Source organism: Mustela putorius, unplaced genomic scaffold, assembly GCF_011764305.1.
Source record: "Mustela putorius furo isolate JIRA1106 unplaced genomic scaffold, ASM1176430v1.1 tig00000145_pilon_pilon_pilon, whole genome shotgun sequence".
NCBI lineage: Eukaryota > Metazoa > Chordata > Mammalia > Carnivora > Mustelidae > Mustela > Mustela putorius.
In genome coordinates this window covers 44,297,603-44,441,781 of record NW_025421294.1, presented here as the reverse complement: position 1 = coordinate 44,441,781, position 144,179 = coordinate 44,297,603, and the positions used below count along the sequence as shown (strand labels likewise).

The 144,179-nt window shown below is 34.8% G+C and overlaps 1 pseudogene; it reads right to left on the bottom strand.

The window, feature by feature from the left end:
* Positions 1-61,549: 61,549 nt before the first annotated feature.
* LOC101685228 lies at positions 61,550-137,486 on the bottom strand (annotated as a pseudogene).
* Between the last annotated feature and the right edge of the window lie 6,693 nt (positions 137,487-144,179).

Sequence of the window (144,179 nt, the reverse complement as noted above, 5' to 3'; positions counted from 1 at the left end):
TACTAAATATTTAACAATAATATATAAATTCTACATACTATACTATATATGCTATAAATTGTGTTATATATATATATATAATTGAACTATATAATTCAATTCAATGTAATTGAAAACAATTTCATGGGTATTTAACGTGTGCCAACATATTTCTAAATGCATTGAAGGCTTTACTCAATTTATTCCATATACAGTAGATAGCATGTAATTTCATTTTTAACAAGGAAGGAAGAGAATCATAAACTTGGTGTAACTTTGAGAAGTCAGAGCATATGCCCCTAATGTATATTAACTACATGAACATACATATGTATAAGTACAATTAGAGTATATCATGAGTGCACTCTTTTTCCTTTTAAGGAATTCATCCCTTCTCCACAGAATTGGACAGTAAGTCCTCTGATACAGGGAGAGGAGAGTGAGTCTTCCTCTCTGAGATACCACGTCACTATCCTTTCATCCTGCAGTTCTTTCCTGCTTTGTCTCCCAACCCTCCCACAGATCCTACTCAGACCCCTTTTATTTAAGTGTTGTTGTAATCAGAAATCTTTCATTTACACTTTGTCATCTGGTTCTATATATTATTCTTATATAGTCTATGGTCTTCATGTATCTAAGATTAATAAATCTGTATCATCAAATTCCAGTTCTTTTTAAAACTACGTTAGTGAGCTTTCATTCTTTTTTCTAGGTTTCTTGAGATATAACTGACTTATAACACTGTATAAGTTTAAGGTGTAAGGCGTGATACTTTGAAACACATAAACTGCAAAGTGATTGTCATGCTAGGATTAGTTAACATCTCTATCACCTCAAATAACTGTCCATTTTCTTCTTGTGGTTAGACCATTTGTTCTCTGAGCAACTTTGAAGTATATAATATAGTACTGTTAAGCATAAGCACATGCTATGCATTAGATTCCCAGAATTTATTCATTTTATAACTGTAAGTCTGTACAATTTGACTGACATCTTCTCTTTTGCAACACCTCTCAGCCTCTGGCAACCACCATTCTACATTCTGATTCTATGAGTTCAGATCCTTTAGATTTCACATGTAAGCAATATCATACAGATTTGTCTTTTTCTGATTCATTTCACTTTGTGTAATGCCCTCAAGGTCTATCCATGTTATTGCAAATGGCAGGATTTCCTTCTTTCTCATGGCTGAATAATGTTACTATTAATATCACATGTGATATTAATACTTACTAATATTATATATAGAGAGATCTATAGATACATAGATGGTCACATCTTCTTTATCCATTTACTCACAGGTGTTCACTTTTGTTGTTTCTGTATCTTGGCTATTGTGAATAATGCTATAATGAACATAGGAGTGCAGATTGTCTTTTTGACATCCTGATTTAAATTCTTTTGGATATAGACCTAGCAGTGGGATTGCTGGGTCATATGGTAGTTCTAATTTTAATTATCTGAAGAATCTCTATATATTTACATAGTATTTACATGTACCAATTACATTCCCACCCACTATGTATATGGATTCCCTTTTATTAACATTCTCACCAACATTTATCTTTTGTCTTTTTGACAATAGCCATCTTAACAGGTGTGAGTGGTATCTCATTATGGTTTTTCTTTCCACTTCCCTTATGGTCACTAATACGAGCATCTTTTGATGTACCTGTTTCTCGTCTGTTTGTCTTCTCAGTTTCTTGCCTATTTTTAATTCAGATTTCTTTTGATATTAAGTTGTATGTGTTCTCTTTACATTTTGAATATTAACTCCTTATGAGATATATGATTTGCAAATATTTTCTTCCATTCAGTGATACGTTGCTGTTTTTGTTTTGTTGATTTTTTTGTTTGTTTTGTACAGAAAATTTTTAGTTTGATATAGTCCCAATTACTTGTTTTACTACTTGATGTAGTCCAAATTACTGTTATGTATGCTTTTGGTGTCATATTCAAATAATTGTTGCCAAGACCAATGTCAGGGAGATTTCCCCATATGTTTTTTTCTTAAAGTTGTACCATTCAAGGTCTTTAAGGTCTTTAAGTTCTCATTCCAGTTTGAGATCATTTTTGTGACTGATGTAGAATTACAGTTCAATTTCATTCTTTTGCATGTGAATATCAGTATTTTTAGCACCATTTATCCAAGAGACTATCCTTTACTCATTGTACATTCTTGGTTCCCTTGTCAAATACTAATTGACCATATATACAAGGGTTAATTTCTGGGCTCTTGATTCTGTTATACTGGTCTATTTTTATGCCAGTATACCATACCATACCATACCATACCATACATATTGTTTTGATTAGTATGACATTATAACATGGTCTTAAATTGGGAAATATGATGACTCCAGCTTCTGTTTTTTTCTCAGGATTGCTTTGATAATTCAGGGTTTTTGCAGTTTTTATTTTTTAAAGACTGGCTTCTAGTTTAATTCTGATCATTTTTGCTTACTTTTATTCTTATCTTTGTTATTTCCCTCCTTTTGCTAATTTTGGGCATAATTTTTTGTTTTGTTTTGTTTTGTGTTTTTTCTCCTGATTTGTTGAGCTTTAAAGGTAGGTTGTTTGAGATTCTTTCCTTCCTTTCTTTCTTTCTTTCTTTCTCTCTCTCTCACTTTTCATTCTTTCTTTTTTTTTTAATATAATTTTTTATTTTTTATAAACATATATTTTTATCCCCAGGGGTACAGGTCTGTGAATCACCAGGTTTACACACTTCACAGCACTCACCAAAGCACCTACCCTCCCCAATGTCCATAATACCACCCCCTTCTCCCAACCCCCCTCCCCCCAGCAACCCTCAGTTTGTTTTGTGAGATTAAGAGTCACTTATGGTTTGTCTCCCTCCCAATCCCATCTTCTTTCATTGATTCTTCTCGTACCCACTTAAGCCCCCATGTTGCAACACCACTTCCTCATATCAGGGAGATCATATGATAGTATCATGAGCGAAATAAGTCAGGTGGAGAAAGACAACTATCATTCTTTCTTTTTTCCTTCCTTCCTTCTTATCTATAAACTTCCCTCTTAGAATTGCTTTTGCTGTATCTCATAAATCTTGGTGTTCTGTATTCCCAATTTTCATTTATCTAAAGATATTTTTTGGTTTCTTGTTTGAGCTATTCTTTGACCTACTGCTTGTTCAGGAGTACATTGTTTAATTTCTACATATCTGTGAATTTTCTAGCTTTCCTCCTGTTAATTGATTATCAGTTTCATATCACTGTGGTTTGGAAAGATACTTGCATGATTCAGTTTTCTTAAATTTGCTAAGACTTGTTTTGTGACCTATCATATGATATATCCTGGAGAATGTTCCCTGTGCTCTTAAAAGAATATGTATTCTCCTGCCACCAGATGGAATGTCTATATATGTTTGTTAGGTCCATTTGGTCAAAAGTATAGTTCGGGTCTAACTTCTCCTTATTGATTTTCTGTCTGGATGATTTATCCATTGTTGAAAGTGGAGTATTGAAAATCCCTACTGTTATTGTTCTGTTGTCTTTTTTTTTCCTGTACATCTTTTAGTATTTGCTTAATATATGTAGGTGTCTGATGTTGGGTACATAAGTATTTTTTATTGTTATATCTTTTTGATGAATTGATACCTTTATCATTATATAAGGACCTTGTATTTCTTATTAGTTTTTGGCTTAAAATCTATTCTGCATATGATTATAACTACCACAGCTTGCTTTTGTTTTCCATTTGCATGGAATATCTTTTTCCAACCCTTTAAGGGTTGATGTTAAAAGTTGAAGTCTCTTGGCAGCATATAGCTGGGTCTGATTTTTTTTTTTTTAATTCATCACTTTGTGTCTTTTAATTGGAAAAGTTAGGCTATTTATATTAAGGGTAATTACTGATGGGTAAGAACTTCCTGATGTGTCTTATTAATAGTTTTCTGGCCTTTTCATTGTTCATTTGTTCCTTTCTACGTCTATGTTGTCTTCATTTGTGAACTGATGACTTTCTTTCATGGTATGCTTCCTTCTCTTTTCCTTTAGTGTATCTGCTGTTGATTTTTGCATTGTGATTACTGTTAGGTTTGCATAAATCATCTTATAGATTTAACAGTCTTATGTCATGCTAATAACATCTTTTACTTCAATCACATACAAAAGTTATATCCTTTTACACCCTACCCCATGTTCTGTATTCCTATTACCCAAAACATAGGTCCCTTGGTATATGGTGCTGGCTCCCATAAATACTACAAATAATGCCGAATTGTTGTTGAGTTTGAGATATTACAAGGGACATCTTATTCGACCATGTTGCTCCAAACTCCATTTTGTCCCAGGGTTCTCTCTATAAATATCTTTTGAACATCCTATGAATATATCACATGCATCTTAAATTAAGTGTTCATATCGAACTTCTTTTTAAGATTTATTTATTTTATAGAGGTGGGAGAGGCAGGGGAAGAGAATCTTTCAAGCAGATTCCCCACTGAGTACAGAGCCCAATGTTGGGCTTAATCTCAAGATCCATGACATCTTGACCTGAGCAGAAATCAAGAGTTGGACATCTAGTGGACTGAGCTACGTATGTGCTCCTCGAACTTCTTTTCTTAAGCATATCTCTCACCATATTTCTGCTCCTAGTTAATGGCACTAATATCCTAATTAGTGAGTTGATTAGTGACTTTTCAAGTTGCCTGGAGCTATTCCTTGCATATCCTCTGTCACCAAATTCTGTTGATCTTGCTTTTAAAATATATTTTTAGGGGCACTTGGGTGGCTCAGTTGGTTAAGTGTCTGACTATTGGTTTTGACTCAGGTCATGATATCATGGGTTGTGGCTCCCTGCTCAGTGGGGAGTCTGCTTGAAGATTCTCTCCCTCTACCTCTCCCCCTACTTGTATGCTCTCTCTCCCAAATAAATAAATAAATAAATAAACCTTTAAAAAATATTTTTACATCATTCATCCTAAAAGAGGTCACTTTTCACACCCAAACATTGCAAAACCTTCCTAATAAATCAACTCTCCACCAAATTCATCTTTCTTATTGCCATTTAAATTATTTTCTGACAGCTAAAACAACAAAAATATCTTTTTGTTTTCCTACTTAAAATATTTTGATGGCTATATTATTTATAGAAACAATCATCATGGGGGGTGATGAAATTTCCAAAAGGCATAGAGAAAACTGACATAGACTAGATCCAGACTTCAAATACCATATATACTCTTTCCTAAACTAATCTAAATTGTGGCTTAGGCATCAAAGCTTGTCACCCTTTCCCACTTTAAAAAGAAAAGCATGCCTTGTACCTCTTATTGAGCATTGCATGAGCAAATAGAAACCTGCTGCTGAACAAAAGTACCATTCAAAATGTTGGCATTAGTTTTAGAAAGTGAATGAACCTAATGACTATATGACAAATCCCTTTTGAATCAGATGGCTGTCAATTTTTTGTTTTCAGTAAAATCACCTGGTAGACCACTAAAAATAATTTTTGAGGTAATTGTTATGTGATTTTTACATATAACTCAAAATGATTTGTAAGAATTGAATGGCAGACAGAACATAATTCTTTCTATACCCATCTACATATTAGTGACCAAATTTTCAAGGTTTGTATCTATAAAATAAAAATAAATATTTTATGCTTATTCTAACAATAGGACATCTTTATTCATGGATATATGAACTAATTGTAAAAAAGTCTTGTCATAGTTACTAAGAATATAGCTCAATAGTGTGTTGTTATTTTGAGTAATTTTTGATTGAAATCTGTAATATTTTATGTTGTATAGTAGTAAACTTTATGCTGAAAATTCATCCCAGAGAAAAAGAAATATCTAGAGTCTTTATGAACATAGGAATTTTTAAAATCAATTTTTCTTATTTTTATAGCAAATTATGATAGAATAGATGATAAAATATTCTGGGATATGAATGTAATACTGGAAAAGTAATTCCTTAGGGAAAATGGAATAGGAATATGAATTCAAGGGGCGCCTGGGTGGCTTGGTAGGTTAAGCCTCTGCCTTTGGCTTAGGTCATGATCTCAGGGTCCTGGGATCAAGTCCTGCATGGGACTATCTGCTCAGTAGGGATTCTGCTTCCCCTTCTCTCTCTCTGCCTGCCATTCTGCCTACTTGTGAACTCTCTGTCAAATTAATAAATAAAATCTTAAAAAAATATAGGAAATATGAATTCAAGAGGAAAAATGAATGATGTTTTCAACTACTAAAGAAGGACATGTTCTGGAGGTTTCTCAAAGAGTTGAAAATAGAGCTACCCTACAACCCAGGAATTGCATTACTGGGTATTTACCCTAAAGATACAAATGTAGTGATCTGAAAGGGCATGTGCACCCGAATGTTATAGTAGCAATGTCCACAATAGCCAAACTATGGAAAGAACATAGGTGTCCATCAACAGATGAATGGATAAAGAAGATGTGGTATATATATACACATATACACACATACACACACACACATAGGCACATACCATGCTATACTATGCAGCCAACAAAAGAAATGAAATCTTGCCATTTGCAATGATGTGGATGGAACTAGAGGGTATTATGAATAGAGGGTATTATGCTGAGTGAAGTAAGTCAGTCTGAGGAATACAATTATCATATGATCTCCTTGATATGAGGAATTTGAGAGGCAGAGTGGGGGGCTTGGGAAGTAGGGAAGGAAAAGATGAAAGAAGATGGGATTGGGAGGAAGACAAACCGTAAGAGACTCTTAATCTCACAAAACCAACTAAGGGTTGCTGGGGGGAGGGCGGTATGGAGAGGGTGGTTGGGTTATGGACACTGGGGAGGGTACGTGATATGGTGAGTGCTGTGAAGTGTGTAAACCTGGTGATTCACAGACCTGTACCACTAAGGCTAATAATACATTATATGTTAATTAAAAAAATTAAAAAATTTTAAAAATTAATATAAATAAATAAATAAAAAGGACATGTTCATGTATTTTCAAAATAGATGATGATTTTCGTATTAACTACAGGAATTAGATTTTATTCAATATATTTAAAGTTTATTTTAAATTCAGTGTTATTTATAAATCCCTAGACATTACATCTTCTGCTATTAAACTTACAAGAAAAGTTTAAGGTATCAACCTAATTTTAGGGGGTGTGTCAAGCAAAAAAATCATAAAGATACTGAAACGTAGAATCGAGTAAAGCCAAAATTCCTTATGCAGCTACACATACTTACCATTTTAGTATTCCTCATGTCCTAACATTTTACCTCTCATGTTCCAGTTGTGCTAACAAGTCATTGTGACTTTACTGGTCTCCTGGATTTTGTTTCTTCTGCTTAGAACCATCTCTCATCTCCCTTTTACTAGAGAGAAACTGTATGTAACTTTGATGCCAATCACCTGACAGTAGCTGTCACATTGTAGATTCACATTAATAAAATTCATTTTTGTTTTTTGAATTCATGAGACATGCCAGGCAGTGAGCTAAGCATTTTACAAGCCCTGCTTTCTTTAATCCTCACAAGAATGATGTTATAACCAAGACTCAGAAAGGTAAGTCTGAAAATTTACCTAAAATCCAGTAAGAAATGAGTCTTGTTGATTAAATTAATAACCAAATAAATTATGAACATCATATTCACATACCAGCCTTGCACACATTTCATATACTGTGTTTTGAGTAGTACGTTTAGAATCCATGTTAGATCCACCCCATTTCAGAAGTTTTTATTCAATGCTTATGATCTTGATCTTTAAGAATCCTATTTTTTAATACAATGTTTAACTTATTCTCATCATTCTTGCATCACTTTCCTGATTTTGTTTTATCCAAATACTCCTATATAGTTCTTTAACTAGTGTTTCTCTTTATATTGAATTGAATGTTTTTATCTCTATGGTATTTATTTATTTACTCACCACTACTAGTTGACTATCTGTATTGCTGATTATAAATAGGGTAAAAGCAAGTACAAAACAGTATTATCAAAATTCAGCTAAACATTATCATGAGCTATGCCTTAGATTCCTTTGCTGTCTGTTAAAGATTACCAGCAATTAGAGATGTGTTAATGAGAGGTTGGTGCAAAATTACTTTTAGCCTTGATTTAATCAGGATTGAAAGATTATTGAAAAGACTCACTTTTTATGTTATTCGACTTAACTTAATGACATGACTTTGTGACCCCTAAAATTATTTTGGGTACTCTGTGAGATAGGGCTTGTAAAATATTTAATCCAGTGCCTGGTACATCTCATTTATTCAGTAAATATCATATATTCTTATACATATCCCATTCTTTGTAACACAGTTGAGGGTTAACACTATCTTGCTCCTATGGAATGGGATCAAATGGGAGCCTTCTCCCTAGAGTTAGCTATAATTAACAATGAAGGAGTGAAAATTGATTGAAAATCCATAGGTTGACAAAGCACACCCTATTTATCAACTCATCATTTGAACTGTCTCTCATTTAACATATAACATAGAGTTCACTGAGACTGTTGATCCTTTCTGGGTAATTTCTACCTGCTGCCATGCATGTTAATATTTACAAAGTTTCTGACAAAGAAAGGCATTGGAAATTTCTGGAGAGTATTAAACTTAATTGAAAAAACAGAGTAGGAAAGGGGGCTATATTGAATTTGATTCACTAAAGAAGCAGAAGCTACTGGATCAATGTATACCTTCAACAGAGTCAGAGTTAAACTTGCCTCAAGATGTCACACTATTAAGCAAAGAGCAATGGTGTGTAACAATTTCTGGAAACTGAAAGAGGAGAAAAGAAATTGTACTTCTGGCAACTAGTTCACAATTATTCAAGAAATGGATTTTTTAAAAAATATTTTATTTATTTATTTGACACAGAGAGAGAGATAACAAGTTAGGCAGGGAGGCAGGCAGAGAGAGAGAGGGAAGCGGACTTCCTGCTGAGCAGAGAGCCCAAAGCAAAGCTCCATCCCAGGACCCTGGGATCATGACCTGAGCTGAAGGCAGAGGCTTAACCCACTGAGCCACCCAGGTGCCCCAAGAAATGGGTATTTTTGATACTGGAAAGAGAATAGTAAATACAAGTCTATTACTGGACTTAATATATGCTGCTGAGAAATTTTGTTTAATTCCAATCATATTTAATATTCACTGAGAGTATGAGTATTTTAAAAATCCATAGTGAATCTTTTGCAAATATAGACAAAAAATAAAATGTCACACATTTTATAGTAACAAAGTTATTATACCTTCCATATTTTATTAAATTCCTTGCTTTATAAAACAAAAGGCTAGAGCATTAGGATTCCCCCAATTACACTAATCTATCAGACTCCCATGCCTATATTAGCTATATTAATTAATTAATTAGTTAATTAGGGAGAAAATTAAGCACAGGTATTTGTAAATTCCTAACAAATATCTCTGTACATAATTGAAAAGGTAAGTATATAACCCGGGTCTCGTGATTTGCCAACATCGTAGTAGAGACACTGCCAGCCCAGCATACTCTGGAGTGTCCAGTTGAAGTTGACATTTACGAAAGAAACTGAGTAATGAAGTTTACTATAATTAACAATGAGGAGTGAAAATTGATTGAAAATCCATAGGTAGACAAAGCACACCCTATTTATCAACTCATCATTTGAACTGTGTCTCATTTAACATGTAAACACCATCTGTGTTAGTGCTTTCCTCTCCAAGGCCTAAAATTGTTGTAAGCTTGTTTCCAGAGAAATCAGCAGTTTCTGCTATTTAATGTAAATGGACAAGGTCAGCCAGTCTCAAGATAGCTAATGTAAATGGTGGTGCGAAGAGTCCATACTCACTGAGAGAGTAGGTGAAATCCTTTGATGACTACAATCTCTTCTGGAAGACTTGGGAAACTACTAACAATTTTAATAAGAAGACAAGTATTTGGTACATTTATTTTTTATATTTTAAAATGGCATACGTGCAACAAATTATAACTTGGTTCCTGAGCTGGTCATTTGCCTCTTGTCTTAGTTTTTGTTTGTTTTTCATATTTACTGTGGTAAAATAGATATAAAAATTTTATGTGTACAATTTTAAGTGTACAACTTGGTGGCGTTAAGTACACATTGTACCGTCCATCTCCAGAACTCGTTACATCTATCCAAACTGTGTTCCCAGTAATCTCCTTCCTATTACCTGCCCCCCAGCCCTTGGCAACCATCATTCTACTTTCTTTCTCTGTGAATCTGACTATAGTAGGTACTTCATAGATGTGCAGTTAGATAATATATGTCCTTTTGTGACTGGCTTATTTCACTTAGCATATCTTCAAGGTTAATTCATGTTGTACATGTGTCAGAATCTCCTTCCTTTTTAAGGCTCCAGTATTTCATTTTACAGATGTATCACATTTTGTTTATCCATTTATCTGTCAAGGGATATTTGGTTGCTCCCACCTTTTGAAAGATGAATAATGCTGCTGAATAATGAATTATGCTGCTATGAACATGCAAGCACAGATACTCTGTTTGGGTCCCTGCTTTCAATTTTTTGTGTGTGCATATACTGAGACATTGAATTGCTGGAACATATGGTAATTCTATGTATGATTTTTGGGGGAATTGCCATACCATCATGGCTTATTTTTATCCAAAGGAATCCATACTGATTTTTTTGTGTTTCTGTCCTCATATTACTGTCTTCATACCACCAGCACTACTCTCTCTCTCTCTCTCTCTCTCTCTCTCTCTTATTCAGATTGGTTTTAGCAGAGGAGAGTCATTATGAAGCCCATTAATCTTCATTTTTCACAGCAAGATTCATTTTATAGGACTGGAAGATGCAGAAATGGAACCACACAGCACTTCGTCAGCAGCTAGGATTTCTAAATGTGATGCCGACTGAAAATTAAACACAAGAGACCAGACAGCAGCTCTAATAACTCAGTAATTTCTAAATAAATAGACTGAGATTGATGGAAATGAAAACAGTTTTCTCTAACAAGGGAAAGTGTGCAGGGTAGTAATATTTGCCTCAAATATGCTTTGCATAAGGGATTAAAATTCCTGAAAGCCTCTCATTTTCCCATCAGAGAATTTGTTTCTTCTATCAGTCAAATGGTGGTTAATTATCATATTTCAAGGAGCAGCTCATTAATTCATGAACTAAAAATAACTAGATATTTATGTAGGAAGATAACATATAATAACAGATAACTTGAATGGCTCTGCCAATGTAAATTGTCTTCCAATTTCATGAAAGTTTCAGTAGGTGATTGCATGCTAAAAGTTTATACCAGCTGCTAATTTCCACTTCAAGAATTTAAGAAATTTTGAATTTTGGAATAAAATAAATTTAAAACTACATCCCCAAGGAAAATCCTTCCCTTTCCATTTGATCAATTTTGTTTGGCTGTTAGGTGTTGACAAAGAAAGTTATAATCAAGGGAATAAGAAACTGGCAAGGAAAGAAATAAAGTATTAAAGCGACAAACTAGGTCAAGGACCTTGAAAAAGGGAATGGGTGGGGGGGAAAGCACCAGGAGAACTGGGGCCCTTATCTTTTCTCTCCTCAATTCCAAAATATGTCCCTAATTTCCGAAAAAGTACATATATATTTAGCATACTATTTAAAAACCTTCTGCTGCAGCGTTAACTCTTTCACACTTAAAATACCGATGACTGGGAAATATAACTTGATTCTTTTCAATTGTTTTATTTAAAATATTTGGCAGAAAATACCTATAATGTATAGATTGGTGGTGAATTAAAGAATAGTGATTAAACAAAACCAGTACCCATTATTAAGCCAAGAAATATATAATTTCAATTTAGAGAAAATTTGATTGACATGTTAAATTTTTTGACCAATGTTAGGAGTATATTTTGACCAATGTTAGGAGTAAATTTTTCTAGCACTGACACAATTTTAACAACTATATTTAATTTACATATGAGGAAGTTGAGGTCATCCAGAAAGGGCAATTTTAAAGGAGGACATTAAACTCAACTTGCATAACAATTTATATAATCTTAATATGCTAATTACCCCATCAAAGAAAATTCGACCAACTTCCCTAAAGATGTGTAACATTCTAAAACAGGCATGGAAAGCTCTGACTTCTGCCATTGTTCCCACGTTATCCTTGATGCCTACCTCTGAAGAAAGTCTCAGGCACTGCACAGATACATTACCAGTTCTAAATCTGTTTGAAGAATCTAGTTTAATTAAAAATTTCCCTTTTAGGGGCACCTGGGTGGCTCAGTGGGTTAAAGCCTCTGCCTTCAGCTCAGGTCATGATCCCAGGGTCCTGGGATCAAGCCCCTGGGATCAAGCCCTGCATCAGGCTCTCTGCTCAGTGGGGAGCCTGCTTCCCCCCACCCCCGCACCCCACTCTGCCTACTTGTGATTTCTGTCTGTCAAATAAATAAATAAAATCTTTTATAAAAATTCCCTTTTATATCTCTGAAATTTTAAGCAAGATAAATATTTGTAATTCATAAGTATAAATATTGAGATTGGCCCTATGTCATAGTAAAACTAAGTTTGACTTACAACTTTCAGTTTTCGCTACCCCACCATGAGCACATGAAAATGGGACATATGTTCTCTCACTTATGAGAACACACATATGCCCAGAACATTCCTTCATATCCTCTTTTTCAGGTTTATATCCTCTTCCACTTTCAGGTCTTGGCTTAATCATCACTTCTTCCAAGAAGTCTTCCCTGATTTTGTACATGCGGAGTATGTTCCTCTTCTTTTATCCTTCCATCATTCCTGTGCTTTCCCCATCCCTCCTCTCAGCAAGTACCAGTACAATATCATACTATCTTGTGATTGTCAGTTAACCTATTGCACTTCTCCTCACCAGATCTGCTAGTTTAATAACGGCAGAGATTCTACCTGGTTTTAACTCACATTATAATAAATGATCTAACACAGGGCTTGCCCCATAGTTGACAACTATGTATTGTGCAATGTCATTAACCTTCTCTGAATAAAAACATTCATTCTGTATTTGTGCAGAGAATTGCCTATTGGCATTTAGAAAAATTAATTTATGATTATTAGCTTTTATAGTGTTGCCACTGAGTCTAGAAGCACAGATAGACACATTTTAAAATAGTGCTATATTATTTCATTCTTCTTCTTTCGAAGATTTTATTTGTTTACTTGAAAGAAAGAAAGAGAGAACAGCAGGGAAGGACGGGTACAGGGAGAAACAGAATACCCGCTGAGCATGAGGGCTAGGGTGCTCCACAGTCCAAGGGGGCTCCATGCTGGGCTCCCTATGGAGCTCCAGGACTCTGAGATTATGACACTTAACTGATTGAGCCACCTAGTCACCACCCAAGTGTACTTCTCATGGACTAATGGTTTTAATTTAGATCAGTGCTTGTCAAAATTAACTGTGCATAAAAATATCATGGGAAACCTGTTAAAATTGAGAATCTGATTCTGTGGGTCTGGAATTGGGCATGTACCCAAGCATATTTCTATATTTTTAACAAGTTCCTAATGTTATTGATACTTCTGTTCTCTGGACCACAACTTTGTGTAGTATTATTTTACAGAAAATATTTTTTGCCATCTCATCATCTGAAGTTATGTCATTAAGATAGAGATATAAAGAAATGGTCAGGGCACCTGGGTGGCTCAGTGGGTTAAGCCTCTGCCTTCAACTCAGATCATGATCTTGGGGTCCTGGGATTGAGTCCCGCATCGGGCTCTCTGCTCAGCGGGGAGCCTGCTTCCTCCTCTCTCTCTGCCTGCCTCTCTGCCTACTTGTGATCTCTCTCTGTCAAATAAATAAATAAAATCTTTAAAAAAAAAAAAGAAATGGTCAAAAAGCAAGATGAGGAAGAGAAAGAGGAGGTAAAGGGCAGAGGAGGGGGGGGAGAATGGGAAGGGGAAGGAGAGAGAAAAGCCATCCTACTAACCAAGGAAAGTGGCAGCTGCCTTCCTCATATAGTGTGTGTGTATTTATATAAGTATATACATGTGTATATGTGTGTGTGTGTATATACATATGCATATAAACTATGCATTTAGGAAAAAGAAAGGCACTAGAGCAAAACTACCAAATTATAATCTAAGGCTTAGATCAAAATATAGTTATGACATAGTTAGTGACAAGATGGTCAACCAAACACTTCTTTTAGAGCATTGAATATAATTCAAAGCTCCTGTGTTAAAGGATAGACTTTACAATAGCAGGGTAGAAAATCTACTATTAATAATGAAGAGGAAGAAGCTGGCAGACAAAGCAGATTTTCAGAAAAGAATTAAAAATCAATTCACTAAAGTTGGAAGAAAATAAGACTCTGATGCACTAGGAGGAAGAATGAGAAAAAATATATATTTTTCAGTAGAACAACAGAGGGGAAGAAAACCAGGAAAGTAGGCTCAGGGACCTAAATTTTTTTTTCAGTATTTATTAAGGAATTACTATAGTCCAGGCACTTTATTAGATTTATGGCATTAAATATTAAATAAGATATTGAAAATATTCAGGTTTTCTTTGGTTAGACATAGACATAAGTGAAAAATTACAATAAAATGTGTTACAAAGCCATATGAAACAGCATTTTATACTTAAAATGGGAACATCTGACTGCCTAGCTGTGGACACACATAGGAAAGGTAACAAGGAAAAAATATTTGGCTTAAGTCTTAAAAGATGAAAAAGTGCCCCACCAAGAGAAGAAAGAACATTCCAGGCATTGGAAGTTACTTAAAAAGATGTGTAAACAGAGCCATTCTGTGGGTAATTAGTATTACTAAAGAAGGTAGATAATAGGGGGAGGAGTCAAGATGGCGGAGAAGTAGCAAGCTGAGACTGCTTCAGCTAGCCGGAGATCAGCTAGATAGCTTATCTAAAGATTGCAAACACCTGAAAATCCATCGGCAGATCGAAGAGAAGAAGAACAGCAATTCTGGAAACAGAAAAACAACCACTTTCTGAAAGGTAGGACCGGCGGAGAAGTGAATCCAAAGCGACGGGAAGATAGACCCCGGGGGGAGGGGCCGGCTCCCGGCAAGCGGCGGAGCAACGGCGCACAAAATCAGGACTTTTAAAAGTCTGTTCCGCTGAGGGACATCGCTCCAGAGGCTAAACCGGGGCGAAGCCCACGCGGGGTCAGCGTGGCCTCAGGTCCCGCAGGGTCACAGAAGGATCGGGGGTGTCTGAGTGTCGCAGAGCTTGCGGGTATTGGAATGGGAAAGCCGGCTACAGAGACAGAGCTGACAGTAAGCTCGCAGCTCAGGGTTACCTTGAACCGGTCGCAGGCTCGGTGAGCTCGGAGCGCGGCCGGAGGTCAGGCAGACGGGAGTGACTGGGCGCTGTTCTCTGAGGGCGCACTGAGGAGTGGGGCCCTGGGCTCTCGGCTCCTCTGGGCCGGAGACCAGGAGGCCGCCATTTGTATTCCCGTCCTCTGGAACTCTACGGAAAGCGCTCAGGGAACAAAAGCTCCTGAAAGCAAACCCGAGCGGATTACTCACCCCAGCCCCGGGTAAGGGCGGTGTAATTCCGCCTGGGGCAAAGACACTTGAGAATCACTACAACAGGCCCCTCCCCCAGAAGATCAACAAGAAATCCAGCCGAGACCAAGTTCACCTACCAAGGAGTGCGGTTTCAATACCAAGGAGAGCAGCAGAATTCCAGAGGAGGAGAAAGCCAAGCACGGAACTCATGGCTTTTTTCCTGTGATTTTTTTTAGTCTTGCAGTTAATTTAATTTTTTCTTTTTCATTTTTTTTTTTTTCTCTCGCCTTCGGGTAAAATTTTTTTTTTAACTGTTACCTTTTTCTTTTTTAACGATTTTTTACTAGTTTATCTAATATATATATATATATATTTTTACATTTTTCTTAGGTGTTTTCTTTTTTTAAAAATTCTTTTCTTTTCTTTTCTTTTTTTTTTTTTTTTTTCTTTCTTCCTTTTTGAACCTCTTTTTATCCCCTTTCTCCCCACTCACGATTTTGGATCTCTTCTAATTTGGTTAAAGCATATTTTCCTGGGGTTGTTGCCACCCTTTTAGTATTTTACTTGCCCCTTCATTTACTCTTATCTGGACAAAATGACAAGACGTAAAAATTCAACACAAAAAAAAGAACAAGAGGCAGTACCGAAGGCTAGGGACCTAATCAATACAGACATCGGTAATATGTCAGATCTAGAGTTCAGAATGACAATTCTCAAGGTTCTAGCCGGGCTCGAAAAAGGCATGGAAGATATTAGAGAAACCCTCTCGAGAGATATAAAAGCCCTTTCTGGAGAAATAAAAGAACTAAAATCTAACCAAGTTGAAATCAAAAAAGCTATTAATGAGGTGGCAATCAAAAATGGAGGCTCTCACTGCTAGGATAAATGAGGCAGAAGAAAAAGAATTAGTGATATAGAAGACCAAATGACAGAGAATAAAGAAGCTGATCAAAAGAGGGACAAACAGCTACTGGACCACGAGGGAAGAATTCGAGAGATAAGTGACACCATAAGACGAAACAACATTAGAATAATTGGGATTCCAGAAGAAGAAGAAAGTGAGAGGGGAGCAGAAGGTATACTGGAGAGAATTATTGGGGAGAATTTCCCCAATATGGCAAAGGGAACGAGCATCAAAATTCAGGAGGTTCAGAGAATGCCCCTCAAAATTAATAAGAATAGGCCCACACCCCGTCACCTAATAGTAAAATTTACAAGTCTCAATGACAAAGAGAAAATCCTGAAAGCAGCCCGGGAAAAGAAGTCTGTAACATACAATGGTAAAAATATTAGATTGGCAGCTGACTTATCCACAGAGACCTGGCAGGCCAGAAAGAGCTGGCATGATATTTTCAGAGCACTAAACGAGAAAAACATGCAGCCAAGAATACTATATCCAGCTAGGCTATCATTGAAAATAGAAGGAGAGATTAAAAGCTTCCAGGACAAACAACAACTGAAAGAATTTGCAAATACCAAACCAGCTCTACAGGAAATCTTGAAAGGGGTCCTCTAAGCAAAGAGAGAGCCTACAAGTGGTAGATCAGAAAGGAACAGAGACCATATACAGTAACAGTCACCTTACAGGCAATACAATGGCACTAAATTCATATCTCTCAATAGTTACCCTGAATGTGAATGGGCTAAATGCCCCTGTCAAAAGACACAGGGTATCAGAATGGATAAAAAAACAAAACCCATCTATATGTTGCCTCCAAGAAACACATTTTAAGCCCGAAGACACCTCCAGATTTAAGGTGAGGGGGTGGAAAAGAATTTACCATGCTAATGGACATCAGAAGAAAGCAGGAGTGGCAATCCTTATATCAGATCAATTAGATTTTAAGCCAAAGACTATAATAAGAGATGAGGAAGGACACTATATCATACTCAAAGGGTCTGTCCAACAAGAAGATTTAACAATTTTAAATATCTATGCCCCCAATGTGGGAGCAGCCAACTATATAAACCAATTAATAACAAAATCAAAGAAACACATCAACAATAATACAATAATAGTAGGGGACTTTAACACTCCCCTCACTGAAATGGACAGATCATCCAAGCAAAAGATCAGCAAGGAAATAAAGGCCTTAAATGACACACTGGACCAGATGGACATCACAGATATATTCAGAATATTTCATCCCAAAGCAACAGAATACACATTCTTCTCTAGTGCACATGGAACATTCTCCAGAATAGATCACATCCTCGGTCCTAAATCAGGACTCAACCGGTATCAAAAGATTGGGATCATTCCCTGCATATTTTCAGACCACAATGCTCTAAAGCTAGAACTCAACCACAAAAGGAAGTTTGGAAAGAACGAAATACATGGAGACTAAACAGTATCCTTCTAAAGAATGAATGGGTCAACCGGGAAATTAAAGAAGAATTGAAAAAAATCATGGAAACAAATGATAATGAAAATACAACGGTTCAAAATCTGTGGGACACAACAAAGGCAGTCCTGAGAGGAAAATATATAGCGGTACAAGCCTTTCTCAAGAAACAAGAAAGGTCTCAGGTACACAACCTAACCCTACACCTAAAGGAGCTGGAGAAAGAACAAGAAAGAAACCCTAAGCCCAGCAGGAGAAGAGAAATCATAAAGATCAGAGCAGAAATCAATGAAATAGAAACCAAAAAAAACAATAGAACAAATCAACGAAACTAGGAGCTGGTTCTTTGAAAGAATTAATAAAATTGATAAACCCCTGGCCAGACTTATCAAAAAGAAAAGAGAAAGGACCCAAATAAATAAAATCATGAATGAAAGAGGAGAGATCACAACTAACACCAAAGAAATACAAACTATTATAAGAACATACTATGAGCAACTCTACGGCAATAAATTTGACAATCTGGAAGAAATGGATGCATTCCTAGAAACATATAAACTACCACAACTGAACCATGAAGAAATAGAAAGCCTGAACAGACCCATAACCAGTAAGGAGATTGAAACAGTCATTAAAAATCTCCAAACAAACAAAAGCCCAGGGCCAGACGGCTTCCCGGGGGAATTCTACCAAACATTTAAAGAAGAACTAATTCCTATTCTCCTGAAACTGTTCCAAAAAATAGAAATGGAAGGAAAACTTCCAAACTCATTTTATGAGGCCAGCATCACCTTGATCCCAAAACCAGACAAGGATCCCACCAAAAAAGAGAGCTATAGACCAATATCCTTGATGAACACAGATGCGAAAATACTCAACAAAATACTAGCCAATAGGATTCAACAGTACATTAAAAAGATTATTCACCACGACCAAGTGGGATTTATTCCAGGGCTGCAAGGTTGGTTCAACATCCGCAAATCAGTCAATGTGATACAACACATCAATAAAAGTAAGAACAAGAACCATATGATACTCTCAATAGATGCTGAAAAAGCATTTGACAAAGTACAACATCCCTTCCTGATCAAAACTCTTCAAAGTGTAGGGAAAGAGGGCACATACCTCAATATCATCAAAGCCATCTATGAAAAACCCACCGCAAATATCATTCTCAATGGAGAAAAACTGAAAGCTTTTCCGCTAAGGTCAGGAACACGGCAGGGATGTCCATTATCACCACTGCTATTCAACATCGTACTAGAGGTCCTAGCCTCAGCAATCAGACAACAAAAGGAAATTAAAGGCATCCAAATCGGCAAAGAAGAAGTCAAATTATCACTCTTTGCTGATGATATGATACTCTATGTGGAAAACCCAAAAGACTCCACTCCAAAACTGCTAGAACTTATACAGGAATTCAGTAAAGTGTCAGGATATAAAATCAATGCACAGAAATCAGTTGCATTTCTCTACACCAACAGCAAGACAGAAGAAAGAGATATTAAGGAGTCAATCCCATTTACAATTGCATCCAAAACCATAAGATACCTAGGAATAAACCTAACCAAAGAGACACAGAATCTATACTCAGAAAACTATAAAGTACTCATGAAAGAAATTGAGGAAGACACAAAGAAATGGAAAAATGTTCCATGCTTTCCTGGATTGGAAGAATAAATATTGTGAAAATGTCTATGCTACCTAAAGCAATCTACACATTTAATGCAATTCCTATCAAAGTACCATCCATCTTTTTCAAAGAAATGGAACAAATAATTCTAAAATTTATATGGAACCAGAAAAGACCTCGAATAGCCAAAGGGATATTGAAAAAGAAAGCCAACGTTGGTGGCATCACAATTCCGGACTTCAAGCTCTATTACAAAGCTGTCATCATCAAGACAGCATGGTACTGGCACAAAAACAGACACATAGATCAATGGAATAGAATAGAGAGCCCAGAAATAGACCCTCAAATCTATGGTCAACTAATCTTCGACAAAGCAGGAAAGAATGTCCAATGGAAAAAAGACAGCCTTTTCAATAAATGGTGCTGGGAAAATTGGACAGCCACATGCAGAAAAATGAAATTGGACCATTTCCTTACACCACACACAAAAATAGACTCAAAATGGATGAAGGACCTCAATGTACGAAAGGAATCCATCAAAATCCTTGAGGAGAACACGGGCAGCAACCTCTTCGACCTCTGCCGTAGCAACATCTTCCTAGGAACAACGCAAAAGGCAAGGGAAGCAAGGGAAAAAATGAACTACTGGGATTTCATCAAGATCAAAAGCTTTTGCACAGCAAAGGAAACAGTTAACAAAATCAAAAGACAACTGACAGAATGGGAGAAGATATTTGCAAATGACATATCAGATAAAGGACTAGTGTCCAGAATCTATAAAGAACTTAGCAAACTCAACACCCAAAGAACAAATAATCCAATCAAGAAATGGGCAGAAGACATGAACAGACATTTCTGCAAAGAAGACATCCAGATGGCAAACAGACACATGAAAAAGTGCTCCATATCACTCGGCATCAGGGAAATACAAATCAAAACCACAATGAGATATCACCTCACACCAGTCAGAATGGCTAAAATCAACAAGTCAGGAAATGACAGATGCTGGCGAGGATGCGGAGAAAGGGGAACCCTCCTCCACTGTTGGTGGGAATGCAAGCTGGTGCAGCCACTCTGGAAAACAGCATGGAGGTTCCTCAAAATGTTGAAAAATAGAACTGCCCTATGACCCAGCAATTGCACTATTGGGTATTTACCCTAAAGATACAAATGTAGTGATCCAAAGGGACACATGCACCCGAATGTTTATAGCAGCAATGTCCACAATAGCCAAACTATGGAAAGAACCTAGATGTCCATCAACAGATGAATGGATCAAGAAGATGTGGTATATATACACAATGGAATACTATGCAGCCATCAAAAGAAATGAAATCTTGCCATTTGCAACAACATGGATGGAACTAGAGCGTATCATGCTTAGCGAAATAAGTCAAGCAGAGAAAGACAACTATCATATGATCTCCCTGATATGAGGAAGTGGTGATGCAACATGGAGGCTTAAGTGGGTAGAAGAATAAATGAAACAAGATGGGATTGGGAGGGAGACAAACCATAAGTGACTCTTAATCTCACAAAACAAACTGAGGGTTGCCGGGGGGAGGGGGTTTGGGAGAAGGGGGTGGGATTATGGACATTGGGGAGGGTATGTGATTTGGTGAGTGCTGTGAAGTGTGTAAACCTGGTGATTCACAGACCTGTACCCCTGGGGATAAAAATATATGTTTATAAAAAATAAAAAATTAAAAAAATAAAATAAAATAAAAAAAAAATAAAAATCAAAAAAAAAAAAAAAAGAAGGTAGATAATACTCTGTGATTATAGGAGTGTGTGTGTTTGAGAGGGAGGAGAGAAATGGACATAGAGAGGAAACAGAGAGAGAGAGAAAGAGTAATATATATATATATATATATATATATACACTCATTTTAGGGGGAAGAAGGGAAGACACATTTTATTGGTTGGTTAAGAGGAGTCATTTTGCAGTTAAACTATATGTAGCTTTTGGGGCAACAACTTTAAGCTTATTGGAAAAGAGGAATACTAGTAGTGAAAATAGAGAAAAAAGTGATGAGAAGCATAATTTGATGCAGTATTTTCATATATGAACACTTTATAAACTATATACATTAAGCTTTCAGAGAGAAGAAACAAAGAAATTTGAGGAATAGTAATAATGTCCTGCTATAGAGACCTTGGCTTAAAATATTTCCCTTTCTGAGTTTCAGGTCACAAGTCAAATCACAAAGTGAAATTGTGTTACAATGTTTATGATTTCCTTTGAATTAAATGATATTAGTATGAAAGTAATGTTGGCCACCTGCTATCATATTAAGTTTAATAATCCAAGACTAATGAATGAAAGGAAATGCAGATTTAAAAAGTCAAGAAATGTTACAGCTTATATTATCTTCTGAATTAAAGTTCGCATTAAAGAAAATTATTTCAATTCATGCAAGGTTCTGAGTCAGTGTCTACAGCTATTATTAGTGAGGACGCTTTCTGAAAGCCAGTAGGTTTTTGTGTTTTTTTGTTTTGTTTTGTTTTGTTGTTACTATTATCTATTGATGAGACCCATTGTCTGATTCCCACATGTACCTCAAATATTATTTAAGAAGCAAGGCTTTCAGGGTCACCTGGATGGCTCCATTAATTAAGTGACTGACTTTGGCTCAGGTCATGATCCCAGGGTCCTGGGATTGAGCCTTATCAAACCCCTACTTCTCTCTCTCCTTTTACCCACCCCCCTGCTTGCTTTTTTTTTCCTCTCTCTCTAATAAATAAATAAAGTCTCTCTAAAAAAAAAAAAAAAAGAAGAAGATGCAAGGGTTTCAATTCAAGGAAGAACCATAGAAAGAAAGTGCTTGTGGTTTTAATAGAAATGAAAAGATCAGAATATTTAAAAATTTGAATACATAAAATATAAATATGAAAATATATCCAGGCCACTGGGTTATCATAAATAATATGATTATAATAAATCAAGAACCAGTTAATCCTTAGAATAGCACATTCAGTCTAGAGTCATTCTGAAGTCTGGAAGTCAATTTTTTGAAAGTTTGAGTTGAAGCTGGCTCTAGAAAGAACCAAGTTAAAGTTTTTGCCCTTTCACAAATTAGTAGATTACAGTCAAGTCAAAAATCTATTCATGGGGTGCCTTGGGTGGCTCAGTAGGTTAAGCCTTCACCTTCAGCTCAAGTCAGAATCTCAGGGTCCTGGTATCAAGCCCCACATTGGGCTCTTTGATCAGCGGCGAGTCTGCTACCCCCTCCCTCTCTGCCTACTATCGATCTCTGTCTCTGTCAAATAAATAAATAAAATCTTAAAAAAAAAAAAGGGAAAACACTTGAATTAAAAAAACAAAAAAACAAAAAACTTATTCAAGAGAGTATACCAGAGTATGGAGATTTCTACACACTGACTTTGCGTAGATGCCATTTTCCAAACATATTAAACTACCAGAGTATTCTTCAATATGTCATAATTTTTGTGTTTGTCATAAATGATACTTTATTACATTATAATTTATATACTTTACAGTTGACTTTTACTTTATTACTTTTTAATTTATTTTTACTTTATTATTTTTTATCTCAAAAATAAGTCAGGAATACCTATTACTGCCCATGCTACACATGGCTACTATACATTCACTTTAGAGTCCTTTCTAGGGGACACATTAATACAATAAAGGACAGATGAGTGATCATATGGTTTGCTAAATAATGTTTATAGTAATTAGATCCAGATCACATTTAAATAAAGGGTCAGTGGCACATAAATTGGAAACTCTGGTTTAACACTTTTTTAGTAGTAAGAGGTTAGAGGCATTATTACCAATGCATATAGAAAAGCCACATGCCATGAAACAAATAAATCTAATTATTAAAATGTTAAAATACAACACTGCATAAAAAGGTAGTGCATTTCAAAAATATGTTTAATGTTTCTATGAAGTATTTACCAGATGGCCACAATTGTTGCAAATCCAGACAGATCTATAATTATTTCACAATCTAGGATATATAGACAGCTTAAAACATGTGTGAACAATAGTTAATAAAGATATAATGATAATGTTTATATCCTAATAGAAAAGCTATTTTTTACATCTTTTTTAAAAAACTTCCTATATTTTATGTAGTTTGGCAGGGTCATGAATTTTCATATCAATGAAAATAGATTTAATACACACTATTTGGGGATGAGACCTTTAAGAATCATGGCCCCAGTCCCATCTGGCCATTGTAAATATACTAAATTTCACAAGTATATTTCTCCGGATATAGAAAACTTTGTGATTTTAAGATAAGTTTGTCAATACAAAAATGACTTTCATTGGTTATATTTTATTCTTTTTGATAAATAGAATAATCACAGATAAAGTCTAGAAGCTACAATAAGTCAAATATATATATCTGTCTATGAAGCCAGGATAGAAAAGAGATAATACAAAAATCATCTGTGGCATATTTCCTATAAAATTATTTCTACTTAAGTTGTCTGCCACAACATTTGCACAATTCATTGTAATAATAATAATTATATTGATAATACACATACTACCTTGAATGCTTGGCATATATTAAACGTTTCAATATTAGCTTGTCAAACATCCTTCTCAAAAGTTCAACTTACCATTAGCTATCAGTTTTTCTTTATTTTCCCATTCCACTATTGTCACAATGCTTAAAAATACATCAGTAATCATAAGAAATTTTAAGAAAGTATATATTTGCCTGAAGTATATTTAGTAAATAAATATATACTTGATGCCCTTCTTGAGGAATCACAGTTCAAATTACTATATTAAAATCTTCACAAAATAGTAAAAACTTCTATTTAGTGTGGTCTAAGCCCAAATGTATTTTCCTATGCAACTCTTCTTCCATATCACATTATTAACATATTTTCAAATTCTGGTGCTTTATGAAGCACAGTTGGGAAAAATTACCTTTGGCTTATAAAATGTTCACTTATGCCCACACGTAGAATTGCTATTCGTTTATCGCATGCATAGCAATCTCCTGGATAAGTGTTTTTCAGCTTCTTTTAGAATTGCCAAATTCAGGTTTCTATGGTCTATTCCACTTCTAGTGAATCCCCAACATGGAAATAGGACCAGGTAATACTGGTTTTACTAGGTGAATCTAATCTAAAAAATACTAAAGTAGATCATTGAGGCCTGTAAGGACAATTTTATGTGCTTTCTTTACATTAGAGAATGCAACTTGATATAAACGATTGTGATCATTGAAAGAGTTGCCAGTAATCCAAGGACTCAGTAAAAAAAAAAAAAAGGCCTAGGGAAACAAGAATGAATTAAAAAGAAATCTAGGTGAATAGAAGGAACATAACACCAAAGTCAATTAACCTTGTAGGAACTAGCATGAAAAGGGAGAAGAAAGCTCCACTGGAGAGTAATACCATGGTCAATGTATGGGAAAGGGATTTGGAGGGAATGGTTGCCAGGGAAATTAGAAAACCAGTACATGAGATTCTGGTTTCTCTGATTACCTGGACAGAGGGTAGAATTCAAAAGGCAGGTATTGGTATAGGATTTTTTTTTTTTTTTTGGTCCCATTGAGCTCAGTGAGTCTTGTTGAGTGAAACTATGCTATCAGTGCTGTAGTTTAGAGGTTAATGACTGCTAGTTTTTAATTCCAGTAGAAATAATAGTGTTGTTAAAATAGGAGAGTATAGAAACTGGTACAAACATCGTTCATGAGGTCACTTCTAGGCATTATTATAGAAGGACAAATAAGCACAATCATGTCTACCTATTCTCTTAGAGCTAAGAGTTCCTGGTATACTATTCAATGGTAGAAGCTGTTTAGAAGAAAAACATGACTAGCACACCATATTGGTTATTTAATGAATTAAATGGGTACATAATTATGGGAACCAAATGTGTCATCATTTAAGGTCTAATTTCTCTTAGAGGCTAAATTACCCTTGAGATAATCAGCTATACAAGAGTGATTTTCCTTAGAAGAAGGACTCCTGCAAACAATGTGTTAATAGCAGTCAAGATTTCCTTGGGAAATAGCTTCTCAAGTCCTATCACCTCTACCTCTTTGTCTCTTCCTGTTCTTCTTAATTCCCTCCCATAGTTACCCTTACTTCAGTTACTGAAAATCCCTTAGACTCAGCATCGTCCCAGTTCTCAAAAACCTTGGCCCTTTAAAAGGTAGAAATAGGGACTTAGTTGGAAATTGTGATTCTGTGTACATAGTGGATGTTCAATTAATTTTAATTGAATGAATTAATTTATAAAGCTGTGACTGAGTTGCCATCATTAGGACATTTATTTACTCGTCAAAAATGAGGGGAATTCTCTTACATTTATTTACTAAGAGGGGTCAAAGCTGCAAATGGTCAGATTAACATGGGAGTCCAGATGGTATCTTGTTTTGTTTTGGTACTATTTTTTTGATGAGACAATTTCAGATTTCTCTAATTTATCTCGGGCAATTTTCAAAAGAAAATAAAAACCTCAAATAAATGAAAACAAAACAATGTTAACATCTTTACATGTATTCTAGAACTGTCCTTTAAATTCTATTTTCCTGAGAAGATATATTCTATGAGGTTTAACCAGACTACAGCTCCTCAGTCTGTAACCAGATTATAGACCCTCATTGCCCCTCATAAAGAAGGAGAATCTTCATTATAATTAGAAAAGATTTGCAAGGGGCACCTGGGTTGCTCTGTGAGTTAAAGCCTCTGCCTTCAGCTCAGGTCATGATCTCAGGGTCCTGGGATCGAGCCCCGTATCAGGCTCTCTGCTTAGTGGGGAGCCTGCTTCCTCCTCTCTCTCTACCTGCCTCTCTTTCTACTTGTGAACTCTGTCTGTCAAATAAATGAATAAAAAGTCTTTAAAAAAAAAAAAAGATTTACAATATTTCAGGAATGCCATTGGTCATTTTCAAATTCACCTTGGGTATAATATAGATAATATATTTTTTCTTTCTTCTCATTTCCAGGATGAATAGGCCTGAGTTTACCCCAAGGCTGGGAAACCAAGCAAAAATGCTTAATTTTTTCAATTACCTTCAAAATTCAATGATATAACATTCTGGCTCAAACTGGGCATATTACAGAGTTGTTGGTTTTTTTCTTTTTCCTTATAAAACCTGAACATAGAACATGTAACTTGAAAAGAGATGGATTTCCACAACAACTTCTCATTAATTATCAGTAAAAAACATTATGTATGGTTGAGAGTTGTATTAGTATTGAGTACACCTAATCACTTCTACTTTTTTTTTTGAAAAATACTTCAGAGGTCAATGTATTCTCTAATATCTAAATTTGTAGATGAAAATTCTCTTTCACAGACAATGATGCTAATTTTAGAAATAAATTTGATGGACATGCCATGCACTAAACATATATAGAATTCTTCTAGGCAAGTGTTAAATTTTGTGACAAGAATCTAAAGCATTGATTACCAAAGCTATGAATGCAGAAAACAATGAATCCAAATTCTATTTCCTAGTGTTGTCAAAAAACCTACAAATACTTTTCTGGTATTGCCTGGGTTAACTACCATATAAAATTATGGCCCAGAACTCATAATTTTTAGTGGACCAATATTTTATAATATGTTTTAGTTTATATTATCAAGCAATTGTCAGACAGGTAGAAAAAAATCACAAAGTGCTATTTTTCCAAACTTAGTTGCTTTTTGTTCTTTGGAATACTTGAGTGGTGATTGATTATCTTTTCCTGTCAAAATGTTCATCTTCCTACAAAGGAAAATGAACATAATTATGATCATCATTAATGTTGATTTTTTAGTCAAAATGTGTCTGTATTATCTGGGATAAGAAAGCAGATATTTATTAATAAAGAGTTTAAAAAAGGGAAAATGAAAATATGACTAAATACAAGTAATTGGAATAAAGAAATGCAGAGGGAAATATTATAGCAATAAAGTAGATGTAAATCAATGAATAATGCTAAACATCCCAAATACTTACTTAAAAATTCTGATGTTTTTCATTCTGAAGCATCTCTTAATCCAATGTTTCTTGATGTTTAATGTGAACTCATATCCTCTAGGCATTTTGCTAAAATGTGGATATAGATGTAGGTCTGGATTGGAGCCTGAAATTTCAATCAGATATTGTTATCACTGTTGATCTCTGCACAACACTGAGTAGCAACATTCTGGAGAACAACCTAAAACTCAACTCAAAAATCTAGTATGAAACACAAAATTAATTACAAAGATTATAACTCATTAAATTTGAAGAGACAAGACAACATTTTAGGATCGTAATCAAACTATATAGAACATAGTAGACATTGAAATACTAATCTATAAATTTTATACATTATACTATTGAATGGTTACTCAATATTTACAGAAAATAAAAAAAATTGAGGACAAATGCTTGTGGACTCCTTGAAGGGTGAGGCTTTGGACATCTGATTTTTATTTAAATCATTCTGCATCTGGCTTCCAAAGATGAACTTCAAAGTATTTGTAGTCTCCTAAAAAATATTTGAAGGACTGCATTGTGACGATTTGTGCCATTTTTCAGGAGAGGAAGACCAGAGATTACAGATGTTAAATGGTTATAACAAAAAGGTTCTGAAGAGATTTTGAAGTCTGATTCCTCAGTTCTCAACTTCAGGAAGAAAATAAGTGGCACCAGATAAGACATCTGAATCATAAGACACCAAAATCATATCTGTATCTATATCTATCTATACACAAATAGTATACATACATATAAACACATAGATGTGTATACATTTATACATACATACACACACACATAAATACAGTTAATTTATTATAGGAAGTTAGGAATAATAGGAGTAATTATGTGGGATGAAGGTTTTATTTAACTTAAAATTAATTAAACAGTCATTCCAAAAAAATGTGGAGTATTTCAAAAGCCACCTATCATAAGCTATGGTCACAATATAGCTGACAACTATATCATTTCCGTATAAATTATCTTATTTGTAATTGGCAACATTTCATATATATCATATTGTCAAAATTTCAAATATGTATATAAATACAACTTAAATATGTATTAATTTTAAGATCCCTATAGGGGACAGTCTTGTTATTAATACAGTGAAGAGCAGATGCTGTAGCATATGGCATACTAACTCATATTTATGTTAATTTTATGTAAATAGGATTTTAATACAGCAACATTAATCTGTTGTTGCTTTGGTTTTCTGATATATCACTTTACTCTGTTTTTGGATGAGATTAATGTAGGTAAGTTGAGACTTTCTGAAAAAGTCCCTTTTTAGCAGTGTAAAGAGTAACAAATTCCTTAAATCTTTAACACACATGTTTAAATAGAATGTCAGATCCATAAAGAAACGAAGAATTTATCTAAATCTTGTTCTTGTGCTCAATTGAAGCAGATTTTTAAAAAATACAAATGAGAAACAACATGATATTAGCAGAGAAAATAAACATAAGTTTTATTTCAGATAAATAGCTATCATTTGGATAGGCAAAATAGATTGGAGGAAAATTCCCTAAATTATGTTCATAACTTGAGGATGCTATTACAAGTATGTACATTTTTCTTTTATTTTAGAAGTTAAATTATTAAGTGGATACTACTTTTATTAAGGAGGTTTTGGTTAATCCTTTTTAATGTGTGTTCATCTGTTTTTATGTTATAAGGACAAAAATGTACCAAGCTTATGTATATATTTATGTATGCATATGTACATGTATGTTATTTAATAGTAATGCAACTTTAAAAATTACTTTTTAAACTGACACATAATTGCCATATAACATTGTATGTTTTAGGTGTGCATTATATTAGTCTTAGTTTAATATGTATATCTTGTGATCACCAGAAGTCTAGTTAACATCCATCCATCACCATGCATAATTGCAAATTTTGGGGGGGGATAAGAATTTTAAGATCTACTCAATTAGCAACATTCAAATATACAATACAGTGTTGCTAACTATGGTCAGGATACTGTACACTACATCTCCAGGACTTATTCATCTTATAACTGAAAGTTTATATCTTTTGACCCCCTTCACCTCTTTTACCCATCCCCCAACACATTCCTCTAATAAACAACAATCTGCTGTATCTAGGAGTTCACTTTTTTACTTTTTCTAGACCTCAAATATAAGTGATATCTTATAGTATTTGTCTTTTTCTGTATGACATTTCAGTTAGCATATTTCCTTCAATATTTTTTATTACTTAAATTTTCAAAATAGAAATATAATACTTCATATCCTAATAGAAGAAATATATTGGAGGAAATTTACCTTCTTTAGTTTATTCAGAATTGTATTAACATACTGAAAGATGGTATAAAATGGACTGTTTGATACTATTTTGATATTTATTACAAATTAATGATGATTTATACTAAATTAACATACTGAGTTTTAACTATTTTGAGTTATATTATGAATTATATTATTATACAGTATTTAATGTCTTATAATCCAGTGCTAAATTTAAGGATGTTTAAGAATATTTAAAACAGAAAATGAATCACCTAAATCTCACACCCATAATAAAATTTTATTGGTTTTGTGATCTGCATTTGCAAGAATCTGGGAAAGAATTTGCTTGTCTTTGCTCATTTAAAAAGAAAACTTATTTTTTTAATATTGTATTTATTTATTTGACAGGTAGAGATCACAAGCAGGCAGAGAGATAGGTAGGGAAAGGGTGGGGGGAAGCAGACTCCCCGCTGAGCAGAGAGCCAGATGCTGGGCTAGATACAGGACTCTGGGATCATGACCCCAGCCACAAAGGCAGAGGTTTTTAACCCACTGAGCCATCCAGGTGCCCCCAAAATAATTATTTTTAAGGTATTTAACAGGTATTGTTTTTAAAAGGTCATATTTATAGTTATGTAGCTATAAAGCAGAAATACATGCTATTTTGTTTTTGTGGTTTAACTCAATCAAGATCAAGTTAGAGCTTAAAAAATATATAATTCTAGTCCAAAATGAAGAACTAATGTGATTTAATCTAGTATAAAGTCAATTTCCATAAGTAAAGGAAACCTGTAGTGATTTAAACATGTGAATAACATTTTTGTGGGCAATTGATGGATATTTGAATAAGGACCAAACACTATTATAAGATAGAATGACACTAAGCCCAATTTATGGGTAAATCTAAATTTCAACAAGTTGTTTTGAATCATCTTTTGGACTCATTTGTTATGCATGTGAAATCTTTTTTTGCATGTGGAAGAAGTTTATATAGAAATGTATTTAAAATGCATGCTTAAAATGAAAACTTTTGTTATTTGATAATATGAGACATTATAATGCAAAATACTTCTAGATTTATTCAGAAGAAAATATCACTAGTAGTCAGCCTAATGGTGAAATTTAGTTAAAGGGTCAGATTATGTTTATCATGACTTGAGCAGAATGCATTGTTTAATGAAATATTTGAAGTGGAGAACAATTTTATGAGGAAAATATGTGACTTTTCACATGGACTTATACTATCTTTATAAAGCAATGTTTTCCTGACTATTGAAATTACCATTTAAAGTGTAGTCCTAGATTTCTTATAAATATTGAGGTTAATGATGGCTGCTATCTCACAGAAAGAGTTTCGTCTTCTGAAATCTAACTACACTTGGGATGTATGCCAAGGTGTATAAAATCCTGCAGCTGGAGCCCTGTATTCTAAGAGCCATGCCGTTCTTTGTAGTTGTGATAAAAATTTCATTTATTTGTTTCAAAAGATAGTTGATGTCCTGAGTTTAAGTAGAAAGGCATAGGATATCTCTTCCTGCCTCATAACACATGTAATATTTTCTGAAGTCGCCAGTGACTTACTCACACAAAGAAAACAATTGCTTTTATTTAGGATATTTAAAATTTGGCACCATGAATGACGTTCTTGTCCATGGATTGTCACTGCAGCCTGTTGACAGTGGTTTTTTTTTTTTTTCATGTTTTAAACAAAAATTCAAAGTACCAAGGAGACTCTAGGAGTTCTGCTATGCAAATATAAAATCCTGAATACCTGAAATAGAAAATAATTTTTTGACAGAGATACATGCATGACATTTAATTTAGGAAATGAAAGAAAAGTGTAGAGAGGCAGGGGGTAAAGCATATATAATATCGTAAGTTACCAAATAAATGTGTTGATAAATGATGGAGCATAACAACACACAAAAAGAAGAATCCTATTGTTAAATGACTGGACGTTTTATTCAGGGGAGAACTGTCACTTTGAAAGGTCAATAAATTCTTTTTATTCTCAAAATCTGTGGTCGTTGGGATGTCCTGGGAATTTACAGTCCAGCCACAGTGAAAGGACAACTCATGTCATCATCAGGAGACTACGATCCGATCATATATCTTTACTTGACAAGAACTGGCAATTTAATCTGACAAGACTCTTGCCAATGAGGACAGCTTGAGGAGTTCCACTGCTGTGGTAAAGATTTGACATGTCATTGAGGGATGTTGTGCAGAGGTCTGACAATAAACCAGGACTTGCTAATGCAGTTTAGGATTGCTGTAAAAATTTATTAGAAACCAGAGACTGTAAAATCACTATACTTCTTCAGAACTGTTTTTCTTTCCCTTACTGAATATTTATGTGATGTTTAATGCACAGCACATGTTTTAAAACTTGTTTCCTGATGGTGTAAAAGAAGTCTATTATAATGCACATGAAATTGCACAAAATTCAATTAAATGCATGAGAGAGTAAGCAGAATGTCCACCTGTAAGCCCATTTTGACAAGATTTTTTTCATTGATGGTTTTAGTGTTTATAAATTTAAGGAGTTTCAGTAATGGCACTTATGTTTTAAGAAACAAAAGATATTTCCATTCATCTGGGAATAATTTAACACAACTTAAAAGCATGTATGACTTGGAGTAGTAGCATTCTATGTATTTTATTTAGAAGGGAAGGAGAGAAAATCTAACTGTAAAGTTACTGTTAATTGTCGATGCAACTGTGGCTGCTAGGTGATTCTACATAATCCGTATTAAATCACTACAGGAAAACAGAAAAAGGGAAGGCAGACACAATACAATTTTGTGTCTGTTTTTTGCAGTATTCCAGCTCTCTAAAAGGTATTTCCAAATAATTATGTGGGTCAACTAAGGCATAGATATAAATCAGAAAATACCATGCCTTTTCATAGGTCCAGATATGTTCAAGCTACAACTTAAGTGAGAATATTGATAATATATCAGCAAATAAACCTAAACTTGCCCATCCAACCCTCACATCATATTAAAGGCAATCTGCTAACCGCTATGGGAATGGAACTATAAGAGACACAGTCAAAAACATGCAGCACAAACAAATGCTTAGAAGTTTAAGAGTGCTATATCCTGAGAGATATAACCTCAAGGTGACTGGCTAGCATGAAAGCATAATTAAAGGAAGACATAAATTGATTTGAAATTTCTCTGCCCTACCTCCCAAGTGTACTTGAGGATCGTAAAGCTATCTCTCACCTGATAAATCCGTTGTATGGATTTACTCAAACAACTGTAACCATTTCATTCTCTGCTCTCTATTTATTCAGTCTTTTCCTAACCTCTTCAGCAAAGGATAAACCTCATTCTAGCTGTCCTCAACAGGAGTCCTTAACTCTGTGTCACTTCTCTCTGCCATGAGTACCTGGGGAAAGGCGTATGAGACTATTTGGGAGGAAAGAATCATATTGGGAGCACTCTGAAATGGTTGAAAGACTGACAGGATGATCAGGCATACCTACACAGAGAATATAGTTTGGCAGTTGATCCATCATTGCTTTATTCCCATTTAAGAATAGAGCAATTTTTGTCTTGAGGATTGTGACTGCTCACTGAGTTGCATTTCAGACTTTGCTGCATTTCCTCTGCATTCTGCAGACTTGGCACTCTCATTCCACTTCACACTAATTGTGATTGCTGACTCGTGCCTGGATGGGAGGCTGCCAAAAGTGCAGGTATCCCAGAGAGACATCATTACCCAGGTTGGCAAATACCTGAGAGCCCTATTTAATGATACAATCTTATTTTACAACGAGGGGCAGGCTTCCAGTCTCACAGCATCAGTTCCTAGTCGTAATATTGTTTGGCAAAAACCTTTCATATTCCTTTGCAAAATAAAAAGAAATAAGCCATGGAGATATAAATCAATGGTGGATGATCAGATACCTGGAAAGAGTTAGAAAGATGTGAATAGCTCTAGGGTAAACATACGTACATAATTGATAAAGAATAAAAGTTGATGCCTTGCCTAGAATAACTTAAGAAATTGTATACATAAAAATAGCTTTCTATAGAGATTCAGGACTTTTTTTTTTTTTTTTTTAACCAGACTTTGCTCCAATATTCATCCTGGAATTGAGGTCACTGCTAAGTCATTGAAAACTGGATCGAGTGGTTATGACAGGGGACAGAGGATCTTTGTAGCACCCAGCAGGATATACAGGACAGTTTTTATATTCAGTGTTATGTTGTAGTGCTATATGCTGAAAAAACTAAGCATGCTAACATGTTCTGTCTTTGCTTTATTTGCATGATTTTTTAGATGAAACTTAATATATGTATATGAAAGAAAGGAAGGAAGGAAGGAAGGAAGGAACAAAGAAAGAAAGAGTCTAACAGTGTAATGAGTAAGTTCTCCTGACCCAAATTCCAAATCAACATCACCAATGGCAACCATTGTTAAAAATATTTTTGTATATTTCAAAATCTGTCTACACATGCAAACATAAATATGTGGGTGTATGTACACAAACACTTAACTAAAATACATGCATCAAAGCAGAGTACACACACCATTTATTTTATTTTTGTAACAATTGTATATAGCAACGCACAGGCTTCTGGCTCTCTTTTGAATAATAAGAGTTTATTATACTCCATTGTATGGGTTTGTCCCAATTTCATAGTGCCTTTAAGGGCATTTATTATTCCCACTTCCAAAAAAATGAATCATCTTGTATATACTTCTGTACATTTAAAGGAGAAAATCAATTGGATTAATTCTTGAAATGAAAATTACTGGTCAATGATTTGATTATTAAATTTTTGATATATATTATTAAATCACTCTCAAAAAATTGTCTCAATTAATACTTGCCACAATATATATGGGAAAAGTGATTGACCTTTTTATACTCTTGCTAATGCTGTGTATTTTCAAACTTTTCCAACTTTACGTTTTTCAACTCGATAGGTGAAAAGTGGAATCTCACTGACATTTTTTCAAGTGCCAAGCTAATGGGTGAATATAAGAACTTCAGCAACATTTTAATGTGGGTGAATCGAGCACATCTTTCAGCTGTAAAAGTTAAGAGATCCCATTTCAAATTCACAAAATTGCTCACTATGTTAGTGATTATGCATGTGATTCTCTTTTAATCAGATTAAATTAACCAGCATATAGATTTTATTTTAATAGACACTAATTAAATATCACCAACTAAACTTATTGTGGATAATCATGGTTTTTGAAAATTAATGGTTAAAGAAGGGGAAAGAAGTTTTTGAAAGACTCCAGGCAGATAATTACACTCAATTTAAATCAATCTTTAGTGTGATAACTTAAATATCTAGCTGCAGGCATGTATTATGGCAATAGGATTTTTATAGTACAAATTCTGAAGTGTAGAAAAGTTTCAGTGAAAACATTTGAAAACAATAAAAGGTTTCTTTATTGTGAAATTACTGTAACTTTATCACAGAAGTAAAGTTGTTAATAAGGACAGTATCATAGCTATTCATGATTCTGTAAGTATTCAATTTAAAAAACAAAAATACTTGATGAATACCTATAGTATACCAATTTAGGTGCTAAGATATCCATTTAAACTATGTCAATCATGTAAATTTTTTTTTTAGTCCATGATGCAGTTTGACTATTTTTCCAGAACTTTAACTCATGAAATATACCTTTACTTTCTAGTTTAATCTCATCCATAATTTAATAATCACTTAGCAGAGACAAAGAAATGCAAAAGAAATAGATTAATTTCTATGCAGGGCAAAACCTTATATAATAGCATTCTATAGCCTTTTCTTTGTGACACATTTTAATCTTTCATTACTGAAAATGTTCTTCTTGTCTTTTTTTCCTAATTTTTGGGATCCTAGTTTAGGAATAAAGCCCATATTTCTTAAAACATTCAACTTTGTATTTTTAGAAGGTAAAACTTTTGCCAGGCAAGAATATTGATACTTTATGTGGAAAGCCATCAGATTCTCAACTTCCCCATCTGCTGTCTCATGCTCTCTTATGATCTTATTTCTTAAATAAAAATTTCTCTTAACTTGAAACCACTAGGTAGGCAGGATAATCTTAAACTGTCAGTTTATAAGTAAATAACACAGATAGAAAGAAGCCTTGTATCCTAAACCATGTTAGTGTCAGTGTGTAAGGATATTTACCAAAAAAAAGTTTTTAATTTATGAATAGTTAAAGGATTAAGGATTTGAATTCATAATATAACTTCATTACAAAATACAGTGACAACTCTAAAACATAAATATCTTATTTACACAAAATGTATTTTTCATTCACCTTTTGTGTCCCATAGAGAAGTGTGATCCAGGCTGTCCAGGCCTCCATCACATTTCTGTTTGAAACAGAGTTAACTGGACATTCAAAAGGGAAAAGAGAGATTGGAGGTTGGGTATTTTGTTGCCTCTTTCTGGAGGTGATATACATGGTTTCAAATGAAATTTCATTGGTTAGAATTCATCACATGGGTCTGCCCAAATGGTGGAGGGCTATGAAATAAAATATCATGTTTGCACAAAAGGAGGGGAAAAGAGTACAGAAGTGAAGACTAGGAGTTTCAACAAAATTACTTTTTATAAAAAGTCAATTTCCTAAATGCCTTATTATGAAGGTATGGTAATTAAGAGAGTGTTTTATTGACATAGGGTTGAACGAATAGACCAATGAAATAAAGAGCCCCAAAAAGATACCTATGGAATTAGAACTTTGATATCTCACAAAAATGACTCAGGTAGGAAAATGGTTATAATATAAGGAAAAAGATAAAATCCAATCCTTATTTCATTAAAAAAAAAACACCTCAGTATTTATCAAGGATTTTAAATATAAAAGAAAAATTCAGATTCAGTAGAAAATGTAGATAAATATTGTTTTGAACTTGGATAGGAAGAAAGTTCTTAAAAGAAAAATGTAACAGTGTTAAAGTCAAGAACTTTTGCTCATTAGGTACCCTAAAAAAGCTTTAAAAAAATTATACTACTACCCCAAATAACAACAAATGCTACCCTATGACCCTGCAATTGCACTACTGGGTATTTACCCCAAATATACAGGTATGGTGAAAAGAAGGGCCATCTGTATCCCAATTTTCATAGCAGCAATGGCCACAGTCACCAAACTGTGGGAAGAGCCAAAATGCCTTTCAATGGATGGATCAATAAAGAAGATATGATCCATATATACAATGGAGTATTATGCCTTCATCAGAAAGGATGAATACCCAACTTTTGTATCACCATGGACTGGACTGGAGGAGATTATGTTGAGTGAAATAAGTCAAGCAGAGAGAGCCAATTATCATACGGTTTCACTTACTTGTGGAGCATAAGGAATAACATGGAGGACATTGGGAGAAGGAGGGGAGAATTGAGTTGGGGGAAATTGGAGTGGGAGATGAAGCATGAGAGACTGTGGACTCTGAGAAACAAACAGGTTTTTGGAGGGAAGGAGGGCAGGGGTTGGGTGAGCCTGGGGGTGGGCGTTAAGGAGGTCACGTGTTGCATGGAGCACTGGGTGTGATGCATAAACAATGAATTTTGGAACACTGAAAAAATAAAGTTTAAGTATTAAAAAAAAAAACAAATGTGTTTTCAATGTCCCCCATTGTAGATGAATATAATGTAACATTTATACATTGGATTATTTCCAACAGAGAAATTAAATAAGCCATATCAGCAATTGGTGAACCTTAACAATATCATATTACATGAAAGACTCCCAAACAACTAGATGTAGAATGATGTACTTTATATAAGTTTGAAAATTGAAGTATAACAAAGATTGAGATACAAATATAATAAAATTGAAATACAAAGACAATATCCATAAATGTAACAAACTGTATTAAAAGGAAAAGAAGAAAGTGGCCAACATAATTTTGGGTCATAGAGTATGTTCACAGGTATGCACTACATTATTAAAGTAGCTAACTGATGAATAATGAGACGATATTGTGAATCAAGGATTCTAGTTAATCCAGTCTATGAGCCTAGGCACTTAAACAATTGATAGAAGCCAAATTTATATTATATGTAGTATAATAATATGTATAATTTTAATAATGTTTAAATATACTTTACTGCTTTAATAATATTTAGTAATAATAACAGTATAATTTTTGGAAAGAATTTTCATAAACACAAAATAGGGGCCTGATTTAAGAATTATGAAAATATATTATTTTATTTTATTTTATTTTTTTAGCGTTCCAAGATTAATTGTTTATACACCACACCTAGCCCTCCATGCAATGTGTGCGCTCCTTAATACCCACTACCAGGCTCAGCATAATCTCCTCCAGTCCCGTCCATGGTGATACAAAAGCTGGGTATTCATCCCTTCTGATGGAGGTGTAATATACCATTGTATATATGGACCATATCTTCTTTATCCATTCGTCTGTTGAAGGGCATCTTGGCTCTTTCCACAGTTTGGTGACTGTGGCCATTGATGCTATGAACATTGGGGTACAGATGGCCCTTCTTAAAAATGGAATTTTTAATTAACTATGAGCTCAGCATGAGCAAGTTGAATACCAAAGCTGTGTTTCAAAAAGTTACAGTGAATTCTGTGAAATTAAAATTTGTAGTATTCCTCTTGATAAAGTCCTTCTAGTTGAATCACTCTACTGTAAACTCAAACATTAGAACAGTAGTGAGGGCAACATTTGAGAGAGGCTTCCTAAATAAGTAACCATTGGTTGCTATACAATGTAGTTAAGGACATACAATTTGGTGTTTTAAAATATGAATACAGGGGTGCCTGGGTGGCTCAGTCAGTTTAAGTGTCTGACTCTTGGTTTTGGCTCAGACATAGTCTGAGGGTCCTGGGATTGAGCCCCAAGTTGAAGTCTTCTTGAGATTCTTTTCCTCTCCCTCTGCCTCTCCCCCTGGTTGTGCATCTCTCTCTCTCTCTCTAAAATAAATAAATAAAATCTTAAAAAATATCATACAAATCTTCATTTTAATTCTTTACTAGATATACTGGATAAATGGCTTCAATTCTCCTAAACTCTGCTTCTCCCTTTATAAAACTGGGATAGCAATATTGGAGATAATGCCGTTAGTTCACTGCCTAGCATGTGATAATCTCACAAGAAATGAACTATTGTTATCCTACCATTTTTGTGGAATTCAGATGATGAGGTTTATAGAAATTACTGTTACAAACAAGATAGTGGAACTTAGGTTAAGGTAGGATACTCTGGGGTAGAATAGGGACTGACATGATATTTTTTCAACACGTTAAAGTATTATGATTTAATAGAAAGTTTAGAGATATTTGGGGTGGCTTGAGAGAGCACAAGTAGGACCAGTTGAAGGAAATTACAGGAAAGCAAAATTAAGATTAGAATTAAAAAATTTTTTCTAATTAACTAGCTGTCCAATTTTCAATAAATCAGCCTGTAAGGGTGTATTGTATAACCCAAAAATACTACAACAAAAGAGGCATGACTTTTTAATATAGGTCCCAACCCTGGGTAATAAGTCATTTACACATCCCTTTCATTCTGTAAACTTTAATGACACAAAATAAAGTAAGGATGTAAAAATTAACATACTATCATTTCCTCTAACAAAGATGTAGGTTGTTAGTGCTGTAACAGTGTATTAGTTTCCTATAACTTATATAACAAAATACCATATACTTTATCGCTTAAAACAAAAAAAATATTCATTCTCCCCAAAATATTGAGACCAGATATCCGAATCAGTTTCACCACTCTGAAATCAAATGTTTTGATAGGGCTCCCTCCAGAAGCTCTGCAGGAGATCTGTTGCTTTCCTCCTCTGGTGGCTTCCAGCATTCTTTGCCTTGTGACCACATCACTACAGTCTCTGCCTCCTTGGTCACCTTCTCTTCTTTTCTGTTGTCAAATCTCCCTCTGTAACTCTCATATAAACACCATTATGATGGTATTTAAGGATAATCTCCCATCTCAAAATCCTAGATGAGTCTCATCTGTAAAGTCTTTTTTTTTCTCCCCATAAAAGATAATAGTCAATGATTTCATGGATTAGACAGTGCATATTTTGGGGGTAATAATTTTTTTTAATTTTTTATTTTTTATAAACATATATTTTTATCCCCAGGGGTATAGGTCTGTGAATCACCAGGTCCTTTATAGGATAAGTCCACTGACTCCTGATATAAATGGTTTTCTTTGACTCTTCAAACTGCTCTTTATATGTGAAGATAAACTTTTGGATTATGTTAAAACAAAACAAAAATTCTCTTAAGTGATTTGCTCTAAAAATTGAAGCCTTAGCTTCCATTGAATATTATTTCCATAATACACTAACAAAATCTACTTAGGTGTTCAGAAGCCAAAAATTTGTCCTCATTCTCTTTATTATCCATACCCTGAGGGCAGTGATGAAGAAAATCCTGCTGGTTTTCGAATGGTGGAGGAAGTTTAGGGATAGAAATTGAGAAGGTGTAGTCCACATCTTAGAAACAAGACTTGTATCGAGTTAAACAAATAAAGAAGTTAAGTAAAAGGTTTTTTTCCTGTGCTTTCACAACCATTTAGTTGTTTCAGCATACATTAAGGAAAATTTCTGTGTATGATCATATTAAACTGGTAAATTAATAAACAAGATTTAATGATATGTTCTATTTATTCAATGTGAAGATAAGTAGGCAATTCACAGTAAAGTGATTCATGTGAAGGTTGCTCAAAAATTAACCTTTATGAATACACTTGATGAAAACTTAGTTTGTACTTTATAGAATCACAACTACATGAAATGATAAAATGTGTTTAGGTTAGGACTGTACATGATAAAATGTATCCTGTTTTAATTTGGCTTAGGATATAGATTTTCAAGAATGAATTAGCTTCTACTTTTCAGCTTCTAGTTGACAGTAAAATACTATATGGAAGTTGTTCTTCTAACCCTAGTTGTCAGTCACAAGCCTATTTTAATAGGTTTCTTTATTAAATCTGTATCTTACTTTTTTTTATTCTGTAAATCCATTTGAGAGAGATTTAAAAAATATGTTTGTCTTGGCAAGGAGAAAGTAAAAGAGGTGAGAGAAAATCAAATTGAATTTATGCATTTATGTATTTTCTTCATATGAAAAGTATCAATGTGCTTAAAGAAAATTGTTTTATTTTTGAAAATAATTTTTTCAATTCCCTTTCCAAGATGTGATGTCTTCAGTATATTTTCTCAATAAATTGGATGCAGTTATCAATATTTCTACCATTCTTGGAAGATTAAAAAAAGCCAAACTTCTTCTTTAAAAAATAAGTGATTTTTGAATCATCAGCAATAGTGAAAGAATTCTTTTTTTTTTTAAAGATTTATATATTCATATGAGAGCGAGTTTGTGAGTAAACACAGGTGGGGGGGGGGCAGAAGGAAAGAAAGAGAAACCCAAGCAGACACCATGCTAAGCATGAAGCCTGACCTAGGGCTGCAGGACCCTGATCATGACCTGAGCCAAAACTGAGAGGCAGATGCCTAACCAACTGCACCATCACCCAGGTGCCCCAATAATGGAAGAACTCTATGCCATCAAGAAAGTCATGGTTAGATGATTTAATAACAGTAGTTCTTCCTATTTTACAAACACTGGTTATAGTTTATCATGTTAACTTTTAATAGAAGGATACTTTCAAGAGACTGAGTAGATTCTATTTCATGCTTCATTATACTGTATATAAATTATAAATTATGTTTTTAATTATCACATATGAAGATAATTTATATATTCTTTAGAAACTGCTACTCAGTTACTATATATAACAATACAGATATGTGTGTGTATTCATGTGCCTATGTATACAGTAGTGTTATGAAACATAAACTTTGGTAGAGATGTGGGTCTGTGTCTCAGCTTCTTGGCTCCCTTAGACAAATACATTTTCTGAGATTCAGTTTTGCCATTTGAAAAATGCCAATCACATAAGATTTTCATGATGATTCAAAGGTATGTCAAATATATATCATCTATCTAAGGCTTAAAATTTAGTGCCCATCCACTCCTTTTTCTCAACTCTATGATTTTATGTGTTTAATTTTTTTAAAAAGAGCTCTAATTACTATTTAATATAACCTTTAAATTTTGACCCCTATATTCTATGTTGTCTTGACCAAATAACCAATTACCCTTCAAATCATTTTTTCTTCTTATTTTCTTTTTAAGTTGACTCATTAGAGCCTAATAATCTCAAACTAATTCTTACTTATGTGGTATAAAGAACACAACAGAATATGAAGACCTTGGATATACTATAGTCATACTTTTTTATGTAAACTCAGTTCAAAACATTTATAATGATTATTCATTGAGCCTCTGCTTTTGATGGTCCATAAACAAACGAGTCACCAAATCTGAGGCATGGCATCCAATTTTAGACAGCTCTAATTATTTGATGGTTTTACTTAGGGAGAGCTAACATACAGCTGCTCTCTTTGACTTTATTCAACCCATCATTCCATATAAATGCTAGATCACTCATCCTCTAAGTCCTTTCCTTTCTGGGCTAAACATAAGCCTCATTGTCCCTTGAATGAAGACAGTTTGCATCTTTGTCCTCACTGGAGTTCCCATCACTATTACTGAGCCAGAAACTGTACTTAGTATTTATTATCTCACTTAATAATCACACTAATCCTAAAGAAGTGGATGCTATGACCACCTTCCCCACACACATTATTTTAGGTAGCAGATGCAGAAACAAACAAATAAACAAAATAGTAAGGTGGCCCAAAATACACAGCCAGTATGAGCTAAAACTTGGCAATATGATCTATTGACTAAACTGTGAAGCATTACAATAACACGGACGGGCTCAATATTATAAATATTATCTGTATAATACAATTAAATAAAAACTACATTCCAAATGTGACTTCACCAAAGCAAAGAACTTTGCTTGTTTTGCCCTGAACACCCTAATAGAGATCAAAAAATAACATAATTTTTTTTTCTTGGAAAACCAAGCAAGAATATTAATTAGGGATACAATCATCTAAATCCCATAAAGCATAATATACTGCCCTGGAAAGTCCACAGGAACATTAAAAATCTCCTTCAGGGGCACCTGGATGGCTCAGTGGGTTAAAGCCTCTGCCTTCGGCTCAGGTCATGATCCCAGGGTCCTGGGATTGAGCCCCACATCGGGCTCTGTGCTCCGCAGGGAGCTTGCTTCCTCCTCTCTCTCTCTCTGCCTGCCTCTCTGCCTACTTGGGATTTCTCTCTCTGTGTCAAATAAATTAAAAAAAAAATCTTTAAAAAAAACAAAAACAAAAACTCCTTCAAATCTTTGACAAGACCTGTATTTCTGAGAGAAGTAAGTGATAATAATGAACAGAACCCTCTTTTTATTTTGAGAGGAAACATACTTAAAGGAAAGAGGAAATGCTAATCTCTCTTCTTTCTGGAATGTGGGGATAGGTTTCCCATAAGACAATTCAAATAAGAAAAATGGTGGGAAAAAAATAAGGTTTTAAAATACTGATTTAATTACTGTTATTTTTAGCCAATTGGAAATGACTACCTTGATAGACATATTGAGAAGGACTTCGAACTGAATCTGTTGTTAGTAGGAAAGAGTGCCATAATCAATTAGTCATGCCTGTCATGGGTTCATGACTGGGGAAGAGCAGCATATGCGATATATTTGCTATTACTCAATATTGTTTAGTCTAGCCCCTTTCATGTTTCTGTGAAATCCCAGGACACTTACTACTCTCATAATACTTGTGGGGTCATTAAGATATAACACAAAGAATATGCCTCTATACCTATCATTCTTGATTACTCCCCAATAATAAGCTCTATTGGTTATCAGTCTTTTTTGATCTTCATACGTCTCCCACCTCAGCTTTCTCCTGCCCCTCATGTCCTCAGAAATGTCTCTCTGCCACACACATGCACAGAACACACTCGAAAGCATCCTTTCTTTTATGTGCATTGGGCATCATTTTTTTCATGAGAAATGAATTCTCTTTGCATAGAGAATATATTTGCCTTACTGTAACTGAATCCTGACTCCATTAGGACATGTTTCCCATCGAGTTCTCAAGAGAAACTTGCATTCCCCAGTGGCTCACAGAGCTGAGGAGAAAGCGATAACTTCATCCTCCTCCTCACTCACTAGAGCTACGCAAGACTTTCAGACTATATCCTCCATATACATGCACTCTTCCTGCTTTCAAAACCATAGCACTCAGCAATCTACTCTACACAATATCTTATCTATCAGTTTTATAGTCATTTTCCCTCATCCACTGAATATTCTGGTACCTGTTCCATAGTTCTTTTTTAAAAAATTACTCTACTAGTCTCAGTGTTTTAAAAAAGACCATGGAAAATCTACGCAGTATCCTAACATTTCATATCATGTAATATGATCTCTTTTCAATATTAGTTTTTCCCCCTCAGTGTCACATATTGAATTTTATTCTTACCTCTTCTACTTCCAAAATCTGCAGGCTCTGAAATCCCACTCTCAGATGAAAGTCTTCAATCATCAAATTTTTGTTGTTGTTGTTTTCTATGTTCACCCACCACAATGATTCAACTTCATTAAGATCAGAAATTCCTGGCTCTTTTTCTTCTCCATACCTTTACTTGCTTTCTTAAATAGTTCAGTCTGACATACATACCTTTAGAAATCATCCTCAATTCCTATGCTCATTTGTTTTTCCAACTCATCGTTCAGAGGAAAGAAAAAAAAAAGAGAGACCTTGGATGACTTAAGGTATTCATCTTTCTTCAACTGTGTGTGGGTTGCTTAACACTCTTAGAACAAAACAAAACAAATACTGTTTTGTGGCATCATTTTCATTTTCCCCATTTTTATTTTCTCCTTGTCAGGCTTACTGTTTCACTTCGGTGCTTTAGCTCATCCGTGTCTCCCCCCCACCCAGAGACCTCACACTGTTAATATCCCCTCTTTTTCTAGTCTCCTCAACCTCCTTCTTACTGTCTTTTCCCCATATATGGGAAAATGTTCAGGTTTCTCTCATATTTTAAAAACTATTCTCACCTAATTTTATCTTCACACTCTAAATAACACCTTCTCTCTCTCTCTCTCTCTTTCCCTCTCCCTCTTTATTTTCCTGAGGGTAAAGTTTCCTGGGGGAATTGTCAACTATACTCATGGTTTCTTCTTTATCAGATGTAATTGCTTGGCTTCCTCAAAAACTGCAAACATACTTAATGTTTTCTCTGGTATTTCAAAGTTTTTCTCAACAAGGGCACTCATGTTCCTAAATCCAATAGACAGGATGCTGTTCTTTTCTTACATGTTATCTGCCGCTTCCAGTCAGTGAATGGGAGACCAATTAGGCACAAACAAGTCAGCGGCAAGAGATTGGGAGCAGGGGACAACAGTCGAAAAGACTGCTGCCCCAAGCAACTCCACAGTCTCGCTTTTATTGGATAGAAACAATAGTCCACAGAAGAGTCGATGAAGGTCAAACGTTAGTCATATGCCTTGTAGATAAACGAGAAGGAGGGCAAAACATGTCTGTACAAGTAGTATAAAGTTTATAGTTGAACAAGCACATTCAAAGGCCTTATCTAAGTAGCCACAGGTGCTCTACTGGGCGGGGAAAGGGGAGATAACGGAAAAATGAAGCAGGCGGCGTTCCGCCCTGAGCGAGCCGGGCATCCCCAGCCGCTCAGCTTCAAGGCCGCATATCGTCCTCTCCCCCAGAGGCCTGTTGCAGTATCTGTTTATCTTAAGGCTGTATCTAAATGTGCTTGGTAACTAGTAAAATTTCCCAGGGGGTTATGTTTTAAGTAATACATTGTTCTGAGGGGCAGTTGCAGTTATCTCAAAGTGTTATAAATGGCTTGACCATTTTTTTCTATTTTTAAATTAGGGTAAAGTTTATACACAGTGAAAAACTGACCCTTAAATGTACATTTCTGAGAGTTTGACAAATACATACAATTATATAGCCGCCATTAAATTGAACATATAGCCTAGTTCCATTGTCTCCAAAATTTCATCTATGTCCCTTGTAACTCTTTTCAAGAGTCTACTAATGACTGATCTGTTTTCTGTCCCTTTTGCCTTTTCCACCATGTTGTATAAATAGAGTTATATAATATGCAAACTTTTAAATAATTTTTTTAAAAGATTTTATTTATTTATTTGACAGACAGAGATCACAAGTAGGCAGAGAGGCAGGCAGAGAGAGAGGAAGGGAAGCAGGCTCCCTGCTGAACAGAGAGCCCGATGAGGGACTCAATCCCAGGACTCCAGGATCGAGACCCGAGCTGAAGGCAGAGGCTTTAACCCACTGAGCCACCCAGTCACCCCAATATGCAAACTTTTAAACCCAGCTTCTTCTACTTAATATAATACATTTGATATGCAATTCACCATCATGTTATAGTAAATGTCAGTAGTTTTTTTTATTGCTGCTAGTCTTCTACTGTATGGATATACCGTATTTTAACCATTCACCAATTTAAGGATATTTGGGTTATTTCTAGTTTGGGACAGTTAACAATAAATCCTATATAAACTTTCAGATACAGATATTTGTGTGAGTATAAGTTTTAATATATTTTGGACAAGTGTCTAGGAATAGGATAGCTGGGTCATATACTAACTGTATGTTTAACTTTATGAGAAACTGTCAGACTGTTTCCAACATGGTTGTACTTTCTGTACTACCTCCAGCATATTAGAAGAGTCCAATTGTTCCATATCATAGCATAATTTGGTACTATCAATTGCTTTTCTCTTTTTTTCTCAGTCTAATAAATAAATGGAATAACACACTGTGGTTTTAATTTGCATTTTCCTAAAAAATTATGTTGTGGAACACATTTTCATATGCTTACTTGCCATTTGAATATCTTCTTAATGAAGCATTTGTTCAGATATTTTGACCGTTTTTAAAATTCGGTTATTTTATTATTAGAGCTTTGAGAGTTCTTATTATACTCAGGATAAAAGTCCCTTATCAGATATAGTGTTTGCAAATGTTTTCTCTAAATCTTTGGCTCATTTCCTCATCATGTTAAAGGTGTTCAGTTTTCTAAATTTGATGAAGTCTGGATAGCAATTTTTTCTTTTATGGATTATGCTTTTGGTGTCATAGCTATGAAATCTTTACCTAAAAATTTCCCCCATGCTTTCTCCTAGACATTTTATAGTTTTTTTTTATTGTTTTTAAGATTTTACTTTCAAGAGTCTTAATACCCAAAATATATACCCAACATACAATCCCAAGATCAAGAGTTGTATGTTCTACCAACTGAGCCAACCAGGCGCCCCTAGACATTTTGTTTAAGTTTTCCTTTTAGATCTATGATCACTTCTGAAGGCTGAATTCTTCCTCCTCATCCCCTAACTCTTCGTCCTCCTCCCCCATCCCCTCCCATTCCCCTTTTGCTCCCCTCTCCTCCTTCTCCTTTTTCTTCTCCTCTACCTCCTCCTCCTCTTCTTCTTCCTCCACTCTCTCCTCCTTCTTCTCCTTCCTCTCCCCACTCCTCATCCCCTATCCAGTAGTCATTTAGCCACTCTATTATCTTGAATATCTCTGAAATTAATCTATGCCTCTTCAACCATTGCCATTACCTCTATGGTGGGTTTCATCATCTCTATCCACAATATATAATAATAGCCACTCAACTGGCCTTTTTTCTAGTTTACCTCATATCCTGTGTAAGGCATTCTTTAAACTGCATCTGTATTTCTATCCTATCTACTGTCATATTTATGTGTGTATCTTTGGGGAAATCGAGGGTTTCTAAGCTTCAGGATTTTGCTTTTTTTTTTTTTTTTTTTAAATCTATATGCAGAATAGTGTAGTTTTATCACCTGGTTGTTGATAAAGTTCAATAACTGTACATGACAGGACACTTTATAAAATATAAGACTTTTACAAAATACTTATACCTCTCATTGCCTATTATGGTTGAAGTCCCTTCATTTCTCATCTGTGAATTAATTTTCTGTAAACCCAACCTACAAAATTGCCTATTACAATTATAAAAATTTCATACTGTTTGCTTCATTTCCATTGTAACCATGAGGATATATTAGCTCTAAGAATTACACAAATTCTTTCTATTGAATAAACTTTGAAAAAAAATTACATGAGTAACTTTCTTACATTAAAGACAACAGGCCTGCACTATTTACATTAAATCTAATGTAAGTTAAAGGATATTTCATCCTCTCAGATACCTTTATGATTAAGAGATTAAAGTACTTCATATACTTGCACAGTTAAAATCTCAATTTTTAACAACCTTAAATAAGAATGTATGATAATCATGATTCATATAATTCAGTATATAAAAATTATCCATAAGTTTATTACATTACTCAACAAAAAAAGTTTTTAGAAGTTACTGCTCACACTAAAAATGAAAACATCTTACTATATTTCATGTCTTGTTTTGGAAAATTAAATCAGTAGCCATTCATGGCCTATGAATATGATACACATTGCCTATGATTTGCAAGTTACCTAACAGTTGCATTCTTTTTTTTTTTTTTTTTTTAAAGATTTTATTTATTTATTTGACAGAGAGAGAGATCACAAGTAGGCAGAGAGGCAGGCAGAGAGAGGGGGAAACAGGGTCCCCACTGAGCAGAGAGCATGATGCGGGGCTCGATCCCAGGACCCTGAGATCATGACCTGAGCCGAAGGCAGTGGCTAAACCCACTGAGCCACAAAGGTGCCCCCCTAACAGTTGCATTCTTGGTATTTTTATATACCTATATATTTGGAAACAGTAGGCAAAATGAAGAGAGACAGTATCTAAATGTATATTTTACATTGGGCTCAAACATCAAGACAGTAACCTAGGAAAAAATAACTTTATGTGAAAGAAGATTTTGTGGATTAAAGTTTATCAACTTAAAAAGAACCTATTTTTCTGCTCTCAATACATATGAATTCTGAAATATAGGAAATTTGAGAACTGGGGCATTTTATAATGAGCTTAAAGAGCATTGGTTCTCAATAAATATTTATTTTTTAAGTGAGTAAATAAGTGAATAGATTATTGACAACTTAAATGTCTGACAACTTTCATATAGAAAACTCTGAATTCTTTTATCCAGGGCTTTATCTTTACATGTATCTTTTTTAAAATGGCAAACTATGAAAAAATCACTAACATCTTGAGTTTCATCTTGTGGTCCCTGTCTCTGTAGGCTAGTAGGCCCCTCTCTTTTTCTCAGAGTTTCCAATTGTATAATTGCTTTAAGTTGTGATCATCTGACCAGATGCCTGAAAATTACCTGATCTATTTAATATAACTTGTTTAGCTGAATCAATTTAATTTCCAGGCCATATGTTCACACAATTATTTCACTTAATCCATTTCAAGGTGGCTTCCTCTTTTGCGCCTTGCTGATTCACCTCCCTTTGATTGATCCAGCTCTAGAATAAGTAATGACCTACATGAGAATTTTAAAATAACACTGCTGAAATATCAAAAGACACATTCTATTCATCTTCTCAAGCCAACCATTCCAGGAATAATAAGTCGTCTTTAAATTCTCTGTCTTGCCTTTTTCTTTCACGGAAAATGAAAGGCTTATAAAAGGTATGTCCTGATCATACCGACAAATTAAAATATGAATATTGGATTATCACTGAAGGTCCAATAAATTCCAGTTAAATCAAAATATGATCCATTACATTTTCTGTAGTAATTTATCAAAAGTCCCCTTTCACTTTTTTGTGTGCTGTGCAAAACCGAACATTTAATAAATATGACAAAAGACAATCTAATTAACCATTTTCCACTTAGAAATTTAGGGAGTTCTATTTTCTCACCTTTTTATATTAATTTGATTTTTAAAGTTTCTTGACTGTACCTGACTTGGAATAGTTTTAGCTAGATTATCAAGTTTTGTTTCAATGTATAGTTTTGTTAGGAAAAATAATGAAGACTTAAATGATATTATTCTGTTCTGTGTAAATTGACCCAAGTTTGTTCCTGTTTGTCTCATTTTGATGATCATCATGAATAGAGGGAAATAAAAGGGGATGGAGGGAAATAGTTTTCTTTTTTGGCATTAATCAACCCCCTTGCCACCCTCCTCCATCCTAGAGTCATGATAGAACCCCATTAGACTTTTCTTACATGAGGTTGTCTGTAGTATCAGAATATTTGCAATGCCTGCCACCCTTTTTATTACTGATAGATATGGGGAAATGGCCAATTTCTGTACCTTATTTCCTTACGTAGCAATTCTCGCTTTGACATAAACTCTTCTTTACTCACTAACTTGAATAGTTTAACATTAAGTTTCATTTGTTTGGGGGAGTATTTTTAAAAATTAAAATAACATTATTAGTATTTCAAAGAAGTATATTAACCATGAGATCTTTGTATTTCAGATAAGAGCCATTAGTATTAAATTTCAGATCATTGATAATTTATTCTTTCAAAAGGAAGAAGTTGACTTACACAGCCTGACTTTCAGTAAGAAGTAGTGGCCCTAGCTCTGGGAGTGTTGTAACCTTACTTTGTCCTTAACCCACTAAATCTAACAGATGGGTGGAAAATTCATTAATTTTCACCATGGAGTATTACATTTTTGGGCTCTAAATAGATTCGATTATGTGAGACCTGTCAACTCCTATTGATTTACCTATTTCCTCCTGAATTTTTAAAATAGTTCTTATTAGAGGCTAGCACATTTTTCAACAATATTCCCTATAGAATCAAATAATGAGAAATTATTTGTTGATTGACTAAAGCAACAGATATTATGTGATTTACAAGGTAACTGAAAAAAATACATCATCTAAAAAAATATCAAATTAGATTAAACCTAAATATTTAAGTTCTGTAATACAAAAAAAGTGTATCACTCATTCTGCAAACTTAACTAAAAATTTGTGAGTTCAATGAGTACATTTTAAAGGCCCAATATGTACAGAATTAGATAGGGTATATGTAACTGATGCTCTCAGGGACCTAATGAGATCCCCTTATTTTGATCATTTCATTGCACATGTGCCAACGGGCTATCATCAGCACTTGCATTCTCTGTCTAGGGACTTTCTCTGGCTGCTTGGCTATTTTATTGCCTATGGGACAAGCTGGACCATTATCTCTCTAGAAGCGGCTTTAACTAAGGAACAATGCAAGTTGATATATAAATATACTTATTCTTACCTCTTAGGTTGGGATAAGTCAGGTTTTTTACTGGGTCCCAGATTTCTCTAGGATTCAGTTTTGTTTACCCTGAAAAGTAACTTGCTTAAAAAATAAACGCTGACTGACCATCTTCCCTAGTTTGCTTCCCATTCCCCTAGTGTTTTGACCAACAATGACATTCCAAAATAACTACTTGTACTGGAATCCTTGCCTTAGAATATGCTTCTCAGGAAACCAAACTAAGACAGTGAGATATAGATGATATTCATACAGATATAGATACTAATTTAGATATAGATGTAGATATAGGTTTACATGATTCACCATCATCATCATCAGGATGAGATGCTGGTCATCAATTTTAGATTATATTTCAAAAATAATTTACGGTTTATATTGAAACCACATTTTATAGTCAGCACCTCTTCCTGTATAAAGTCCACTAGTGGGGTGCCTGGGTGGTGCAGTGAGTTAAGCCTCTGACTTCAGCTCAGGTCATGATCCTGGGGTCTTGGGAATGAGTCCTGCATCAGGTTCTCTGTTCAGCAGAGAACCCTCCCCTCCCCAAGCCTGCCTCTCTGCCTACTTGTGATCTCTCACTGTTAAAGAAAGAAAGAAAGAAAGAAAGAAAGAAGGAAAGAAAATCTTAAAAAAAAATAAAGTCCACCAATAAGTTCCAATGAATAAAATGATGGCAGTTCAGGAAAAAAAATTGTTATGTCTAGAAAAAAATAGGAACATAAAGTAATGAATTTTGCATTGATACTATTTATTGGTAGAGTCGTTTCTCTTATTTTTTAGACTGCAGAGTATGAGTAATAATGAATTTATCTCAGTTTTTATTATCCTTATCTCTATAGCCAATTTCAGTTGCAAATAAACACAGTTTTGTTTTTATCTCGCTTTGAGATAGAAACTACAAACAAAAATAGGGTCTTTAAAAACAAACATTTTCTTTTAAGGGTTTCTAAAGTATTATAATTCTAATTCAATTTTAACTCTTAACTCTTTTTAAAAAATCAAGTTAATGCTTATAGCATTACAAAATATCATATTATTTCCCAAGGGTACCAAAGATGTCACTGAAGTAAATGAAACTGAACTTCTGGATGTTGCATTCACATAAATGCTTTATGAAAGATAACAGTAGTTTAAGACAAAAAATTTTGCAAAAATAGTGCAGGGAGTCCCTACATCTACTCATTTACAATTCCTTCATGTTCAACTAACAATGGTCTTTTATGTATTTGTAGTACATCGTCAGAACAGGAAACTGCTATCGGTGTAATACTGTTAACTAAAACATAGACCTTTGGGGTGACTGGGTGCCTCAGTGGGTTAAGCCTCTGCCTTCAGCTCAGGTCATGATCTCAGGCTCCTGGGAAAGATCAAGCTTCACATCTGGCTCTCTCCTCAGCAGAGAGCCTGCTTCCTCCTCTCTCTCTCTCTGACTTTCTGCCTGCCTTTTTGTCTGTTGGTGAACTCTGTCTGTCAAATAAATAAGTTAATTAAAAAAACAAAAAACAAAAAACATAGACCTAAGACAGATTTCACCAATTTTTATATGCACTCTAAGTGTGTTCCTGTGTGTCTCTGTGTGTCTGGGTTTGTGTATGTTTCTAGAAAATTTTATCACAAGAGTAGCTTTGAGTTACTGATGATTTTAGAATATAGGTGAGGTTCAGTGGGGTGGAGTCCAGAGCCGATGAACAAGAAAGAATTCTTGAGACATCTTTGGTGCAAAATGGTGGTTTATTAAAACATGGGGACAGGACCTGCTGGCAGAAAGAGCTGCTGCCCGGTGGTTGTGAGGGGTGGCAGGTTATGTACCAAGGGGGTGGGGGAAGTAAGGAAAAGAGAGGTTTCAATAGAACTTTCATATGCTAAAGAGGACCAACAAGATACCAGAGGCCTGGAGGCCTTGCCATTGTCAAGGTTATTTTTCCCTCTAGCAAGGTATTAACATGAAGATAGTTGGGAGATTCCTAAAGAATCTTCTAAAGAATCCTAAAGTGGAGGTGGGGGAAGGTTGTAGGGTGTCAGCTTTTGCTTTGTCCTTAGCCAGCCTTCTGTTCCCTCATCAGTCACCATCTCCTCAATCTGGAAACAGAACTGTTCCATCACCAAGAAGATACTACTTAATGTTACCTCTTAATATTTACATCCGCCCTCAACCTTAACTCTGGGCAATCATTGACCTTTTCTCTACCACTGTAACTTTGTCACTTTGAGAACATTGTGTAAATGAACTAATAGCACAATATGTAAACTCCTTGAGATTGCTTTGTTATTTTTTTCACTCAGCATAATATCCTTGAGATTGGTCCAAAGTCCCTGCAAGTATCAGTAATTTGTTGCTTTTTATTGCTAAGTAGTATCTCATTATATGTATGTACTATCTATCTTCACTATTTACATGTTGAAAGACATTTGCTATGAACATTTGCATATACTTTTTTGTGAACATTAGTTTTCATCTCTGTAAGATACATGCTTATGAGTATATTTGTGGGGTGCATGTAGGTTTATGTTGGTTTTAAAAGAAATGCTAAACTATCTTCCAGAGTTGCTGTACTGTTTGTACTCTCAACAACCATGCATGGGACATCCAGTTTTTTTCTTTTTATATGTAAATATATATATATATATATATATATATATATATATATATATATATATATTTACTTTGACAGAGAGAGATCACAGGTAGGCAGAGAGGCAGGCAGAGAGAGAGAGAGAGAGAGAGAGATGAAGAAGCAGGCTCCCTGCTGAACAGAGAGCCTGATGCGGGACCCCGAGATCATGACCTGAGCTGAAGGCAGAGGCTTAACCCACTAACCCACCCAGGAGCCCATCCAGTTTATTTTCATTCTGAACATCAGTTACATGCTTTTTTTGGCTATCATACAAATCACGTGATCACTCTAGAATGCTGATTCTCAAATGACTTAGTTGATTATACCTAAAATCACTCAGGGAGCACAGACGCAGATGTCGCCATTATTATTAATGATAACAGCAACAGTTTACTGCATTTATAGTGGCCTAGGTTGGCCCTAGGCTATTTAGTTTCCACAATAACTCTTTCAAGTATGTTATTATTATCACCTTAATGATAAAAAAATTAGACTAGAGTGATTTAATAACTTACTGATGTTCACACATATAGTCAAGGAGAGTGTCAGTGTTCTAATTTCAGTTTGAATTCCAAATCAAAGCTACTTCATTCATAATATAAATTCATGAACAGAGGCTGGATGTGAAAAAAAAATGACAGTAATTAATTTGTTGGGATGAATTTCCCTCAGCTAAGGTTAGTGTTTACAATGCTGGTGACTAATTTGTAAGGTGAAAGAAGTTTAGATCCTCTCTCATATACCTTTGAGATATAAAGCTCAAGATACAAATTTATGAAGAGTAATATTGTTTTGTAGAGAAGAATGACCATTTTTGAGAGATGTCATTTATTTATTTGAGAAAGAGGGAGAGGGTGCACACATTTACCCATGGGAACACAAGCAAGGAGAGATCCCCCTGAGCAGAGAGCCAGACTTGGGCCAATAGATTCCAGGAACCCAGGATCATGACCTGAGCCAAAGACAGACACTTAACCATCTGACCCACCCAGGCACTCCAAAGAATGACCATTTTAGTTAAATATATGTCTCAAATATTTGCAGGCCATGTTATTTTTGATATCAGAAATTTACTGAAATAATACCAATAAGAAAGATACTTTTAAAGGTAACGGAGACATGACTTTCTGTATATTAAATTTGGAAAATGATGTCTTATAGCAAACTTATATCTTATAGAAATTGTATTTTCTAGATAAGTGTTCCTATGAGTACTGGATAACCAAAAGACCATAATCTAATTCAAGATAAAATGGTTTAGTAGAAAATAATTGAGTTTTCTATTGCTTGCCATATACTGAGAAATGATGTTGTATATTCATTTAATATAATGAGAATCTCATTTAAATGACATCTATGTAAACATTTGATGTACCGAATGATGTTGGATTTGTACTCCGCTTTTGCTGACATGTTAGCATCTGTCTTCAATCTGTTAGAAGAATGAGCTTCCAGGTTGTTGTTTGTTTATTTATAATACTGCAGATTTTTTCCATGGCAATAGGAAAGACTTACTGGAAAGATGCTTTCTTCTAACCTTAAGAATTATAGTCTAAATCACTAGTTTAAAAGTGTCAGTTTGTAGGCTAAATTTTTAATTGAAATGTGTATGTAAGTTACCTAGCCTGGAGCAGTAAGGTAAAGTATCACCACACAAATATAATCACTCTTGTGAAAAAATACCACTACTTAAACAACATCTCAGATGCAAAATCCCTGCCTATCTCCCCACCCCTAGGATTGGAAATAATCATTCACCAGCTCTGTTCTAACTCCTAATAACCCAAAGGATACTTATAAACTACATTCCCTTCCTTTTACATGTGTACCTTAGATTTGCCTTTTATAGGACTGAGGAAGAATGGTGAAACTTGCTACAGCTAATTTAATTGGATAGGGCAGAAATGTAACATATTAATCCAGTCACACTGAGAGGCTTTACTCATAACCTTCTGATACACTACATGTGTGAAGTGGGCTCTTTTAACACCTCGCCATGTTCTGATATCCGAGGATAACTGTAGCTTTTTCCATCTTGCGATGGATCCTGCTTCCATTGATTGATTCTGCTCTTGGGCTTTCAAGTGGGGATAGCTCTTTCCTGCTTCAGAAAACTCATACAGTCATTCCTTGCTGTTGAAATGCCCTTGTCCAAACCCCAGTTGGCCATATCAATGCATCACTCAGCTTTACTTCCCCAGACTTCCAAATCGACATCAATGTTTCTGATATACTCTCTCATATTCTCCAGTTTTAATTTGTATGTATTATTACAAAATATGACAAATGTTATTTGCATGATTATTTGTTTAAAGGCAGACTTCTACATTAAAATGGAGACTCCATCAGGGAACGACAAATCTTTCTCCTACATATTTAGTGCCATGCCTGATCCCAGTTGTGCAGAAAGAGTTCAATAAATATATATTATGTGAATCAGCTGCCCATAAATACCTGCTCTGCTAGTTTATAGGAAATTTCTGAAAAGGTTGCTATTAAGCAAACCTTTTGGTTTTAAAATAGAATCCAAGGTCAGAGCAAGTCAAGGATCAAGTTTCCAAATGAGGTACTCATTAACTTTGAACAAAATTATACTATAGCTCTTTATAGGCTAGAAATACATGTTTCTTAATCTAATGCATGGACAGTATTATAATTATTAGTATAATTATATGATTTGGCTAAGGTTTTATGTAGAATTCTCAACGGAGAGATTCCCTCTGACCAAGTAAATTTGTTGACCAGCCAAGCTTTACTACAATTCATTCTGCAAAAATGGTGCAAATTCAACTGTGAAAAAAAATATCACACTTTTTGCCTTACATAGAATATTTCACTCCCACCTTCTCATAGGTGGGGCATTATGGCTATGATTAAGACTTTGAAAAATAATGTTTCTTGAATTCTTTAAACAATGAGGTTTTTTCTTGGGGAAAATATTAAAATCAAATTAGATTTGTTAAGGTATTGCTATGACAAAAATGATTGTCCAGATCTTTCCTGGATAATGGATTAATGGTAGGAAAATCATTTATTATTTTATTCAGGTGATAAATATTTTAATTATCTATAAATTTTAAAGGACCAATATAATTTGGCCCAAGAAACACTATTTATTAAGATATTTGGCTAGTTTTCTAAAATGTGTAACATTAATATAGCTTTGGTTTGGTATTATTCATATTTTCTCCTAAATTTTAGGATTAATATAGATATTAAAAATTTGTTTAATATCTTAAGCTTAAAAAATTCTGTGGATATTTTAAACATTTTTTAAAACATTACTTTCTCTTGGACCACTAACAGAAAACTAAGTCACCTGGATAAGTACTAAGCTTTTATTGATACAGTAAGAAATTAAAGGTTTCAACTTCAAAATTTGACAATCTTGTAACTTAAAAGCATATTTATTTATTTTTAAGAGCATATTTAAAATATAGTTAAAATTATTTAAAATAATAAACATGAAAAGGATTCTAAATGACCCCAAATATGTAAATTATATACATTATATAAATTCTGACTATAAGCATCATACTTTTTATATTTTCTTTAGTCTGTAAGGGCATGCTAGAACATGATCTCAGGCCATAATTTTATTATGATGTGACTCTATGATGACTTACGGTAAAATGAAGGTAATGCAAATACTTATTTAGGTTAATGTTCATTAGCATATTCTTCCCAATATGAAGAATGATGACTATTTATCAAAATAAAGGGCCACCTGACTTAGTTTCCTGAAAGAAGTAAACAAAATTAAATCTATCCTTGCATATATAGTTTCCTTAAGGTATAAAGCTATCTATATTTTTTACAAGAAAATAAACAACCATATCAAGAAATTTAAAGGATATTTGATTTTCCTACACCATGTCTATTCTAAAGTATGTAGATCTATATAATCAATACAAAACAAAATCAGGTTTCCTATCCATAACTGTATCAAGTAAAAGTAGTACTAAATCAGAAGGTCCTTGGGGATGCTGGGAAGAGATCATGGTCAACGTGATACATATGGCGATCACTTTATGGGTCTGCAAGGAAGAACATCAAAAAGGCATCCACCCTCCAGAACACGTGCTTGTGTTAATTAGAAACCCAGACACCTCTCAAGTGGGCAATTCCACAGAGGATGCACCAGGGGCAGGGGCAGCAGAAACTGATATTTTTAACATTGATTAATGATTTTTGTCAAGCAGAGTCATCCCTTGAAGGGTACTGTTCTAGGGCAGCTCCCAATGTGAGGAGACTCCACTTTCATGGACATTTTAATGATGTTCAGAAAAGAGAAGAGAGGTCAGCATTTCACCCAACCTTCACTCAAAAGTAGGGCTCCTACTGCCACCCTGCTTCTACCTGAGCAATAAGCCTCCCAAGAATTGCTAGAAAAACCAGATAACAGATAAATGATCAATATTCTTCTCATGTTTCATATAGCCTTCAACTCAGCATGCTTCTATCATTCAGAGTTTATTGAAAGTTAGCTGAAAATTACTGCATGTTTTTCTGCCATTTCAAACTATTGAACTTGGAAAGCACACAGCTTTTAAATTAAATTCAAGGGAGACTAGTTTTTGCATAAAAGAAAAAAATTCTAACAGGTGTAAGAAAATGGGATTTAGACTAGGAAGACAAGTGAATGTTTTATGAAATTTGAACTGACTCACAACAATCAGAATACAACCAGCAGTGGCTTAGGGATTAATCTTTAAAGAAGACTGGTGACTGTGTCATGCTGATACATGCATCTCCCAAGAATTGACTGGCTTGTGTTTGCTTAGTAAAGATTTCCTACAGGTTATCCCAGTTAAGCTTGATAGCTTGTTAACAAAGAGTTCCTGCCCAAGGGCACCTTATAGACATTTCACATTGTACTAAATACCATCATAAAATTTACGTGTAGGCAGAAAACAATCTGTTTATCAAACCTTGCTGAGTTTCCTACCTTAGGTGCATATTTGCAAACCAGATTTACAACCCAACATGTGTTGGCTCATGTCTCAGACACCAAGACAATGCAGCAGGTGAAAATCAGACATTAATAAAAAGGGTGTAATTTTGCTGTAATTAGTATGAACTCCGAACAATTCTGTCACTTTGATAGACTGAGAATTATCAATTAGCATACAATGTAAAAAAATGCTTTGCTACTGGAGGTTTGTGTGGCAATGATTGTGTGAAAGAGAAAATACTGTACTATTACCCCACTTTAAAAACTGTTATTTCCAAATACATGTTTGCTTTATGTTTTTAAACGTTGTTAAACCAAACATGCCTAGCTTGTCCAAGATTATAAGATTATAATTGTGATTGTTTCTTTCTCTAAGGGAAGTTGGATTCTTCAGTAGAGATTGGCAATACATGTTAATAGACATAGTTCCATGAGAATACATTATATACCCACACACTCTAAATGGATGGGTTAAATGACCTTCTATTACTTGCTTGAAATTTTAATTCATAAAAATTGGTCAATATTTAAAGAGACGTCAGCATAGCAGTATGGTATTTTAAAGTTGGGAAAAGAGAAAATAGCAGAAATAGCAAAAGAAAATAGCAAAGATACCACTAGCTAAGACTAAAGCTGAGTTAATAATCAGGAGTGAGATTAGTTTTATAAGGTACCTTAAAAATAAACACAAAAACAAAAAGATACAACAATCACAAAACACTAATTTAAGGACAGATCATGAGGTGGATTTCAAAGAGAAGAACACTCACAAATAAAATAACAATAAAAAACACATTAGACATAATCTTAATTCTAGACTCTAGTCACCTCATTGCCATACACAAAAAATTTTTGATTTGCAAAATAAAACCTACATCCCTAATCCCAAAATTTAATCCATGGTTGTCACCACCACCACCACCACCACTAACATTATCACTATAATTATCACCACCCCCCACTGCTATTTCCTTCTCTTTCTCAACTACCTCCTCAAATATTTAAAAATATGTTATATGCCAACCAATTACTTAAGGACATAGAACTAATAAAAATTGAGTTTTGGCTACAATTTAAAGTCTATTTCTCCTAAGTTCTCAGGTCTTTAAAAATGTTCTTAATTTACTAAAAAATATGCCTCTACAATTTCAAATGTGCTAAAAATGATTTTAATAAAAGGTTTTAAGCCATATGTAGAACAAAAAAGTTATTTCAGTTCCTAATTAAACATTGTTTAGATTTATATTTTTATCAAATTTAGCATTTAATACCCTTACTTTTGAGCACAAAAATAATTTTTTAAATTAAACTTTTTCCTTTGAGATATTTGTGGATTCATGTGTAATTGTAAGAAAAAAGACAGAGAGGCACCTGAGTGCCTCAGTTGGTTAAACATCTGATTTTAGCTCAGGTCAGGATCTCAGGGTTCTGGAAGGGAGCCTTGAGGCAGTCTCCAAGCTCAGTGGGGAGTCTGTTTTTCCCTCTCCCTCTGCTCCTCCCTCTGTCTCTCTCTCAAATAAATAAATAAATAAAATCTTTAAAAAATATATTTTATTTATTCGACACAACAGGAGAGAGAACAAGCAGGGGGAGCAGCAGAGGGTAAGGGAGAAGCAGACTCCCCACTGTGCACGGATCCCAAGGGGGCTCAATCCCAGAAAACCCTGGGATCATGACCTGACACAAAGGCAGATGCTTAAACAACTGAGCCACCCAGGAGCCCCTAAAATCTTTCTGTCTTTTTTATTTTTGCTATAGTGTATTCGGAGATCTTTATATACTCTAAAGTCCTCTGTTGGATAAATGATTTGCAAATATTTTCTCCCAGTCTGTTTCTTATCTCTCTGTGTGTGTGTGTGTGTGTGTGTAGAAGAGAGACTTGTTTTTTCATCCTTTTAATAGTTTTGAAGACATTCAGTTTATTTATTTTTCCTTGTATGGATCATGGTTTTGATGTCAAATCCAAGAACTCTCTCCCTAGGCCTAGATCCTAAAGATTTTCTGTTTTTTTTCTAAAAGTTTTAAAGTTCTCTATTTTTACATCTTAAGTCTGTGATCTATTATAACTTCAAATTTTGTATAAGGTTGTTTGTTGGGTTGATTGATTGAGTTTACCTGAGATGTCTAAGTGTTCCAGCGCCATTTGTCAAAAAGGTTATCCTTCCTCTGTTGAATTGACTTTGCTCTTTTGTCCAAAATCAGTTGAGCTTATTTGTTTGTGTCTATTTCTGTTCTCTATTTTCTTCTTTTGATCCTTATGTCTATTCTTCTACCTATGCCATGTTATCTTGATTCATGTAACCGTACAGTAGACCTCAATATTAGATTGATTCCTCTGACACTATTCTTTTTTCCCCAATACTGTTTTATCTATTCTAAGGTTTATGCCTTTCAAGATAAATTTTAGAATGAGTTTGTCTATATCGACAGAACATCTTGCTGAGATTTTGATAGAAATTGCATTAAACCTATAGATCAGTTTGGGTAGAATGGACCTCTTTGCTGTGTTGCATTTCAATACACAAAGATGGTACTTGTCTTTCTTTTCTTTTCTTTTCTTTCTTTTTTTTTTTTTTTTTTGACAGGTTTTTCTTTGATTTCTTTTATCAGCTTTTTATAAATTTTGTTATACAAATCCAATTTTGAAGAATAAAATGTCCCTCCCACCCCGGTAATTTTAATTTTATAAACAAGACAAAATCCAAGCAGAATTAATTTAGGGGGAAAAAGGTTAAAAAAAAAAAAAAAGGCCAGGTAAAGTGTTGCTGAGCCTGCAGAAGAGGAGGAGGAGGAAGAAGTAGGGAGAGCCAATAATTCAGGTGTGGCGAAAGTGCAAGGAAGGGCCAGTATACACTGCGTGCTGAAAGTGCTGCTGTGTTTCTACGGCTAAGAAAGCTCAGTTTCTGTGCTCGGCTGGTGGCCAGACAGTTAAGGTGCAGGTGTAGGGAATTTAGGGCGAACCCTAGAACCCGGTCGGGCTACAGACCTGGGGAGTATCATGGATTTACCCCAATCTCCCACCTTCACCATCATACAAGTGAAGAATGTTTTAACTTTCCTGTCCAAAGTTCTCAGAATTTCTTTCACTTTCCGGAGGTCACCTGCTTTCATGGTGTGCAGGGTGGTGGCCAAAGACCAGAACAAGTCCGACATGCGAACCGCAGGCTCTGTTTTGCAGACACCAGGGATATCCATCAAGTCATCTCTGTGGCACCTGTGTCCCTGGGTGAGCATGGGGTCAGGAGGTCATCAGTTATGCTAGAGGTGCACGAAGGACCGCAGACCTTTTTGAAGTGTGCTTCTGACGGTCGTGTTGAAGTACTGTTTCGCTGTGAATACCCCATTCTTTTGGAAGTTTTCCTTAGGACAAACAAGGGACTTAATGTTAACAGAGATACGTGTGAAAACCAAGCTGTTCTTCCTAAAACAGTATGTAGAAGCTTCATTTTTATAAGATGTTAGAAAAACTATAGCACTCTGTCTTAAGTGTTGACTATTGTGTGTCTAGTGCCAATTAAATATTTAAACTTTGTTAGAAATCTGAAGGCATATATCAAATTATGTAAACAGTGGGAATTCAAACAGACTTGGGTTCTGGCTCCATATAGCTATTTTTGTTTTGGTTTGTTCTGTTTGATCCTGATCATTCTCAACTGTATATCATGAAGTTACATTTGCCATGCAACTAGATAGAAATTATTTTGAACCCTAGTTCTACTGCAGAGCTGATCAATGATTTTAGCTAATTTACCTCCTTTATTAATTTTCCCATATCTATTGTGGGAATAATGGCATCTGCTTCCTAGGAAGGAGAAATGATTGTAATGATTAAATGTAGTGCTTACAACATAAGCATTTGATCATTGGTAACTTACAACTTTCATAAGCTTGTATGAAGTGAAAGGGTATTCATATGATGGTACTAAGGTAATGGTACAAAATGGAACAATCAGGATTTTGGAGTAGACATTTATAAGTATGGCATCATTTTAGAGGTTCTAGAAAGGTCTTTCACCCAAAATACCTCTCACAATCTTTGATCCATCCAAAATTCTCTCATTAAGTTGAAGTTCTTTTTCTATTATTTTTCTTCTAAAATGCAAATACTCCTGGATAAAATAAGACATCAACACTTTAGTAGATACAAACAACATTTTATAAGTTGCTCTAGCAAAGTAGTTTTTGTATGCAGCATTTTATCATATTAGAAGATATTTGTTCATGTTTTGAAGCATTTTGCAAGAAAATAAATATTTTGCTGTCAGCAGAAGTTATTGTCAGATACTAGACGGGAATGATCAGAACATTCCTGAATACTACCACTTAGCTACACAAAACTGGAGGGAACAATTCTCCCTTGTTTCTCCAGATTCTCTCAAGCATTATTAACTATTAGCTTTGCACTTTTAGTTGTGTGGTTCGAGAATAAGGATCAGCTACCCTCAAATCCTCTGCAAATAAGTTGTAAAAATCCAATCCCATAGCTAGCTTATACGCTTTAATAACAGATATATAGTCTAATGTTTTCTAAAAAATCCCCCAAATTATTCTGGAATCTGTGTCAGCTATTTCCTGCTTCTGGAACTATAATGCTTTAATGAATTTCAACTTAAAAAATGTAGATTTTGATGTTTTGGTTAGGAAATAAATCCAAGTAGCTTTAGGTTCTGAGCAGATGAATAAGAATGTTTAAGGACATGTATACACTTAAAAATTTTTTTAAACTTTATTTGCATTTTGATAATGGGGCAAAGCAGACTTTTGGCTAAAATAATGGCAATAGAAGCTACACCCACTGCCAAGGGTGCTTACTTTGGCTTCTCTAAGGTTGAATTTAGCTCAGAGCATGAACAGGCAATTTTATGAGAGATAGAGTACCAAGTGCTAAATCAAATAAATATATAGGTAAATGCCTAATGAACCTCTGAAGCAGATGTGGACAATTTCAATATGCTAATTATTATATAAAATTATTAGAGAGTGCAAAAGAAAATCATATTAAGGCATAGCACATGATATAGAAAATAGACAAAAGCAAAGCAAAAGAAGGCTTTGCCAAACGGTTTTGAACTGAACTTCGTTTTAAACATTTAGCATATGTATGTTCTGAATAGCTTCTTTCAAAAATACTTTTAAAGATAATTTAGACTTTAACTGAACTACATTTCCAATTGTTGTGGAGCCTCTTAGAGCCCTTATTTTGCTTTTTTTTTTTTTAAATTCAGAGGAAACAAAAATTTTAAACTTTTTATAATGTCCATATGTTAGCATTAAATCTGGTACTGTAGAAAAAGAAACAGCCTTTATCTTTTAAAGGTTTCCACCTAGTGGCAAAGTTATTTTGAGCAAAATGTAGGACCTAAGTGATTAAAGCATATTGAAACAGTAACATTAGGCAAATGTTTCATCCTTAACCCTTTAGTGAAGTTGAGAACCATACATTACATACATTCAAGATGTTAAAAGCAAGTGATCCACTAAACGATGTCTTAGAATAAGGCCAGTTTTCTTCCTTTAGGTTTACTACATTGCTGCCTAAATTGCTGTTAAGGATGTCATAACTCAGGCGCCTGGGTGGCTCAATGGGTTAAGCCGCTGCCTTCGGCTCAGGTCATGATCTCAGGGTCCTGGGATCGAGTCCTGCATCGGGTTCTCTGCTCAGCAGGGAGCCTGCTTCCTCCTCTCTCTCTGCCTGCCTCTCTGCCTTCTTGTGATCTCTCTCTGTCAAATAAACAACTAAAAAAAAAATAAAAAAGGATGTCATAACTCTAGGAAAACTGTGAGAAATTGTTGTAAGATTCAGAGAAAGGTGCAGCATATGATGTAGTAATTTTCTTTAAGATTACAAATAAAATATATATGCGGTCAGATTATTCATAGTGAATAATATTGTCCTGCAAATGAGTGAGGTGATGAACTCTTACCATTAATTAATCATACAAATTTGGGGAAGACTGCCTTTCTAGTTCTCCATTTTATGCTCTGTAAAATGGTGGGGGGGTTGAAATCATATTAGGGACTATATGCTAGTAGGCATGGGCCAATTTGGCTTTTTGTGTATTCTGTTTAATCTGTACATAGTAGAAGAGGAGGTTGAAGGTGAAGGGGGGAGTTGAAAGTATTTTAACTTTTAAATAGAACAGGCAGTCTGTTGAGTTCCTTTACACACTAGCTGTTTTACTTTTTATGTTACCCATTTTGGCTCCAAAACTGCTCCAGAAGTAGATAACTATCATTTCTTTTTTCCTAATGAATGAAGAAACCTAGGCTTATGGAAGTTAAATGATTAGCCTGAGGTCACATAGCCAAAAAACGGAGGGACAGAGATCCTGGTATACTGTAATCCAGAAGTCAAGGTCTTAACATATTTCAAACTAGGGATATGACATCTATATTTTATTTATTTTTAAAAAGATTTTATTTATTTGACAGAGAGAAAGAGAGAGAAAGAGCACAAGCAGGGGGAGTAGGAGAGGGAGAAGCAAACTCCCCCCTGAGCAGGGTGCCTGACATGGGGTTCGATCCCAGGACTCTGGGATCATGACCTAAGCCAAAGGCAGAGTCTTAACTGATTGAGCGATCCAGGTGACCCCAACATCTATATTTTATAGTTCATTAGTCATTTTTTACCTTGCCTCAGTATACCTCAGTTTTGAAGATGCATGCATGGAAACAAAGAGGCCATCTTTGATGTGTAATGTTTGTTATATTTTTGTGGCTACTGTGATTTATATAATTGAAACATATTTTGATAAAGATAAGAGCAAAGAATAAGGCAGAGAATTGATATAAATTTTTTCCCATAAGATCCTATCAGAACTTCCGCATAGATTTGTGTAACAAAATGTTACAAAGCACTTAAAATAGAATTTGAAATATCTCTAAAACAAGTTCAGCATTTGGGTGACATACTTTTATGAAACTGGTCCTGGGATTGTAAGGCTGATAACTTGTTTATCAGGGAGACCAAAGAGTTCCCTCAATCACATGACCAAATGTAAGAAATATGGACTTTGAATATTTACAATATTTAAATCTATCTCCTCTTCTAAATATGCATTTTAGCAACATATATGTTACATCAGCAAGGGAAAAGGACAGGAGAGTAACTTTTTGGATTCTTCCTGTGGACCGGCACATCTTAGATTCAGAAATCCAGTGATTAAAATGAAAAGATTACCACAGAAACTTGTATGTAATATGACTCATTCCAACAAATTGTACATTAATCATATTCAATATGTGTGATTCACATCAGCTCATCCTAAGGAAAGGGCAACATAGTGACTAAAATTTTCACATTGCTTTTCCAATAATATTTTACTGTGTGGTTTTCATGTGAAAATTGCTGAAGTCGGCCTTAAAATGCCAAAGAAATTCTAAGCATATTCAGGCACCTGAGCTCATTGTGCATTTGAAATTGCTCCATGCTCTGCTCTGAGTAAACTGACCACTGAGGTTAATAGTCATCAAGCTAGGGCTTTCTGACCTATTAGAAATTTAGATCTTAGCTTACTTTGTACTGCAGCATCCTCTGCTAGTCCTCCAAGGATTTACTGCAAACTGTACAAAGCAATTATGAGTTTGAGAAACGATGAAGCCAGAGAAAGCAAGATTAGCTTCCTAAAATTTGCCTTTTCTCTTTTTTTACTTTAGTCTTTCCCTTCACAATGAGCTAACAGAATGAGGTAGAGAAAATTCTCCCATAGTTTAGAAAGTTGAACCTCTTTCCTTGCTTAGGTGATAGCACTGACACTTCACACAGAGGGATAATTTACATTTAATGCTCTGGAAATTAATTACAGAGAATAAAGATAATTGTAAAAGCACCCCCAATATGCACTTCCAAAAATAAACAAACCACATCATGATTACTAAGCAGCCATCTAATGCTTAATTTTATGCACAGTGGGAAGGGCACCAATAGTCTGGAAAAGGATGGAGGGGAGAGAGGAAAAAAATACTAATTTGAAATATGTAACAGCAGAGGCAGTTTTATGTGGTAATGACCTGCAGCTTTCCCAGCAGGAGTGGAAGTCCTCAAAGCCTTTTGCATGGAGTCCAAGGATGTGTTTACTGGAATTTGGGTCTAGCCAGTCAGCCAAATGACTTAAATGATGATTTGACCAACTTCAAGAATTTTTCCTGTGCCAGTGGGTGGATGTGCCAGTCATAAGCACATTGCTTTTTATTTTTTTAGCACATTGCTTTTGCTGCTGTTATGATGAATTGGTTGTGTGTCATGAAACAAATTCCTTTGACTAAAATTATCCTTTTATATAGAAGACCGAGACTTGTTTACCTGGAGAGGAGTCACAATGTGATCAAATTTACATTTGATATTATTTTAGAAATTTGAGTGTAGAGCTCTATTTCTTTTAAGTGCTGCAGTTAACTTCAGTGGGGGCAAATAAAACCCTTTGTCATATGTTCCTACATGGTGCCTACCAAAGCATTTGTTGGAATTATGATAGAGGGCAAGAAGAAAGAGGAGCATGAGTAAATTATTTGTGTTCCTATGTCAGATAATCAATGAAGCTCCCGTTCCCTAAGTTCTATTTAAAATAAAAATCCTTCTCCCCTACATTCTCAGCTACAGACTAGGTAGCAGGAATCAATGGCTTATTCTTTCACAGGTTTGGAAGTCAGAAATTCAAAATTAGTATTGCTGGGATGAAATCAAAGTTGTGGAAGGGCCACCTTCCCACTGGAAGCCATAGCAGAGAATTTGTTTTCTCCTTTTCCGTTTTCCACTGATAGCCAGCATTCCTTTTCTTGTGGCTACATTGCTCCAGTTTCTGCCTTGATGGTCACATTTTCTTCTCTCTTATGTCTACAGTTTATCTCTACCTCTCTCTTATAAGAATACTTGGGATTGCATTTAAGGACCATTCTGGAAATTCCAAAATAATTTCTCCATGGTCACATCGGTCACATGGTCACATTGTCTTCTCTCTTATGTCTCCAGTTTATCTCTGCCTCTCCCTTATAAGAACACTTGTGATTGCTTTTAAGGACCATTCTGGAAATTCCCAAATAATTTCTTTATTCAAAGATCCTTAATTTAATCACATCTCCAAAGTCCCCCCCCCCCTTTTTTTTTGCTGTAAAAGGTAACACTGACACCAGGGATTAGGACATGAACATCTTTTGGGTGAGGACATTATTTAGCCTACCATGGTCTACCACCTGGTCTACAAAGATTCAGATCCATCCCACATGCACAATATAGCTGTCCCATTCCAATATCCTGAGAAGTCTCAACTCATGAGAGTATTATCTCAAGTGTAAAATCTCATCTAAATATTATGAACTCAAAGTCTTAAATTGCATTATCTAAATAATCTAACTTAGAAATGAGTTAGAGTCTGGGTATGATCCAGTCTGGGACAAAATTCCTCTCAATTTCTAGATCTGTGAAACTAGGAAACAAGTTATCTGTTTCTAAAGTACAGTGCTTGGACAGGCCAAGGATTAACAGCTATCTACATTCCTAATCCAAAAGGGGGAAAACAGAAGGGAAAAAGGAGTTACTAGCCCCAAAGCAATTTCAGGATCTAGTCAGTGTTCATTAGATTCCAAGTGCTGGGAATAATCATCTGTGGTTTGAGGCTTTGCCTTGTGGCCCATGACTCTGGCCTCTGTATACACAGATCTGATCTTTACTCTTATACCCATGACTCTGGCATGTTGACCTATGGCACTCTACTGGGAATTATATATCCTTCATTGTATCCTCTCTTTGTCTCTTACAGGCAAAGATGGCAGTATTTCTACTGGTAAATATTTCTCAATTCTTGTAGATCTCCAGGATCCCCTTTGTCACAGGGATTTATGGCAATAGACAAGAGTCCTCTATACCTGTTTTCTGGATAATCCCATCTTTATTTGTGGCTTCTGCTGAGATGGTTGAGTGGGTCCATGAGTCACATGCTTATGCTCTTTAAGAGCCCTCTGTGAGAGAGTACTCTTAACTTTTGATTGTTTGGGCACAATGGCCAGTGGTTGTCTCGCCATACCCATAGCTTTATATTCAGAGTTCATTTTCCTCACAGTAAGTCCCATAATTTTAGAATTTTTTGTAATGTAAAGAGCCTGAGAATTTCCCAAATCATGAAGTCCTGGTTTATTTTTGCTTACTACTTTCTTCCCTGAGTTTTCCTTTTTCCTCTGACATTTGCTATAAGCAATAAGAAGAAATAAAGCTGCACTTAAACCCTTACCTAGGAAATCTCAGTGAAATATTTAAGTTCATTGCTTATAAGTTCTGCTTTCAATATGGTAGGTCATATTTCTGCTAGACTTTCTGATGCTATGTAATAAGGATCACCTTTCCTGCAATTTTCAATAACACGTGCCTAATTTCTTTCTGAGCCTTTACTAGACGTGCTTAAGCATCCGGAATTTTATCACGAGTTAGTTCAAAGAAATCTAAGTTTTTCTATCATGCATCTCAAAATTATTCCAACCTTTACCCATTACTCAATCTCAAAGGCACTTCCATATTTTCAGGAATTTGTTACAGCAGCACCCTACTCTCAGGATCATAATCTGTTTTAGTTTCCTGTGGCTGATATAACCAATTATAACAAATTCAATGACTTAAAGCAACAGGAATTTATTCTCTCACAGTTCTGAAGGCCAGAAATCAGGAATTATTATCGCTGGACTGAAATCCAGTTGTCAGCATGACCACAGTCCCTCTGGGGGCTCTAGGAGTGAATCTATCCCTTCTTTCAACTTCTGGTGACTACTGACATTCCTTGGTTGTGGCCACATTACTCTTCAAGGCCAAAATTTTAAAATCTCTGTTAGCTCCATCTTTACATCACCTCCTTTCTGTGTACGTATAATCTCCCTCTGCCTCTACCCCTTGACAAGGACATACATGATTTAAAATCCACGTGGATAATCCAGAATAATCTCTGCTCCTCATCACAAAAAGTTTTTTAAAAGATTTATTTATTTATTTGAAATGGAGAGGGCACAAGCAGGAGAGGCAGAGGGAGAGAGAGAGAGAGAGAGAGAGAGAATCCCTAAGAGAACTCTTTGCTGAGTGTGGAGCCCGATGCAGTCCTCCATCCCAGGACCCTGAGATCATGACCTGAGCCAAAACCAAGAGTCAGGTGCTTACTCTACTCTTTTGAGTGCCCCAACCCACAAAATTCTTAATAAAACCACATCTGCAAACACCTGTTTCCCTATAAGGTAACATTTATAAATTCCTACTTAGGTTCTGCTGTATTATTGAAATCATAGTGTCTGACTTTGAACATAGAATTACTCAACAGTCACTTTTATTTCTACTTGGAAATGAGTACTTGATTTACACTTAATTTTCCATACCCACTTTTTCCTGAGCTTTTCCTATCTTCATAAATGACATTGTCAGGTGGGTAAGCCAAAAATTTAGGAGTTGTTGTGAAGTTCTGTCCTATTATATTTAGTCCATCAATAAGACTGATTGACTAGGACCAAGATACTTTCTTCTCTCTTTTTCCAGTGCTACCATCCTGATCCAAGCTATTGCTATTTATTGCTGTTTATTTCTCTGGACATTAGCAGTAACTTCTTAAACTATCTCTCAGCTTTCATTCTAACCTCACAATCTACTCTTCCAACAGTGATCAGAGTATAATCTTCCAAATTTGGTGAGCTAATGTCAGTCCCCTGGTTAATACCATTCACTGGATTCCCATCCATCCTTGGAGTAAACCTCAGATGTCATACCTTTACTTAACATGCATCATGTAATCTGTAGTCTAATAGATTAATTTTCTCTTTCAAAAAAATGGGCCTCTTTCTTAACATACAATAAATTAAAATGGCCACTTCTATTCTTAAGGAAAAGAAAATATTTGTTAAAATGGGAACTTTTTGTACTTAAATAATGTCATTTAATTATATATTTAACCTTGCTTTATAAATAGTATCTTCAGGTACTTTTGAAAGATATTTAGAAATATGTGGTTTCAATTAAAATTAGATGAACTTTATGTTTGTCACTTAGTCTGTGGTGGGTATTTTACTAGTATGAGGTCTGAACCTACAACTACCTTATTAATTATCGCTTGATAAATGTGTTAAAGTTTTCATTGTAAGGCCAAAAATCAGCAGTGATTTATAGAATGCTTGCAGTGAGCCCAAATACATACACATAGTAAGTTGGAAGAATATATATTTCTCCCTGACCTGTAAAAATGTCTCCTTTTTCTATTTTGTCATTTAGTGCCTCAAAATTAAAGGAACCTTGTGAAAGAAATTATACTACTCCAAAGTCAGGATGTTGGTGCAAAAGAACACACACAAAAAACTGAGTTATCAACATTTTTAGTCATAGCTGAAAAAAATGGAAAATTAAAACATTATACCTTTTGCTTGCCATGTCGATAATTATAAATGTTAATACCTTTATTTTATTATTTTATTTTAATTTAATTTAATTTTATTTTATTTCCAGTACAGGTAACATACAGTGTTATAATAGTTTCAGGTGTACAATATAGCAATTGAACACATCTGTGCAATCCCTGGTGCTCATCACAAATGTGGTCCTTAATTTCTATTGCCTATTTCACTCATCCCCCCCTCCCCCACTCACCTCCCCTCTGGTAACCATCAGTTTGTTCTCTATAGTTGAGTCTGTTTCTTGGTTTGTCTCTCTCTTTTTTTAATTCCTTTTTGCTCATTTGTTTTGTTTCTTAAATTCCACATCTGAGTGAAATCATATGGTATTTGTCTTTCTCTGACTGACTTGTTCTCTTAACAGTATACTTTCTAACTCCATCAATATTGCTGCTAATGTCATGATTTCATTCTTTTTTATGGCTAAGTGGTATTCCATTGTGTTTGCTGAGTAATTTTATGGCTGAGTAATATTCCATTGTGTGTGTGTTTGTGTGTTTGTGTGTGTTTACACTACGTCTTCTCTTATTTATTTATTAATGGACACTTGGGTTGCTTCTGTAATTTTGTTATTATAAATAATGCTGCTATAAACATAAGGGTGCATATGTCTCTTTGAGTTAGTTATTGTTTTTGTATTTTTGGGTAAATACGCTGTAGTGTAATTATTGGATCATAGGGGTAGTTCTATTTTTTAGCTCTTTTAAAGTAATATTTTTTATTTACTTATATGATAGAGAGATCAAGGGAAGGAGCAGAGGGAGGGGGACAAGCAGACTCTGCATTGAGCGTGGAGCCAATGCTGGGCTCAATCTCAGGACCCTGAGATTATGACCCAAGCTAAAATCAAGAGTTGGACACTTAACCAACTGAGCCATCCAGGCACCCCACTATGTTTAACTTTTGAGGAACTTCCATACTTTTTCCACAGTGGCTGTACCAGTTTGCTTTTAATACCTACTGTTAACAAAAGTATAGAAAATGCAATAATTCAGATACAGTGTACTTGTACATTGTGCTTATACTTGCTCAACCATATTAGAGTTATTTGACAAAAATCATTGCTATCCAACTCTTTATATATTTGAATATAGCTCTTCCCTTTAACTTAATAAAATAATCAGATATGTGCAGAATAAAATATGTAAGGATATTCATTATATCATTATTTACAAGAATGAAAATACAAAAAATCTGAAAGCTTATCTAAGAATTTAGAGAATTGAATGATTAAATTATTTTACATTTATATGCTGAAATACCATGTAGCTATTTAAAATCATGATTTAGAAAAACATCCTATGACATGAACAAATCTTCAGGATATATAATCAGAGCAGTTACGTGCTTTATGATACTGGTTTTGTGAGACATCCACACATAAAAAGATCTCTTACCTGTTATCCCAATCAGTGATGCAGAATCAATATTCTTACAATTCCATGAAATTATATGCATACTCACACATAAGTGCTCTGTAATGAGCTATTATCTTTGTCAATAGAATATAACAACAATATAAAACACATTTAAATTAGACTTAAAAAATTGTAAATTGAGCCTTTCATCAAGGGGTGCTTTGAGGTGTCTAGGGGATATAAAGGCTAAAGATAAAGAATTCCTTAATTTCAAGGGTACTGATAGCGTCATACTGAATATGATACTAGTATTCATTCTGTGGAGGGCGTACTTTGGTAAAACCAACCAAATTCATGTGTTTAGGGAAATATTACTATTATAAATGTGAATACCTATTTTGTACCATAAAAATCTTATATGAGTATTAGATTTTAATAATTTATACTAAAAGATTCATTAAAATAAACTAATCTTTAAAAGGAGTCTGTTCTTGCTAAAAGAATCAGAGAAGAAATTATAGTAGACTCCAGATTCTGAGCACTTTTCTTACCATCTTTTTCATAACTATAATATCTTCATTCTTAAAAGGAACTTATATGGGGCACCTGGGTGGCTCAGTGGGTTGAGCCTCTGCCTTTGGCTCGGGTCATGATCTTGGGGTCCTGGGATCAAGTCCCGCATCGGGTTCTGTGCTCAGCGGGGAGCCTGCTTCCTCCTCTCTCTCTCTGCCTGCCTCTCTATCTACTTGTGATCTTTGTCTGTCAAATAAATAAATAATTTTTTTTTTTTAAAAAGGAACTTATACATCTGTCACATCTTATAAGTAATCCAAAAATTGTCTTCTTTCTGTGCACTCAATCATATTCTATTCCTTTCTTTGCTGTTTCTTTTTCTCAGAGCCAGAGTTATTGTTATCACCAGCTACGTAGGACTGTCAACTAATAAAAACCAAGTCATGTGCTTTCTAGCTCTCTGCACTTCTTCAGGGATGTTCTATGAAAAGAGTTTACATCAAATCCAAGAGAAATGGGGAGGAGTTGCTACTGCCTCAAAATTTGCTTAAACACTTTCATATAGAGTGTTACACAATGTGTATAGGTATTAACTATCCTAATTGCACATTTGTTTACCATAAAGCATTGGTTTTACCATAACAACTAAAACCCCAAAATGCAATCTAAATGATAATGAATACTTATACATAGTCACATGCATTTTTTCAGCTTGCTCAAATATGGGTAAGAGATTATAGATCAATGTAGTAGTTAGATATAGCATAAACAGTTGCAAAGGACTCTGGAATCTAGGTTAGACTGTGTCTTTGAAGGCCTGCTTAAGCTTTGCTAACATTCTGTTATTCCAGCATTTCTTTGTGCTTGGAAGTCAATTGCAGAGGTGTCTTGTAGGTCTTCTACATTTTTGTGTCTTTCTTATCTAGGGACTTCCATTTTGATAAGTGGTATTTACAAATTAGTCCCCTTCATTCAGTGGAGTTTATAGCTCTGTTAAAACAGGGAAATTTTTCTTCATCTTTGTATGCCTAGAATCAAGCAAAGTACCTGACACATAATAGATTATAGATACAATGAATGTTAAAAGGAATGAATACAATGATACTGATATTTTGAAAATGTTATAGAAATTCAAAATTGTAGAATTTCAACAATGATTTCCCAAAATTGGCCACTTACTTACTTTTGAGAGTAATTCAGGTTTAATATAAGGTTTTCATGAAATTTATTTTAAAAATAATGATAAAAGAAATCATCTAATATTATAAAGACTGTTATGGAGATTAAAAATACTTCTGGAAGGAGAGGTGTCAAGATGGCAGAGAAGTAGCAGGCTGAGACTACTTCAGCTAGCAGATCAGCTAGATAGCTTATCTAAAGATTGCAAACACCTGCAAATCCATCAGCAGATCGAAGAGAAGAAGAACAGCAATTCTGGAAACAGAAAAACAACCACTTTCTGAAAGGTAGGACTGGTGGAGAAGTGAATCCAAAGCGACAGGAAGATAGACCCCGGGGGGAGGGGCCGGCTCCCAGCAAGTGGCGGATCAACGGAGCACAAAATCAGGACTTTTAAAAGTCTGTTCCGCTGAGGGACATTGCTCCAGAGGCTAAACCGGGGCAAAGCCCATGCGGGGTCAGTGTGGCCTCAGGTCCTGCAGGATCACAGAAGGATCAGGGGGTGTCTGAGTGTCGCAGAGCTTGCGGGTATTGGAACGGGAAAACCCGCTACAGAGACAGAGCAGACAGTAAGATCACAGCTCGGGGGTACTTTGAACCCGTCGCAGTCTCAGTGAGCTCGGAGTGCGGCCGGAGGTGAGGCAGACGGGAGTAACTGGGCGCTGTTCTCTGAGGGTGCACTGAGGAGTGGGGCCCCGGGCTCTCGGCTCCTCCGGGCCGGAGACCAGGAGGCCGCATCTATATTCCCCTTCTCCGGAACTCTACGGAAAGCACTCAGGGAACAAAAGCTCCTGAAAGCAAACCCAAGCGGATTACTCAGCCCCTGGTAAGGGCAGTGCAATTCTGCCTGGGGCAAAGACACTTGAGAATCACTACACCAGGCCCCTCCCCCAGAAGATCAACAAGAAATCCCGCCAAGACCAAGTTCACCTACCAAGGAGTGTGGTTTCAATACCAAGGAGAGCAGCAGAATTTCAGAGGAGGAGAAAGCAAAGCACGGAACTCATGGCTTTCTCCCTGTGAATTTTTTTAGTCTTGCAGTTAATTTAATTTTTTTCTTTTTCATTTTTTTTCTCTTCTTCTGAAAAATTTTTTTTTAACTTTTACCCTTTTCTTTTTAACATTTTTAACTAGTTTATCTAATATATATATTTTTTCTTTTTTATATTTATCTTTATTCGTTTTCTTTTTTAAAATTCTTTTCTTTTCTTTTTTTTTCTTTCTTTCTTTTTGAACCTCTTTTTATCCCCTTTCTCCCCCCTCACGATTGGGGATCTCTACTGATTTGGTTAAAGCATATTTTCCTGGGGTTGTTGCCACCCTTTTAGTATTTTACTTGCTCCTTCATATACTCTTATCTGGACAAAATGACAAGGCGGAAAAATTCACCACAAAAAAAAAGAGGAAGAGGCAGTACTGAAGGCTAGGGACTTAATCAATACAGACATTGGTAATATGTCAGATCTAGAGTTCAGAATGACAATTCTCAAGGTTCTAGCCAGGCTCGAAAAAGGCATGGAAGATATTAGAGAAACCCTCTCGGGAGATATAAAAGCCCTTTCTGGAGAAATAAAAGAACTAAAATCTAACCAAGTTGAAATAGGAAAAGCTATTAATGAGATACAATAAAAAAAAATGGAGGCTCTAATTGCTAGGATAAATGAGGCAGAAGAAAGAATTACTGATATAGAAAACCAAATGAGAGAGAATAAAGAAGCTGAGCAAAAGAGGGACAAACAGCTGCTGGACCACGAGGGGAGAATTCGAGAGATAAGTGACACCATAAAACGAAACAACATTAGAAATATTGGGACTCCAGAAGAAGAAAGAGAGAGGGGAGCAGAAAGTTTACTGGAGAGAATTATTGGAGAAAATTTCCCTAATATGGCAAAGGGAATGAGCATCAAAATTCAGGAGGTTCAGAGAACGCCCCTCAAAATCAATAAGAATAGGCCCATACCCCGTCACCTAATAGTACAATTTACAAGTCTCAGTGACAAAGAGAAAATCCTGAAAGCAGCCTGGGAGAAGAAGTCTGTAAAATAAAATGGTAAAAATATTAGATTGGCAGCTGACTTATCCATAGAGACCTGGCAGGCCAGAAAGAGCTGGCATGATATATTCAGAGCACTAAACGAGAAAAACATGCAGCCCAGAATACTATATCCAGCTAGGCTATCGTTGAAAATAGAAGGAGAGATTAAAAGCTTCCAGGACAAACAAAAACTGAAAGAATTTGCAAACACCAAACCAGTTCTACAGGAAATATTGAAAGGGGTGCTCTAAGCAAAGAGAGAGCCTACAAGTGGTAGATCAGTAAGTAAGAGAGACAATATACAGTAATAGTCACCTTACAGGCAATACAATGGCACTAAATTCATATCTCTCAATAGTTACCCTGAATATTACTGGGCTAAATGCCCCAAACAAAAGACACAGAGTATCAGAATAGATAAAAAAAAAAAACAAAACCCATCTATATGTTGCCTCCAAGAAACTCATTTTAAGCCCGAAGACACCTCCAGATTTAAAGTGAGGGGGTGGAAAAGAATTTACCATGCTAATGGACATCAGAAGAAAGCAGGAGTGGCAATCCTTAAATCAATTAGATTTTAAGCCAAAGACTATAATAAGAGATGAGGAAGGACACTATATCATACTCAAAGGGTCTGTCCAACAAGAAGATCTAACAATTTTAAATATCTATGCCCCCAACGTGGGAGCAGCCAATTATATAAACCAATTAATAACAAAATCAAAGAAACACATCAACAATAATACAATAATAATAGGGAACTTTAACCCTCCTCTCACTGAAATGGACAGATCATCCAAGCAAAAGATCAGCAAGGAAATAAAGGCCTTAAACGACACACTGGACCAGATGGACATCACAGATATTTTCAGAACATTTCATCCCAAAGCAACAGAATACACATTCTTCTCTAGTGCACATGGAACATTCTCCAGAATAGATCACATCCTCGGTCATAAATCAGGACTCAACCGGTATCAAAAGATTGGGATCATTCCCTGCATATTTTCAGACCACAATGCTCTGAAGCTAGAACTCAACCACAAGAGGAAGTTTGGAAAGAACCCAAATACGTGCAGACTAAACAGCATCCTTCTAAAGAATGAATGGGTCAACCGGGAAATTAAAGATGAATTGAAAAAAATCATGGAAACAAATGATAATGAAAATACAACAGTTCAAAATCTGTGGGACACAAAAAAGGCAGTCCTGAGAGGAAAATATATAGTGGTACAAGATTTTCTCAAGAAACAAGAAATGTCTCAGGTACACAACCTAACCCTACACCTAAAGGAGCTGGAGAAAGAACAAGAAAGAAACCCTAAGCCCAGCAGGAGAAGAGAAATCATAAATATCAGAGCAGAAATCAATGAAATAGAAACCAAAAAAACAATAGAGCAAATCAATGAAACTAGGAGCTGGTTCTTTGAAAGAATTAATAAAATTGATAAACCCCTGGCCAGACTTATCAAAAAGAAAAGATAAAGAACCCAAATAAATAAAATCATGAATGAAAGATGAGAGATCACAACTAACACCAAAGAAATACAAACTATTATAAGAACATACTATGAGCAACTCTACGCCAACAAATTTGAAATCTGGAAGAAATGGATGCATTCCTAGAAACATATAAACTACCACAACTGAACCAGGAAGAAATAGAAAGCCTGAACAGACCCATAACCAGTAAGGAGATTGAAACAGTCATAAAAATCTCCAAACAAACAAAAGCCCATGGCCAGATGGCTTCCCGGGGGAATTCTACCAAACATTTAAAGAAGAATTAATTCCTATTCTCCTGAAACTGTTCCAAAAAATAGAAATGGAAGGAAAACTTCCAAACTCATTTTATGAGGCCAGCATCACCTTGATCCCAAAACCAGACAAGGATCCCATCAAAAAAGAGAGCTATAGACCAATATCCTTGATGAACACAGATGCAAAAATTCTCACCAAAATACTAGCCAATAGGATTCAACAGTACATTAAAAGGATTATTCACCACGACCAAGTGGGATTTATTCCCGGGCTGCAAGGTTGGTTCAACATCGGCAAATCAGTCAATGTGATAACAACACATCAATAAAAGAAACGACAAGAACCATATGATACTCTCAATAGATGCTGAAAAAGCATTTGACAAAGTACAGCATCCCTTCCTGATCAAAACTCTTCAAAGTGTAGGGATAGAGGGCACATACCTCAATATCATCAAAGCCATCTATGAAAAACCCACCGCAAATATCACTCTCAATGGAGAAAAACTGAAAGCTTTTCTGCTAAGGTCAGGAACACGGCAGGGATGTCCATTATCACCACTGCTATTCAACATAGTACTAGAAGTCCTAGCCTCAGCAATCAGAAAATAAAAGGAAATTAAAGGCATCCAAATCGGCAAAGAAGAAGTCAAATTATCACTCTTCACAGATGATATGATACTATATGTGGAAAATCCAAAAGACTCCACTCCAAAACTGCTAGAACTTGTACAGGAATTCAGTAAAGTGTTAGGATATAAAATCAATGCACAGAAATCGGTTGCATTTCGCTACACCAACAAGACAGAAGAAAGAGATATTAAGGAGTCAATCCCATTTACATTGTACCCCAAACCATAAGATAACTAGGAATAAACCTAACCAAAGAGACACAGAATCTATACTCAGAAAACTATAAAGTACTCATGAAAGAAATTGAGGAAGACACAAAGAAATGGAAAACTGTTCCATGCTCCTGGATTGGAAGAATAAATATTGTGAAAATGTCTATGCTACCTAAAGCAATCTACACATTTAATGCAATTCCTATCAAAGTACCATCCATCTTTTTCAAAGAAATGGAACAAATAATGCTAAAATTTATATGGAACCAGAAAAGACCTCGAATAGCCAAAGGGATATTGAAAAAGAAAGCCAAAGTTGGTGGTATCACAATTCCGGACTTCAAGCTCTATTACAAAGCTGTCATCATCAAGACAGCATGGTACTGGCACAAAAACAGACACATAGATCAATGGAACAGAATAGAGAGCCCAGAAATAGACCCTCAACTCTATGGTCAACTAATCTTCGACAAAGCAGGAAAGAATGTCCAATGGAAAAAAGACAGCCTCTTCAGTAAATGGTGTTGGGAAAATTGGACAGCCACATGCAGAAAAATGAAATTGGACCATTTCCTTACACCACACATGAAAATAGACTCAAAATGGTTGAAGGACCTCAATGTGCGAAAGGAATCCATCAAAATCCTTGAGGAGAACACAGGCAGCAACCTCTTCGACCTCAGCCATAGCAACATCTTCCTAGGAACAACACCAAAGGCAAGGGAAGCAAGGGCAAAAATGAACTATTGGGATTTCATCAAGATCAAAAGCTTTTACACAGCAAAGGAAACAGTTAACAAAATCAAAAGACAACTGACAGAATGGGAGAAGATATTTGCAAACGACATATCAGATAAAGGACTAGTGTGCAAAATTTATAAAGAACTTAGCAAACTCAACACGCAAAGAACAAATAATCCAATCAATATATGGGCAGAGGACATGAACAAACATTTCTGCAAAGAAGACATCCAGATGGCCAACAGACTCATGAAAAAGTGCTCCATATCACTCGGCATCAGGGAAATACAAATCAAAACCACAATGAGATATCACCTCACACCAGTCAGAATGGCTAAAATCAACCAGTCAGGAAAGGACAGGTGCTGGCGAGGATGCAGAGAAAGGGGAACTCTCCTACACTGTTGGTGGGAATGCAAGCTGGTGCAACCTCTCTGGAAAACAGCATGGAGGTTCCTCAAAATGTTGAAAATAGAACTGCCCTATGACCCAGCAATTGCACTACTGGGTATTGACCCTAAAGATACAAACGTAGTGATCCAAAGGGGCACGTGCACCCGAATGTTTATAGCAGCAATGTCCACAATAGCTAAACTATGGAAAGAACCTAGATGTCCATCAACAGATGAATGGATAAAGAAGATGTGGTATATGTACACAATGGAATGCAGCCATCAAAAGAAATGAAATCTTGCCATTTGCGACAACATGGATGGAACTAGAGCGTATCATGCTTAGCGAAATAAGTCAAGCAGAGAAAGACAATTATCATATGATCTCCTTGATATGAGGAAGTGTTGATGCAACATGGAGGCTTAAGTGGGTAGGAGAAGAATCAATGAAACAAGATGGGATTGGGAGGGAGACAAACCATAAGTGACTCTTAATCTTACAAAACAAACTGAGGGTTGCCGGGGGGAGGGGGGTTTGGAGAAGGAGGGTGGGGTTATCGACATTGGGGAGGGTATGTGCTTTGGTGAGTGCTGTGAAGTGTGTAAACCTGGCGATTCCCAGACCTGTACCCCCGGGTATAAAAATATATGTTTATAAAAAATAAAAAAATTTAAAAATAAAAAAAATACTTCTGGAAATTATAGGATACATTTACATATTCACTGAAAGCAGATAGAATAAAAAGAAATTGATTAAGTGAGCTCTGCTTCAGTTTACCTTCTGCAAGAAGTGACTTGACAAAAATACCCATTTTGTATGTCTGAGAATGTATTGATTGCAGAAGGAAGGTAATTAGTATTTTGACTTATATGCAAGGTAAATATTTAAAAAAGCAGAACTGCATGTATCCATTGGTATCCTAGCTCAAGAACAGAATGGATTGCATAACAAGGGAGAATATGTGAGCATGAATGTGGGGAGAGCTTATGTGGATGTATACACATGGAGAAATGTGTGAGAATGTGTGTGTGTGTGTGTGCGCACATATGTACTCCTTGTGTTGGAAATGCATCAGGACGAAATGCCCAACAATTCTAAGATAAAAATAAATAAATAATGTAATGAGTATAATTACTTTACTTACCTTTTCTTGGGAATACATTTGGGAGAATGGAAAAATGTTTGCTCTCACTTATGCTTAAACAATTCAAACCTTCCCCCTTCTCTAGGTAATATGGTGTTTTTGCTTATTTGTGAGCATGTGGCCTTCTTTTCTAGAAGACAACCCAAACAAACAGATCCGTATTCAATCTGTTGCAGGCTTTTTAATATAAATAGAAGAACTTTTTAAAAATTTGTCCTACCACTGTTGGTAAATTGTGTAGCTACTTTTCTCCTCTATTTTCATTGGGGTATAATTTGGGGGACTACTATGTGGGCAACTAAAAAGCTACACAGATGTGGAAATTTCTCTCAGTCATTAACTGTGAAATATAACCGACAATTAATGTCTATCATCAAATTAGGAGATAATGTTAGTTTTCACACTTGAGTTCTCAGTTTAATGCTTTAACTATCCTTATTAGGGGCTCTTAGCACATCAAAAGAGAGATCAGCAAAACAAATGATTAGCTCTCTGGTCAATTTGCTAGACTCCAATGGTAGTTTAATTTGGTAGCAGTGCATTTCTAATAAATGTAATCCTCATTTATTTAATGAACCTAATTTTAGCATAAATACAAAGTATGAAGGTAGGTAATGTATATTATAATTTGATGCCTAACTTTTTATACACACAAATGCCCATAGTTACATATAAATATATGTTATTTTCAATTGCATAAAAACTGTAAAAAGGATCACTTTATAATTCAAGCTAAATTGCCATAGTCGTTATTTTGGTTTCCAAACCCTCTTTTTGGCAAATTTTATCAATCAAGCAAAAGGAAATATAGTATATGTCTTCCTTTAAAAGCCCTACAAAAGGTTAGTCTCTGGATTTTCTTTTGGCCTTCAACAAAACATAAAGAGGAAGGTTAAATGCCTATTGCTTACAAATGCCTAGAGAGGTCATTGAATGAATACAGTTAACTGTTTTATTTTTCCTAATTGGTATATGCCATGTTTAACCAACAGAAATTCCATCTTTCTACACAAAAGAAAAGCTTCTCTTATCTCAAAAGTTGGGTTTTATTTAAATCAGTAAATTGTACATAATATTAAACAATGAATTTCCTTTCCAATTAATTTGTCTATTCTAATCGATATGAGGGGAACTAACTCCTTTAACACTTCAGGCAGATGCTTAGAATGTCTTTGGGGAATTGACCACTTCATTGCAGTTAAAAAATGTATTATTTGGAGGCATAAATGGATACCAGATCTCCTTTTATGTTTTGGACCTTGGTACTAAATTGTAGTGGGCCACACACTGTTAGCCTTAATAGGATTAGTTTGGATATTAACAAAAGAACAATTAACACCTGCTGATATGATCACAGATGGTATCAAAGAGTAAGAGAAACTCAATTTTACAGGGACGCTCATCTAAGGTTTTTTATTGGGAGTGCTGGTACAAAAATGGCTACAAAATTCAGGGACAGTATTCTATGTAACTGTCAGGGACATACTATGAAAGTTGTATGAAACCGAAGTCTTTCTTTAGCTTGCTTAATTCTGAGGAACGGGTCTGTCAGCGACTAGCTCTTTGACTCTGGGTATATTTCATTTCTTTGATTGTAGGTTTGTTTACCTATAAAATTGAAACAGTACTGGCCCCCAGTTTCTGGGATTGTTGTGAGGATTAAATGAGATAATCCAGGTAAAGGGCATAATCCTGTTTCTTATGTATAAATGTGAGTCCTTATTGTTCTCATTTTTATATTGTATCTAATAATTTATAGACTTCACGAAGCTTTACAATTTTGAACTTAGTCAAAAACAATTTTTGATTTTGAGGGGTACCATTTGCCCTATTTCCAAAGAATGTTTATAATTTTAATCATGAAGTGATAGTAAATTTTATCGCATGCCTTTTCAACTTTAGAGTTGAAAAACTTTAGAGGGTTCCCCACCCCTTCTATTAGTGTAATGTACTTCATTAACAGCTTAGACATTTTGGAATAATTTTGTAGTTAAGTATTGTTTTTATATATTGTTATTTCAATTTGCTAGTAGTTTCTTTGCTTCCATTTTCAAATTATATTAATTTCTTGTGATTATAGTATCTCTGTTTAGATTGTGTGTCAGGGTCCTGATAGCATTAAAGAATGAGTTGGGGATATTTAGGGGCTTTCCTGTGTTCTGAGTCATTTAAATAATTGTTATATATTTCTTGAAATTATAAAATTTCACACTTGTGTTTGTGAGCAAAGGGCAGGGAATGGAAGGGAAAAATGATTAACTTTTTCCATTTATCTTTGGTTATTTATATATTCAATTATAAGTCTACTTTAGTAATTAACATTCTTTTAGGAAAAGCCCAGACATATAAGAATTCTAGAAGAGCCAAAGAGTTACCAGAACAAAGTAGAATCTTTAAGTTTCACAAAGGAATTTCACATGTATTTACTAGCCTTACATCTTACTGGATCATCCAAATTTCATAGTAAACAGGAAACAGGAAACAGAAATTTAGACAATTTAGACAAGAAACAGAAATTTATAGAAAATTTAGATTCGAATTCAAATGACTAGTACCACCTCACACACATTTAAAAAGAAAAAAATAAAGAAAGAAAAAATGAAAAGGAAAGAAGAGAAGAAAAGAGGAAAGAAAAAAAAAGAAAACAACAGAAAATAGCAAGTGTTGGTGAAGATGTAGAGAAATTGGAACATTCATGTATGGTTAGTGGGAATATAGGATTTTGGAACCATTGTGGCTGATGATTCCCTAAAAAGTTAAAAATAGAGTTATCATATGATTCAGCAACTCCACTTCTGGTTATATACCTAAAAGAATTGAAAGCAGGACCTCAGAAGATATTTGTACTCTCTTATTCATAGCAGCATTATTCATAATAGCTAAGAAGTAGAAGCAACCCAAGTGTCAACCAGCAGATGAATGGATTAACAAAGTTTGCATATATATATATATATATATATATATATATACATATATGTATATATATATACACACACACACAGCCATAAAAAGGAAGAGAATTCTTACACATGCTACAACACAGATGAATCTTGAGGGCAACATGCTAAGTGAAATAAGCCAGTCACAAAAGGACAGATACTCTATGATTCTACCTATATGAATTTCCTAGAGTATAATAAAATTCATAGAGACAGGAAGTAGAATGGCAGTTACCAAAGACCAGAGGAGGGAGGAAATGGGGAATCATTGTTTAATGGTTACAAAGATTCAGTTTTGCAAGATGAAGCTGGTTCTAGAGACAGATAGTGGTAATGGCTGTACGGTATATGAATATCCTTAATACTACTGAACTGTACACTTAAAAATCACTAAGATGTATATTTTACCACAAGTTAATTTTTTAAAATCAAATGTCAAGTAAATGACAGAGCTAAGCCAAGAAGGGCCTCCAGATCAAGGGCATTTGAACTATTCTTGAGCACTCTAAGCCTAATGGAATGTATTTCTGCCATATCTAGCTCCTAAGGTAGATTTTCTGTGATATTTTTATCTTTTTGTACTTTGATATATTAAAAGAGAAAAGAAAAACACATAAAAGTTGAAACATAAGGCCCTATGGCAATACCTAATAATTTTCTTTCCAAAATAGGTTTTCATACTCTTAGAAAGTCCTCCTCCAGGGAGCCTTTCTTAACTTTCCTAATATTTCACTATGTGCACCTGTCCCCTTCAACATACCCACTCCATCCTAGTCTTATTTTGTTCATATTTCTCATCACTCCATATTCCAAATATTTGCTTATTTTCTCTTTCTTTCTAGAATGGGATTCTCTTAGAGTAGTCAATAAAAGGTTAAAGACCTAGGTTATACCCTCTATTTCTACTCTTGTGGCATGGATTTCAGTTACTTATTGTTTTTTTCTTTCCTAATAGTCCTTACATTTTTGTATACATCCAGCCCAGTTAATAAATTGCTGAGGTCTTATTCTATGAAGGACACTATTGTACATTCCAGGGAGATAGTAGTATAAAATCTAGAAAATAAATAAATAAAAGGCCAAAATATCTTCATTGAGCTCATGAAATAGAGGAAATAAACAATAAATAAGGTAAAGAAATGCAGTTTGTATTCTGTTGCATATATGATAAAAAGAAAATAATAGGATCTAGGGTATGTAGGAAGTTTTATATAAGGTTACACAGAGAATATGGCTTTTACTCAAAGACCTAGTGAAAGGGAGGGTATAATTTTGCTAGAGCTGCCATAACAAAATGCCATAACAAAACAGACTGATAGCTTAAATAATAGAAGTTTATTTTCTTACAGTTCTGGAGCCTAAACATCTAAGATCAAGGGATTATCAGGTTTGATTTCTCCTGAGGATTTTCTCCTTGGCTTGCAGATGGCCAGCTTTTTGCTGTGTCCTCACATGGTCTTTTCTTTGTACATGCATGTTATACGTATCACTGGTGTCTCTTACTCTTTTAAGGACATCAGACATATTAAATTATGGTCCCAACCTAATGTCCTCTAAAAAGAGGCCTCTAAAAACTTAACCAGTTCTTTAAAGATCTGTTTTCTGAATATGGTTACACTTTGAGGTACTGGAGTTAGGGATGTCAAAATACAGATTTTTGGAGGACACAATTCAGCCCATAACAGAGAAAGAATAAGTCATGTAGGTATTAGGGGCAGGGCATTGCAAAGAGAACAAGTACAAAGGCCCTGAAGTAGGAACACGTCTGACAGTGTTCTGACAGAATCAAAGAGGCCAGTGTGACTGAAACAGAGAAAAGAAGAGAAATATAGCAGATAAGGCCAGAGAGAAAACTGAGCTAGACCTTGTATATCATTGTAAGACCCACTTTTTTTTTTTTTTTTTTTTAGAGAAATGGAACACCATTAGAAGTGTTTGAGCCAGGGACATATGTTTGGACATATGGTTAGCTAGGACCTCTCTGATTGTTGTGTTGACAATAGAATAGGGTAGATGGAAGGGATACAGAGGCTCTTACAATAATCAAGATAGGATATAATGATGGGCTTAGTATATAGTTGTGGCATTGGGAGAGGTAAAGGTGATAAGGTTCTGGAGTTTTGTACAATTTTTTTTTTTTTTTTGAAGACCAAACTAGTAAGATTTACTGACAGAATATATGTGAAATGACAAAAAGAAAAGAATTATTGTTGACTAGGTACTTGAAGAATGTAATTATCTGTGGCCTAGAAGGAAGGGTATAGGTTAAACAGGTTTGGGAGAAATAGAGGGTTATATCAGTTTCAGTTTAATAGAAAAATAGTTAAGTAGATACAATAGTAGACACCTGCATATATATACTTACCCAAATCAAAAGACAAAGATTTCAGAAATTATAGCTGTACATTATATCTATGGTGATGTTACAACTGTGATGATAAGAAGTAAGAAGAGGGAAAAGAGAGGAGAAAGAAAAGAAAAGATTGTGTTATCTTACAAAGCCCTCAAAAGACTTAATGGAAATTACCAAAATCATGATAGTCTTAGTACTAGGTGCTCTGTTAAAACATGAAAAAAGATTTGTATATAGTACCTGTGTTTTGAGAATTCCAAAACTTGGGTCAAGGTGAGGCCTGGAAGTGTTAGATCTTGTGCTGTCCATCCTTTCATGCCACATGTGGGTGAGGGAGCAAAAGAAGCTGTGTTTGGGGGTAACTGTTGGCCTTTTGATGAGAGAAAGGTATTATACCAAATGTGTTTCTTGTCTTTATGTACCAATAAAGCTAATTGCAAATCGTATTTTATTAAAACCCATTTGTATCTGTGAATCTGATTAGTCAACTTCTAACTACAGTTGTGGTATTTCAGTAATATGAAGACTCAGTACACTCCTTTGGAAATCAGGATCTGCAAATTCCAGTGCTTATAGTATCCAGGCAGGTAAAAGAAATAAAATATTTTAAAAGAGAATGGAAAATAACTAGAGAGAATGGCTGCGGCAGGCTAAATAATGCCTACCAGCCCCCACCATGTGATCCAGTTATAGATTTTGAGATAGGGAAATTATCCTGGATTATCTAGGCGAGCCCAAGTAATCAAAAAAGTCCTCTTAAACGGAAGCCAGGAAGCCAAAGACAGAGAAGACGATTTCACAAAGGAACCAGAGGTTGGAAATGTGCTTTGAAGATGGAGAAAGGAGCCATGAGTCAAAGAAATGCAGGTGGCCTTTTGAAGCAGAGAGTGGCAAGGAAACAGATTATCCTAAAGAGAGAAGGAACAGAAGGAGCGTAGCCTTCCTCCAGAAGGAACACAGCCCGGCCAACACTTTGATTTTAAACTTCTGACCTCCAGAATGGTAAGAGAATAAATTTATGTTGCGTTAAGGCACTACCCTTTCATAAAGCCATCATGATCAATTTTGAAACTGAAATTCAACTTTAAAAATAACCACACACAAGAATGGCCAAGGATTGAGCATTCAGGGTCAATTCAGACTGAAGATATCCAGTTTTAAACTGCTGTTAAACTGTGATTTCCAGGAAAATATTTTGCTTTCTATTTTACTTTACTAAAAAATTATAATAAAAAAACACCATATCAGATATATATAATTTTACATGCCATATGGAAATGGTATGAATAATAATTCTCCCCAAAGATAATGCTAATTACTTTTAGGTAAAATTAAAAAAAAAATAGAAAGGGCAATGGATCAATTCTTTGTTCACTTATCATTGGTTTCCAGCACTGCAAATTTAAGTCTAATTTTGAGGCAGATTTCCTAATCAGTTATGATAAACTATGTTAGAAGTTCAGCTTTCACAGTTAATCATGGCATATGATTTCTTTGGTTTCCAATGTGAAATTTGCTTCCACAAATTATAATCAGTATAAATGGAGAGAACCTTACCAAAAGAGATATATTTACATTGCTCTAAATACTCTAAAATACTGATGATATAATTTTTAATGGTATGCATATAGAACCATAGCCGAAATCTGAAATAAATACATAAGTCAAAATATTATTTAATCAATAAAGTTATCCAGAAAACCAGCAAAGTTGTTAGCACGTGACAGTGTATGGCTAGCATTCCCTACAGTTCAGAGAAAAAGAAGGAAAGATGGTATGGAAAATAAGTAATTCCTAAGAATTTGTAAGGTTCATCTTTCAGATCTCCAGTATAATCCTTCAAATAAAGAGTGTTATATTTAACTAATATTTAATCCATTTCTCTAATAATTTTAGAGGTCACACTAATTAAGATAATGCTTAAAGCATAAAGTATATTGGATCAGAAATATAAACCAGTTTCAATAAGAACTAAAAATAAACTAACTCTTGGTTCAAGTTAAGAATTAATTATTGGGAAACTTCTATTTTTTGCCAAAGTGGAGTAGCAGGGACCAGATCTACCCTCTTCCCCAAAACAAGGAAACAAACAACAAAACTCAACAGACAAATATATATGAAACAGTAGTTTTCAAGATACTGGGTATCAGGCAATAAGGGAGAGTGATCATGGAGAAATGAGAGGTAAATCCTCAAACAGTCTCATCTCATCAGCAGGTTGGACGAGAAGAGGTACAAGAGAGGGAACTCCAGAGATCTACATAGGGAAATCTGAGTGTTTAGTAGAGTACTGATTTGTGAGGAAAAATATTATAGGGGCAAAGACAGAACCACCCTAAAGGATTAGTAGAAAAAAATACTTGAAACAGACACAGGTCTGAGAGTATTGTGTGTTCTACCAACCAGATTAGAAAAACTAATAACTTCCAAGGCATTAGAGTATCAGAAGGTTTTGCCTCAGTTGGTTAGGGGGTGGGGTGGAGTTGGATAACTAGTCCTAGACTAAAGATGGCTCTTGTCTTACCAAATGAATTTTAAATGCAAGTCTCAAATGATGAAACTCTTTTACATGTAACTTAACTGTGTCCTAGACAAAGTTCAAAAATGTATAAAAGAATACAAAAATGTATTGACCAAAAAATTTTACAGTGTCTGGCATTTGGGAGAAAAAAACAGGCATACAAAGGGCATTCAAAAGGAGGATATGCCCCATAATGAGGAGAAATATCAATGAACAGAAATTGATCCAGCACTGATACAGATACTGTATTTAGCAGGCAAAACAGTGGACACAATGGTTTTCCTTATGATCAAACATTAAGCAGAGTAGGGAGGATATAAAAAGATAGAAATCAGATTTCCAGAGATGAAAACTGAAATATCCGAGTTGAAAAAAATACATAGGATGATATTAATAGCAGATTAAACATTGCAGAACTAAGATCAGTGAACTTGAAAACAGCAAAAGAAGCAATCCATAATAAAACAGAGAGAAAAAAAGAATTTATTAAAAAAAATAAAAGGAAAAGAGTATCAGTGAACTATGGGACAATTCCCATTTTAGTATATGTGCTGCCGAAGCGAGCACAACTATGGGACAATTCCAAATGACTTACTCATGTAGAAGAAGCATGAAGAAAACTACTGTATGGCATGATATAATTAAATTGATCAAAACCATTGATAAAGAGAAAATCTTAAAAGAAGCCAGTAGTAGGGGGAAGAATTATTACATACAGAGTAACAAAGATATGGATGCCAGCAAATCTTTATAGTACTGAAAGAAAAAAAATCAACCTAGAATATTATACTAAGCAAAAATATATGTATAATGAAAGTGACATACTTTTTCAGATTTACAAAAAGCTAAAAAAAATTCATCACCAACACACACACACACACACACACACACACGTGCACACACACAAAGAAAAGAATTGTTAAAGGAAAATGATACAAAGAGGAAATAAGGATCTACAGGAAGGCATAGTAAACATTTCAAGATACCAAATTGAATGTTTCATGAGCGAACTGTTTCTGGTATATGAATGCTGCAGTATTTGCTTCAAAGTGGGTAAACCAGGTCAGGCTATTTCAGGTGTTCAGTATTTTTGTCTGAGTTACCATGTACTCCATCTTGCATCTTTTTCCCGTTTACTTCAAGTTTACTATTTTCCTGTTGGCACTAAAGTGCATGTATTTCTTAGGTAGAGGAGTTAGCAGATGCTCTGTTCTCTAAACGTGAAACTACTTCTGGATACAGAATTCAGAACAGAGGAAGCAGATAAAATAGCTAATAAGGGCTATATAGATATGACCTTGTGTAAGCTGTCCTTTTCCTACCCCTTTGGTCCCATCTATCTTCTTGAATATCTGTTATGCTTTCATGAAAACCTACAGTTACTCATAAGGCTAATAAGTGACATGTGACTTTAGATAATCCCCCATACCATGATCAGGTGCAGGACATATTTCTGATTACTTGCTATCAGGTCAGGCAGTTATTTGGATTTTCCCACAATCTCCAACTGAGAATACCTTGCTGGGTCAACTTGATTGTGGCTTGAGGGAACTATGGTGAGATTTTATTTAGGCAGCCAATATTGAACCGTGTACATATCATCCAATGGCTGTGCCCAAGATAAGTCCTTTAACTGGCCATGTGTTTCTTTCTGGCATCAATATTTATAGAATATACAAGTATGTATACAAGTAATGCATATAAGTAATGTATATGAATGGCATATATATAGGTATATATACACACATAAATATAGAATATACAAGTAATGTAAATGAGCAGGTACCATAAAGTTTGATATTTCTAACCAGAACACACTATTCTACCACCACAGAATACAGACACATTAGCTAAAGTAGCAAGACTATCTTGCCCGGTCTCTTATATTTAAATATGAGGGCATATGTGCTCCTTCTCAGACCTTGCTCCAAATAAGGCTTTCTCCATGTTTCAGCTCCAGGAAGGTTAGAAAGCATGCAGTAGTCTAATCCCAGTTCAACAGGCATCTTAGCGGGATGCCCAACTGTGTCACCATTATGGCCAGGTGAACCAATTCTTGTTCCTTTTAAGCGAGTGGATTCAGGTTCGGTGATGGACCTATGGAAATAGGCCTATGGAAATTGTAAATGGGTAAACCTGCTTCCAGACCTCTCTCTTTCTCTGTCTCTCTCTGTCTCTGTCTCTCTGTCTCTCTCTCTCACACACACACACACACACACATACACACACACAGCTACCATTGTGATTCAGTTTGAACAAAATTGAAGGCATTGTTTTCAATAATATGTGTTCCCTCTACAACTTTTTCTTTCTGTCTTTATATTTTGTTCAAATCAGAATGCAAGCATGTATAAGAAATTTCTTGATAGGTCTCTCAAGTTTCTCTTTCTTTTTTCAATTCAGTAGTTTTTAGTATATTCAGAGTTGTGCAACTATCACTACAATCGGTTTTATATTTTCATCACTCAAAAAGGAAACTCTGTACTCAATAGCAGTCACTCCTCATTTGTTGCCCATTATACCTGCCCTGGTCATTCAGAAATCTACTCTCTCTATAGGATTGGCTAAATCTCGAAATTTCATATAGATGGAATCAAACAGTATGTGGTCTTTTGTTATTTGTTACTTTCACTTGGCATATTTTCAAGATTAATTCATATTGCAATAATTATAGTACTTTGATGTTGTTATGGCTAAATAATATTACATTAAATGTATATACCACATTTTCCATATTCATTTATCAGTTGATAGACATTTGGGCTGTTTCTAGTTTATGGCTATTATGAACAATGTTGCTATAAATATTAATGTACAAGTTTTTGTGTGGATATATATTTTCATTTTTATTGGGAATATGCCAAATAATGGGATAGCCAATCCATATGATAATTGTATTAAAACTTTTGAATACCTGCCAGAGTGTTTTCCAAAGTGGTGGCACTTTATATTGCTACCGAAAATATATGAGGCTTCCATTTTCTCCACAATCTTGCCAATATTTTTTATTATCTGCCTTTTGATTAGAACCATCTTAGAATGTGCAAAATGGTATCTCATTGTGATTTTGATTTGCATTTCCCTGATGACTAATGATATTGAGTATGTTTTCATATTTTTTGGCATTCATGTATCTTTTAAAAAAGTTATTTAGATCTTCTGTCCAGTTTTTAGTTGAATTATTTATTATTGAATTGTAACTGTCCTTTATATATTCTGGCTAAAAAGTCTTTTATCAGATATGTGACTTGCAAATGTATTCCATTCTGCATAATGTCCTTTAAAATACAAAAGCTTTAATTTTGGTGACATTCAATTTATCTATATTGTCTTCTCTCACTTGTGCTTTTTGCATCTTGTATCTAAGGAGTGTTTGCTTAATACAAGGTCACAAAGATTTACTCCTATATTTTTTTATGATAGTTTTACAGTTTTTGCTCTTATATTTTGGCCTAGAATCTGCTTTGAATTAATTTTTGTATATAGTGTTACTTTTGTTGATTGAAAACATCTGATCTTATTAAATGGACAATGGCAGTACAGCTTTCAGCCTACCCAGTGCTACTCTAATGTTGGACTAAACCATATTAACTTTGATGTGGAAATACAGGAGTGTCTCCTCTATCCTTTCTCTGTTAACACTGTGAAAATTACTTGGTTTCTGCTTAAAATATCTATCAGGTCACTCTTTTACTAAGTTTAATAACATGGTGCGTTTTACCCACAAACTTTGGTTTCTCTTATTATCTGCTCGTAGTAATTGCACATGTACCTGAATGTACTTTACAGGCTGTACCCTGCAGATATCAGTCCCTTTATATAGTACACATCAGGGATAGGTCATCAACTTGGGCAACACTTGGCCTTGATAGTCTCAGGTCACCACTGATAATGCAAATTCCTTCATTATAAAACAAAGTTGTCAAGATTTTTTTCCAACTTTTGCATTTTTTTTTCACATTTTCCCTTTATTTTTTAAAAGACATACTGCTTACTTTTGGGTGTCTGGGTAGTGCAATTAAGTGTCTGACTCTTGGTTTCAGCTCAGGTGGTGCTCTGGGGGTCGTAGGATGGAGCTCCACCTAGGGCTTGTGCTCAATGCAGAGTCTCCTTGAGATGGTCTCCCTCTGTCCCTTCCCTGTCTCATTTGCTCTCTCATCTTCAAAAAAATAAAAGATACATTACTGACTTTGACGCAGGGAGCAGTCATGAATGGAGGGAAAAGTAAGAATAAGGATTTAAAATCACTTTCCTCTGTGGTAGTTACTTGAAGATTAGATTCTATGATATATTTCTAGAAATTATAATGTTCTCTGTAATCTTATAACAGATTTTACAGTATACTATTAAACAAACCTTTACTAATACCTAACCTAGTGCAATAGTTATTGCTAAAGGAAGAGGCTTAACTCTAGCCAGCATAATTACTACACACATAAGACATCATGATAAACTAAATGTAATGTTTATGGTGCTTTTCCAGTCTTTTTAAAATATTCCAATACCAAAAAAGTCATATTGTTTCCAGATAACACATAAAATGGCATGGTCATTATCTATTAAAATACCAAATTTATTTTTTTATCTCAAATGGCATAGGTAGAGGTAAGGGTGTGGGAGAAAAGGTATACAATGGAAAACCACTTGTGCTTTTTGTCACTGAAAAACAAAAATATGAATGAATTCCTACTTTTTATACATTTTTTTCAGTGACTTGAGAAATGAGGAGACAAATCACAGGGAAATAAAAAAAGAAACCATGATATCTTTGTAACATTGAATCACCCTTTAGCAGTGGAAGAATTGGTTTTATAACATTTAAATGATCAGTTTAAAAGTAAGAACAAGGAAGAAAATAAAAAGAAAATATGATTTGTTATCCCACTGGATGATATTATTTCAAATTCATAGAATTACTTATTTCATGAAAGTCATTTGAAGATTAAAAAATCAAACTACTAAATTCTTAATGAATAGAAATAAAATATGGAAAAGAACTTAATGGGCTTTAAGGCTAAAGTTTCAGTTTTTTAAAGTATGGTAATAACAAAAGAAAGTCAAAGTCTTAAATTACTCTGCACATAACCTTTGGTACAAATATAAAGCAGTAAGACTAACATACTCATGCTCTATAGTTTACTCATTGCAAAAGTATGCAGTGGCCAAGATGTTGGACGCTGATTGTTGAAAACAACACTTATTACCATTTATTTTGCAAAGAACAATCATCTACATAATAGATTTGCTTTTAAGAATTATCATATAAATGTAGTGTGCCAAAAAGCATATTAATTTTTTTAGCTTTTATGTTAAACAAGAATATAACCATTCTGTATAAAACAATTCGCCATTATTTTTCCTCCACAAATTTACAGTGACATATCTCAGTAAAGAATATTAGATGATTAAAAATTAACAGTGATGTGTCAAATTTAATGGCTACTAGTTCAAAAACTTTTCCTTCAAATTCATGGCAACATAGCCCATTTAATAATGTTTCTCCTATTGTATAACAAGATTACATATGTAGTACAGTACTTTCTCACAGGACTAAGACTCCCTTCAAAATGGTTAAGTGGATTTAAGTCTAATAATTTGCTTCAGGACTAGTCTTACTCTACAGACTTTTGGTCTATCTGTGCATAGACAAAGACATGTCCTAAGAACTTGGTATCATATTTGTAAAAACAAACAAACAAAAACAAAATCTTTATCTTTTGGCATAGCTTAAGTTGAAATGTTATTTATCAGGATATATTATTTCCTTTGTTTAAAAAAATGCTTAGTAAAAAGGAAGCACAAACTTTCCTATTGTCAGTCTTCACATCTCCCTCCTTTAATCCCATCAGAAAATTTTGAAAACTGCTTTTTCATAAGACATCTAACGGCATTGCTTAAACCTAGAATCATAAACTCCTTCCTTTTTTTTTTTTTTTTAAATTCAGAGATATATCAACATCCTCTTAAAATAAGAGACAAGCTAATGAAACCCATTGCTTCAAAAAAGGGCACATTTTGATGAATCTAAACAGAAGGCAGGGAGACTCACTAATATCCACTCTACCTTTTGCATGACTTTAAAGCAGTTATTCCCAATGTGTGGTCTTGCAGTATAGACTTCACCTGGAAGCTAGTTAAAATACAGATTCTTAGGTACCACCCAGACTTACTGAGTCAGAAACTCTAGGGGTGGGGTTGAGCAATCTGTGTTTTAACAAGCCCTCTAGGTGATTCTGATGCTGGTTCAGATTTGTAAACCACTGCTTCAACGTTGAGATAGGGACAGTGGAAGAAAAGAAAACTGCTGTAAATTCTGCTTCAGAATCATAAACTTCAGTGTTTTGAACTAGGCTGGAAATCATGCTTTTAAACTTAGGAGTATGAGGCTAGGTAAGATGGTTTTCTCATTTTTTCTTATTTATAACATGGAGAAAATGTCACATATATAGGGCATATATATATATATATATATATATATATTGTTATTTGGAGTATAAAAATAATATATATAAAAACTTGGTAGTGCCATTCAGAAGCAGGCATTTATTAATGCTTGCTATAAACCAAATAGAATTATTAAACAAGAAAATAAATAGACTCTTGATTAAGAAGAGTTAGTAAATTTTTTCTGAAGCTTAAATTGGGTTCTCTAGTTCTAATTCACCTCACATACCTGTGTTCAAATATTAGTCATGGAAATTATTTTCAATATACAGAAGTAGAAGATGGCAAGTTTCCATTCAGGCAAATCAGGAGGCCTACAAATGATGGATTTATTTAATAGAGAATCTCTTCATGTTAGTTCTACCTTGGAGTGGTTAGAGGACTCTTCATGCATGAATTTCTAAAAATGCTTTTGAAGCTATTAAAATATTGAGATATTATCTACAAAATGACCTTAGGCCAAAAGAATTAAGGTATGTATGGTTTGGTATCCCAGAGAGGGAGATCAAAATCAAAATTTCATCAGTAAAGGTGAGAAAAGTGTTTACATAGTTTAAACATCTATAAGAAGACTGACTTAAAATTTTACTTATTTCTTTACCTATTAAGGATAAATATTTATGTTTTAAAAATATCTTAACATGAAAAATATAATTTTTAATAAAATTTCCATGCCCCAGTAACCCCTGTTTACTTAAGATTGTATGTAGTCTCTTTGATAATCTATCTTTTTGACTTTACTGAAACATGTCCCTTTTTCCTCTTGAATTGCTTTAAGTCACACTGTAGTCTGTTAAAGTCCCTCTCTAACTCTCTGGACAGAGTGTGCTAACATGGAGCTGGAGTTTTCCAAAGGGGCTGTCATGATCTGTTGACTGGATGATCCATTAATGACACCTGAGTGTTCACAACAGCGCCCTCCTCAGCTTGCTGCTGTTTAAGGCTGGCCCCCTGCAGGTGCATTGTAAGCACCCAAATCAACCACTAAGGTCATTTTTATTAGTGGCATCTGCTTACAAAACAGGGCTCCAGGGTAGTATGATTTAGTTTAGGTGAACCCTGACAACTCAGAAGAATCCTACTCTTAGGGACCAGTCACATCTTGTTATAATAATGAAAGTATTTTTATTATTATAGGAGTCACATTCACAGACTCCTATGCCCTATTGTGTAAAAATTTAAGAACAAGTGTTTCCCATTTTATATCTTTATTTCTCCTACCTAGCAGTAATGAGTTTTAAAGTAAATCAGCACTCCATCTCTTCTTGGTGAACTAAGATTAATTCCTTTAGAAATACCACATTTAGTTTGCTGAAAAAAGTCCAGTGAGCAGATATAATTCTAAAAAAAGTTTAATAGACTGGCAATATAAACATTGGTAATGAAAGATTAACATCTTTAAACTCAACTTAGGGAGTACCCCTATGTGAGCTGAGCCCCACGTGGGACATCTAACCTACATTCTCTTCTGCTCCAGACAACCTTATAAGATGTAAAACAAACAGTCTTTTATTGTTTGACACTGAGTGACTTCTTTTAAACTTTATCCTCAACTTGTGTGTTTCATTTTAGTTAATGGGATAATAATACACATTCAGCCATTTTAATTCTACCTGGAATTTTAAACAATTGTTTAATTGTTCCTGGAACACACTTGAAACCATTGGGAAAGCACACCAGTATTTAAAAAAAATTTTTTTTTCACCATTCTTTGTCACATGAATAATAATAATCCTTCTACCATGATCTCACTGATATGAGGAATTTGAGAAACAAGACAGAGGATCATAGGGGAAGGGAGGGAAAAATGAAACAAGATGCAAGCAGATAGGAAGACAAACCATAAGAGACTCTTAATCTCAGGAAACAACCTGAGAGTTGCTGAAGAGGAAGGAGGTGGAAGGGATGGGGTGGCTGGGTAATGGACATTGGGGAGGGTATGTGTTATGGTGAGTGCTGTGAATTGGGTAACACTGATGAATCACAGACCTGTACCCCTGAAACAAAGAATACATTATATGTTAATAAAAAAATAATAACCCTTCTACCTTAAAGATATTAGAAAATGATACATTGTACTTGAGTAAAGCCATCTATTACAAAAGGATTTGTAACATACCAGTACTATATTTGGGGAGAAAAAAAAAAACACTTGAATAAATATCCTTCACAGAACAACTCAGTTTTAGAAAGTTGGAGAAAAATCACAATATTGAAAGATGAAAGACCTTTTAGTACATGCATCTGCATTTTTGATTTGATATAAACTGTTAACTGAGCTGCCCTGATACTGGCCAGTATCACTGAAGAAATTGATTACTGATTAGTTGTTAATATTTTCATTCATAGAAGAACTCCTTGGTGATTAGGACAAAATGCTTTTTTTTCCTACGTGTTTTGTATAATGCACCACTATATGTAGATTTGGTTTCCAAGTTCTTTCATTTTCAGTAATAACACAGCTATTCAAGTATATTTCATCCTTATCTGGACAGCCTTATGCATGGATAACCTGAAAATTTTCCAACTTGCCCAACTCTTCTGGATGACATTATTTGAAACAGGATTTTATTATGTTACTTACTCAAAAATATTCTCTGGTTTCTTGATGCAAAGAAAATAACACAAATGTTCAGTAGCCTCTAATTTAGAACCTTCCATGATCTGGTTTTGATATAACTGTAGACCTCACTTTCATTATTGTTCTTACACCCTTACAACCAAAACTGCAGTATGGGAAAAATGTCCTCAGTCTATCTCAACTTACCTCTACTTAACTGGTGTACCAGATTCAACCATGCTCTCCATTCTTCTTTCTGAAATATATGCCTGATATTCATCACATATACCTCACATACAGATAGTAGGCTAACTGCTATTTGCACCTCCATTTCATCAATCAGTTGAATAATACGATTACTGAGAGGGCTGTACCCAAGCATATTTATACATATTGCTATATTATAATTTAAAAAATTAATTATATAGTAATTGATAACCATAAGTTGAAAATAACCTTTTTCCCTATGAAAACTAAGTCATATGCTTTGGAAATAATAATAAATTAATGTCTCAAAAAGTATTGCTGTCGAATCAGTTGTGTCATGGTAGCTGTAAATTATTGGGAGAAAAATCACAGAAAACTAAAAAGAGTCTGCATTTATATTTCAGTCAAATATCTTTATGTTTCACTTGTGACATTTTAAAGTGAAAATGTAATTTTAAGGTGACAGATCTTGGGTGTGGCTCATGCAAAGGAGGTGACAAATTTATATTAAGACATATATAGTAGTGGATTAATGGTGGCAATTCTTTTGGAAAGAAATTGTGGATCATGCAGACATCATATATGTAATGACAGAAATAGGCATCTAAATACAATGTAGAGGAGGTTGTACCAAATCTAGAGCTATTTAAAAAAAATGTTCCTTTTTATTATGAACATTTTTAAGCATTTATGATAGGTACCATTAGCTTTTTATTAGACTATAAATGACATTTGGAAAAATGTACATGTCATAAGCTTGATTAATTTTCATAAATTGTACACATCTGTGTAATCAGGAACAGCCTTATGAGAACTCAGACAGATGCCCTATGCTCCCTTTTAGCCACTTCTCCTCATTCTGGAACAGTAACTACTTTCTTTAAATTAGCTTTGCATCTTTTTGTAATATATATAAATTGTACATATTATTGTGTTTAGCTTCTTTCTTGTAACATGTTTATGAAAATGTTTGCTTCATCCAATTGTAGGTCATCCAATGTTGTGGCAGCAAACTACCCTTTCTGTCATCTGAGAGCAGATACTGGGTGGATTTAGTGAGAAACAAAAGGCTTTTCCCTATATCTTTTTTATACAGTTGACTTTTGAACAATGTAATTTTGAACTTCACAGGTCCATTTATATGTGGATTTTTTTTTTGTAAATAACACAGTACTGTAAATGTATTTTCTATTTCTTATGGTTTTTCTTAGTAACATTAGTTTTTCTAGCTTTCTTTACTGTAAGAATACAGTTTATAAGACATACATAAAATATGTGTTAATTGACCATTTATGTTTTTGCTATGGCTTCCTGTCAATAGAAGGTTTTTAGCAGTTAAGTTTTAACTGGAGTCAAAATTTATATGTGGGTTTTCAACTGCGTGGGGAGGTTGACACCAGTAACTCCAGCATTGTTCAAGGATCAAGTGTGTATATTTATATTTGCATTTTATCACTCAGTTCCCTCTACCTGAACTGTTTGGCCTTTTTTTGTTTGTTTGTTTTTTAAACCCATATCTGTTATCAAAATGTAATTTTGATAAAATTTATTTGTGACCTTAATATAAATACAAAATGCGCATGTAGTAAACCTTTATTTACCTTATTAATGAGAGAATTAACAAGATGGTAAAGCTAATCTAAAGAGCATTTGAGGGACCAAGTATGCATAGGGCTTGAAAGAAAAATGTTAGAATAAATTGCTAGGTGAGATGCAAAGTTGGTGACCATCCTATGAGATAAAAAGCTCCAAGTTAACATGAAACTTCAGAATCTGGTCCCTAAATAATAGTTAATAGTATGTTGAACAAAGCTGTATCCTTCTAGAGAATGAAATAATAAATAATCATTGAATGTGCCTGTTGGACAGTTTCCCAGGATAGCACTGATGGAATACAGATGTCATTTCACCTTATTTCCTATCTATCCATTATGGTCAATTTACATCACACTTCCACTCTGGTCTTTACGATCATCCAGCTGGAAGGCCAAGAAGCTAGGCCAAGGGTCACTGGCAGTACATCGAATATGCTCAATATGAAATCGGTGAGTGAATAATTGTATTCTGCCGCCCTAGGGGCATATCACTTCTTGAGCAGAAATGGCTAATTAAGAATGTAATTAAATTTTAAATCATAGCTGGAGAAATTGTACTGTAGAAGAGAGGTAAATTAGAATACATCATGGTGCGGTTAGCAGGTTTGTGTTCTTAAAATGACTAAATATGCAGTGGGAAATAATGGACTTATAAAGTACTCTGCTTTTTAGATTTTCCTTTTTCTGTTTCATCTTTTTGCTCTTTCCTTTGATTCTGCATTATTGAAATATTCCCTTTGTAATTCTCTCTTCATTTTAGTCTTGTGAAGCCAAACTACAGGAACCATCTATCTCAAGTCTCATTTTAGCCATTTTTCTTCCATAACAGAGCTTAGAAAAGCTGTGTTAAGTAATGTTAAATCATGGGCTTTTATGGTCACCACTTACCTCTCTGGTTCTATGACCATACCATTTTTCTTATTGACCATTGTCAAGTGCTTGCTCTACTCATCTCACTGGACTCATTGGAATTTTATTCTTTCCTTCTTAGTGTCAAAAAATTCTCTTCTACAAAATTTTGTTGAACACTAATCTTTTTAGCTTTTTAGAATAACTTCAAGAAATCTTCTCATTTAGGGAATGTGTGTGATATCTCAATGAGTATAGTTTAATTAGAATTTATCTTGTTTTCTCAACTTCTCTAAATAACTGAAGAAAATAAGTTCTTGCTGGGATGTTTCTGAATTATGTATACTGTTGTTCAGACTCACTTTTCTTACTTTTGATACCTTAAACTGGAGTGGGTAATGCAAAATAAGAGATGGGATGATGTAGGTATGTCTGGCTGGCTCAGTGGGTAGTGCATGCAACTCTTGATCTCCTGAGTTGAGAGGTCAAGTCCCATAATGGGTGTGGAGCCTACTTAAAAATAAAATCTGAAAAAAAAAAAAAAAGAGGTGAGAGGATAATGTAATGTAAAACTTACTTTTTTCCTCTTGAACTCTGAAAGTGTAAACAGTAATTGATAGAAACCTCAAATTACATTTTTTGTGAAAATTCAGGAAAACTGTTTGGTGATAGCCTGAATCTTCAGCTTTTAGCTGTATGTGACTGAATTAAAATTAAAGTTTAAATAAATAAAATTCGAAATTCAGTTCATTAATCATAGCAGCCACATTTCAAATGCTCAGTAGCCACATATGGCTACCACATTAAACAGTGCAAATGTAGAACATCATCATCACTGAAAGTTCTCTTGGACAGTCCTGACCCAAAGTATGCAGTAGCTGTTCAATGCAAATGTATGCACTAAGGACCTCAGTTACATTTTTAGGTAAAGTGCCTCTTGCTTTTTACAGAATTTTACTTACTGAGTTCACTAGGGATTGGTACTATCAAATGGGCTTATAAATGAGTTGGAAGAGATAAAGTCCAATGAAATCTTCAGGTTTGCAGATGAAACTAAGTTCTTCTGGGAATGGAAATGCCAAATTGAAAAACTATGCTTGAAGGCTTTATGAGGGGTCAGATATGCATCAGAGGAACTTCCCTCTAAGCAAGTATAAATGTGATAAGTATAGTTGGAAATAATTTCATGATTATAGGATTATGAATTCTATTTTCCTGGTAAACAGTCAACCAATGTTTTCATTATGTAGTTAATGTATTTTCTTCTCCAAAATAACATAATTTGGTTATAGCTCAAAATAGTAAAAATAAATGTACAAATAAATGATCAGGAAAGTATTTCCTATATGTAGACAATATTTAATTCTGTGTATCTGTGAAGGAAAGCTTCACAGAGGTGATACTTTAACTTGTTTTAATAGTTTAGCTGTAATTTTCCAAGTTGAAATGGAAAAAAAGGCAGTCCTTTTTTTGTTGAGGGATAAACATAAGCAAAAACACAGAAGCATAAAAGAATCAGGGGAGTTGAGAGACAAAAGAGTTCTTTGTGGTTGAAACAAAATTGTGTGATGTAATGATTTAATTTTAGGAATGAGTACCAAGCCTTATTGCATAAGTTCTGGATGATATGCTTATTTTTTTTTTAAGATTGTATGTATGTATGTATTTTGTGAGAAAGAGTGAGAGAGAGAGTCAGAGAGGTATGAGAGTGATTATGAGCTGGGGGATGGAGAAGGAGAGGCAGTCTCCTCACTGAGCAGGGAGCCTGATGCAGTGCTTGATCCCAGGATCCTGGGATCATGACCTGGACCAAAAGTAGAAGCTTAACCGATTGAGCCACCAAGGTGCTTCATAATATACTTATCTCAAAGATGAATAAAAATAACCATTAAAAATATTCTTTAAGCTGTAGAATGAATAATGAGTATTTTAAAAAGATAATTCTAGCATTAATAAAGATCACTGGTTCTCAACACGGGTGATTTTGACTCCTCGGAGACAATTGACAATGTCTGGATTCGTTTTGCTTGTCATGACAGGTTGGGAGGTGGCTAATAACGTCTTGTGGTAGGAAGAAGGGATGCTTCTAAATATCTTATAATGTACAGGGTAGCCCTCACCACAAATATCCAACCCCAAAAGTTGATAGGGCCCACAGTGAGAAACCCTGACATAGACAATGCATTGGAGAGATACTTGGAACAATAAAATCATTTAGGATGTTGACGCAATAGTACCTTATGGAATGAAGTTATACTAACTTGTTTATTATTCTTTTTTTTTTTTTTTTTTTTTTAAGATTTTATTTATTTATTTATTTGACAGAGAGAAATCACAGTAGACAGAGAGGCAGGCAGAGAGAGAGGAAGCAGGCTCCCTGCTGAGCAGAGAGCCCGATGCGGGACTCGATCCCAGGACCCTGAGATCATGACCTGAGCCGAAGGCAGCGGCTTAACCACTGAGCCACCCAGGCGCCCCTAACTTGTTTATTATTCTTAAGTTTGGAAAGAGTATTGACAAAGTGATGACAGAGTTAAATGTTTTAAATTAAAAAAACTAAAAGGAATCTGTTGCCTCTTTTATATGTTTGGTATAATTTATAGAATGATTTACTCACACTAAAAACAAAGATCAAGAAGAATGTATTGCAGCACTGCAAGTAAAATTGAAAAAAAAAAAAAGACCTATACTGACACATCTGGATTTTGTTTTAATTATAAGGAAAAATAGGGAGAATCTCATACTTTTCTAGAGAAAATACAGAGTTACTTAAAAATGCAAAAGATGTCCAGCCTCAGAATTCTCAATAGCATTAAATTTCAGGGGGACATGGTATATCACAATTTCAGGCCAAAGCAAAGTGTTTTTCATGAGCAAAGGTAATAGAAATACTTCCAAATTTTACAAGACACAAAATATATATGAACAACATAATCTTATTGAAAAAGTTACTTAAAGGTGATAAGCAATAAATGATAAAGAACTCAGTGTAAGAAGGATTTTTGGCTCTTTTGCTATTTGGTAAACCCAGGAATTAAAGACTGGATTTTTGAATTTTAGCCATGTAAGATGTAAATCCCATACAAAGCTTGATCCTGTGAGTCTTGCCTGATCTATATATCTTTGGTTGGTTTTGCTCTCTCAGGATCAGCATATCCTGTACTTTATATCTCCTTGTTGGAACACTTTTCTAAAATGGCTAAGAAATGGACTGATTGGGTCATTGCCTAAAAGTTGTAGGTATGTTGTTTCTGTAATCTTATCCCCATGAATGAGGAATTCCGTAAAGAAATATTATGGCATTTGTAAATGTACTTAGGCAGTGTGGTTCTGTAGGTTTAAAAAAAATTCCATTTAATAGTCTGAGTCTCTGGAAATTTTTTAATAATGAAAGAAAAATAAAACAAATTATCTTTCTCCAAGTTTTTTATTTAATAACTCCTTTTCCTTGTCTGGAAGCCGGGAATTTTATTCTTGTGAAAGACTCAAGAAATATTATGAAAATAATGATAATGAATGAAAATGTTTAAATAGGTTCTGGAAGATAAAGTGTGGTGTTTAAAAATATGTGAAAATGCCATTGGCATGTGTTACATATTTTTAAAGTTTCAATTATTTCTTATCAAGTTGGACTCTTTCATGGGATTTGGCAGATATTTTTAACATGTATGTTCTGGAATTTTTAGTTGTTTTACATAAATGATTAAAGTCATTTTGAAATAGAACATAAGCATTAACATGTTAATTTGGAAAGCAGAAAAAGCTACATGCATTTAATGCTATATGTATTAAATCTAGAAGACAGAAGATTCTCCAGGTTTTTCAGTTATTCTGTTTCTTTTTATAGTTTGAGGTTCTGAAGAAACTTGATTAGCATTTGCTTGTTCATTTTAATGGCCAAAGGAAATGTTTGGAATACTTGCTTTCACTTTTTCCAGGCTAATATTACCCTAGCTATGCAGTAACAAAGTTATTGGTATTTCCTGGTCTGAAGTAGACCGAAAACTTTTTTTTAAAAATTTTGTATTAAAGTACAATATATGCACAGAAAGTATGCACCTCAATAATTTTTACCGACTGAATATCCTCGTCACTTGCATAACAGATCATTCCTGATATCCCATTAGGCCCTCTTCTGCTCTTCCCCAAAGCAGTACATTATCTTAACTTCTTAGAGCACATACTTATTTTGTCTGTTTTTATTTCATATAAAAGGGGTAATATAGCATATGTACTTTTATGTCTGACTACTTTAGCTCAACATTATGTTTGTATAATTCATTCATGTTGTTGCATGTAGTTGAAGAGAGTCATCATCATTGCTCTATTATGTGAATATACCTTAATTCATTCTTAATTCATACCTTAATTCAGCTTTAATGAAGTTTTGAATAATAGCCAGGTTTCAGGTACCACAAATATTGTGCTGTGGATCTTATTACATGTGTTTTGGTAAATATTTGTAAACATTGATGATGAGCATATACATAGAAATGGGAGTTCCTGGACCATAAAGATGGCAAATGTTCACCTTCAGTAGAAACAGCCAACTAGGTTCCCATAAAAGCTGTACCAAGTTTACACTTCCAGAAGCTGTGTTTGGGAATTATGGTTGCTCTGCATCCTCATCAATACTTGGTATTTTATTTTTTCTTTTCTTTTTTCAAGATTTTATTTTGTTTTTTAAGCAATATGTATACCCAGCACAGGGCTCAAATTCACAACCCCAAGATCAAGAGTTCCACCCTCTACCCACTGAGCCAGTCGGGTGCCCCTATTTCTGTATTTTCTAAATGGCTTAGTCAGGTGATTATTGAGATATTTCATTATTCTTTTGGTTTTTATTTCCCTAACAGATTTTCATATATTTAATGGCCGTTTGTATACTCTCAAAGAGAGGTTTTTAATGTAGAGGAATGTTTTCAAAAGTGATAGATGCACAGGAAAGGGATGAGTGGGTGTTACCTGAAATCAGGAAGCCACCCTGGCCTTTGTCTTGGAGAGCACTCGGAGCTAAGCTGAGTCACCGCTTCTGAAATGGGGCTGCCTCAACTGCTGCTGTTAGTACCTGAAAATGCTGGAGTCTATATTTCCTTGATAGTTGCCTTTCTGCTAATTTGAGAGTTGAATAGAGAAGGACTTTTTGTCTTGCTTTTACCTCTAAATTCCTGCCTCCCACTTGTAGGACCTATCAAGAAACCAGCCAAGAGAATCTGGAATTGTCATTTTCTGCACACCACCTTTCCCTCCCAGTAACGAGAAAGCGTGGAGGGTCAGGAAGCAAAGTGCATACCAGCTGACTGGATCTGCCCAGTGCTCTTTACCTTAGCACTCTAAACATCAAGGAGCAAGGAGGTTCATCAGGGAGATAGCCATAGATACCTGCATATAAGAGTGTATTAACATTTTCAGGCCACTGCTTAATCAATAGTTTCATGTGTGTAAGCACTTTAGAAAGTGCTCTCGAGAAATTAAAAAAAAAATTAAAATAGTTGCTCTTACAACTCTTATAACTTCTAGATGAATGAAGAAAAATACACATGTAATGTCAGTGAATAATACATAAAATTGGGAGGCTGAGTTGTGATAATAGACTGAGTCCTAAATGATTTGTCTGAGAGCAGGAGGGAAGAAATGACAGCTGAAGTAGTTTGACACGTGATGGGGTTAAACTTTATCTCAAAGGGTAATTAATGTTTGCAGAGGTGAAGGGAAGAAGGAAAAACATTCTGAGCAACAGGAAGAACATGAATGGGATAGAGAACACAGGATTGAGTGGTGGGATCTTTCAAATATCTGAAGATACTATCTTATTGTGACTTAAAGTAAGCTTTGGAAGAATATAACAGAATTAACAAACTAAACTTTTTTTTTTTTTATACCAAGATTGCTGTCAATTTGGAAATCTAGAAACCACACTGCAATAGATAAGGGAACTAAGTTGTTTACCTCAGAGAAGAGAAACCAAAAGGGAATGCCTATAAAGTGTTATATAGAAGAAAGAATGAACTTTTTTGGACTAAAGTTAGAAGTATTCAGCTATAAATTCAATGAAAAGGAATTCTTTAAACAATTGCTATCTGAAAATGAAACATACTGCCTCATGTAGATTTAATATCTTTAGCCTTGAGTTGTTTTCACAGAAGTGACCATGTATATATCAGGCAACGCTGTATACAGAACAAAGATAACGATCACAAAGTCCCTTTAAAAAAAAAAATGGAGTAGGTAGGGTGGCATTCATCAAGAAACCTGAAAAACATTTAGTGTACACTTAGTTTTTCTTACCTGCTTACTTTGTGCCAGGTACAATCAAGGGAAGGGTGAATAAATTAATTAATAATTAATAAATTAATTCAGTGTTCTCTAAAACAAGTGTGAAGGAAAAAAATAAAATAAATGTGAAGGAATCTAGTCTTACAGGTGCTCCATGGTTGGGGAACAAGCTTGAAGTAAAATAATGTTGTGCAATTCTATATCCATTTAACTTTTTTTTTTTTTAAGATTTTATTTATTTATTTGACAGAGAGAGATCACAAGTAGATGGAGAGGCAGGCAGAGAGAGAGAGAGTGAGAGAAGCAGGCTCCCTGCTGAGCAGAGAGCCCGATGCGGGACTGGATCCCAGGACCCTGAGATCATGACCTGAGCCGAAGGCAGCAGCTTAACCCACTGAGCCACCCAGGCGCCCCTCCATTTAACTTTTTAATAATAATTCACAGAATATAAAATGCTTTCATGGCTCTGCAATGAAATGAGCTTGCTTAAACTCTGAATCATGTAGCATTTTCCAAATCTGTCTCAAAAACAATCTTTTTAAAGTATAGCAACAGTCTGGAACTTGTGTTTTCATGGGACCAATTTTTGGGGATACATTTTAATTATAATCACAACTACTGCCTATGATCTACTAAGGGAAATAGGTAAAACACAGTTTATCTCAATGGTAGGAAGGAACAGGAAAGAATTTCTGGAAAAGTATGTAGCTAGAACCTATAGGATACTCAGGTATTACTGGGAAAGAGGATGGGAAAGTGTCTTTGAGATAGGAAACTTCAAATGTGAAGTCCTACTTATGATTATAATTCATTGGTGAACAGCATGATACATTTTTAAAGACATGTTTAATATGTATTTGATATTTAAAATCTATTAATACAGATTTGTTTTGCATCTCAGATTTTTTGGTAGGGCTCTACAAAGATTATTGAAACACAGAATTACAAGGCCTGAAGTGTTGCAGCCCTCTAATCAGAAAGTTTTTTAGAATGGTCTGACATGAACCTATTCTTTATTTAAATGTTTTTGGTCACTGGGAACACTCTATCTCATGATGCATTTTCCCTCCTTACAGTAAGATGAGATCAACCTTTCTGTAACTTTCACCTGTCCCAGGTCTGCATTCTTGAGTTGCAGAGAAAGAAATCTGGGCTTTGTTACTTTGGGAGTACTAAAGAGTCATTTTCTCTTGGCGATGGAATTTAAAATCAGGTCTATTTAATGGAGTTTTCACTTGCTCTGCACATTCATTTTAATACCAGACACTTCACTGCTTTTGACATGTGAAATATATCTGTATGTCTTAAAAGTTTTCTTAAGACTACAATATAAATATTGAATTTTATATAACCTTGTATTTATCAATGGAGTATTTTGGGGATTTGGTTTCAGCATCTTTTTGTAAAAATGTTAGATCTTAGGAACATTTTCATAATTCAGCAGGGTCTGTAATGTTAATGGACCTGAGCAGCAGGATTCTTGGACCACATACTATAATTACTCCTTAGAGTGCTTGTAATTTCAATTCCAGAGCCTAATGCTAGCTGTAATTCATTTGTTTTTCTTCTCTTATTGAAAGTGATTCACAGCAGCCCACTGATTTTGGAAATCTATTGCTTTTGCTCAATTCTAAGTTGGTAGTCAAAATTCAAATTAAAATATGGTATTGGAAAAAACATGGTAGGGATTGAAAAAATTAATGGATAGACAAATATTTTCTTTGGGCAAAAGATTCTTTTAAAACCATTTAAATCACTCAGGGACAAAGTAGAATTTTCTTTCTTCTTTTTCATCTCAGCCTTCCAGTGTTCAGAATACTAAAATTTAAGGAAAATATGTTCTTCTTCTGGTTGAAATTCAATAGTTGCAAATTACTCAATAACTTCAAATCTAATTTAAACGTGAGATATAGGCAATAAATCTTGATAATTTGTGCGTGTGTTTGTGTGTGTACATTTGGTATCTCAAGATTAAAATATAAGACTTTTCTTTAAACCAGTTAAAATTATTTTAGCTTAGCTTTGAGCAGAGAGTTTTAGATCTGTTTTAAATCAATTGAAACAAATTCTGTGATTTTATAAAATGAGGAAACTGAGTCTAATAAAAGTTAAATGATTTATATTAGAAGTTGAAATTTCTTAAGTATTTTCACCTAATATGGTAAAAATACTAACACCTAGTATGGTGTGCTGTTTTACTTGCTAATAGACCCAATAGTGTTACAACAAATTTAAAAGTATTTTGGTTGTTCAAATAGTGATGGTAGTTTTATTTTAATAATTATGGTTAAGGGATGCCTAGGTGGCTCAGTTGCTTGAGTTAAGGGTCTGCATTGGCTAAGGTCATGATCCCAGGGTCCTGAGATAAAAGCCCTACATTGGGCTCCTTGCTTAGCAAGGAGCCTGCTTCTCCCTTTGCCTGCTCTGCATGCTGCTCCCCCTGCTTATGGTCTCTCTCTCTCTCTGACAAATTAATTAATTAATTAATCTTTAAAAAAGTATGATTAAGTTCAAGAAGAAAGAGATATCTGAATTAGAAATCAAAACCTAAGTAAAGCTAACTCACAAAAGATGTGATACTTATTATTTCTAATTTTCTGGTTTATTTTTTTCCCACCAGGAAAATCATCTCTTGTGATCTTACCTTATGAAGAACTTCTTATGGTAAGGAAATTTAATCAATCAAAATTTTATAAAAATGATCATAATATGTTTATTGCAGGTCATTATCTGTTTTTTTCAAACAGAATGCCCAATATACAAAGGGCTGAGAAAAAGTAGATTGCTCCTGCTTACAGGCATTTTCCCCCCATTAATCTGATCTATTTATTTATTTATGAAATACAACCTGGGTTTTTTTTTTTTTTTTTTTTTTAATGGTACATATCACAACCTGATTTTTACTTGTTTATATCTTGGTTGACTATCTTTCTCATTAGAAGGTACGTTCTAGGGGATCTAGTATGCTTACTGATTGACAAATATCTGACCTGTATTAGATTTTTGTTGAATAGATGCATTAATGATCACTAAATAAAACAGGATGGTGGTGTAGATTGAGTGGTTAGAGAGTGATGATGGCTATGTCTGCTAGAGTAGTCAGAAAAACCTCCCTGAGCGGGTAACACGAGTGGAGACATGAATGCTGAGTTGGGGTCAGCAATGCAAAAACAAAGATTTAGAATATTCCAAGTAGGAGGAATGACAGATACAAAGCCCTTAAGATGGCATCGTAAGAGGTAGGAGACTTTGTTTTAAAGATCTATAGATTAAGATCTCTCAGTCTTAGAAATTAATTGTATGGAGTACTGACTTTCTAGAGCCAGATTCCTGATGGACAGCATTAGTCATATCTATCCTACCACTTTGCTATCACTTATTAAATGGACAGTAAATACAATTTTCATGAATGGCACAGAAATCAGCAGCTGGAAGAACGGGAAACTTGAATTGCCACATAGACATGTAAACTAAGAAGCAAGGAAAGTTTTATATAGTTGAAGGAATTATAAGCATTTCATTTGAATAGTTCGAGGAATAGCAATAGGGGTAGGTTGGCTGAAGAAGTAAGCAGAGGTGAGAATTATAGGGGAAGAGGTCTGTCATAAAGCCAGACATGTGGATGCTTTAGAATCTTGTTAGTTTTTAAAAACATTTTTTTTTCAGTAAATAATAGTGGTTGAGAATGTGATATCTGAAGCTGGATTGAATCTTCATATAACCACTTACCAGCCTGTAACCTTGAGCAAGTAACTATTGTTTTTTGAGCCAAACTTCCTGGTCTGTAAAATGGTACTATTATTTGAATGTATATCATATAGGTACTAAACAAGTTAGTTTGAGTAAAATGGGGAAAAATTGGAGAATTTTAAATATAGGAGTTACAAGATACTGCTTGAATTTTAGTGCAATCATTCTGGCTTTTGAGTGGAAAATTTACTGAGGAGTGAGAGCAAAGGTTGAAGTAGGAAAATCAGTTAGGAGACAATTGAAAAAATCCAGTTTGGAACAGAACAGTGGCAGTAGGAAGGATGAAAAGTGGTCAGAATCTAGATATAATTTGAAGGTAGACCAAATAAAGTTAGCTTGTGAATCAGTTGAGAGATGAGAGATAAAGTAAGGAGTCAAGAAAGACTCCCATGTTTTTTAATATGAATAACCAAAAGGATAGCATAGCCTTCACTGGAATTTGAAAGACCAAGATGAAACATGTTCGGTAGGAAAATAAAAATTCCCCTTTGAACATTTTTATTTTCAGATGTCAGTTAAACATCAAAAAATGGAGATATTAAGTAAGCAGTTATATATTTACTGTAGGATTTAAAGTCATGAGATAGGATGAAGTCACCAAGAGAGTGGTTCAGAAAGAGAAATGAAAGAATCTAAGACCCAAGGACTGGGATACCTCTCTCATTCTCCCCAAAAGAGAGTGTTGGTCATTGAGGTAGGAAAATAACCTGAACGAACATTAAAGAAGAAAGTGCGTCAAGGTAGAGGGAATGGTCAAACATGTCACCTGCTGCTCTTGGATTAAGTAATACCAGGTGAGGATGAAAAAAATCAAAGTAAGGAGAAAAATTGAAAATAGTGAGCATGGAAAACTGTCTCAGAGTGTATTTCTGTAAAGGAGAACAAATAAAAGAAGTGGTAGCTAGGGGCACCTGGGTGGCTCAGCGGGTTAAGCCGCTGCCTTCGGCTCAGGTCATGAACTCCAAGTCCTCAGATCGAGCCCCACATCGGGCTCTCTGCTCAGCAGGGAGCCTGCTTCCTCCTCTCTCTCTCTGCCTGCCTCTCTGCCTGCTTGTGATCTCTCTCAATAAATCTCTCTCAAATAAATAAATAAAACCTTAAAAAAAAAAAAAGAAGTGGTAGCTAAAGGGGAGGTGAGAATGGGAACTATCTATTGGGGAGAATAAGATAGATGACTCTTACCCTTGAGTGCATGAGAAGCCATGGACTCTTGTTCACATTGCAGAGGGGCACTTATTAATGGGGATGTTGATGTTTCATCTATCTCATTTGGATGAAAGAATATATGGGTAGGAGGGTGGGAGTTTTGGTGAAAGTTGTTTGACTTTCTCAGTGAAATGAGAGAGAAAACTGACAACTAAGAATCTGATTGAGGGAGTCTCAGAAGTTGAAGATTTAAAGAATGGAAAGGCATATTACAGTTTTCTATAAGTGGTCTAGGAAACTTAATTATTAAGTTTTAAAGTAATTGTTAAATATTAAGGAATCACTTAAGATTCACAATCAAACATTTCAAAAGAGACCAGTCTTCTCTTTTCTTTGTTCCATTCCTTTTCTCTTCTCTTCTTCTTTCTCTCTTTCCTATATGTATGTATATAACCAGAAAGTAAGTGCTCGAACTTGTGAATATGATAATCTTACTGTTATTTGTATGATGGTATAATGTCAGAAGAATCATCTCCTATAAACTGATATCACTAAGATTTGTAAGATCTTTGAGAGAGTGATGAAATAGAAAGCAAACTTTTCAATAAATCAAGAGGAATAACATGAGGGACAGAAGTTAACTATAAAGAGTGGTATATGGTAATATTTGTTGACATATTCAAAGTTAAAGCATGTGAGAGAGAATGAAAAGGGAATAATCAAGAATTGGAGATGAGGCATACAGAGGACACGTAGCCAAATACAGGTTCAGGTGTGTGGGGAAAGAGGGAGAAAAATATACTGAATATATATAAAATATATTTATATATATATAAATTTTATACATATCTAAATATATATGAAAATATACTGACTTGCACAGAGCACAGTGGGCAAGTTTTAGGAACTGTGGAAGGCTAGGAGAGAAAGAATAGGAGAAGCTGTGCAGAGTCTAAAGGGATGAAAATGTAAGAAATGAGATGTGAAGTCAGGAGCTTCTTACAGTGATCTGAAATAAACCACAGTGAAGGCTATAGGGGTGGTGGTCTCAAGGAAGAAGTATTGAGAAACTTATGGCACCTGGGGTACCCTCTGTACTATTTCTCAAGGCAGTGGGAAGCAGGAAAATTCCAGTATTGTACCCACACATCTCTCTCTTGACCATCATCCTGGAAGTGTTTGACACCTGATGAGAAGTTATCTTAATCTGGGTGCAAAAAATTAGAGGTGTGTAGTGAATTTGTTGTTCATATAATACTCATTGTTAAAGTGAAAAAATAAAAAGAAATATATATATTCTGATCCAGGCCAATTGTAATCTTTTGAGATTACTTGGGAAGGGGTGGTGGTCACTCTCCTGGAGTATCCCACAAAATTTCACATTGAGTAGGAATCTTATTTAGATCAATCTCAAATTATTTTTCCAAATTATTTTGATTTAAACAATAGGTGGTTATGTTAAGAAGCCATTCCTTTTGTATTTAATTTCTCCATTGACTTGATTAAGTGCAACAGTTTTTCCCTCTAAGATTTCTCTCACCGGGAGGTTTTTCACGGCTCTTCTTGTTATCCTTTCTCTTCTTTTGGTTGTCTGGCAGTGAAATCATAATCCTATCTTTTACAACATCACAGGCTGATAGCAGCATGAGCATACTCAGAGGATTCTTGCTCTCATTAAGCTTTTAATTTCTTTATTGACTTTAATTAAATTTGAGAGGCTTTTTCAATAACAAAGAAACATGTTTGTATGTTGTATTAGTAACATTGTATTCACGGGGCGCCTGGGTGGCTCAGTGGGTTAAAGCCTCTGCCTTTGGCTCAGGTCATGATTCGAGGGTCCTGGGATTGAGCCCCATATCAGGCTCTCTGCTCAGCAGGGAGCCTGCTTCCTCCTCTCTCTCTCTGCCTACTTGTGATCTCTGTCAAATAAATAAATAAAATCTAAAAAAAAAAAAAAAACAAACCATATTCACTAGACTATAGATGATATTTTGGGGGAAAGGATAAGGTTTTCTGCTCTCCTAGAATCAGAAATGTGATGTTTTCCATCGTTGAATTTCTTGCTTTTTTTTTTTTTAAAGATTTTATTTATTTTTTTGACAGAGAGAGATCACAAGTAGGCAGACAGGCAGGCAGAGAGAGAGAGGAGGAAGAAGGCTCCCTGCTGAGCAAAGAGCCCAATATGGGGCTGGACACCGGGACCCTGGGATGTGAAGAGGCTTTAACCTACTGAGCCACCCAGGTGGCCGAATTTCTTGCTTTTAAAGGAGACATTCCATTATATGAACCACCATAAAAATTGCACTACTTCCTAGAAAGAGCGGAAGAAGTCAGTGATTCTCAGGTGAAACTTTATAAACAGTATTTTAGCTGAATTTGCTTAGTGTAAATCATACTAAAAGGTGCCTATGATTTTTAAAATGCAATGAGGATCTTTATAAGTTCAATAAAAAGTCCTTATTGAACACCTCTGATGTCTTATTCACTGTTTTAAGCAGTGAATTTAATTGGTACTTTAGGGAAAAAATATGCCTGCTCTCACAGGACCTGTATTATAATATAGTAATAGAGATGGACAACAAACAGGTAAACTGATTTAAATAACATTTTAAATAGTTATATGAAACTTGAAAAAATTAAGCAGGATTGCATGATGGAGTGACTGATAGAATGGAGGGTGAGGACAAGAGAAAGTGGTCAGAGAAGGTTTCTTTGAACAGGTGATAATTCAGCCAAAAGAACTATTCATTTATTATATTCAGTCTTTTTCTTGCTAGTTTTTCTTTTTCTTGATAGTTTTGGTAAACTGATTAAATTTGCTTGTTGAATTAAAGTAGCATATCAGTATTTGGAATCAGAGCTAATGGGAAGAAATGAAAGTTTATTTTAAATAATAAATAATATTTTTAATTTCTATAAAAGGATCCAAATCAAATATATTTACTCATTATTTGAGGTTCTTGTAATAATTAGAAACTTGCCATAAAGGGGAAAATGAAGTAGATAAAAGTGCACAAAACCCGAAATTTGCTTCACTGTGGGTAATATTCTATAGCTACACTCTTCAGCTAGTCAACACTAGTCCCATGTGGCTATTGAACATTTGAATAAGGCTGTATCTCACGCTGAGATGTGCTGTTAGTGTAAAATAAACAACCTATTTCAAAGACTTAGTACCACAAAAAACAAAAATTTTTTAAAGATTTTATTTATTCATTTGACAGAGATCACAAGTAAGCAGAGAGGCAGGCAGAGAGAGAGGAAGGGAAGCAGGCTCCCTACTGAGCAGAGAGCCAGATGCGGGGCTCGATCCCATGGCCCTGATATCATGACCTGAGCTAAAGGCAGAGGCTTTAACCCACTGAGCCACCCAGGCGCCCCCAAAAACAAAATGTTTAATTGATTATAGGTTGAAATAATATTTTAGACAGACAAGTTATAATTATGTATATTTTAATTAATTTCACCAGTTTCTTTTACTTTTTAAAATGTGGCTACCAGAAAAGTTAAAATTCTATATGCAGCTTTATTTATTTATTTATTTATTTTTTGTGGTCACATTTTGTTCCTGCTGATCAACACTGTTCTGTAGAATTGCCAAGTGTCCCTTACACAGATTGCAGAGAATTTATTGCATATTCATTTAAGTGAATTAAATTTTCATGAAAGAGGGCATATTTTCCAATTTAGATGACAAAATCCAAATTGAATTTAAGACAAAATAATACTGAGGTTATATTATGACCAATGTCTTTTAATATTTGGGCATGACCTGCTAACACAAAATAATCTTTGAAATCTACTGATTTGTCACCTCGTGACAGTGCACGGGAGAAGAATGAGGCACAAAAAAGTCAGCTGCAAGAGAATGGGAGCAGGGGACGACAGTAAAAAAGACTGTTGCTCTGAACAATTCCTGTTTCATATTTATTAGAAAGTGGGTAACAACAAACAAAGAAGCCGGAGAAGATTACACATTGACCATGAGTTTTGTAGATACGAAAGAAGAAAGGCAAAATATGTTTGGTTATGTAGTACCTGACCTACAATGAGCAAGCCCAAACGAAAGGATTGTCTAACTGCTGGTGCTCTCCAGAGAAGGGGAGATAACAGAAAAATGAAGCAGGCAGTGTTCTGCCCTTGCATAAGCTCGGTGTCCCCAGCTGCTCAGCTTCAAGGATGCCTACTGTCCTCTCCCCCAGAGGCCTATTGCCAGTACATGTACTTCTTAAAGCTACATCTGCGCATGCTTGGTACCGAGTATAATTTCTCATAGGTTATATTTTAAGCAGTATGTTGTTCTGAGGGAGGGTTACACTGATTTTTGTATTATGTTAGGGAAAAAAACATTCTAATTTGTTGGGAAACATAGAATGTCTTCTAGAATACCTAGCTACATTGACTAAGTCAAATGTCTTTTCATTCTCCATGATCATGTACAACTTGAACTAAAACTTAGGTGACTTTTTCAGGTACCACCTTTGGGTAAAAAGAAGTTTTTACTTTCACAAATTAAGCTATCTAACTAGAAACTGTAGTGATATTTTTCATCTGATCCAAACACTTTTGTACACAGACCTCGGTCTAAGTAATTCAACCAGCTGTATGAACTGTCAGCAAAACATTCTCTCTAGGTTGAAACTATTCTGATGAGAAAGAGGTTATCTTCTCTTGTCACTTGTTTACTTGCTTGCTTGTTTTATACAGCCATTTTCCTTGCTTATGACGCATATTTTAAAGGTAGAGATACTCAGTAGTAACAGCGTTGTATGCGTAACAAATATACCGGGTCACAATTATCAGTTTAGGATAAGTAGAAAAGGCAAACCTAGTTTTAGTCTAATTTCTTAAGCACATAAATTTTCTATAGGGTCTTGACTTGATAGAGGACAATAATACCCTATCTGGTAAAGAACTTTTTAGAATTTCCAAATGTCTGGGTTCTTTCAGGCCAAATGGAATCCTCTTTAACAGTGAGTAACTAATTATTTGAGGATAAACTTTTGAAGGATTATGTTTTTCACTCCATGCTTGTATGGATCCCTTGTTCATGCTGATGAAATTTAGAATCTTTGCATAGTGATTAACTATTACTGCGTAACAATTACTCTAATACTTAGTGGCTTAAAACAACAGTGTCACTATGCTCACTGATTCTGTGGGTTAGGAGTTTTAAAAAGTCACAACATAAATAGATTTTCACTCTTTAGTGATATCTGGGGCCTGGCTTGACCCTTAGCCTGGATTCTCAAAGGGCGCATCAATATATCTGGAGTCTTCATGTGTCTTGGGCTTTTTAGAAAATGGCTTCCTCAGAATGGTTAGACCCTTGCATGTCATTTCAGAGTCCCACAAGTGAGTGTTACAGTGAACAAGACAAAAGCTGCATTGATTTTTATGACTCAGCCCCGGAAATCATACAGTATCAGTTCTGCCATGTTGTATTAGTTGCAAGCAAATCACAAACTCAACCAGATTCTAGGGAAGGAAGGAACATAGAATTTACCTCCTCATGTAAAGAGTGTCAGAGAACTTGAACACATGTTTTAAAACCGTCAAATACTGGGGGACCAATATCTCTTCAAAAGAAGTCTTGAAAGACAATTATAGAATTGTAAAGGCAGATACTAATGGAACAGCTATTTTTCTGATAATCTAATGTAGATAATTATATGATTTTTATTATTGGGTGTTGGGGGTGGTAGGAGAAAAATTATTTGATCCATTAAGAAATTAGTAATATCTAATTTTCAAAACTTGAAAAAAGAATTTGGAATTTTAAGCTTTTAGCATCAAATCTTTTTTGCTTTTACTATAATAACTTTCATTTTCCTTGAACTTCATCTTTTCAGTTCTTAAGAATAAATGCATTAGTATTACTTTTTTGAGTAAATATTGTGTATTTATATATAATAGAAAATTAAGCCCTACTGCATTAGACTGTGGTCTTTGGAGAATCATTATTTCTTTCATTCTTTAAGCTTTTGATATCTATTTAGGATTATATGCTTGCTTATTATTAAAATAATCACTCTCCTAAGTGATCTTTTTGAAATTTTGTGTGCTCATCTGTTGCTCTCATGCACATAAAAGATACAAAGATATGGACCCTGCTTTATGGAATTTATGTGTTCAATAGAAAGATACATAGGATACATAAATATGCAAGTAACAAAAAAATCAGGAAGTCATAGTTTTATAGTGAAAGAAAATAGAGTGAAAATAAAATAAAGTAAAATAAGCGGTGTGATAGGACTGGAGAGGAGGTGTGGTTTTGCTTTGGATTAAAACATCAGGGAAAATCTCAAAATCTAAATCACGATATCTGAACTGGAACATAAGTGATAAGACAGCTGTAGATTTGTGAAAAGTCTAGTGACTTTTTTCTAATGGTGACTATGGTTAGTTTTATCTATTAACTGGGTTATAGAATGCCTGATAGCTGGTAAAACATTATTTCCCGGTGTGTCAGCTGAAGGTATTTCTGGAAGAGATTAGTATTTGATTCAGTAGACTAAGTAAAGAAGTCTGCCCCCACCAATGTGAGAGGACCTTACCCAATCTGTTGAGGGCCTGAATGGAACAAAGGGAAAAGGAAGGACAAATTCACTCTCTTCTTGAGCTAAAATGTTAATCTTTTCCTAGCCTCAGACATTAGAGCCCCTGATACAAGGGCCTTTGGGCTTGAATTATACCAGTCTGTAGAGGGCAGATTATGGGACTTGCAGACCTATATTACTGGATGAGTCACTTCCTAAAGTAAATCTCCCCTCCCCTTCTTTCCTTTTGTCATTCCTATCTATCTACCTATCATCTATCTATCTAATCATTCTGTCTATATCCTATTAGTTGTTTCACGGGAGAACCTGACTGATGATACAGTGACCATTTCAAGTAGAACAGCATTAACAATCAGCCCCGTTTTTTTGGCCATATTTTAACACTTGCTCCCTCTTGCCTATTACCTACTTCTCCTTTTCAGCAGAAAACAAACAAAAATTAAACAATGAAAAAAAAAGTGAAACCACCTTATCTTTCAAGATCCAACTGAGTTATCAACTTGCCTTTTTTCACCTTACAAAATATTCACTTTCCCTTCTATCTTTTCAGAATGTTTTACCACTTATCATATTGTATCACTAGTATTTGGTTTGTTGCTGTTTATTTTCTTACTAAATGGAAGCTTGACTGGAGTAAATGTGTTTGGTTTTGGTTTTACATGGGGTGGGATGTACGTTTGTGTTTACCTCAGTGTTTGGCACATAATTAACTCAAAAAATGTTTCTTTAATGTAGTTTTGAATCCACCCCCCCCCTTTTTTTTAATGTTGAGGCGGCCATTTGATAGTAAATTTTTCCCGGAAGACTTCCGTTCATTCAGTTATATTTGACTGGGTGTTTTTGTGTCTTTGCCAATCCACTATAGATGATATGATCGGAAAAACACCTGATAACTCACCTGGAACAATTTTAGAACTTGAAAGAAAGTTTAATGAATCGACTATGTTTTCAGTCAGTGATAACCTCTGAACAAGAGAGGATTGATACTTGTTGTATGGGATTTGCAGCTTTTCTAACACATTCCACCAACTAATCACCTCCTGTTAAGTGTAAATGTGTTTTCAGTGTCCTGCTATATGAAGAACTACTGTAGTCATTGTTTGGTAATTACAGGTTAGCTTACCTATTAAGAACTGTGAAAAAAAAACAACAGTTGTGATAAAGCCATAAATGTACATTCTCATGCAAGAAAAAAAGACAGGGGAAGAAACGTCCTTTTCTTGCCTTTGTTTTCCTAAAACTCTAGCATCCTATTATTTCTCCTATTTCTTCATCTGCCTTTTTTTTTTTTTTCCCTACCTTGAGTTCTCTTCCTATTTAACTATGGTCCTTTTCTAAAGTCCTAAGTTTGTTTGATGATTTTCTGTCTAAATTCTTTCTACTTAATACTGCATTGTTATTTTGGTTTCCAAATTATAAGAGTGATGATAGTAACAACTGATAACTAAACTACACTTCAGAGTTTCTAAAGGAATCCCACTAATTATCACATTTGATAAAGCTTTTATTCCTGTGAATCTATTGCCTGCAAAATAGCATTTTTAAAGTACCTGTCCATATTTTAATTTTTTGTGTCATCTACCTCACTGTTATGCTGAGGTTAGTTTCCTGACTGCTCTGTAATGATGGCGGTGCTGATACTTCTTCATTGTAATGACTTTTTAGTTGCTTTCATTTCACTCTCTTTCAAACATGCTCTTTATCAATTTTAAAATTTCAAATTCTCCTTTTTTGAAACATTCTCTCAGCCTTCATCAACATCTCCATTCTATAACATTAGGAAAGCTGACCAAAGTTATTATTTTATCTTATTGTATGTTGTTAGAGGTTTTCAAAATATTTGTAAGTAATAATGGAAATTCCTCAAAAGAGGTAACCATTATAACTTTAACTTCTTATTACTTAAGGTCTTGTATATAACGGGTTGTACAATAAAGTGTTGTGGCAGATTGATTTTCAGGAAAGTGGTTTCATTAAATAATTTGGTAAACCAAAATACAAGTGAGGAAGATGATTTTTCACATGTTCTGATAAAATATAAATGTTCTTATATTAAAATTCAGTACGGTTACTCTTTGATATTATAGAGCCCTTGAGTTCCTATAGTCCCACTGAAGCCTGCTTAAAGTTGATAGGTTTTACAGAAAGGTAAAGTTTAAATGAATTAATCTTGGATTAGGAATTGTATTCAAAGCATGGATTCAGTGTAGAACCTGAAGAGTGAAGAGCTTCTCCCTGAGAGGTTATTAATAACACAATGAAGATGGTAGCATAATTCTTGTTGAGTTGATGATCTTCTTAATTAGATGTTGACACTTGTATTCAGTTGAATTTAGTTATTTTTTGAATCACTGATCATCAGCCTGGAAATTCTTTTTTCAGCTAATAGATCAACACTTAGTACACTTCCTATAATAGGACTTAATGTTGAAAGCCACAATTTAGAAAACTGAGAAGGGAAAATGAATGGTGCCCATTAATTTTATCAGCCAGTGGTTTTTCTTATTAGTCAACATAGTCAGGGGGTACATCTTAAGTGCCAGACTTTGGTGAATACATATCTTATGGTATTTAAATAAAAATAAATTACTTGTAACTTTGAGATGGGGGAAATGCTAAATGTAATTAATACAAAATATGTTGATACCTAGTTCTTTTGGCTCTCAGTTGGATCTGCATTATCTAAGTAGAAAGGGTTCTTTCAGTTAAATGACATGGCTTCTGTATAAAGTCCTATCACTGAAGTAACTGAGGCAAGAGTTAGAAAAACTATTGCCATGTAATCAGAGAGCTAAGATGATGGGGGTTTTGGATGGAGAGATAGTACCTTTTATGACATTCACAGCCATCTAATTAGGAAGAAAAAATCCTAAGTGATGATAACAGAGATAGAAATTTGTTTGAAGGGCACCTGAGTTGCTCAGTAAGTTGAATGTTCCAACACTTTTTAAAAAAAAATTTAATTTAATTTTTTTTCAGTGTTCCAAAACTCATTGTTTGTGCATGACACACAGTGCTCTATGCAATATGTGCAACTTATTGGAACCTATGTTCCAACTCTTGATTTTTGGCTCAGGTCATGACCTGAAGGTCATAGTATTGAACCCTGTGTAGGGCTCTGTGCTCAGAAGGGAGTCTGCTTGAGATTCTCTCAGTCCATCTCCCTCTGCCCCTACCCTCTGCTCTCTCTCTCAAATAAATAAATCTAAAATTAAAAAAAAGAAAGATAAAGAAATTTGTTCAAAAACATTAGAAAAATATAAAAACCAATGATAAAGACTCTACCTAAGAAGTTAACTTTAAAAAAATGGTAGATGCAGACAGACATTTATGCAATCAGTAATTTAGACCAAATACATAGAAGTAACTTCATAACACGAACTGGCATAAATGATGATTGTAATATGCAGAGTTACAGAATAACATTAAGTAGGTGATGTAGAGGGAATATTTGGCATGATTGGTTCAAAAACAATCCTTAGACTGGTTTAAGGATTTCCAGTGCTTAAGGTACTAAGAAATTATATCAGAAACCCACTTTTTATCATGAAAATAATAATTATGCTTTCAGTAAATAACACAATAAATAAAATATCCTGTCAGGGAATTCTCTCATTCTTTTTTTTTTCTTTAATATTTTATTTATGTATTTGACAGAGATCACAAGAGATCTGAGAGGGTGGGGGAAGCAGGCTCCCTTCTGAGTAGAGAGCACGATGCAGAGCTTGATCCCAGGACGGTGAGATCATGACCTGAGCCGAAGACAGAGGCTGAACCCACTGAGCCATCCAGGCACCCGAATTCTCTCATTCTTAATCAGTTGTGTTGTTAATATGATAAAATTCATTCCTAGATAATATGTGATAGTTAAACAGGTATTTGACATGGTGAACCTCTCTTCTCTCTCACTATCGTAGTTAAGGTGAGAAGGTAGGGTTAGATGTATCCTTAACAGAACTTGGTTTCAATAAGTCTTGTTTTTGTCCCTCTGTGTTATATTCAAACCTAGACTTACGGAGAATATATGCTGGTGTCAAAGTATTTAAAGAAGGAGGCCATTAGTCTGGGGTGGCTCTAATGCCTCAGTAATCTGTGTAAGCAAACCAAACCTACGTCAGAGTCAATGCACCTGAATCCAAGAAAACGAAACCTAACGGCAATCAATCCCAAACAGATGCTGAGGCTTTTTCAAGGCAGGCAACTGCTTAAGCTATAACCAATCAAATAATTGCTTTGCTTCATTGTCTTCTCTATAAAACCTTGCCCCTAGCTTTTGTCTGTGCAATGCTTTCAACTGTTCTTGGTTTGCCTATGTGATTCCATTAAAAGTATACTCAAATAAGCTCTTGAAAATTTTAAGGTATCTCAGTTTTCCTTTTTATTCAGGAGAACATGACTAATTATAAAGTTTTCCTTGTAGAAATTAAATCCCATCAGAGAGATTAAAAACAAGCATTTGTTAATATATGCTAAATAATTTAAGCCTGTATATTAATAAATGACAATTCTTAGAGTTTCAATTTCTATAGGAAATCTGAAGTGACAGTGATCACTGCTGTGTGTCAATTAAGACTTTTGGTTGCAGGGTACAGAAAATTTAACCCAGAATGGTTCAAACAAAAGGCAAAATCTGTCTCTAGAATCTGACACTTCTAACCATACATGCAAACTCATTAGCTGCTTGAGTCAGAGGATCAAACAATGTCCTTCAATCTGTTTGCTTTCTAGATCTTGGTTGTCTTTCACAGGAGCTCCATTCTCAGACAGATGTACTCCTTGTGTTTGCAAGTTGGGTACCACTAGGCCAACTACTGCAAAGAAAGCAGATGAATTCTCTCTGAGAAATCTTAGTAAAACCTGCTCAGTTGGTTCTGATGAGGTCACATATTCATCTTGGAGCCAATCAGAGGCAGAGAAATGTGAGGCTTTTATTGGTCAGGTTTGTCACATGCCAGGCATTTAATTACAAATGGAATCATTTTCATGGGAACCACACTGTTGAGAATAGGTGATGACTATTTCCCAAATGAGAATAAATAGCCAAAAATATATATTAGCTACTGCGTGACAGATCTAGAATAACCTGGGAGTTTTATAAAGGAGCCTGGAATAGTTTGGCCTTGAAGAATGGACAGACATGACTCTACTAAGAAAGAAAATAGAAACTGAAGAAGGATTCAGAATCTTGAATGTTATCGCCACTAATAGAATTACTGTCAGTGAAATAATGCTTTTAAAAAATTAAAAAGGATCATACTAAGTACACACAAACTAATAAACTTTTACTAAATCATAATCAATCATAAAAGGTAATTTACAAACTAATTTGTTCCAGAATCAACTGTTTCTGAATTCCAAAAAAAACTAGAGAAAGATTTGGATTATTTTTGTTTTTAATTATATGTTTTTTAAATTGTTTAGGAAAAGTTAAAATTTAAACACCAGATTATTATGGTACCCTAAAATGTCTCGTGGATTTTCTTTGGCTTCCTGAACTTCAAATTTACAAAAAACAATTAAGTGAAAAATAACCAAATAAGAGGTAAATAGAAGGAAAGATTGTCACTTTGAAAATGTAAGCTGTACTATAGATGTTGTATCCTTAGTTTTTTTTCTACAGAGACTGTTATAATTCTTGGGTGCTTAATCATTTAATCAATTTGATTGGTTTATGTGTATTCGATTAAGGCAAAGTTGAAACTTATTGCTCATGGTGTGATTTAGTAAGGAAATATGGTTGGGAGTCAAAGAGGAGAGAACAGGGAAGGGGAGTGAAGGGAGAGGAAGAGGGAGAGAGAAAGGAGAATAGTCTGGAACATGAAATGAAATATCCTCCTATGCCAGATATGAGAGACTCAAATACCTTTTGATCTGTAGAATGTGTGAAGTATATTTCTATTAGAATGGAAATGCCTTGCAGTGTGAGTTTTCCGCATTATAAAGAAAGAAGGAGATTGGTTTTCTGTTCATGCTTCGGCTTTATCTTTTATCATCAAAGGTGCTGCTATTTTGGTGTCAGGTCCTGAAATGTGATGACAACATATGACCCTCACAGATTCTGAGTGAAATCCAGTGGGTGGTATGTACACTCACACCTGTGTTCTCTCAGACACAATTACTTATACTCAGGATAACTTTACATCAGCTGTGTTAATGATGTTGTATCATCAAGTGATAACATGATCACAGCTTTTGACACTGATTTTCCTAAGTATGCATCAGTTTTCTTATAAACTTATTACCTTCTTCTTTTTTTCCATTAAGCTCCATTTTATTTTGACTGTGAGGTTAATTTTCATTAAGACTGAGTGAAATGCTGAAGGGAAAATATAGACTCTGACAACTTCAATAAGAAAGGGAAAAGAAGGTGGCAGAAGATTTCACAATAAATGTAAAGGAAGACAAGGCAACATTTTGTGGTTAAAATTAAAAGGAAAGAAAATAGGTGCTTGGAAACTCAGCTGTGTGGGAGTACTGGAGTTTATGTACTGTTCTTAAAGGGAGGTTGAATGGGCCTCAGAGTCTGTTTTATTTAGCTTATTAGGCAACTATGCAATATGTAATTAGAGTTGTCAGTTAATTTTTAAAAATTATTTTAACTTTTGGAAAAGATTGAAATGTAAATAATGAGATGAATGAAACAAAAGATAATTTATTTTAGTATATGATCTACCTTGAACTTGGGGATGTATTATTTGAACTTTAAGAAAACATTATTCAGGGGTGCCTGGGTGGCTCAGTGGTTTAAAGCCTCTGCCTTTGGCTCAGGTCATGATCCCAGGGTCCTGGGAGGGAGCCCCGCATCGGGCTCTCTGCTAGGCGGGGAGCATAAATACAATTTTTACTTAAATTGAGTTTATATCACATATTGTTTTTGCATTTTTTTGAAGATTTATTTATTTATTTACTAGAAAGAGAGAAAGAGAGAGGCAGAGGGAGAAGGAAATTCTCTCAGATTCCACGCTGAGGGAAGATCCAGTGCGGGGCTTGAGCTCATGACCCTGAGATCATGACCTGAGCCAAAATGAAGAAATGGTCGCTCAACAAATTGAGCTACCTAGGCACCCCTGTTTCTTTTGCATTTTATTTTAAAATTTTATCATAGATGATTTCCAAATCATAGTATATTCTCAGGATCATTTTAATGAATACATGGTATTTCAGTCTTTGAATATGCTGTAATTTATTTAAAATTTCCAAAGAATTTGAGTATGTTGTTCTTTTTCTTTTTCCATTTTAAAACAGAATTGTATTTATATACATTAATCTTTATAAATTAGATTATTTTAATATATTTTATATATATTTTAATATATTTTATATATTTATATATATATATATTTAATATATATATAAATCAACCTTAACTGCTAACTGATAATGATACAACACTAAAGGCACAATCCATGAAAGAAATAAATGACAAGTAGATTAAAATTAAAATTAAAACTTTTTGCTCTGTGAAAGATAATGTCAAGAGAATGAGAAGACAAACCAAACAGAGAAAATGCTTACAAAAGACTTATTGATGAACAGCGGTTGCCTAAAATAACATAGAACACTTAAATATCAACAATAAGAAGACAACTCATTAAAAAATGGATCAAAGACCTTAAGAAACACCTCACCAGAGAATATATATAGATGGCAAATCAGCATATGAAAAGATGCTTCTTCACATCATATGTCATCAGTGATTACAGATGAAAAACAATGATGTATCACTATATACCTCTTAGAATGGACAAAATCCAAGATTATGGACAACACCAAACTCCAGTAAGAATGTAGAGCAATGGGAATTCTCATTCATTGTTGGCTGGAATGCAAAATGATGCAGCCACTGTGGAAGAAAATGTGGTTGTTTCCTTACAAAACTAAGGATGACCCCAGTAATCTACTACTTGATATTTACCCAAAGGAGTTGAAAGTTTATGTGAAAGTCTTACATCCACACAAAATCTTCACGTGGATGTTTGTAGTAATTTTACAGAGAATTCAGCAAAACTTGAAAGCAACCTTTTAATGTCCTTCCATGTGAATGACTAAACAAATGCTGCACATCTAGACAGTAGAGTATTATTCAGCACTTAAAAAAAGAAGTTATCAGGCCATAAAAAGGCATGGAAGAGATATACATACCTGTTACTAAGTGTTTAAAAGCCAATCTGAAAAAGCTATATATACTGTATGGTTCCAACTATATGACATTATGGAAAAAACAAAGTTTTGTAGGCAATAAAATGATATGCGGTTGCCAGACATTTTGGGGAGGGAAGAGAAGAATAGGAAAATCACGGAGGATTTTTAGGGCAGTGTAATGATGGATATACCTCATTAGACATTTGTTCAAACCCATAGAATATTTCAGTAAGAGTGAGCTGCAGTGTGAACTGTACACTTTAGGTGATTGTGATGTTTCCATGTAGGTTCACCATTTGTAACAAATGTATCATTTCATAGGGGAATTTGATAAAGGACAAGGGTGTATGTTTGGGGAGCCATCATGTAAATAGGAGATTCCTGTATCTTCCTCTCTATTTTGCTGTGAATCCAGAATGGCTCTAAAAATAAAGTCTAAATTAAAAAAAAAATGCTGACTAGATAGACAAAAATCATATTATATTTTAATTTGCATTATATGTATAGTAAGTGAGAAAAGAACTTTTATTTTTTTAAGATTTTATTTATTTATTTGACAGAAATAGGGGCAGAGAGAGAGAAAGAGAACAAGTAAGGGGAGCAGAAGAGGGAGAGGAAGAAGCCCTAAATGGGCTCAATCTCAGGACCCTGAGATAATGACCTGAGCCGAAGGCAGATGCTTAACTGACTGAGCTACCCAGATGCCCCAGAAAAGAATTTCTAAAACAAATATAGTATTCATTCTGAATTTTGTTTCTTAATTGCATACTTATATAATTTGCCTCATTTTTTAATTGCTGTTTTGTATTTTTTTTTCAGTATCCAAATTCAGTTGTAAGAGCTACTGGGACTTAAAGGTTTTATGAAGATTATAAGCATTCTTTCAATAAAAAATAATTAAGTAACATTTTCATACCCAATTTTTGAGCTAGTAGCCACTTTACTCTTTTTTTTTAAGATTATTTATTTACTTATTTATTTGACAGAGAGAGAGATCACAAGTAGGCAGAGAGACAGGCAGAGAGAGAGAGGGAAACAGGCTCCCCGCTGAGCAGAGAGCCTGATGTGGACCTTGATCCCAGGACCCTGGGATCATGACCTGAGCTGAAGACAGAGGCTTAACCCACTGAGCCACCCAGGCACCCAGCCACTTTACTCTTTTTGCTAAAACATCATTTGCAAAGCTTGACCTTGTCCAAGTTACATAACATGATTGTATTGGTATTGCTAGGGACAAGTCATTATTAATTAATGGGGAGGTATCTAAGGTAAGCTGCTATTGTCAAATGTTTTCTAGAATTTCAGATTTGCTATTGTATTTTGATAATGTATCAAACATTGATTCAGCGTGAAATTGAGATGACACAAAATTTTTGGGGGGTGAAAATAATTTTGACACATAAAAATGTTTATGTAGTTATAGTCATAGGTATGTTCAAAACTATGTATTTGTCCAAATTATTGTAGGCTTGTCCAAAACCAAACAAACCAAACCAACAGACCAAAGAATTAAGGTCCTCCAAAGATACCAGAGTGTATGAGTCAGATGGGACTATCATAAAGAAATACCACAGGCTTGGTGGTTTAAACAATAGAATTTCATTCTCTCACAGTTCTGGAGGCTAGAAATCCAGGATCAGGTTGTTGGCAAATTTGGTTTCTTGTGAGGCCTCTTCCGGTTTTTCAGAGGGCCACCTTCTCATTGAGTCTTCACATGGCATCTTCTTGTTGACAGGGAGAGACAGTTTTCTCTTCTTAAAAGGAGACTAGTTTTATTGGATTAGGGCTCACTCTTATGACCTCATTAAGCCTTAATTACCTCCTTAAAGACCCCAGCTCTAAATAGTTTCACAAGGGGCCAGAACTTCAACATAAGAATTCTGGGGAGACAAAATTCAGCCCATAATAGATATGTACAGCTTTTGTTAAACCAGTTTTTTTAATTTATAAGGGAAAGAAAACATTCTGGGCACCAGATTTATAATATGTAAAATTTCTAAAATCTTAACTAGGAATTCATATCAAAATAAGTGGAGTAGTACAATAAAGAAGACTCTGTTTCCCACCACTCACAGTTCATTTCAGCAAGTGGGAGCTTTTCATAACTCTGAGTGACCATGTTCTATGACATAGTCTCTTGCTTAAGAAAAATGCAATGCCGTGGACAAATTTAGGCAAAATATGCACTTTATTGTGAAATTTATAATGTGGGGTGCCTGGGTTGCTCAGTCATTAAGCATCTGTATTTGACTCAGGTCATGTTCCTATGAGCATCCAGGCTCCTGGGTCAGCAGCTTCTCCCTCTGCCTGCTGCTCTTCCTGCTTATGCTCATTTGTGTTGCTGTCTCTCTCTCTCTCTCTCTCTGACAAATAAATAAATAAATAAAATCAAAATAAAATAAAATTTATAATGTGTGTAAGCCTATATAAGAACTTTGAAAGAATAACAAATCCTTCATTGTGTCACAGTAAATGCAGGGAATGCCAGTTTATCTCTGTTTCTTTTTTCCTTCTTACAACTTCTTATATACCCAGAGGTTAGAACAAAGTTATTTAAAATGTAATCTCCAGGGGCCATCTGCCACTCCCATTCTCAGATTCTGTTGGGTCACCTCTGAAGTTTGACTGTAAGAAAGTGTACCCCTTTAAGACCATTCTAACAGATGGTTATTTTGATGGTTTCCCAGATTTTTCTATGTTTTAAAATGAATGTATTTGTGCCCATCTGAGAAAGTGTCCACTGAGAAAGTGACATTTTTCTTTGCTTTTGTTTTTTAATTTCCATCCAACTGAAACATCTATTTATGAAAATGGCTTTATGGGGAAATTGTGACATTCCCTAAGGCAGTCCTCTCACATTATCTGTAGTGAACCACCCTACAAGCAGAAGCAGATCTGTTTGCCTAATAGAGCTTCTGATGCAGCAAAGACTGTATTGCATATTATTTTTCTGACTGTTTTCAGGGTCATGGTCTTTCCTTCACTCACAACTATATTATAATGGTAGTCTTGAAAATAAGTATTGCTTTTCTCCATACAGATTATAGTATTTTATAGGCTAAGGGTGTAACTTTTCTCTGTTGCTTGGAGTTATAGTGGTTTAGTATGCCCGAGCTTTTTTAGATTTGGGTGTGTAATTAATCTTTGAATTCTTGTTGTTATTTGCCTGAATCATGTTAAATATGAATATATACCAGTGGCTACAGTTTGGATCTAGACATAAACATTTTAAGTATTTTAAAGGTTAATTTTAATGTACTGTTTTATTCCTTCTTTCAGAATTAATATGAAATCATAATATTATACATCATGAAGTTGAGACACATGGTATAACGAGTAAATTGTAATGAGGGAATGGACAGTGCTCAGTGAAGTTAGGGAAGGCTTTCTTGGGCAAAAGTCTTTTTCCTGATATCTGAACTGTGAGGAGTAATTAATTAAGCAGGGGTATGGTAAGCAGAACCCAGAATTTGTAGCCAGTGGTTGACCACTACTAAGTCTTCTGAGCTTTTACTAAATAACTAGAAAAGGCAATGTAAAAAATTTGAGCAAGGAGTAACTTCATCTTCTTTATATATTTAAGTAAACACTTTGATTGCTCAGAGATGAGCAGAGGGTATCAAGAATGGATGCAGGGAGACCATTTAAAAAGCCATTACCTCCACCTGGGTGAGAGATAATAGAAGTTAATCCAGAGAATTGAGGAGATTGCTGGGAAGAAATCCTGGGTTTTAGCAAATATTTAGGGATGAGGTTGAAAAGACATGGTGACTGATGGGATATAGGAAGTGAAGAAGAAGCTGATCTAAGAATGATTCCATTTTGAGTAAAATCACTCATCAAATTTGGGCAGAGAGGTTTCATTTTCAGTGCATGGAGTTTGAGATGCTCTAAAGACTGCTAAATTTAGTATGCCTGTGCTAAATGGAGAAAAAATAAATAAAAAGTTGAATGGAACGAGAGCACAGAAAGAAATGTTATAAGCTATGTATATGTAATATATATGAGATTGTGAGTGAGATTACCTACAAAAATAATATAAAATGCTAAAAAATGTTAAGAAAGCACTTCAGTTTACACGGAAGAGAGATTATACTTGTTCTTTGTAGTTCTAATATAAATTAGTATCAGTAGGTATGAATTACAGATAAGATAAATCCACATAGGTATTAAAAAAAGTTTTAAATCCTCATAGCTTTAGGAGTAAGAAATTAGTTTTGGAAGTGGTAATTCCTCATTGACATTTAGACATTGAAGATTATATTTTAAACCTGATATTATTATTTCTATTATAAAATAAAAAAAGAGGGGGGCCTGAGTGGCTCAATTGAGTGACTGACTCTTGGTTCCAGCTCAGGTCACGATCTCAGGGTTGTGAGATCAAGCCCCATGTGGGGTCTCCATGGTCAGCGTGGATTCTGCTTGAGGTTCTCTTTGTCCTTCTCCTATTACCCCTCCCCCTACTGTCTTGCTCCCTTTCTCATATTAATAAATCTTTAAAAAAAATCAAAAGAAATAAAATATTTTCACTTTGTTTTTTTGTAACTTGTTATAAGGAATATTGATTCTTTAGTGATTTTAAAAGATTACTATTGATGAATAAAAGAAATAAAAAATGAGAGGAAGAAATAAGAAAAAGAGTTGACAAAAGTCAATAATTTTCTAAATCATTATATGCCATCTGTAGTTACAAAGCTAAAATTATCATACTTTCAAAAAAATCCCTATTTAAAACAGAGGTTTGATGTTTCCATGAATCCCAAGGTTAGTCATCATACTTAGAGAAATGGAGAAATTATTCCATGTTGCACTTAAATTTTATAGAGCATTTTGCAGTATTATTTAACTGTTTCAGGTTTTATGTCCATCATGGTAATTGTCCTCCCACAAAGATATGATAAGAAATAGAGCAATGGGAATAAGTCTGCAGATAAGTTTTATTTTTTATTTAGTTATTTAAAAAATTTTATTTATTTATTTGACAGACAGAGATCACAAGCAGGCAGAGAGGTAGACAGAGAGGGAGAGAGGAAGAAGCAGGCTCCCCGCTGAGCAGAGAGCCCAGTGCGGAGCTCAGTCCCAGAACCCTGGGATCATGAACTGAACTAAAGGCAGAGGCTTTAACCCACTGAGACACCCAGGTGCCCCTCTGCAGATAAGTTTTAAAAGCCACTGTAAACATCACATAACCCAACATATTTGGTATTTGATTCTTCCCCTATGAATTATTCATGGCCAGAGAGTGCTGAATCATTTACAGCAGTGGGGCACTTATAAAATGTTGAATGAGGAATCATTGCATATTTGTCATCAAAAGAGTAACTATGTGAGTAGCCATAGTTTTTTGTTGTTGTTGTGGTGGTGGTGGTATTATTATTATTTTTTTTTTGGTCTGCTTTTACATAACCATTTTAATGTGTAAAGAATGCTAGAGTTAGGAGATACAGAGTTTCAACATCATACTCCATCAGCTATTTTGATAATACAACATAATAACACATTATGTTGTAAGCAATAAAAATACTATATAATTATTGGATTGTACTCTGAAACACTTTAAAACTTGGTTCTTGTCCATTCATACCTTTAAACAGCTGTTTTAAAATCTTGGTTATTTTCAAAGAGGAAGAATGAGTAAAACCATGAGAAATGGTGGGGCAGATAATAGGGTTTCCTATAATATTCTCCATATCTGCATTCTTTTGTAGGATACATTTACTGAGTGTACTAATTTTGATCTTTGTGCTAGGGCAGTAGTGCCCAATAAAATTCTAATGGGAAATGGAAATGTCAATCATATATGTAATTTTTAAGTTTTTATAGCCATACCATTATACTATAATTGGTAAAATTATTTTAATATGTCTTATTTTAGCAAATATATTAAAATATCACCATTTCAACATCTAATCCATATAAAAGTTAGTGAGATATTTTACCTTTTTTGTTCTAAGACATCAAAACTGCTTTGTATTTTAATCTTACAGCACATCTCAATTCAGACTAGTGACATACTTCAAGGGCTCAATAGCTACACATGATTAGTGGCTCTTATATTGCATGCAGAATTGTAGGTACTCATACATGGTTTATTCATAATTTCTGATTATCCCAATAGATACGTGGAAATTGAGAAATAAGAGTAAAGATTTCAGGATTGAAATCTAATTGCTAAGAACATAAAACATTACTTACATATGAAATCAATAAGTGAATTGTTTGTGAATAAAATAGTATAATGCTAGGTAATAACTGACAAGGTTCTTGGCTTTGCAGGTAAATCATAACTGTGACATAAGAGTTATTCATATTTGATAATGAAATATGTACAAGTACAACTCTTAATCACCCATGGTAGAGTTAGGGTCAGAATGGTATACAGACCCAAGAAAAATTAGAAGGAAGAAAATTAACCAAAAAATATCCTTAGAAGTAAGGATTGCACCTTCATTTAATTATCTCCAATTCCCAAGAGAAACTAGAGAAAATTTGTCCATCTTTTTATAGCTTATTAAAAACTAATTCAGATGAGTTAAATGAGTCAATTATAATCAGTTATAACATTGTATGGGGATTCCAGAAGAAAAGTCAAATTAAAAACATGTTAACTTTTTCTATCTTTTAGTTGTAAACACCATCTAAAAATCACAATTTTTGTAAAAGATATTCTATATATCAAATAAGACTGCCTAGATGACACTTTTTTCCCCCCAATATATCCTATTTAAGTAATTTTTTATGGCATTTCTTTGCCATCTTCTCTTAGTGGTTTCTGATTATTCTCCTAGTATGATGATCAGCATCAGGAAAAAGGAAAACCTTAAAATAAGGTCTTATTAAATGTAGCAAAATTAAGATGTTAAAATTAAGACATATGTATTTTTTCAGGGATGTAATCAGGTAACTTTTTTCTGTGGAAATGGGATTTAATATTTCATAATTACAGTTTACAGTCTTCTTTATAGCAAGTAAAGTATGGGTATGTTTTATTTTCTGCCCTACTAAGTCACTTCTAACAGCCAGACATTTTGGAGGAACAGTTAGGTGTAATGAGTCATTCTTTAAGATCTCACCAAGAGTGAGAATACTGAATTTCTTTTCAGGGCTAAGTAAAGCTTCAGTGTAAGTGCCAAATATTTACTAGGGTCACTAGATTTGTCCAGTTACTTTTCCTATTAAGAACTTGATACACAGGGATGCCTGGGTGGCTCAGTCCATTAAGCAGCTGCCTTTGTCTCAGGTCATGATCTCAGGGTTCTGGGATCGAGTTCCACATCAGGCTCCTGTTCTGCTGGAAACCTGTTTCTCCCTCTGCCTCTCTCTCTCTCTTTCCCCCTCCCCTTCTCTATTATTAATAAATAAAATCTTAAAAATAAAAAAAAGGAATTTCATACATAGAAAAGTGGCATAAGAATTATATACTGTTTTTTTTAACAAGGTAGCTTCTTAAATCTTTTGAATATGTTTTAAAGTTGTATCAGTAGATACCAGCAAATTTATTTGTAATATTTATGTGTAGCATATAAGCATTCTGTAAAAATAATTCTCACTGCAGCTTAATGAAACTTATCATACAGTAGTGTAAATTTTCTGAATTATAATATGAAACATTAAAGGGGTTTTCTTCTTCTTCTTTCTTTTTATAGTGTACTAGGAATCTTACATTCCCTGAGAAAATATAATAACTAATATTTGTCAATTTTTTCGAAATTTGTCTCATTAATATTTAATACCTTTTATGGCAGCTAGGGTCTTGGAACTTTTCTCTGGTACTTCTCTCCACACCCCTGCCCAACTTCAAGGACAAATTTCTAGAGTATTGTATGCATCTCACTATCCTTTACAACTCTTCAGTTTCCAAAATCTTAAAACTTATTATCTGAAACCCTGTATCCTTCCAATCTTCCAGTTCCCTCAATGGCACTGCTACCTACCCTAGCCATCATTCTTCCTCTCCTCTGCATCTCCACCTACTTACCCTATCCCGCACCTCCAGTGACCTAGAACTTTGACTTCCATTAATGAGTCAGTCTGTAGCTGGCTTTGCTTACCTCTTATCGAGTCTGGACATATTCATTGCTTATTTCAACTGGGTTCTCTTTAGATTTTTTATTCTTTTGTTTTTCTTAATTAACATTACACCACAGAAAACTTGCCACTGAGAAAAGGAATCAGTCTTGATTTGTCTTTTCCTCATCTCAGCTGCTAAGGACTTCTAGAGAAACATTACATAGCCTCACTGATCAGGACCATTAAGGTTATGAATATAGAATCTTCCGACTTAACTGCATTCTTTCTCTCTCTCTCTTTTCCCTTGTTTTTTTCCATGGAGTTTATTCGGGCAGACCTAGGGACAGGGAGGCTCTGCACGTAAAAGAAGATATTGGGCCTCTTGCTGGTGAAGCATGGCTTGTGTTGGCAGCTCAGGACCCGGCAAGGCAGTGGGAATTTGATCTTGGAATCATGGAACTGCTTGGCTGCCAGTGGGCACTTGCTGGCTACAGTCTCCTCCACCATCATGATCTGGATTGAGTGGGCTCAGACACAGTGCTGTTCATCCATGTGTCAGTAGCACTGGGAGACACACTTCCTGCAGTGGTCAGGTCCTGTTCCTCTCAGTACATGTTGTGGTTGCCACTTCCAGAGTCATAGCATAGTCAGGTGCCGAAGTTCTTAACCCGTAAGGTAGATTTCTTCAACACCTGTCCACAGGTAGACAATTTGTAGACAATTTCCCCTGAACTCTTCAGTCTTCAGCTGAGATGCAAAGTACCAGAAGTGAAACTTGGCAATGCCATGATTAGGAGCAAAGATTCACCTGGATAGAGGATAGGAGTGTACCTTTTGGAGGTGGGCAGGCATCGCCACTCCACCTTGTACTCTCACAATGTGCTTGAGGCCTTCAGGGTGCACTATCCACTCTCACTACCACCCATGAAAGGAAGTGTTAACTGGATTCTTAATAGTGCCTGATACCTCGTTCTTTCCTTTCTATTGGTTCCAGTTCTCTTTTTGTTGTGGCTGTTCCAGTGTCACTAAGCCACTGACCCTTACCCTCAACAGATGTCTTGGATTACTTCCTGACTGAGAAAACAAGTCATCAGTGATAAAATTTCTTACTGCCTTCTCCCTTTAGCATCTATCACAGATCCTTCACATTGGGCAATACTATTTATCTCCCTTTCTCCTCCAATTTCAGAGAATGAAATACCTTTTCCTTTTCAGGGTTAGTTCTCCAACTATGTTCTTGATATCTCTTCTGTGTACTCTAGGAACTTCATTCATCAAATTTCTCCTCATTTTCTTGGATCTTCAAACACATCTTTCCCATGGACCCTTTCTTAAAGCAAACTAAAATGTTTACTTTTCCCTGTCATTAAGTAATCTCTCCTGCAACCTTACATTTCCCCAAGTTAAATTTCCATCTCTGTCCCATTCACATTTATACTTTTAAAAATGACTGAATTCCCCATCTCCTATTCATCAATTTGCCCAATGTAATCTGTCTTCTATTTTACCCATTTTCTCAAATACTTTTTTTGGATACGGACTATTGTACTCCCTATTTGATAAATGAAGATTTTGGTTTTTGTCTCACTTCAACATGGTCACAAAGTGACATTGTTGGATCCTCGTGTTTTCAGTTAGATTGTTTATATTCAATAAGAGAACATTATATTCTTAGCCGTGAGTGCCAGGCCAGCTTCTAACAGTACCCAGGCTTTGGTGTTAGTACCCAGCCAGTTCCTGGATATTAAGGGGGTGATTTTCTCCTTCTCAACAACAATGATGGTGATAATGTCAATAACAAATGATAAGTGCATTTGATGCTTATATTGTTACCGTTTTAAATGATTGATAATATTAAAACCTTTTAATCCCCACAGCACTCCTTGATAGGTACTGTGACTTTCTCCATTTTGTAGAAATTAAGACACCAGAAGGGGAAATAACATAAGAGAACAACAAAGCTGATAATATTTAGAGAACAGATATATCAGCTATTTCTTACATACCATTGCATAGTTCCCAATCGTACTTGTCTCAGGAATTTGGCCTCTTATTTTGCATTAGCTTCCTTGTGATTGTGTAACCAACAACTCATCAGTACCTTTTCCATTCATGCTGAATCTATCTTGCATCCTGCCACAAGACATCTCTGTTGCCACTGAGGCCCACTTGGTATCTTTGCATGAGCAACCTAGGAAAGGCAGGGAGCTAAAGCTTTTGGAGCAAATATTTAATGTTGCTGAGAGTTGGTGAGTATTCTCCCTTTCATCCTCCACATGGACTATTCTGAAATATGATAGTTCAAATGCCCTCTTAGAAGACCGTCCTACAATCAAGAGATCAAGTCTGTTTAACTTAATACTGAATATTTGTTCTCTGTATATCCTTGACTCACCCAGATTTCTCTTCACTTCTGCTTCTCTGGAATTGTCCTTCCTAATAAACTGGTAGTATACATGCTTTTATGCCAGGTTTTGCTTTTTGAAGAACTTAGGCAAATTGGATCCAAACTGTGAAAATTCCACCTCAATTGTCTATAGTATGTTCTTATCAGATAGAGCATAGAGGTTGACAATATTGGCTTTAGAAGGTAAATCTCAGTTGGAGTCTGGATATTGCCCCTAATGAGCTATGTGACCTTGAATAATTTCTTTAATCTCTCTTATCCTGTCTTAAAAACTAGGGGTAACAGTACATATTTAAATAGTTCTATCTCCCTATCAAGGGTTATGACATATTTAATAGTTTGCTGTGACTAGCACACTGTCTGACATATAACATGTAAATATTATTTTTTGTCACCATTATTAATATCTTTCAAAACTTGTTCTTTTTCCTTCATTCCAGTATATGTGAACATTAACACCATCCAAATAAACAAATTTTAAGGAAATCCTTGGCTCTTTCATCTGCTTCAACTCTTTCTCCTCCCAAACTTTCATCTTAAAATTACTGAATAACTTAATAATTATTTTATCTCTCAAATACTCTCTCATATCTATTCTTTATTAATATTTCTATCCTTTTCCCAGTATCTTACCATAATTTGCAATAATAGTGTACCAAGTGAAATGATTTTTCTTGCCTACTCTCCTTGACATGTCATGGTCTACCCTTTACTTTCCTCAGTCTTTTATTTATTTATTTATTTTAAAAAGATTTATTTATTTATTTATTTGATAGAGAGCACAGGTAGGCAGAGAGGCAGGCAGAGAGAGAGAGGGGGAAGCAGGCCCCCCACTGAGCAGAGAGCCCGATGCGGGGCTCGATGCGGGGCTCGATCCCAGGACCCTGAGATCATGACCTGAGCTGAAGGCAGAGGCTTAAACCGCTGAGCCACCCAGGCACCCCTTTCCTCAGTCTTTTAAAGCATATCCCCATTCATCACTAATACTGCTGAATTGTAATTGATTACTTATTTCTCTGTGACTCTAAAGGGTTTACCTGTCTTAGCAGTATTGGCATTTTGGGATGTTTAATTATTTTTCATGGGGGCTACTGTTCTTTTTATTGTAGGATGTGTAATAGTACCTCTGGCCTCTACCTAGTAGATGAAGGTAGTGTCCCCTCCCGAGTGTGACAAAGAAAAATATCTCCAAACTTTGCCATATGTCCCCTGAGAGTAGAACCACCCTAGTTTAGACCACTGCTCTAGAAAGTGAGTCCTGTTTAGAAAACTGCTCTAGAAAGTGAGTCCTTTACAGACTGGGGTTATGTTTTATTGACATATATCCCTAACACCAACCACAATGTTGGAAAAATGGTAAGTATTCAACAAATAGTTTAATTAATGAATAAATGAGTCCTCTCTCCAAAGAATTTTTTTAACCTCTAGCCACTCTTTTATCTAGAGCTTTTAGCAGTTTGCTATGCCTATGTCTGTTTCCCCAATTACAATATATGACTTCCTTATATCCTTAACCCCCACAGAATGAATGGAATATATTAGGTTCTCATTAAATCCTTATTCAGTTATATTTAATTATAAAATTAATGTCTATATAGTCCATGAATATGTTCAGGCCATATATTTCTCATTATGAAGCTATTATATGATAACAATTGTATGCTCTCACATCTTGCATAACTTTCCCTTTGTGAGACTTGTGGCAGCTATAATTAACAACTGTGTACCCAATTGTTTAATATCTATCTCTGTAGGGTATTTGAGACCGAAGACAGTGGATATGTCTTTTCCCCCCTCCCATGTGGCTAACATAGAATTTGTGCAGAGTACATATTCAGTAAATTATAAATCTTTGTCAAATGAATGAATTGAAACACATTCATGCTGTTTCTAAAGGACATAGAAAACTTATATACTGGAGAATTTGGTTAATATACATATCATGGTTCACTGATTTATATGATGCAGCATCTTTGAACCTATATTATGAAGTTTTAAAAAGTCTCATCTTTGTCAAATTAGTGAAAAAGTAATTTGCCTCTCTAAATCACTTCACAAAAGAGAGGACTTGAGGCTGTCATAAGTCAATACAGATGTTTGATATCCCAGACTTGCAATCTCCTGTTGCTCAGCATGTTCATTTTTTTCCGATACTAATGAATTAGCCCAGAGATCTTAATTGACATCTTGACCTTGAAAACTCTAGAAAATGATCTCTTCTGCCAGCTTCATTATCTATAGCTTTATTAGCCAAGGAAATTTGACAATAAAACATGAAACAATCACAATTAATCTACATACAAATGCTATAAATTATACTTCTATCAAGTAAAAAAACAAAACAAAACAAAAAAACAGTGTAATCCCTAACATTGGATTGCACAAAAACATTTTAGTCTCATATTCCAAATATAAAATAAGTAGCTTTGTTCTGTTATTGTCTGAAACTGCTTATTAACCCATACTTTTAAAATCTCAACAATGAGTGTTTTATAAGAATTTCGTAGAACAGAATATTGTTTAAAGACTCTAAATTTAGTGTCTTTGAGGAATGTTCTCACATCAGAGGAAATCAGCATGCTGTCTTAAAGAACATTAAAACTAGAGAGAAAAAAACTCTCTTTTCATGCATATTGTTGTGTATTTTCTTTCCTTACCATGGTTTCCTGTTGTTCTCAGTAGGGATCCCAATTTTAGAATATGTGGTAGACATCTGTATTATAGAAGCTAAAACTAAAAATTGTTCAGGAGTAACTAAGATAACTAAGATATGGCTTTTCGTTTGACAGGAAATTAGAAGCAAAGAAATCATAGTATACAGACTGCAATAAATGACCTCTAACAGAAGTTTGGCATTTTTTTAAATTAACTGACTTAGAATTTTTTGCTGGAAATATTATGCCAAAATAAATTTGAAAGTGATCCTAACCACAATCACTCATATTAGGCACCTGTTGACTCTTCTGTATCACACATAACTTAATGAAAAAGACCATTATTTCTCACAAAAGTGTGTGACTATGTTTCTGACAAGGAGTAAAAATTACAAAAGTAACAAACTGACTTTTTAACTTAAAAAGCTACTGATACTTATGTGGATATTTTAGCTAAAAGCATCTCTATTATATATGATTTTATTCCTTTTTAACTTATACTGAATACACAGATATTTTCCTGGACATAAAATGTGTTATTATTTTGTTGATCAATTGCCTGTGGAATCATATCCAAATCCCCGAGATAATAATGGTCATTCTTCTACCTACCTTTCTGATCTCATTCCCATTTGTCCCTTTGTTCCTGTCCTTATGATTCTATGCAGTATGAAAACATCCCAAAACAGACAGTGTTTCTGGTTGTGTTACTCCCTGTGCCTAGAATGAAAACCCCATTGTTTGTCTCCCCAGAATATTATAGCTTGCCTTTCAAACCTCATTTCGAACCAACCTTGTTTCCTCTCTGAAACTATCATTGACTCTTCTAGGCAGGCCTAACTGCTCATTCCTCCACATACTCAACTTCTTTGATTCCCGCCTCTGCCAACCCCCACCACACTCTTCACTCTAGAACAGATTATCAGATGTGTTAGTCTTAAAGTCAATGGACCTGGTAGAGTCACTTGCTTCTGCACTGATCAGACCACATTTAGAAAGTATCTTTAATTCTTGGATATTTTAGAGCAATATTGATGAATCAGGGTATGTTCAGAGAAGAAATGTATCTTAAAGCCATTATATCATGAGCTTCCATTTATGCATTTATAAATTGGAAATAGTAGTATTGGCACTGTTATAAAAGTGCATTAAAATAACACATAAAAATACTGTTAGCTTGAAAAGTAAATTTTTATAAAAGCGTTCTATGCCTGTTTACCAACTTTACTCTCTGTATTTACTGCCCACCATCTTGAAAGAAAGACTCCCCATATGCATTTGTTTCCTTTATTTATAAACTTATAGCAAAATTACTATTTTTTTCAATTTTTGTTATTTTTTTATTAATTATTTTTATTAACATGTATTATTTTCCCCAAGGGTACAGGTCTGTGAATCGTCAGGCTTACACACTTCACAGCACTCACTATATCACACACCCTCCCCAATGTCCATAACCCAGCCACTGTCTCCATAACCCCACTCTCCCCCGCAACCCTCAGTTTATTCTGTGAGATTTAGAGTCTCTTATGGTTTGTCTCCCTCCCAACCCCATCTTGTTTCATTTTTTCCTTCCCTACCCCCCAAACCCCCCACTCTGCCTCTCAAATCCCTTATATCAGGGAGATCATATGATATTTGTCTTTCTTTGATTGACTTATTTCACTCAGCATAATACCCTCTAGTTCCATCCACATGGTTGCAAATGGCAAGATTTCTTTTCTTTTGATGGCTGCATAGTATTCCATTGTATACCACATCTTCTTTATCCACTCATCTCTTGATGGACACCTAAGTTCTTTCCATAGTTTGGCTATTGTGGACTTTGCTGCTATAAACATTACGGTGCACATGCCCTTTGGATCACTACATTTGTATCTTTAGGATAAATACACAGTAGTGCGATTGCTGGGTTGTAGGGTAGCTCAATTTTCAACTTTTTGAGGAACCTCCATGCTGTTTTCCAGAGTGGCTGCAACATCATGTATTCCGACCAACAGTGTGGGAGGGTTCCTCTTTCTCCACAACCTTACCAGCATCTGTCATTTCCTGACTTGTTAATTTTAGCCATGCTGACTGGTGTGGGGTGGTATCTCATTGTGATTTTGATTTGTATTTTCCTGATGCCGAGTGATGTGGAGCACTTTTTCATGTGTCTGTTGGCCATCTAGATGTCTTCTTTGCAGAAATGTCTGTTTATGTCCTCTGCCCATTTCTTGATTGGATTATTTGTTCTTTGGGTGTTGAATTTGATAAGTTCTTTATAGATTTTGGATACTAGCCCTTTATCTGATGTGTCATTTGCAAATATCTTCTCCCATCTGTCAGTTGTCTTTAGGTTTTATTGACTGTTTCCTTTGCTGTGCAAAAGCTTTTGATCTTGATGAAGTCCCAATAGTTCATTTCTGCCCTTGCTTCCCTTGCCTTTGGTGATGTTTCTAGGAAGAAGTTGCTGTGGCTGAGGTCAAAAAGGTTGCTGCCTGTGTTCTCCTCAAGGATTTTGATGGATTCCTGTCTCACATTGAGGTCTTTCATCCATTTTGAGTCTATTTTTGTGTGTGATGTGAGGAAATGGTTCAGTTTCATTTTTCTGCATGTGGCTGCCCAATTTTCCCAACACCATTTGTTGAAGAGACTGTAGGTTTTCTAGTTGAGAAAACTGGCATTCAAAAAGTGAAGTGATTTTTCCCAGGTCTCATATTTGTAAGAAGGACTAAATTCTGGGTTCCCTGAATCACAGCCTGGGACTTTGTGATATATATACTCCTCATTAATGAAACAGAAAAATGGCAACAAACAACAGAATGAAAAATAGAGAACGAGATGTAGGAGATGGAGCAAATTATCCTGACAAGGAAAATCCAGTGCTCAACCACCAATAGAAAAGAGGGTGCAAAAGAGACAGTTATTGTAAAAATTAAAAGAGAATGATAAAAAGAGGGGGTGCTCTCCAGGTGACAGGTTAATATATATAACAGGATTGAAAGGACTTAGGCAAATGCATCAGATTTTGCCATTATGTGAATGAACAGCAGAATGTTTAGAAATATCATCTTGAAATGGAAAGGGTTATGATTTTTATGGATAGGTTCACATTTGCTTAGAATGGTCTATTTTAAGTAGGGTTTTGTTGGTATTAAGGAATAGCTCCACTCAAGTTCAAGAAAATTATGCTTATATTAAGAATAGACATGTCTTAAAATTTGTCAGAACCCTGGAGAGCAGACTTTTTTGGTCCCTTTCGGCTTTTATCCAGCACATATCCTCTATCTGTTAAATGAATAGCTACCCATTGGTTACTTATCCTCTTCTGTAATTATTTATGTTTCAGAACATGGATATTTAGATTGTCTGGCCAGCTCCAACTCAAAATCAAGGAATTTGTATTGATTATACTCTGATATACCACCTCCACCTGGTAAATGCTCTAGAGAGAGAGAAAGCATTTATTGGAGCTGACCTATTTTTTTTTTTTTCCCTCCAGTCATGGAGGGCTTGGGCTAGCCTTTTCCCAGTGATCAGCCCCTTTACTAAAAAATGTACAGGGGAAGTCACACACTGTACAATGGAGTCATTTACAGTTGTGTTTCAGAAAGATTCCCTTAGAAGTCAGTATATGTGGGACAGGTTATTATAACTGTAAAATCTTATGTCAGAAAAAGATGATATAACATTTAAGGGGGTGCACTAGTTCATACAGATAGAAACTGCATTAAATATAATGCAGTGATTTTAACAATGTGTGTTATTTGAAAAAGTCACAGATTAAAGTTTTACTGCAAAAGTTAGATGAACATTAATTGTTGGCATTATACCCTAAATGTCATAAAATCTCAATTAAACAAAAAAGAAACACTTTTCCTTTTAAAAAGTAGTTTCAAAGGTATACTAAGAAAAAAATATAAATCATACTGAATGAACTACATGCTGATTTATACTTACTAACCTGTGATGGGAGGGGAGCCTGAAAAAAAAAGTGATTTTTCTTTTTCTTTTTCTTTTTTTTTTTTTTTAAGTAAGTAGGACTTTAAGTAAGACTAATCTAGAAACATGATAACAGAAATCTTAGGAAAGTTACACAATGTTTTTTTTTCTTTTTACTTTCCTTTTTTTTTCCCTTTGGTATAAAGTTCAGATAAAAAAGATGAAATATTTTCTCCTCAATAATTTGACTCCATTATATTGTACTAGTTTGTTTTTCTTCCTGGGCTAAACTGTGCAACTAGAAACATTTATAACTGAAGTGGAATTGGTAGGGAATCTTGCCTTCACTAACATACTTTATACAGGCCATTTGTCCACGTGATCATTTCCTATAATTTGTCACAGCTAACCTACATTCTTACTCCAAGCTATATTTTATTTGATATGCAACTGTCAAATTATTTAGGGGAAAATTATTTAATTTCAATCTTGTAAAAAGTAAGGAGTCTTCCTTTTTAAGAAGTTTTTCATTCAGTAACTACAATTCATTTGCTAGGAAGAAGTTGCTGCAGCTGAGGTCAAAGAGGTTGCTGCCTGTGTTCTCCTCAAGGATTTTGATGGATTCCTTTCTCATATTAAGGTCTTTCATCCATCTTGAGTCTATTTTTGTGCGTGTTGTAAGGAAATGGTTCAGTTTCATATTTCTGCATGTGGCTGTCCAATTTTCCTAACATCATTTGTTAAAGAGACTATCTTTTTTTCTTTTGGGCATTCTTTCCTGCTTTGTCAAAGATTAGTTGACCAGAGAGTTGAAGGTCCATTTCTAGGCTCTCTATTCTGTTCCATTGCTCTATGTGTCTGTTTTTGTGCCATTACCATACTGTCTTGATGATGACAGCTTTGTAATAGAGCTTGAAGTCTGGAATTTTGATGCCACTGACTTTGGCTTTCTTTTTCAACATTCCTCTGGCTATTCGGGGTCTTTTTTGGTTCCATATAAATTGTAGAATTATTTGTTCCATCTCTTTGAAAAAAATTGATGGTATTTGATAGCGATTGCATTGAATGTGTAGATTGCTTAGGTATCGTAGACATTTTCACAATATTTTTTCTTCTAAACAATGAGCATGGAAAATTTTTCCATATCTTTGTGTCTTCCTCAATTTCTTTCAT